General features: G+C 41.3%; 5 pseudogenes; 2 read left to right on the top strand and 3 right to left on the bottom strand.

Moving 5' to 3' along the window:
• Positions 1-57,293: 57,293 nt before the first annotated feature.
• On the bottom strand, positions 57,294-58,935 carry LOC143399390 (KH domain-containing RNA-binding protein QKI-like; annotated as a pseudogene).
• A 6,957-nt stretch (positions 58,936-65,892) lies between these two features.
• LOC143399381 (chondroitin sulfate synthase 1 pseudogene) lies at positions 65,893-68,581 on the top strand (annotated as a pseudogene).
• A 27,456-nt stretch (positions 68,582-96,037) lies between these two features.
• Positions 96,038-109,877, bottom strand: LOC143399370 (reticulon-4 receptor pseudogene; annotated as a pseudogene).
• A 5,938-nt stretch (positions 109,878-115,815) lies between these two features.
• On the bottom strand, positions 115,816-124,067 carry LOC143399361 (chondroitin sulfate synthase 1 pseudogene; annotated as a pseudogene).
• A 3,567-nt stretch (positions 124,068-127,634) lies between these two features.
• LOC143399351 (KH domain-containing RNA-binding protein QKI-like) lies at positions 127,635-132,518 on the top strand (annotated as a pseudogene).
• Positions 132,519-144,179: the final 11,661 nt, after the last annotated feature.

Raw genomic sequence — 144,179 nt, 5'->3', positions numbered from 1 at the left:
GGCTGCTTATCTCTCAAAATCCTTATCTCAACTCTTTGATCCTATCAACTTGGTTTTCCCCCTAGTGGGCATAATCCACCTTCCTCTGATGAACTTGATGGTATTATTAAAACTATAGCAAGGTATGTAGTTTTTGTCCTGCCTTCAGATGTCTGCCACATTTGTCATTAATGTATAATGGCAGTGCATTTTGAATTTACTTCAAATTATTCAGGTAATTACGCCTATAATTAAGGAGTCCTGCAGTGAATGATTATACACATAATAAGTAGAGATTCCAATTAATGAAATTTATTCTAAAAATAGTCTATTATAATCTGTATCTTGCCAAAGTTGGAAAGTAAACCTAGCTTTTTATATCATAGTGAATTCCTAATATCTCATAGCAAAATAAGAATAAAATAATTTTACAAATTGAGAAACTAAAACATAACTGTTAGTGGTTTTTTATCCTAAAGCCAGAAAGTGCTTCATGGCAAAACAGAGTTCTAATCCTCATTAGCCTACTTGTGTTTGCTATTTTAAGATTTCTTAGTGAATGTGACGGCATTTATAACTCCAAAAAAGGAAGGTATCCTAGCTGAGGTGCCACCTGAATGCTGGCAGGCAGTGTAATTATCCTTTAGCCTTAGATTAGTTTGCAGTTGAGACTTTCTCAGTTCCTGTCACCACTGGCAGGTTGTTTTGAGAGTAAGCCTGTACATTTGAAATGGACATTTTAAAAAGGAAAACTAGTGGCTGGGTATTATTGGACCCAACTGTAGAACTGTCTCAGTTATTTTAGACTATAAATTTGAAGATGATGATTCTGAAGAATGGAAGAGTAAAACTAAAAAGCCACAGGTATTATATACATATCATCAGCTGCAAACACACCTATAAAGAGTCTAGATTGCCCAGCATCGTGGTTCTAAACCTCTTTGCTGTTATATTAACTTGCTGAAGATTTGACTCTGTATTTTTTAGTCTAAGGTGTGTTACCTTTTTAGTGTGCAGGTGATAAAATTACGGTCCTAGATTCAACTTGAACTCTTAAACCTATTTATATAAACATTAACGCAGCACCTCTCCTATGCCAGTTACATCTTGACAGTGGTGGTATAATAAAAAAAATAATCAGGACCTTGAAGAAGCATACTGATGCCAATGTTTAATACAATTTAAAAGTGAACATTAATAAAATTATATCTCAACACTATACGAGAGCACTTATTGTCACACATAATATGCACTAATATTGTTCCAAACTCCTTCTGTTTCTTTGGGATAATCTGGAAATTATCAACATCCTGTCTACTTCAGAGATCATTACTTTTCTTGCTTGCCTGTATATGAGTTTTCATGCAGTTTTTAACTTTTAGTATTCTTTTCATGGTCTTTGTAAAAAGTCACTATTTTTGATTAGTCATGTTCAAGTCAGATTAATTAATTGTTAAAGATGAAAATATACACAACAAGGATATACTTAAAAGAATCCAAGTTTATAAAATTTCTTATTATAGCCATTATGCTTTTGATATATTTTAAAAGCTGGTCTATACAAAATAGCATGCATTGACATAATTTCTAGAAAAACTGAGTATCTTTATGTATCATGTGTAATTTATATTTTTAGACTATGTCCTTCCAAGGTCATCATTTCCATTCAGGAGCTGTCATTTTATTGCAGATGTCTGTGATATGCAGTGCCTCTAATTGCAATTATCAGTATTTGCAAGGGTGTGTGTTTAAAAATCTGTACACAATTCACTCTGTTAGTCACAGACTGAACCCACACATGATGTGCTTTTATTAATGGGAAACTGGTCATTAACAAAGCTATCTCTCAAATCATTTTTTCCTAATGCTGGATTTAGGTGAGGTGGGGGATAAAACAATGTACCGCTTCTTGGAAACAATCAGCAAAATGTATAAAAAGAAACACCGCATTGCTTATAGGGCTTAGGCTTATATGTTGTGCTTTATTTTGTTGATGAACATATTTTGCTAATATAAAAAAGTTTCTGGTTTCTGCAGTGAACTAAATGTTGCTGCTATTGATGAAAACCTTACATTAGCTGTGTCAGAAAATGTAGCAAAGACCATTCAGTTATATGGTGTAAAATCAGAGCAGCATGTAAGTAGTTCCCTTTTCTGTAAGCTTTAATGATTTTGTTTAAAATTACTAATTACATAATACTTGACTAAACATAACTAACATCGTAACAAATGAAGTAATCTATTTTTGCCAATATCTGAGTTGTTTAATTTGGTTCTGTATTAATTTTAGAATAGCTTGTTGACAAGTTGACTGAAATAATTTGTTTAAAATGATCCTTGGGTATGTAGAGCCTTCCTACTTGTAATTCCAATGGAAGGTCCAACTTTGTTTGCTATCACACAGTACTATTTTCCATTAAATTCTTCTTGTTGTCTTGACAAATAATTTAGAGGCATCTTTTTTTTAAAAAAAATTTGTTTATTAAAAACCAGCCATACAGAGAAATGGAAGCTTTCTGTAAGCAATTAGATGACTAATTTTTCTCTTAAACTTTGTTTATAGATACCTTATAATAATATTCATTGCTTTAAAAAACACAGGTTTTTTGCTATAAATGAAATTCAGTATTATATCTAGAAAAATTTAATCTGGTTACTGAAAATGTCAGAGAAAAATGTTCTTATGAGATGGTTTCACTAGAGGAAAGAATCAGCATATGTGTAAGAAATATCTTGCATTTTGGTGGTGGCCGGGGTGAGAGAGGTTAGATGGTAGTAATGGGAATATATCTGGGAGAATTATTACAAAGGGCTTTGAAAACAATAAAAATAATCTAAGAACTATGGTGTATGCCTGTAATTCCAACAACTCGGGAAGCTGAGGTAAAGGATTACACATTAAAAGCCAGCCTCAGCAATGTAGAACCTGCCTTACAATAAAATGAAAAAAGAATCAGTTGTAGCTTAGTGGTAGAATACTCCTGAGTTCAGTCCTCGGTATCAAGAAGAAAAGAAAGAAAAAAAAATCAACACACATCAACATACTTGAATTGATATTTTTGCTTAAATAGTCTGGGTTCTAGGTTGCTTAGGCATTTTTAACCTACAGTGATGAAGGTTGAGTTTTTCATTTCTTAATAGAATTCTTACCCCTCCCAATTTTACTTTTCAACTTTCATTTTAGTATATAAGGAAACTCTTTATTGAATAAAATTACAAAGAAAACCATGTGCTTTATTTATTATTTAGATACTGGGGATTGAACCCAGGGGTTCCTTGCCCCTGACCTACATCCCTAGCCCTTTTTTTAAAGTTATTTTTTATTTTGAGAGAGGGTCTTGCTAAGTTGCTATGCCTTCACTAAGTTGCTGAGGCTGGCCTCAAATTTGAGATCATCCTGCCTCAGTCTCAAGTGGCTGGGATTGAGCTGGGTGGATGGGATTGAGCTAGGAATATGCGCAGTGGTAGAACACTTGCCTATCATGCATGAGGCCCTGTGTTGGAGCCCAGCACTGCAAAAAAAGAAAGGATCAAGTGACTGGAATTATAGGTGTGTACCACCTAGCTGGTATAATTTTAACAACATTTTATGTTGTTTAATTCTTGGCTGTTAATGATACCATTCCTGCTACTCCTCTATGTTGATGTGTTTTGTTCTTTGATCTTTCCATGTTCTTACTCTTAAATGTTTGTTTGGTGGTACAAGGAATTGAACCCAGGGCACAGGGCCTCCCCCATTCTAGGCAAGCATTCTTCCACTGAGTTACATCCCAGTTCATTATTCTTATTCTTTTGAATAGTTTCACTAAAGACAGAGGAAATAGTCAAATACTAAGTACTTGGTTGAAGTAAGAAAGTAAACAGATTTTTAAGTGGAATAACAACTTTTATATAAATGGAAATGTTGACTCAAGATTTGGAATGAAAGATCAATCTTTAAATAGGGGATTCCTTTTACAGTTGAAAAATTAAATCTCAAATCTACCAGGTTTAAAAATGACATAAATCAGATTATTAATGGAACATTTAGATGCTAAGATAAATGAAATCTAGAAATTTAAAGATAGGTATGCTTTCAGAAAGGGTGACTTGAAAATACAAGCTGAAATTAATTAATTAGTTAATTAATTTTTAGAGTTTTAAGGATATCAGTGACATGGAGAAATACTATATAACATTAAGTGGGGAAAGTATGATACAAAACTGTGTGTGTGTTAATTAGCTTTGTATTTTAACAACCTAAAATTTAGAATGCCCAACTATCCAGGATCCAAAATTTATTTTCCTAAAACTTAAAAGTTTTCTGCTGCCAAGCACTTTAATATACTTAATTATAGCTTTAATACATATGAGGAGAAAGGCTCATGAGAGGATTTTCAAACTGCTTTTAACATTGTGGGTATAGTAGATTATAAAAAATAAATCACGTTTAAAGTACATTTATAATCTTATAATAACAGATCAGAAATTATTTTTATCATTACATATATATTTTTCCCAAAGCCTTTTCTGTTAATAATCATCAAAGACCAGTGTCATACAAACATAAATTTCTGTAAAAAGAAATCTTTAAATCCTTTCCTCCATCCCTTCTTTGTTCCCTCCCTCTCTCTTGAATGTGTCATAAATGTCCATTCCTTCCTTCCTTCCTTCCTTCCTTCCTTCCTTCCTTCCTTCCTTCCTTCCTTCCTTCCGTGGTAAATCTGAATCTGAATACCCTCTGGTATCAGAGGGTAGCTTAGACTCATTTTTCCCCTTGGGTACCAGGGATTGAACATAGGATCACTTAACCACTGAGCCACATCCCCAGCCCTATTTTGTATTTTATTTAGACATAGGGTCTCACTGAATTGCTTAGCACCTCACTTTTACTAAAACTGGCCTTGAACTCAATGATTCTCTTGCCTCAGCCTCCAAGCGACAGGGATAGAATCATTATTAAATGCTGTATTCACTATAAGCAATCATGGATTATGAAAAGCCATTAACATATATCATATATATATATATATATATATATATATATATATATATATATATATATATATATATTGTGATTTGCTTATTCACTTTACAAAATAACAGAGATATGTAACTACTATTTCAATACATGCATAATATATATTATGTATATCATGGTTTATTAATTTATATGATCTTTATATATAGTTAGATGATAATTTAGTAGTTTAATTTTGAGATAAGAAGGTTTGCCACTGAATTCTCTCATGCGAATTTTAAGCAATAGAATATACATCCTGTAGTAAGTATTTTTTATAATGTGTCATGAATGTCAGCTTTCTAGGTGAATTTTTGTGAAAAATAAGAGCACTGGTATTTAAAATCTCTCCATTTAAAAATTCTTATTCATTTGCCTTGACAGCAATTGTGAAGTTATAATCAATTTACTGAGTAGAATTTTATGTTCAGAACTCATAGGTATAGATATATAAACCATAGTATTTTATGATTGAACTGAACAAATTATTTAATAGCAATGTAATGCTTATTTGTTTCTATAGTCTGAAATTGCCTTACAGAAGAAAATGACACTAGGCTTTATAATGGAAAGTGTGAATTGATGTTTTTCCTGCCCCCAGTGTGTTACAAAGAAATTAAAATTTCACGATTAAGGGAACTGTTAGTGCACCTTTATAATTTATGGGAATATAAGCTTTTTTGAAAACAAAATTGTTGGTAAATAATAATAAATATTCCATTAAAAAGTGAATTATTACATATTTTTCAGCAGTAACTATTACCTTGTGGTTTTAAGGAATCTAGAATCTTAGTGTAAACATCAAATGTTATGAACCATGAGAAAGTAAAATTGATATATAATTTGGTTGCAAACTGAAATAATAATAGGAGTGACTTTTTACAGAAGTTTCCCATTTCAATACAAGTCAGTAGTTGTAGACACTAGGGTTTTGTTTTAAGGCCTTGTAAATATATACTTATTCTTTGTTTAATTTCATATGTAACTTGGAGACTTGGCATTCCCTTAATGGAAGAAAACTTGCATGTGTGTTATTTAAATACTCATGTAGAGACATATGAGTTCAATGTTTATAGTTTTAAAATAATTATTTAGTGGATACTTTAATGTCATCTTCATGAATACCTCTTCATATAGCATTATATGGTAATGACTTATGTTGTTCACATTCAAATAAATAAAAGATGAAAGGAAATATGAAAATCTTGAAATAGTTTTTTTTAAAGAGAGAGAGAGAATGAGAATTTTTAAATATTCATTTTTTAGTTTTCAGTGGACACAACATCATTATTTTATTTTTATGTTGTGCTGAGGATCTAACCCAGTGCCTCACGCATGCCAAGTGAATGTGCTACCGCTTGAGCCACATCCCCAGCCCTGGAATAGTTTTTACATTATACTTTTATGTAATAAGGCATTCTTTTTGTTGAAGTCATTCCCTTTAAAATTTGCAACAAGACAGGGATGCCCTCTCTCACCACTTCTATTCAACATAGATCTGGAAGCACTAACCAGAGCAATTAGACAGATGGAAGAACTTAAGCTAGCACATTTTGCTGATGATATGATTCTATACCTAGCAGACCAAAAAGGTTCTACCAAGAAACTTCTAGAACTAATAAATGAATTCAGCACAGTGGCAGGATATAAAATCAACACCCATAAGGCAATCCTGTATATCAGTGACAAATCCTATGAAATGGAAATGAGGACAACTACCAAATTCATAATATCCTCAAAAAAATACTTAGGAATCAACTTAACCAAAGAGGTGAAAGATCTATAAAATGATAACTACAGAACCCTAAAGAGAGAAATAGAAGAAGACCTTAGAAGATGGAAAGATATACCTTGCTCATGGATAGGCAGAATTAATATTATTAAAATGGCCATATTACCAAAAGAACTTTACAGATTCAATGTGATTCAATCAAAATCCCAATGGCATTCCTCACAGAAATAGAAAAAGCAATTATCAATTTCATCTAGAAAAATAAGAGACCCAGAATGGCTAAAGAAATTCTAAGCAGGAAGAGTGAAACAGGTGGTATCATATACCAGATCTTAAACTATACTACAGAGCAATAGTAAGAAAAACAGCATGGTACTGGAACCCAAACAGGCTGGTAGACCAATGGTACAGAATAGAGGACACAGGGACCAACCCACAAAATTACAACTACCTTATATTAGACAAAGCTGCTAAAAGCATGCAATGGAGAAAGGATAGCAACTTCAACAAATGGTGCTGGGAAAACTGGAAATCCATAAGCAACAAAATGAAATTGAATCCCTTTCTCTAACCATGAACAAAAGTTAACTCAAAATGGATCAATGATCTAGGAATCAAACCAGAGACTCTGTGTCTAATAGAAGAAAAAGTTGGCCCTAATCTCCATCACGTGGGATCAGGCCCCAAATTTCTTAATAAGACACCTATAGCACAAGAGTTAAAACCAAGAATCAACAAATGGGATGAATTTAAACTGAAAAGTTTTTTCTCAGCAAGAGAAATAATATGTGAGGTGAATAGGGAGCCTACATCCTGGGAACAAATTTTTACCCCTTACACATCAGATAAAGCTCTCATCTCTAGGGTATACAAAGAACTCAAAAAGATAAATAACAAAAAAATAAATAACCCAATCAACAAATTGGGCCAAGGACCTGAACAGACACTTCTCAGAAGATGCAATCAATCAACAAACACATGAAAAGATGTTCACCATCTCTAGGACAGAGAAATACAAATTAAAACTACTCTAAGAATCCACCTCACTCCAGTAAGAATGGCAGCCATTATGAAGTCAAACAACAACAAGTGCTGGCGAGGATGTGGGGAAAAAGGTACACTTATACATTGCTGGTGGGACTGCAATTTGGTGCAGCCAATTTGAAAAGCAGTATGGAGATTATTTGGAAAGGCAGAATGGAACCACCATTTGACCCATCTATTCCTCTTCTCAGACTATACCCAAAAGATCTAAAAACAGCATACTACAGGGACACAGCCACATCAATGTTTATAGCAGCACAATTCACAATAGGTGGAAACAACTTAGATGCCCTTCAATGGATGAATGGGTTAAAAAAAAACTGTGGCATATATACACAATCGAATATTACTCAGCACTAAAAAAGAAGAAGATCATGACATTTGCAGGAAAATGAATGGCATTAGAGCAGATTTTGCTAAGTGAAGTTAGCCAATCCCTAAAAATCAAATGCCAAATGTCTTCTCTGATATAATGGGGGTGACTCAAAATGGTGTAGGAAGGAAGAGCATGAGAAGAAGATTACCTCTAGATAGGGAAGAGAGGTGGGAGGGAAAGGGAGGGAGAAGGGGAATTGCACAGAAGATGGAAGGAGACCCTCATCGTTATACAGAATACATGTATGACGATATGAGGGGAAAAAAGAAGTGTGTCACATTAGATTGGGTAGAGAGAAGTGATGGGAGGGGAGAGGAGGGGAAGGGGGAAAGGAAGGTCAGCAGAATAAAAGAGACATTAGTATTGCTGTATGTATATACATGACTGCATGACCAATGTGATTCTGCAACACGTACACTCAGAAAAATGAGAAATTATACCCCATCTGATTCAAATGTATGATATGTCAAGATCATTGTACTGTCATGTATAACTAATTAAAACAAATTTTAAAAAATAAAGAAATTAATTATACAAATAATATTTTTTGTTATAATAGTTTTTACATTATTTATAAGTAAAAGATAAATATGTTCTCTTGGACTAAATATGTACTTAGTTATAACAAAAACATGCTGGACCCTTTGGGTTAACTACCCTCTTGATCCTTTAGCTAGCTCTCTTTCATATTCTGCTTTACATTAGACTACTTTAGAATCACTGCTTTTCCCCTCCCTTTAAGATAGTTTTATGACTTGCTTCCTAGACAAATAATAGCTTGATTTTCTGGAGGCTGTTCCAGGTCAGTGATAGGTGGATTGTCAGGCTTGTCTAAAAGTCGGTAGGCTTTATTGATGACAGAGAGCATTGCTACACAATGGTGATTCTCATCATAAAATACTTCCATGAGAAAGGAAAAAATTCAGAGTTTTCAGTTAAAATCTGTTAATGCCTGTATTAGTTATCTGCTGCCACAAGAATACTGTGTAACTAGCAGCCACAAACCAATTCGTATTTATTGATTGCTCTTTGCTGGTCAGAAGGAGTATAGCCATGTAGCTTTGCTGACCTTGGATAAGTTTTCTCCTGTGTTGGCTGGCTGCTGATCTAGCGTTAACCACAATTAAGATTATGTTTTGTATGTATAATCCTACAGCAAGCTCTGCTGGGCTTGACCTTACAGTGAAGGCAGAGGCACAGGAGAGAAAGAGACCCGATTAAGTATGGTTCACCAAAATGGCTCAACCACAGTACCAAATTAAACAGCAAATAGAGATGCAAGGAGAGGTGAAGGATTGGGGATAATTATGTCATCTATCACAAAGCCAATTTGGAAGTGTGGCAACTACTAAAAAAGAGAGCTTGTGAACTTTACTTTTTATTCCCAAAGGTAAATAATCTTGCTATTTGAATTTTAACCAACTTGTATTTGTTTAGGTTTTGTGTCATTTGGCTACTAGCTTCAGAGTCACAAAAAATAAAAATTCATTGCTATAGTAATTTCATGATTTTGTTTTGTTTGTTTGTTGCTTAATGATTTTAATTCATGTTAATATTATATTTTTAAGTTGAGGTTTTTTGTTGTTGTTGTTATTGAAGCTGTGGTCTTGCTCTGTTGCTTGGGCTGCCCCTGTGGCTCCTGGGCTCAAGTGGTCCTCCTGCTTTTGCCTTCCAAGTAGCAGTATAGCTGGGACTACAGGCACACATCACTGTGCCTGAATATTAGCCTTTGTCTGAACAGCTAGGACTTCATTTAATGATACTATATGTGTTTACCCTTTATCATATTCCTTAATTTTTGTTATTCCAGAACTTGTTTCATTACAACAACTAAATAATATCAAAAAATATTTTCCATCATCTATTTCCTCTACCTTTCTTATTTAAAATATTCCTATTAATTTTTTCCTTTTTTCCAAAATGTGAAGTTTCCTTAGTCTATGAGCGAAATAAATCTTCCATTTCCATCCTAGGAAACATAGTGTTAGTTAAAGGATTGAAAAGGAATTGAGCAATTGGATCTTACCCTGTAATTTTTCACTGCCATGTTAGCACTTGATGTAATCAAGATAATTTGATCAATAAGTTATTCAATTTTTCCAAGTGTTCTCATTGAGACAATTTATCTGAATTACCTAGTCATTTTTTTCACAGGAAGTGGAAATCTTAACATTGTAGAGCCCTTACATCTTCCCAACCCTTTCTTTCTTTATTTGTTTGTGTGCTTATTTTTTCATTTATTTGTTTGTTTTTTTGCACCAGAGATTGAACCCAGGGGTCTTAACCACTGAACCGCCTCCCCAGCCCTTTTTATTTTTCATTTTGAGACAGAGTCTAGTTAAGTTAGATACTCACTAAGTTGCTGAGGAAGGCCTTGAACTTGGATCTTCCTGCCCCAGTTTTCCAAGTCTTATTGAGATTACAGGCATGTACCATCATACCTGGCTGTTACATCTTTTCAAGGATATTAGTGATCAAATAGAGCTTTTAATACTACCTATTCCCAAGGTATGGAATATGATTTAATTTCTTCATGGATAATACAAAGTTATACCAAAGTATATTTCTGGAAGAAAACATTGTCAGCATTTAGTCAAGATTAGGCTGTGCTTCACTATGAGTAGCCTCTACTACCCTAGCATAGATGACATATAAATGCATATAACAACAAAGGTGTAGTCATACTCACAATTAAGGTCTAAAGAAAACCTACATTTACTATATAAGGCTGTTGTAGGTATGGACTTGCTACATGAGGCAAGATTGCCTTGCAAATGGAGCCAAGGCCTAACATGTTCTGGTTGGGCCTGCAGTGTCCCAGTGTGACCAGATATCTCTGTTGCTAGCATTACCTAAGGCTCTGAATTGAGAATTAGAATAGAAATGACTGGGAGGGATATATGAGTAAAGATGCCTCTATAAACCCCAGATATTAAGGACAAACTGAGAGAGAACACAAGACATACTAGCTCTGAAGAAAAGTTAGGATACCAAGTTAAATTTAGTATATTCAAATTTAAAAGAGGTTATTTACATCTTAAAAGCTATTAATTATCTTAGATTATAATTAACTTCACCAGACATAGCATACTTTTTGGCAACTGCCTTTTATTCAGCTCATTAGTATGAAGTTGTGCCTATTTAGAGTTTTCTTTGACATAGCTGAACAATAATAAAATGGTGACATACAGAAAAATTCTCTCTGTGATGGGAACCAAGAAAATAATTTCTCCCTCTCTGGGAACACATTTATCATTTTTCAATGTGTGAGGATATGGTTAGTCTAGCAGATCAGTGGATAGGTTTTATGGGATCTTTGAATCCCAGGAATTATAAATGTTATATGATATGTAAATTTTTTTCTGAGAAAATGCTGCAACAGATTTCAAAAAAGCCTGTGATGCCTATTCTCAAAATACCTGAAAAATATCTGTAAAATCCTCCTAAATATTTAGAAACTAAAGATCATAATTCTAAATGACTTATGGGTCAAAGAGAGAATTGGAAAAAAAAAACTTTGTTGAGATACAATTTTGCATACCATAAAATTCATGCATTTGAAAAAAATTTAATTGTGATAAAATGCACATAAGTTATAATTTACAACCTAGTAAAGTGTAGTAATACACATCAAATACACATCAGTCCCAGATTCTCTGGAGGCTGATGTAGGAGGATTGCTGGAGCCTTTAAATTTGAGGCCAGTCTGGGAAATACAGACCCTAATTTTTTTAAAAAAATCTCGATCTCACCTGGCTTAAAGTGTACAGTTAGTATATTCACATTGTTATGTAATTTATGTGTTCTGGTTACCAACTTGTCTGAGTCCAGCTTGTATAGTCATATACAACATATTGTGTAGAATGAACTAATTACTTAGAGATAAACAGCAAGGGACAACAGAAGCTTAGGATTCATGGTAAACCAGTCCTCCAAGGATGAAGTCTCAATTGCATGTGTCCTACTTGCACCAAGGGTGAGGGCCTCTAAAGCATTTTATACTTCAGGGTCACTTGAAAAGATGGAAAATTTTAAAAAATGCATTTCAAACTACGTAAAAATGAAAATACAACATACCAACATTGATAGAATCTAGTTAACTCAGTGAGGTTCAGAGCATTAAATTCTCATAGTGGGAAGAAAAAGGTCTTAACTTAATGATCTTATAATTTTTCACATAATGAATTAGAAAGGAGAGTCGTTGGGAATCTAGCACAGTATAATACTTGCCTAGCATGCATGGAGACCCTGAATTCAATCCCAAGGCCTTCCTGGGAGAGCAAATTAAACTCATAACAGGCAGAAGGAGGGAAGTAATAAAAATGAGAACAGGAATCAATCAAATTGAAAACACAAAACCAATAGAGAAGATCAATGAAACAAAAATCTTATTTTAGAATTATAAATAACTTCAGTGAAATCATTGTACTTAAAATGTACAACCCTCCACACTATTTCTATTTATCATCTACAAACAGAAAATACAATTTATTTTTGAAAATGCTTTAAAGGCAGCAAAACAACAAAGTCTTAGGAACAATTTGACAAAATATGGGCGGGCTTCTACATTGAAAACTATACAGCATTATTGAAAAACAATAAGAATGAGATAAGTGATGGTATATATCCTATTCATGCCTTAGATGACTCAGTATTACAAAGATGTTAATTCTTGTGAAATTAATATCTATATTTGATGTAACTTCCATAAAAATCCTAACAGATTTTCATTTACAGAAATTGATAAGGTGATTTTAAGATTATTATGGAAATGCAAAATGTCAAGAATAGGAAGGACACTTTAAAGAAGAACATTGTAGGAAGATTTGATATTCTAGCTAATAAACTTTATCATATTTAAGATGGTGAAATATTAGTGCCAGTATAGATGGATAGAACATTAAAAGAGAAAACAACCCCACACATAAGCAGTTACTTACTGTGTGACAAAAATGGTACAGAAGAATAGTGGAGAAAGAATATCTAGAAAGTCTCCTAGGATATAATAAACTAATCTTATGATAAAAAGCTGAAAAAGGACACAGATTAGAAATTGAAATGTGGGAATGCCTTTTGTATTTTTCCTTAGTTTCTTTAAACAACCACCTTTCCACAGTTTAAATAGCCTAAAACTTCTAAAATACATTTTGTTAAACTAAATGTATTATATGTCCTGGAAGTCTGGGGAAAATAAAGGAATAAAATGTGTACATAGAAGGGTATGTGTGCCAGAAGAAATTCTTTTCCGTTTTCTAGGTTCTAGATTTCTTATATTCACTTTTGTTAATTTCAAACATACGATAGATCTATTTTTGCTAAGGATTTGATTTAGTTGGGATATTGAATTTCTAACTGTAATCATTCTAGTTGAACTTCAAAGATTAACAATAATGACAAGTTTTGTGCTCTTGGAAATTCAGATCTCCTTACTTCATGTCTCATGCATCCAAATAGCTTTTAAAAATTAGCAGGAGAAATATTTTCTTTAGTCTATTAAATATTTGTATGTACTGATTTGGAAAAGTCCAAGATGTATTATTAGGTTAGAAAAAGAAGGTAAGAATAAACAGTAGACCTGCTTGTAAGTAAATTAAATATATAAATAAATGCTATTTTATGATTTTCCTTTTCTGCCCCCTCCAGAAGATCACATGAGAAACTATTAGTTTATGACATTGTGGAGAATGGGACTTAGGATATGAAGTATTTGTTGTTGTTGTTGTTGTTGTTTTGTTTTGTTTTGTTTTTGGTGCCCTTCAGTTTTGTTTCAATTTTAAACTAGATGTAGGTTAGAGGAAGAAATAGTCAGGTGTGGTGGGCTATTTGGGATGCTGAGGCCAGGAAGACCACAAATTCTAATCAAGTTTTGGCAACTTAGAAAGACTGTGTTTCAATATAAAAAATGAAAATGACTAGGGATGAAGCTCCTTGGTAAAGTGCCCTGGGTTCAATCCACTTCCCCCCAAATACCATAAAAAATATAATAGAAAAGAAAGAAAAGAAGAAGAAATACTTTGATTAGTTCCCACAGAGAGGTTGATCATACTGAATGGGACAGAGAAATTAAGTACCAGTGGTTTACAAGCCAACAAGGGTCTGGTAGCTGTTGAATCAATTTGCTTGGACTTTGGTTGAATCACCAGATCTTCCAGATTTTGGGACTACTTCTTCACCTTTCCCTACATTTCTGGATTCTTAGAAACTGACAGACTAAAGACTAACTGTGAGTGCTTTTCCAGAGTTCCTTGTGACCCAGTCTGTCTTCCTGAAACTATTTGTGACCTTAACCCTCAATCATGCTAGCCCTTGCCTTTATTCTGAACAATACGGAAAACTTTAATGATTGGAATTATAAGGAGAAATCTAACTCAAAAAGGAAGTGTTGAATGGAAGAATTAATATCACAAAAAATTGATCAATATGTAGGAAAATATAATCTTTATTTTTCCTTTTAAAAAAAATTTATTTTTTTAGTTTTAGGTGGACACAATATCTTTATTTTACATTTATGTGGTGCTGAGGATCAAACCCAGTGCCTTATGCATGCTAGGCAAGTACGCTGAGCCACAACCCCAGCCCCTTATCTTTAATTTCTTTAAAAAATAAATAATAATGGCTGATATAGAAAATAGAAATAGATTTGAAATAAAATATAAGTCCACATTAAGGTGTCATGAATTTTAAAACTTCCTAAAATACTTTTTTTAACCTTTCAAAATTTTTTAAAATTCTTTTTAGTTATATATGACAGTAGAATGTATTTTGACATATTATACATACATGGAGTATAACCTTCCATTCTTGTGGCTGGACAAGCAGTTACACTGGTTGTGTACTTATATATAAACATAGGAAAGTCATATCCGATTTATTCTACTGATTACCCTTTCCTTAATTCTCTTTGTCTAAATATTTGTATGATTTAGAAGGATTATGAAGTCATAAGTACTTGAACTTAGATTGAATGTTAATTTTTAACAATTTAGTTATGACCTGAGATAATAAAAATAGAATGTATAAATTCTAACTAGTTTGGTGGCAAAAGGAATAAAAAGAAAACTATCAGTACAATAAAAGGCTGAAAAGAAGGCAGAATAAAAGAACAAAAGTAAAATGATATATAGAAAGTTCATAATAAGGTGGTAAAATAAGTCTCCATGCATATTAAATACAAACAATTGGCCACTGACATTCAAATAGAAAATATGAATAAATTTAGCTTTCTGCAACATACCTAAAATATAAGGACAGATAGGGGATAAAAGTAAATGAATGGAGAAATATATTTGAGACAAATATTAATCAGAAAAAGACTGACATAACTATATTACCATCAGATAAAATTGACCTTAAGGAAAACACTTTAGGGATTGGGGAAGATCGCTTGCTGAGCAAAGGAATAGTGTACTGAGAAGGCATAAAAATTATCATTGACATCATAACCTCAAATTAATAGAGAAAAAGTAGATATAAATACAGAGAGAAATTTACAAATCCTTTACAAAAATGGGGGGTTGTGATAGTGAGTGGGGTCATTCAGGCCACAGTAGAATGATAAATCTTTAGACCTATCCTCTTGGGACTTTCTTAGGCTGTTTAATTTATGGCAACCACAAACATAGTGTGACAAATATAATAGTGACATAGTTTGAAAAATAGATTTCTGATATTTTTAGAGAAACAGTTGCTCTCAGGTAATTAACCTTTTTATTTTTTTCTAAACATTGCTATTAAGATTGATATCTGGATAAAACTTAATTAACTTGGAGTTCAGTAATACGCTTTGTTGTTATGGCTTAAAATGAAATTTATTTATATATAAGAATTTTTTCCTATGGAAAGTAATAATGGCTACATGTGATAGTACATACATAAAATCCCTGCTACTCAACAGGCTACGGCAGGAGTATTGCTTAATCCTAGAAGTTTGAGACTGACCGAGCAACATAAGGTGATCTCCATCGCACCCATGCAATTGTGCACATGCTTTCTCTCTCTCTCTCTCTCTCTCTCTCTCTCTCTCTCTCTCTCTCTCTCTCTCTCTCTCTCTCTCTCCCAGAGTTTAAACCCAGAAGTATCTAACCACTGAGCAATAGTACCAGACAATTTTTATTTTGAGACAAGGATTGTTAAGTTGCTCAGGGCCTTGTTAATTGCTGAGGCTGGCCTCAAACTTACAATCCTCCTGCCCCAGTCTCCCAAGCCACTGGGGTTATAGGTGTGCAATAACCACACCCAGCCTCATCTCTTTATGCAAAAGGAATAATGCATGTTATAAAATTGTGTTGATTAATGTAGGCCTTAATAATAAGATATAATGATTTTAAGTGTTCAGTAGCCATGAGAGTAACAAACTTTCTTATCCTTTGAAAGTTCTATAGTTTGAAATCCAACTTGTATTATACTCAAGTTACTATAAACCACAGGTCTTAATCTCTGTTTTTATATTGATTTATAAGTTAGTGGTCTTCATTATTCAAAAATGGGGAAAACTCTGTATATATCACATGGTAAACAGTTCTTATTCAAAGAAATAAAAATATGCAGACTTGTGACTGTAATTAACAAGACCAATGTTAAAAAGCCTGTGATTGGTCATGAGTAGGTGGTAAATCCATGGGCTGTATAAAAACTTAAGAGTACTGGAAGGAAAATAAAGTCAAAACTTTTGGGGAGTATCATGTTAAATGATCTGTTTTTAGAAAGTTGTTTGCTTCACCACCCAGCATTGGTGCCAGGTGGAGATTTTCCCTTGAAGGATAGGAACCTGGAGATGTAAAGGAAGTTAAAGAGAAAGGTAGGTTGTTAGAATGCCTCATAGCAGCAGGATGTCTGAGCCAAAAGTTGTATTTCTTTCCTGTGTGCTGTTCTTGCTCATCTCTTATGTAAACACAAGATTTAATTTTGCTTTCTGCTTCTTTTTTATGTATTAACTTTCCCAAAGGGGAAATGTTTCAAGTGTTTTCTTTTTGAGTATGCATTTCTGAAGGGTTTAGTCTAACATCAGGATATAACATTAGAGCTGAATCTGTTCTATGCTTAAGTATACCTGTCTTTACTTTTTAAATAGCTATGTAGTAACACTTTTCTTTTTATCTAGTAGTAAAATATTTAATAAATTTAGCAGTCTATAATATAGCAAAGAACTAGGAAGGAAAGGAAAATATCCTTTGAATGGATAGACTTGATATCATAATGTCTGTACATACAAAAGCACACATTTAACTCACAGGGATGTCTCCTAGCTTTAACGTATTTAGTTCTCTAGTTGTACACTTTAAGACATATTAGACCAAGATGAAGGGAGAGTATCAACAAGAGGTCAATAAAGAAAAGGCTTACAAGTTAGAAATAGGGGAAGGAGAAGCAAACTTTAAAAGATTGTTAGCTGTAGCCATTAATTGATTGAAAGGGCAAGAGGCTATACATTCTCTACTAAGTTCTAGTAAGTCATTTTTAAACAGAAGAGGTGTAATGCTCAAATGTACTGCTTACTTTAACAGTAGTCAACATCTACAATGGTTAAGTTAAATAGAATTTGCCTTATTAAGATATAGTGAAATATAAACTATCATGTGACATAAATTGTAGGAAGGTTTCCTTGAAAATAGTTTTCAATGGTTTTAGCACATTAGTTTTATTCATGGTGGGTTAAGTCGGTTTCCCAGGAAATGAGGAATTGCTGTGTAAATCTATGAAATTGTCCTTTGCTGTTCCTCTGCAGAAACACATCCTAAATCTGGACTCCAAATATAATACAATTTCTGATGTTTTACCAGTTATATTTAATATTAGATATATTTGATAATTTAATAGTATTTACATGTGTATCTAAATATTATTTCTATTTTTATAGGATAATTGACATTATAATAAATCAAAGTTACATTTAATAATAATTCTTATCTTATATTCTAAACTAAACCAGAAATCTATGAAGAAATCATTTGATAAATAAAAATCAGTTATTTTCATCAGTGTCATGGGTGATTGATTGAAATGTACCTTAAAGAGATTTACTTTTTCCTAATAGTTTTGGCAAGTAAAGAGTGATCAAAGCATTTTTTGTTTGTTTGTTTTATATCTTTATGAGATGGAAATTGTATACTTTTGAATTTTATAATCAACAAAATTATTTTGTATAATATTTCCTAAGTCTCTGAAACAACTGAGCTTTTAGATACTAGGTGGAATTCCAAAGTGCTTTTTACTGATGTTTAACTATTTTCTTCTTTATTTGATGCTTCATACTTTTTCTCAACATTTTTACTTTATTTCTTTTCACTCTTTTTGTGAGAGCAGATTACAACATAGATAAATATTTTCTTTACTATTAACACTATAGCAGAACATCTACCACTCTTCTTTGTTCTAACTGGTGAATTGCCTAATATACCCAATGATTTCCTTATTCTTAGGTTTTCTTTATGCATATAATTTTCTGTATTATTTTCTTAGGATACATTTCCAATAGATGCATATATAAAGAAACAGCAGTTTTAAAGTGCTTGGAATTTATTCCCCTTAAGATTTTCTGATCTCGAGTAACCATAGTCTATGCCTGCATTCTACCAAATTTGGGATGCACACACACACACACACACACACACACACAATGTACACACAAAAATGTGATGTATTATTATTGTTGTTCTTTTAAAGAAAATCAGAAAGAGTAATATCTGGCTCTCACAATATCATTCCCATGCACGTCAAAGAGTACAATGAGTTGTGGCCTGCTATGCCTTCTCAACATAGCAATCTGGGAAGTGACTAGAGATCTCTTGGATTTGACCCTGAGATAAAATCTATGAGTGATTCCAGATTTACATCATATCAGTACTTTAGACATATGCTATATGTCTAAAAGCTTAATGTAGGGCAAGTAAAGCTAGAATAAGAATAGAGAACATGAGAGCTAATAATCCACTTAGTACGAATGGATTATAAATTGCACAGGCAAATAGGAAACATTATTCTGGTTTAATGTGTTGCATTGGGCTTAGGGGGTTTATAGGCATATAGTTTTCTGGGTCGTCTAATAGGTCTGAGGAGAATAAAACTAAGGCTAACATAAAAATAAGGAGCATCAAGCCTAGGTATCTTCAATTGTAAAGTAGGGGTGAAAATGGAATATTTTTTAAAATTTTATTTTAGTTATAGATGCACACAACACCTTTTTTGTTTATTTTTATGTGGTTCTGGGAATGAACCCAGTGGTGAAAAGATATTTTAATGAGATGCTGTAGATCAGGGGTTATTAATAGTGTATGGACCAAGCTATATGGGCAAAGACCAAACAGACTTTATTTTACCCTGAGACTCCAGGTCATGTAAGAAACGCTTCTCCCATGGGAAAGCCCCACCTCTGTACCCCTCAATAGTTGCTTAGCATAGCATGTTTGGCAACACAAAAGGGCAATTTTTATACAATGTAAAAGTGTTCTCTCTTTGGTTCCCATTTTTCTTGGACAATGTACACTTTCAGAGATAGATTGTCTAGATGTATTAACTTTGATTCCTTTTCGATGGGGTTCCTAGAATGGTATAGAAAAGGAATGTTGTAGAGATGGTATATATAGATTTCATCAAAATAATTGAGTATTTCATATTAACTTGTGGACAGGAGGGAAATCTGCAAACAAGACTGTAATATAATTAAGTAACTTTGCCAAGTGATTTATTCACTTTGTAAAAGGCCTGATTAAAGGTTGATTTTCATCATGAAATAAAAAGAAGTGTGTCTTCAGCTTTGTCTTATGCAACAATTTTATCAGTGAACTCGATAGGAAGGTAAATGCTTTGATTAAAACATGTGCAGATTACAAAATCTGGATGGGGCATAGAATATAATCATTGATAGAATAAGGTCCCAAGTATCATTAAAAGTAATTCCAGGATGAATTAAAGCCAAACAAAAGGTAGCCTATGTAAAATAGTATAAATTTGTATACCTATTATCAGAAAACTGAACTATTTAAACTTAAATGGAATAAATATTACACTTGATGTATATTGATATGGGATTTTTTTCTGACTCTAACCCTCATTTGAAATAGTAACTCTTAAGTACAGAATTACTAAAATAGCTGTAGAGTTTAATAATAATAACCTAGGGTCTAAAATGTGGGATTTTCTGATAAATAACATATGGCATGTAAGGGAAAAAATGTCAAGGATGAACACACTATCATTGGCCCAAGATGCGGAGAGTGGTGGATACCATTTACTGAAATAGAGAAAACTGTGTTCAAAAAATCTGCAGAAGGAAGGAAGTTAGGAATCAAGAGCAAGAGTTGGGATTTGGGCAATGTGAAGTATTAGTAGAGGGTTTGAATAAGCACTGAGATATGTGCATCTGGGATTTAAAGGAGAAGTGAATACTAAATCTTCAGTATATTTCATTGGTTCTCCAGCAGGGGTGTTTTTCCGTCTATTTCCTCTTTTCCCCAAGGACATTATCTAATGTCTGAAAATATTTTTGATTGTCACCTGTGTGTGTGTGTGTGTGTGTGTGTGTGTAGTTGCTACTGGGATCTAGTGGCTGAATGCCAAGGATTTGCTACATATCCTACAATGCTTAAGAGCCCTTCACAACAAATAATTATCAGGTCTAGAATCTCAGCAGTGCTCAATTTTGTGTATATAAAGCAATCATTTTGGGAGAAGCTTTATATAGAAAAGAAAAAAGATAGGGTCAATGAGGAGGAACCAGTAAAGAGAAGTAAACATGTAAGGAATGGCCCGGTGGGTTATTTGGTAGCCAACTGAAAAATGTTTGAAGAAGAGAAACTGATCAATTGTGCCAGGGTGCTATAGGTATAAATGGAAGAACACCAATTTTTTCATTGTGGAAGTCTGTTGATTTTGACAGGAGCTGCTTTGGAAAATGGAGACAGTAGCTTAAATGAAATGATTTTAGGATATAATGGGAGGAAAGGGAATGGAAACAAGCTTTTAAACAACTTTTTGGGTTTTTCTAGAAAGATCATCTACTAAATGCTAATGGGAATTTTCCATTGGGAAGAGAGAAAGTGATGATCCAGCAGAGGGAGGACATAATTTTAGGAGTAATAATTGTTTTGAGGGATGCATCTGGTATAATGTCAAATTATTGACTCTAAATTGAAGCATGGAGAGTTCATTTATAAGACACGTTAGAGATAAAAATGAAAGTGACACTATGATAAAGAAAGTTTCTGATTGCTCCTACTTTTTAAAGAAAAATAGACAAGTTGTCAGCTGAGAGTAAGAAGGAATGAGGATTACAGAAAATGGAGATTACAGAAAAGGGGAGAGAAAAGGAGACAGTGACTGGCATATAAATGGATTGACAGGTATCACTAAGGACCCATCTTAGCTTCGTAGTCATGGATTTAAAATGGGACCAGTGTGGTATAAATTTGCTCCCAAGATGTAGGCTCTGTATTCACCCTACTGATTGTTTCTTTTGCTGAGAGGAAGCTTTTCAGTTTGAATCCTTCCCACTTGATGATTCTTTATTTTAATTCTTGTGCTATAGGAATCTTATTAAGAAAGTCGAGGCCTAATCCAACATGATGGAGATTTGGGCCTACTTTTTCTTCTTGTAGGCCCAGTGTCTCTGGTTTAATTCCCAGGCCCTTGGTCCACTTTGAGTTGAGTTTTGTGTATGGTGAGAGATAGGAGTATAATTTCATTGTGTTGCATATGGATTTCCTTTTTTCTCAGCACCATTTGTTGAAGAGGCTATCTTTTCTCCAATATATGTTTTTAGTGCTTTTGTCTTATATAAGATAACTGTAATTATGTGGATTTATTCAGCATTAAAAGAGAATAAAATCATGACAGACTTTTCAAAATTTGCACATATATTAAGAACTTCATTGATAAGAGTCTGTAAGTTCTCAACTTACATTTTTAAAAAGAATTTCTCATTACTAGCGATGCTTCAGAATCAGTTTTTATGAAATTGATGAATTTCTCATGTCAATATTAAAATAACATTATTAAGCAGTAATTTGTTGCCAGAGTCTACCTTACAAATATAATTTTGAAGGTTTGCGTAAAATGATTTATGATGGTGTGCCACACTACTCTGTCACACCCTTTCTCATGGATATTTCAATTATCTCCAATTTTCTCCCATTATTAACAATATTGAGCTAGATAGATAGCCTTGTTGTAAATCTTTGGTTATGGCTTTATTCTTGCCCCTTAGGATGAGTTTCAAGAAGTGGAATTACACACTTTAGATAACCCAGTTTCTTTTATGACTTCCTGCCTTTTGCTGAATTAGTTGTACATTGAAACCCTTATAAACGGTTCGTGTAAGTGCCCATTCCTTCCAAGTATCATTGCTCTAAATTCATTAGTGAATTTCACAGCAATTTTGACAAGTGGACCAGTGCATTCTCTCCATGCCCAGGAGATGTCTGTAGTCTCAGTTTGCCAACTCCCAGATCTTCAGCAGCTGCTCCATCTCTGTCTTCTGTCTCTGTCTCTGGACACAAATCTGGCCTCACAATAGACTCCGAACCTGAGCCAGTTTTTCAAAAACAGGTTTGACTCTGACTTAAATCCCCCAGAGCCTGCACCCAGACAGCAGAACCTAGTCTGGGGCACGAGACCTAAGGGTTCCACCTGCTTCAGCCCAGAAGCTCCCTGCTTCCCTTGGTGCCCACCCCCTTCCCTAGTGTCTCTGCTGGGCTACCCCATCACTACCCAGCACCCATTCGTCTGTGATACCAGCTTGGGCATCAACCCACAGAGGGAGCACACCTTCTCTAACTCTGTGGCTCCTAGAAAGGACCACGAGTCTGTCCCCCATGACTAGACAGGTCCCTTAGTGCAGGCAAGCCCTCTTTATTGTCTCCAGGCCTGTCCCTCAGGAAATGTTTATGACCAAGGCAGTGAGGGTACATCCTTGGGAGACCAAGTCAAATCCTCACTTCATTCTCAGGGGAGGGCTTTACAGAACACCCCTTCTCTTAGACCATCATAGGTCAAAGCTGAGGATGTAGCTCAGTGGTAGAGAGGGGCTTATCATGGGCCAACCACTGGACTCACTCCTCAGCACTTCCCTTTTTGTCACAAAATGCAAGACAAGGTCATGCATCTACAGCTCTGGGAAGGAGGCAACCTCACGATGAAGCCCTGGTTGAGGATTGTTGCCTGAGGGTCTGATGACTGGATCCCTGCTTCCCATCATAAGTGGTCCAGCCAGACCATAATGGTGCATAATGGAGCTCATCTTTTGCTCTGTAACTAGATTTGCTGCAGCTGCTCTGGTCATCCCCCATGAAAGTCCCTCGAGTTTAAACATGTTTCCTACAAAGTGGTGTCTATAAAGGACCCAATAAGGCAAGTCTGAATGTCAGTTGTAGCATGCAAACAAAGCCCTTCCTTAGCTACATGAACCTCTGGCCTAGGCATCTCCTCTGTTTCAGATGCCCACCATAAGTGTGCACAGTGTGTGGCTAGAACTGAGGGTCACTGTTAAGGATTGTCCCTGTCCAGAACTTGGTGCTTAGAATGGGGTTTTCAAAATAAATTCTGACACCTCTCAGAGAAAATGTATATGAATGTGAAAAACTGTTATGAGAAAAGTGTGATGAACATTCAAATGACCTGACTAAATACAGGGCCTACTGACAGGTGAGGTTTGTTATTAAATGAAGTTACTACTGGTGCAGTGACAGGAATGAAACCAAGCTTTTTCCTTATTGAGTGTCGTGAAAATTTTCCAGATTTGGATGGGATATATTTTGCATGTTAATTGAGGTATTCTTGGTGTGGAATGAACTGTACGCATGGAAAGTTTATCATTTGCTATATTTAGCTGATATTATTTCTTGTTAATGTTACCTTCAGTGAGGTCTCAGTTGGCAACAGACACCCACCATGAAAATCTGCACATTCAGAAAATTGTTTATGTCATCTCCAGGAAACCATATCATATTAAAATAGAAAGATAAACTAAAGAGCAAAACTTGTATTTCAGATGAAGATAAGCAAACTTATCATGGTTTTTGATGGGGCCTCCTGACCTATGCTTTCTCCAGGAATGGACTCCATCATGCCATTTGGGGGAACTAGGAGGATGCAGAATGACTATTAGCATATGGACTTATTGCTTATGAATTGTTCAGGGCATTTCTTGATATGGACAGCAGTGAAAATACACAGCAAAGAAAAGAACAAGAATGAATGAGAACGAGAGCCTTGGGTTTTCTAGGTAGACTAGAAATATGTGTGATATGTACATTTGAAATTTTGTAGCACTAGGTGTATATCTTTCTAGAGTTGATGACTGAGGCCACCTTAAAAGTATGCAAAATATTTCATATCTCTGTAGGAGATATGAATACACTAATATATTGTAATAACCTGGAGTGTAATATATCACAAAGTGATGAATACAGTTCCTTATCACATAGCATTACCATCAGGACAATTTCCTGAATTCTTATACCTTCTTTTACTTACAGAGTCAAGAACCTGGATCTTTTGGCTCAGTGTCATCTCTATCTACAGAGTGCGTCTAGTTACCAGAACTTAAGATCTGGGTGTCATGAAGTGTGAAGGAATTGTATCATAAAAATCATGCATTAGTGTGGGTTTTATTTTTAGAAAATGGACTTTTGTGCTGGGCATGTTAGAACAGAATTTCTGAGGAAGGTCACACAGTCTCAGAAATGCATACACAATTATTACACATGGACATGCTCAGAGATACCTCCCCACCCTCATTCACATCAATGCACACCACCAAAAAGATAGATGTTTCAGGATCATGGTAGATAGCCATAATCATCACTAGATTATCACTTTTTCACCACATCCCAATCCTCATTTCCAAAAAAAAAAAAAAAAATCTAAATCCAGGATAACTTTTTACATAGAAACAGGAAGGAATGTGTGAGCTATCTAAGTACAGAAGTTTTCCTTAGTATGTTAGGGAGTTGATAATACTTAAATTTCTCATTTGCTGCAGAGGCTACCTGTAGTTATAGATAGGAAGACATTGTGAGCATGAGATCATTCACACATGTCTACTATTGGCTGTGGTTGCATTAGATAACTAGATGGGAAACAGAAGATTGGGACAAAAATCACAAAGTAAGGCAGAGAGGGCACTTGTGAAAAGACATGAGCTTTGCATGAGGGATTTCTCAAGTACAATTTGATGACATGCACAAGATTCTTTTTATACCAAGGAAAAGTGCCAGTGAGGAAAATGCTCACTACAATCATTTGCCAATGGTTATTGTCATATGTGAATGTCATTTTGAATCATTCTCAGATAATAGTTGTGTAGTTTTAATTCCACCACAAAAGAAATTGTATGAGTCACCTATAATGAACACTGTCATATTTTCATGCATGAATTTGAATTAAAAGGAAGAAAACAACACTTATATCTTAGACAAAAAAGGGTCACAATAGTTCAGCAATATAATTTGGTTGGTCTCCTCCAAAATCTGTTAATACCACATGCATGATGACCCAATTGCAATCTAGGGAAATATAGTGTAACTGTCAGTACATTGGTTTGCTGATGAATTACTCTAGGGACTTCCTTACTGTGGATTGGGTCTAGAGTGTTTGGAGATGGTTGTTTAACACACACAGGCTTCGTTGCTGCTGGAATATGATTGTTTCTGAATGGCAAGAGAAGGACCATACCAGGAAACAAAAATTAAAAATAGAGAATAAATGGAAGGAACTACAATGAGAAATGAAATATTCTACTGTTACATTAGAAGGTTTCAGCATTCTTTTATAAGACTTGACAGATCCATCAGGAAGAAAAGAAAAAGTATACTCTTGAATCAATGATCTCTGTTATGGGTCATATTACTTCCACCAAAATACATGTTTAAGTCTTAACACGAATACCTCCAAATTTTACTGGGTTTGAAATGAGAGTCATTGTGATCTTAGCAACTAAAGTTAACTTCTTGGAGAAGGGTGGACCCAGTCTCCAGATAAGGAATCTTTTCTCATAAGAAGTTGGGGCACATTCATGAGGGACTAGTGCCATGTGATGATGGAAGCAGAGAGTAAAGTGCTACAGTTGAAAAACAAGTGGAACAAGAATGGCCACCAAACCAGTACAAGTTAAGAATGGGCAGGAAAAATTCTTTCCTAAAGTTTTCAGACGGGAGCATGGTCCTGCTAACAGGTCAATGTGGGATTTCTAGGGAATAGAACTCTAAGATAGTACACTTGCATTACTTCAACTCAAGATAGCTGTTTCTTAGATATGGAAACCCTAGGAATTTACCAATTATCAATCACATAGATCTAATTGGCATTTATACAAATATTTCATACAATGAGAGAATAAAATTTTTTCATGTTTTCATGTTTACATGATTATTCATCAAGATAGAGTATAATTTGGCCCTAAAAATTCCTTGGTTTATTGTGCAAATTGGCTGGCAGGAGAAGGGAAATTGGCAGACTGGAGGAAGGATGGACCCATGACACTTTTTCAGTGCCAGACTTAGATGGCAAAAAAGACTGCTTTTCAGTGAGGGAGGGAACTAAAGGAACTCACCAAATCCTAATAGTGAATGAAAAAAATTGTAGAGGCATATAAATTTAGAAATTCAAGCAAAATAAAAAATGAATTACAAAATGGAAGCAAATTTAAGGTACAGAGAACATTTATTTCTTGTAGCTCCACAACTGTAATGCAAACAGTGGGAATAATGCCTTTCCTCAGGTGGGCTAAAGTGGGATTTTACTAAGACTCAATAGTGGACACTCAGGGAGTCTTACAGAATCAGAAACTTGAGTACATTAAACAAAGACAAAGTAGAATACATTCGATCCAAGCTGGTCGTGGCAGAAGCAGCAGCAGCAGCAGCAGCAGTAATAGTGGTACTGCCAGATCACAGAAGAAGGGAAAATGCACAGAAACAAAATTGACAGATTTAGTGTGAAAATTCTGAGGTCAAAGAGGCAGAATTACCTTAGCTGAAGAAGAGGTTTCTTTGCACTGTACACTGGTGCAAGAAGGGAACTCTGTGATTCCCACTGTTCCTAGAGAACAAGGCAGGAGCCACCTTGACACAGCCAAGATGCTGCTGCCATTTCAGGAGACTGGAGCTAGAAGATCTGAACAGGAATATATGCAAGATCCTGACAGGCATCTGCCACAGGATCTAGGTGTTGCCTGGCTGAGCTAGAGCAAAAGGCATGGAGAGCATTCTACCCAGGGAAACTCAAGTCACAGATGTGAAGGAAATTCATGGTCCCTTCCCCCTTGAGTCTGGTGCCTCCCAGGACCAGCTGAAGGGGATTGAGAATTTGAAGGAGCTGGTGTAAAAATAGGCTGGTGTGAAGGGCTGCCCTAACAATAAGCCCAGGAAGCATAGAAAGGTCATTCCACAGGCAGCAGGGAGGGTGTGGGAAGAAAAAAAAAGATGATTAGCACAGCCTGGGAAATGAGATAAAACAGAGTTAGCTGTTGACAATGTGTTAGTAAGAAAACATAGGGTCATAATAGTAATTCAAATAACAGTTAAAACAGTTTTAATTGATAAGTGATAATTGTAAATATCTGGGGGTATATACTGAGCTTTGAATTCAAGTATATATTGTACTCTAATAGCATGCCCAGCAACTTAATTATTTATTGTCTTTTTTTCCAGTGAGAAGAACTCTGTCATTTTCTACAACAAGAATGATAAACATGTTAACTGAAATAGGTCAGTCACAGAAGGACAAGTGCTGCATAATATTACTCTTTCATGGAGACTGAAAAATTGATCTCATGGAAGATGAGAGTAGAATATTAGTTAGCTGAGCAGGGGAGACAATGTTACAATTGAATATTAGGAAAAAAGTTCTGATAAACTATTGCAGTCTGTGTGCAGACTTAAAAAAATAAAATCTGGGTCTGGAGTTGCGGCTAATTTGGAGAGTGCTTGCCTAGCATGTGTGAAGCATTGGATTTGATTCTTAGCACAGCATAGAAATAAATAAATAATAAATGAATGAATAAATGAATAAATAAATAAATAAGCATGAATGACTAACAAAAATTTTTAAAAATATCAAAATTTATTTCTAATACATTTTGAAGGAAGGATTAAAATGTTCTTAGATTTTACACGACTGAAATCATTTTTCCCCATTGGGGCAGCAAAGCACCTGAATCAGATTGGGATTTAGGATGACATTGCAATATGTGAGGTCTAAAACTTAACAAAATATTTTGTGTGCAAACACAATTTCTGAGGCAGAATCATAGAAAGGCAGAGAAAACAGTGACCATAAGCAGAGGCTATGGTCATGTGGCTTTTGTTCAAATCCTACCTCAAAACATTACATACCTGTACACTTAAATAAACTCCTCTGTCTCTCAATTGTTTGCAAAAGTGTGCATCTGATTGATTGCAATGGTATAAGGCTGACAATGAGCTCATACAGGCAGCCTTAAGAAGACTGGTGCTTCATATGGGTGCTGAATTGTCCTGTCATTAAATAGGACACTTCATTAAATGTGTGGAAAATAAGCTCAATCATTGACAGTGTTTGAAGAGAGAGGTGTGAAACAGATTTCATCCTCCAGGGCAATGGTTGAAGAAAGTCTATTCTTCATTCTTTACAGATGGATATCTGCAAAGCTCTTGGAGAATATCTGTGACCTCCTGTGACCCCATAGCAGTCTTAAGGGATTAGTGGAGCAGAGTCTGTACACAAGAATATTGAGTTTAGGTGTTTGAAATTTGGAGATTTTATGTGACTTGCCCAGATTCACAACAGTGATGAGTGCTGGATGAGGGACAGGAATGTAGCTACTTACCTGAGACCAGAAATCCCTGAGCACTTGAGTCCTCTAGTGGATACCCTAGAACCAGGAACCCAGAACTCATCTCAGTCTTTCCCAAATACTCCTCCCCTGGGTCCAGTTTAGTATGAGGTTTCAGTAGCAGATAGTCGAATGACACCCAGAAAAATATTGAAGTCATAACCCAGGCTCTTGCCTCTTTGTCACAATTACTAACTTAAAAAATGATGACTTCATGCAAATGAAGCCTATCTGAAGGTCAAGAGTAGAGTCTATACTTGTGGCCATCCTCCTAAAGTGTCTTCTCACTGTTAGCAGCTTCTCAGTGAGCTGTCCTGATGAGTAGTTGACCACCCAAATCATCAGGGCTCTGTGGGGCAAAACAACTGATTCAGAACTTGGGACATTCTAAACCAACTGTCACTTGATGGCTGTGCCAAGAATGAAGTTTCCTTGTGCTTTTCCCTCCTGGATGGACTGTTAATGTGAATTAATGGGGGGAAACAGATACCCTGGTATGATCTCAATAAAGCCAATAAAATTTCAAAGACAAAAAATATATATGTCTATACACATATATATCTTGAAAAAAAAGACATTATTTTAAACAAATGATGCTGGGAAAATGGATAGCTATATTAGCAAATGAAATTAGACCCCTGTCTCTCACATTGCACAAAATTCAAATTGAAATGGATCAAAGACTTAGAAATTGGACCAGAAACTTTACAACTGCTAGATGAAAAGACAGGGGCAAGATGCCATTGTAGAGATGCTGACACCAACTTCCTTAACAGGTCCTAAAAAACACAAGAAATAAAACTGAAAGTCAATAAGTGAGATGCCATCAAACTAAAAACATTCTGCAGCAAAAGAAACAATAAACAATGTGAAGAGGGAGCTGAAGGAATGGAGAAAATCTTGGCCAGCTATTCATCTGATAGAGAATTAATATTCCAAATATAAAAAGACTTCCAAAAACCTAACTCTGAGAAATAAATAGCTCAATTAATTAATGGGTAAAAGAACTAAACAGAAATTTCTCAAAAGAAGAAACACAAATATTCAATAAATATACGACAAAATATTCAAGGTCTCTATCCATCAGGAAAATGCAAATGAAAACTGCACTAAGATTTCATCTCACTCCAGTCAGAATGCAATTATCAAGAACAAAACAACAATAAATGCTGATGAGGTTGTGGGGAAAGGTACACTTGTACATTATTGTGGGACTGCAGACTAGAACAACCACTCTGGAAAGCAGCATGGATATTCCTCAGAAGTTTAGGAATGGACCCAATACATGACCCCACTATCCCACTTCTTGGTATTTCCCCAAAAGATCAAAACTAATTGTGGTGAGAGGCAGGGGTCTGATTTCATTTTTCTATATGAGGATATGTAGTTTCCCTACAAAACTTGTTTAAAAGATTGGCTTTTCCAAGAAACATTTTTGGCACTTATGGGGATACAGTCAACTGAATGTTACTAGCTGCACATTTTACAATAACTAAATTATGAACTCAAATGAGATGCTCAACCAATAGACAGATAGATCAAGAATGGATCACAAAAGTGTCGTGTGGAATACAAATGATTTCTAGTCAGACATAAAAAAATTAAAATTGTGGCATTTGCTGGTAGAGTGGATGGAAATGGAGTATTTAACAGCATGCAAGAAATCTATGGAGCACTGTAAACAAAGCAATGGATGCATTATGTGTATCTCACAAGAAGCAAAGAAATGGGAAGAAATGTGCTATGAATTAATAAATAACTAAGAGCACAAAGATTAGGATAGATCTTAATCTTTCCTTTTAAGGGGCTCAATGAGATCCAAATAGGTGACATCAAAGATCTCCAAGGTTATGTATTTGATGTCAAAACTATTAGAATCAAATACAAAACCAAACTATAGAGAGGATCAAGAGATAAAAAGCTCCTTAAACTCAGGTGATTCTTAGTAAAATTAATATCAGATCTCTCAACAGAACCTATACAGGCCAGAAACAGAGATGAAATATCAAGTGATAAAAGAAAAGCCTTTCACCCTTTTAAAATTCTACAACTGACATGAGATTTTTTTCTAAAATAAATAATAAACCATGTTTTTATGGTTTGTATCTGACATGTTCCCCCAAAGGTGCAAGTGTTGAAAGCAAGTTCCCCCATGCAGCAAGTTACAGAGATGGGGTTTTTGTGCAATAATTAGATGATGAGGGCTCTAACATCATCAATTGATTAATCCATGATGACTGAATGGACTACTGGCAAGTGGGACTTAGTTGGGGCAAGTAAATCAATGAGGGAATGCTCTGGAAGGAGTTATCATTTCTCTAGTCTCTCTCTCTCTTTCTCTCTCTCTCTCTCTCTCTCTCTCTCTCTCTCTCTCTCTCTCTCTCTCTCTCTCTCTCTCTCCCCCTGAACCCCCTTCCCCACTCATCTTCCCAGATTCCTTGAATAAGTTTTCTCCACCACATAAGTTCTTTTTATATTTTTGCCACATTTCTAGTTTATTAATGGTGCGTTATTGTTTTTCACATTTATTTACTTATGTTTAATTTGTTCTTTTTGGATACATATGAAAGTAGAGTGTATTTTGATATATATGTAGAATATAACATTCTACAGGATCTAATTCTTGTGAATTATTGTTTTATATACAGATGGAGTTTGTAGTTAGTATTACAGTATAATTTGGTCAATAGCACTCCCCTGACCCTCCCTTCTCCCTTCTCACCTGCTAACTTGATCCTAGTCTTCTGATCTCCCTTTGATTTTCATGAGATTCACCCCTACTGCTTTGCTTTCTCTTCTCTAGCTTCTGCATATGAGAGAAAACACAATTAACCTTCTGATTCTTACTTATTTCACTAATCCTAATGGTCTCTAGTTCAATTCATTTTTCTGCAAATGACAAAATTTTATTTTTTTCTTTATAACTAAATGAGAATTCATTGTGTACATTTATCACATTTTTTTCTCCATTCATCCACTGATGGATATGTAGTCTGGTTCTATAGTTTGCCAATGTGAATTTTGGTGTTATAAATATAGGTACACATGCTTCACTGTAATAGTATGACTTTAATTTTTCAGGATGTATTCTGAAGAATGGTATAGCTAGGTCACATGGTAGTTCCATGCCTGTTCTTTGAGGAGCCTCCATAATGATTTGCATAAACGTGTACTGATACACCATCTCATGAACAGTTTTAAAGTGCATCTTTCTCTCCACATCCACTCTAGTATTTATAATGATTTATATTCTTAATGACTGCCATTCTGACTAGTGTGAGATAAAAATTTCAATGTAGTTTTGAATTGCATTTTCTTAATTGCTAATGATGTTGAACATTTTTCCTATATTTGTTGGCCACTTCATCTTTTGAGAAGAGTCTGTTTAATTCATTTGTTCATTTACTATCTTAGTTTTTAAATTTTTTGCTGTAAAGTTTTTTGGGCTTTTGTATATGCTACATCATAATCTCATCAGAAGAGTAGCTAATAAAAACTTACTCACATTCTGTCAGTTCTCTTTAAGACTTCTAATTATTTCCCATGGTATGCAGAAGCTTTTGAATTGGTACCATCCTCTTTATCACTTTCACCATACTCTTCCACCATGATGTTCTCTATTGCCTCAAGACCAAAGGAATGGAGTCAGCTGTTTATAGACTGAAACCATGAGCACCCAGATATATTTTTCCTCCTCTAATTGTTCTTTTTTTCCTTTACTGTCTTTTTTTAAATTTTGTTTTTTAAAAGTAGAATGCATTTTGACACATTGTACACAAAATAAGCACTACTTCTTAGTCCTCTAGTGTACATGTAGCAGAGTCACTCCAGGAGTATAATCAAATACATATATAAGCTAATGATGTCTATCTCATTCTGCTGTCCTTCCCATCACCACAAACCCACCCCTCCCCACCCTCCCTGCTACACAAATGAAAGTTCCTCCATTCTTCCCTATTCTCCCTACATCACTAGGATCGGCATCTCCTTATCAGAGAAAACATTCAGCTTTTAGATTTGGGGGATTGGATTATTTCACTTAGCATGATATTCTCTAGTTTCATCCATTTACCTACAAATGCCACGATTTCATTCTTTTTTATGGCTGAGTAATATTCTATTCTGTGTATATACCATGTTTTCTTTATCCTTTCATCTGTTGAAGGGCATCTATGTTGTTTTCATACTTTAGCATTTGTGAATTGAGCTGCTATAAACATTCATGTATCTGTGTCATTATAGCAATCTGAGTTTAAGTCTTTGGGGTATAAACTCAGAAGTGTGATAGCTGGGTCAAATGGTGGTTCCAGTCCAAGTTTTCTGAGGAATCTCCATACTGCTTTCCATAGTGGTTGCACCAATTTGCAGTCCCACTAGCAATGTATGAGTATAAATTTTTCACAACATCCACACCAACACTTGCTATTGATTGTATTCTTCATAATTGCCATTCTTACTGGAGTATGATGAAATCTTAGAGTATATTTGATTTGCATTTCTTTAACTGGTAGAGATGATGAACATTTTTTCATATATTTACTGGTCAATTGTATCTCTTCTTGTGAGAAAAGTTTGTGCACTTCCTTAGCCCATTTATTGATTGGGTTATTTGGTTTTTTGGTGTCAAGTTTCTTTAGTTCTTTATATATAAAACCTGGAGATCAGTGCTCTATCTGAGGTGCATGTGCTAAAAATTTCTTCCCATTCTGTAGCCTCTCCATTCACATTATTGATGGTTTCCTTTACTGAGAAGTTTACTTAGTGTCAATCTATCCCATTTATTGATTCTTAATTTTACTTCTTGCACTTTAGGAGTCTTGTTTAGGAAATTAGGTTCTGAGCCATTGTGAGAAAGATTTGGGCCTACCTTTTCTTTTGTTGGGTATCTGTCCTACTCTTTTTGATCTACTTTGAGTTTATTTTTGTGCAGGGTTAATTTTGTGGATTTTTGTGCAGAGAGATAGAGGTTGAATTTCATTTTGCTACATATAGATTTCCAGTTTGCTAAACACCATTTGTTGAAGAGGCTATCTTTTCTCCAATGTATGTTTTTCACATCTTTGATTAATATGAAACAACCATATTTATGTGGCTTTGTCTCTGTATCTTCTATTTTATATCATTGTTCTATATGTCTCTTTTGGTACCACACCATGCTGTTTTTGTACTGTTGCTCTGTAGTATAGTTTAAGGTCTCATCTTGTGATGCCTCCTGCTTCACTTTTGTTGCTGAGGATTGATTTGTCTTTTCTGAGCCTATGATTTTTAAAATGAATTCTGTGTTTGCTTTTTTCTATTTATTTTGAGAATTTAATTGGTATTTTTTATAGGAATAGCATTAAAACTGTGTAACAATTTTGGTTGTATGGCCATTTTTACTATATTATACCTATCCAATAGTATGAGAGACATTTCCATACCCCAAGTGCTCCTTCAATGTCTTTCTTTAGTGTTCTGTAATTCTCATTGTAGATGTCTTTCATCTCTTAGATGAAAGAGGTGATGGATTAGATGGATTCCCAACTACTTTTTGAGGCTATTGTGAATGGGTGGTTTTCCTACTTTTTCGTCCAGTGGATTCATCGCTTCTGTATAGAAATAAACTTGATTTATGGGTATAGATTTTATGTCCTGCTACTCTGCTGTATTCACTTATTAGTTCTAGAAGTTTTCTGGGGGAATTTTTTGGATCTTCTACATATAGAAGCATGTCATCAGCAAATAGTGATAGTTTGAGTTTTTTCCTTTGTGAATCCCTTTAATTTCTTTCATATCTCTGATTGCTCTTCCTAGAGTTTCATTGACTATGTTGAATTGAATTGGTGAAAGAGGGCATCCCTGTCTTGTTCCAGTTTTTAGAAGTAATGCTTTCTCTTTTAACTCTCCTGTTCTTGATTTGAGCACACAAGTGAAAAAGCAAAGCAATTAGGTGGTTTTGTCCCCAGACAACTTGGACAGAGTTTAGTGATGTGACAAGCCTTGCATATCTCTATACCTGCCATCCAGGAGCTGCAGCCAAGTCAGGGGTATGACTAGTGGCAGAGCCATTGCTGTCAATGCCTCCTGTAGCCTGCCTTCTGGGGCAGAAGGACGCTGGTAATAGCCCATGGCTTCTGGTCCCCTGAATCACGGCCAAGTGTGACTGTCCTGGTTTCCTCACATTCTTTTCTTTGGTACCAAGGTACCCATGACCACTGTGGGGCCAGGCTGTGCTGGCACTGATGTCCTCCAGTCAGCTCAAGTTCTGCAACTCTGGCTCAGTTGTGAGGCAGAGTCTACCTTGCAGCCGGAGGATGTTCTTTGTATTCTAACATGGGTGTGAGTCTTGTACACCTTCTGCACCTCTGGGTATAAACAGGAACCTAATTGTGTGCTCATGTGCAGATCCCTGCCCAAAGTCAGTCTCTGCAGGGTGAAGCTTTTGTCCTGAGTATCCCAATATGCACGTGATAGCTTCCTTGTGGTGCATTCACTCACTTAAATGCTTATGAGAAAAAAACAGTTCAACTTAATCCTTTTATTTAATTTCACAGAGTCTTTTTAACTCTTAGAAGCATAAATCTTCTTGTTTTGTACATAAGAACTTTTTTTAAAAAAATGAATAAATCAAGCATCACACACACACACACACACACACACACACACAATGTTCACAAACAGGCCACTTTAGTTGATTAAATCTGAAGTATTTATGATGGTAAATTCTGAGCAGCCAAAGGCACAGATCTAGCCGCCCTCACAGGCCCCGTGCCACCTAGAATTTGATTGGGGCAGTGCCCCCACAGGCAGTGGGATGAACTGGTGGCCAGCAGAAAACTGGCTGAGTATTCACCATATATATATATATATATATATATATATATATATATATATATATATATATATATATACACCCTTGCTGAGGCCACATGTGTTTCTTTGCTTAGTCAAAGTGATTGTTGTCAGTCTATAGAGTGACATGGACTCTCATCTGCCTCTGGTTAATACTCTGATTATGGGGCTTCTTTGGTTTCATGACATTATCCTTCTAATTGGAGGGATGCCTGACTACTCACCCTCAAGAGCTCAGCTCTGTGCAACCTCAATTCTGACAAAATTCACAAAAACCATGGGGACTCAATGCATTCCTCAGGCAAGTCCAGTTTCTGGCACTTGGACTATATTATGTACAACACTGAAGCAATGAGAGAAAAAAAAGGAATTTCCAGTGCCCTTTGGCAGTCTACTGTGGGAAGGAGGCTCTCAAAGAGGGGAACAAATGCCACCTATGAAGTTACACTAGATAATGTGAACAATCAACAAAATCAGGAGATTGCTTAATAAACAGAATGCTATTTATTAACTCATTTCACAAATGAATGAACTATAACAGTGTCACATTGCAAAGAAATTGCAATCAGTGGGCACAAGTTAATTGGGTGACCCAGTGTAGGAGGACAAGGTGGGTCTTCTGCTGAGTCAGATTTTATCAGTGGTCTCAACTGTCCAGCTTCAACCAGGGAAGGCTCCAGGAAGGTCAACAGCCTTACTGAGCTGGGCATATGGCATAGGATAACACAGTAGGGTCAGGGGAGTGGTCATGGGTCAATTCCTGGAAAGTGCCTCTGACATGGTCCCTGGAGACTAAGGCTGATTGAATGCCCCAAAGAGCAGGTGGAGGAAGTTGAGGCTCCTACCCTCCCCCTTTGTGTTCTCTTGAACCCCAATGCTTGAAAAAAGGCTCCCCAGTACTCCCAAGTCAGCTGCTGCATGAGAGGAGCAAGTTTGCAAAATCACCAAATGCTAGTCACTTCCAGAATCCTGAGAGAGCATAAGATGATTAAAGGAGACAAGGTATGTTCTGGATATCAGGTGTTTGAGTTCTGGGAAATTACTCCCCATCTTGCTCCCATCATGCTCTGCACAGGTGACATGCTTACTCCTGTTCCTAGTCTCATCCCTCAACTGGACCCACCCTACACCCTGACCTAGCCCAGGCAGAGCCTCAGGATGGAATGTTGGAATGGGACCTTTATCCTCAGGCACCCTCTTGTCTCCTCTCTTACAGACTCTGTGACTGTCATTGAGCTGAAACAGTTGGCCTTGGTGTCAGTTGCACTGGGACAGATGGCCACAATCATCAGCTCTGGAGACAGCCTTGCCAGTGAATATGCTGGGCACTGGTACCCGTAGAAGCAGAGGACAGGTCTTATTCCTATGCAGATCATTCAGCTCTTTGTGTTCACAGCTTCTTTGGTGTTATCAGAGGCAGCACAGCCTATGTGGCCCAGGTCCCCTGTTGTGGAGCTAAATCTCCTGGTGGTGGAGCCAGTGTTTGTCAGTCCCACCCTCACAACTCAGCTTCTCTACCCAAGCAACAACCAGCAGGTTTCTTCTCAGATACTTCAACACCTCCTGCTCCATGCTAGGCCTGCAGGACAAGGAGGGCACTAGCAGATATAACCCTGCGGAGGTGGGGTGCACAGACATGAGTGGCCCTGTCATTGCCACCTGCACCAGTGGCCCTCAAGAGAATGCCTCCTAGAGGCTCAAACAATAGATTCCAGAACAGCTTAACTCACCAGTTCCCCCTGATTATGTCTTGAACTGATTTTTTTCCACCATACTCTTCTGCCATGATATTCGCCATTGCCTCAGAGAACAATGGAATGGAGTCAATTGTGTATGGATTGTGACGTGGGAAACCTTGTGAATCCAAATAAATTATTTATCTTATAAATATTGTGTTTCCCCCCCTTTTCTTTCTTTCTTTTATTTTTTAACAGTAGAATGCATTTTTACAGATTGTACACAAATTGAGCACAACTTCTTCCTCTGGCACTACATGTGGCAGAGTCACTCTAGTAGCGTAATCATACATGTATACAGGGTAATAATGTTTGTCTCATTCTACTGTCCTTCCCATCCCCACAGCCCCACTTCTCCCCTCTGTCCCCTCAACACAAACCAAAGTGCCTTTCTGATTCTGCCTGATCCTCCCAGCCCCATTATGGATCAGCAACTGCTTATCAGAGAAAAATTTTAGCTTTTTCAATTTTGGGGATTGGTTTATTTCACTTAGCATGATATTCTCTAGTTCCATATATTTTCCTGCAAATGACATAATTTTATCATTCGTTTAGGCTGAGTAATATTCCATTGTGTATATGTACCATATTTTCTTTCTCCATTCATCTGTTGAAGGGCATCTAGGTTGGTTCCACAGTTTAGCTATTGTGAACTGAGCCATTCTAAGCATTGATGTGGCTGTAACATTCTGGTATACTGATTTTAAGTTCATTGGTTATAAACTGAGAAATGGGTTAGCTAAGTGCTTCTAGTCCAAGTTTTCTGAGGTATCTTCATACTGTTTCACATAGTGGCAGGACCAATTTGCAGTCTCACCAGCAATATATGAAGGTAACTTTTTTCCAACATTTTTCGTGATACTTGTTATTGCCTGTATTTTTGATACATTGCCATTCTGCAGTGAAATAACATCTTATAGTAGTTTTGATTTGCATTTCTTTCGTTGTTAGAGATGATGAACATTTTTTTCCAATGCGTGTTTATTGGTTGTATTTCTTCTTCTGTGAAGTGTCTACTCAGTTCCTTAGCCCATTTATTGATTGTGTTATTTGGCTTTTTGGTGTTCAGATTTTTAAGTTCTTCATATATCCTGGGAGATTAGTGTCTATCTGAGGTCTGTCCCATTCTGTAGAATCTCTCATCATGTTATTGTTTGTTTCTCTTACTGAGAAGAAGTTTTTAGTGTCTGTCCATCCCATTATCTATTTTCGATTATACCTCTTGCACTTGAAAAGTCTTGTCCAAGAATTAAGGTCCTGAGCCAATGAGATGAAGATTTGGACCAACTTTTTCTTCTACTGGGTGCATGATCTCTGTTCTACTGCCAGTATTTGATCCACTTTCAGTTGATTTTTGTGCAGGTGAGGGATAATGGTTGAATGTTATTTTGCTACATATGGATTTTCAGTTTTCCCAGCATCATGTATTGAAAAGCCTATGTTTTCTCTAAAGTATATTTTTGGCACCATTGTCTACTATGAGATAAGCATATCTGTGTGCGTTTGTCTCTGTGTCTTGTATTTTGTATTATTGTTCCACATGTATCCTTTGGTACCATTACCATCCTGTTTTTGTTACTATTGCTCCATAGTATAGTGGTCCAGTATTGTGATGCCTCCTGCTTCATTCTTCTTGCCGGGGATTGCTTCTTCTATTCTAGGCCTTTTATTTTTCCAAATAAATTTTGTGGTTCCTTTTTCTAGTTCTTTGAAGAATGTCATTCATTGGTACAGATGTAATGCAAATCAAAGTATTCTAAGATTCCATCTCACTCCAGTCAGAATGGCAGTCATCAAGATTACAGACAACAATAAGAGTTGGCCAGAATGTGGGGAAAAAGGTACACTCATACATTGCTTGTGAGATGTAATTCAGTGTAGCTAATCTGGAAGTCAGTATGAAGATTTCTTGGAAACTTGTAACATAACCACCATTTGACCCTGCTATCCCATTCCTTGGCTTAGACAGAAAGGACTGAATAAAGCATACTACAGGGACAAAGGCATATCAATATTTATAGCAGCATAATATACAATAGCTAAATTGTGGAACCAAACCAGATGCCCTTCAGTAGATTAATACATAGAGAAACTTTGGTATATATACACAATGGAATATTACTCAGAACTAAAAGAGAATAAAATAATAGCATTTACAAATAAATGGATGGAGTAGGAGAATGTAATGCTAAGTGAAGTAAGCCAGTTCCAAAAACACCAAAGGCCAAATGCTTTTTTTGATATGAGGATGCTCTCATAATGATGATAGCAGGGGCATGGGAGGAATGGAGGAACTTTAGATGGAACACAGGGAAGGGAGAAGAATGGAGAGGGCATGGGGGTACAAATGATGGTGAAATGAGTTAGACATCATTACCCTAAGTATATATATGAAGACATGAATGGTGTGAAACTACTTTGTGTACAATCAGAGACTTGAAAATGATTATCTCTATGTACAATATGAAATAAATTGCATTCTGCAATCATATAACAAATTAAAATGAATAAATATTTTAATAGAAAAGTGAATAAATAAACAGGGGGAGGACATCCACCTTGCTTTCATGAGATCAAGAAATAAAGACCACAGCAGCCATGGCAGTGGAGTTTGGCGAGCATGCCAGTGGCTTTCTCCACAAGGAGGTGGTCCAATTCATTAACAATGAAGCTCTCCTGAACAGTGGTGGCCCAGAATTCTACATGGCCTTTTGCTCTAGTCCCTGGAACAAGGTGGAGGACTGGCTTTGCACTGTGGTCATGGACTCTCTGGTGCCTCAGGACCTCAAAAGGGCACCTGGAGCGCCTTTCCCTGGGTGTGTGAGTAGTGGCCAGGTAGCGGGAGCAGCAGGGGCATTGGTTCTGTCAGCTGCGAGACCATGTGGAGAAGTGTGAGGTGGCTTGCTGGGCTTTGGTCTCTCAGCTGTAGCAGCTGTGTGAGGAGCGTGGTGATGCTACCACTCAGCTGTGCTTCACTCAGGTTGCCTTGCAGCAGGTGATGTATGAGCATGAAGTGCTATGTGGAAGGCTACTTGAGGCTTAGAGCTCAGTATTGGCAGATCCATTGCCCCCAAATGTTGTACTTGTTATGGGAACCCAATAGCATGGTATTGTGGTGTAGTCCCTGGAAGAAGAGGAGCAGGCAGAAGTGTTGGTGCTTGGAGCATAGTGCATGCCACATTTGGAGGCCCAGATGCCAGCCCCAGCACCTTTGCTTTGTGTGCCAGGACACCCATGCATGTCCTTGGCTCCAGGCAATGCAACCCCATGTGCAAATGTCTGTGCTCCATTCAGTGCCAATCCCAGTGGGATTCCTATACTCCTCTACAAGCCTCTGTAATAATGAAATCAGGATCAGCAGGAGCAACAGCCACAGCAGCGGCAGCATTTGCACCCCAGGTGCTTCCTGTAGTGATCTATCCACCAGGCTTGTGGGCTCCAGTGGGGTGCCAGGAGGGAATGGCTCCTCAATGTGTCCAGAGTTGCTGGTGTGACTAGAGTTGCCTGAGTTTCTGGGGCCAATATAATATCCTGAGAACCTCCCAGGTAGATGCAACCTGGGAGATAGAAAAATCCCCAAGTAAAAAGAAGGTCCTGAAGGTCTCCAGGGAATGACTTCCCTGAGGGGAAGCATAAGCCAAAGCCAGAAAGAGGGTCAGGAGAGGCCCCAGGGGAGAGACCCCATGTGGGAGATCATTAGTCTTAGTCTGGTGCATTTAATAAAAAAAGAATGTCATTGGGATTTTTACATTAAATCTTTGTAAATGTTTTGGTATTAAGACCATTTTCGATATATTAATTCTGCCTATTCAAGACCATGAGAAATCTTTCCATTTTCTAAGATCTTTTTCAATTACTTTCTTTGGTATTGTTTAATTTTTATTGTAGAGGTCTTTCACCACTTTTGTTAGATTGATTCCCAAGTTTTTTTTTTGTTGTTGTTGTTATTGTTTGTTTGTTTATTGTGTTTTGCTTTGTGTTGAGGCTAGAGTGAATGGGGAGGTTTTCCTAATTTCTCTTGCTATTGATTCATTGCTAATGTATAGAAATGCATCTGTTTCATGGGTATTGATTTTATATCCTAATTTGCTGAATGTATGTATTGGTTCTAGATGTTTTCTGGGAGAATTTTTTGGATCTTCTAAATATAGAAATATGTCATAAGCAAATAGTAACAATTTGAGTTCTTTTTCTAATCATATCACTTTAATTTCTTTCATTGGTCGGATTCCTCTGACTGGAGTTTAAGGACTATACTGAATAGAAGGGACGAGAGAGTACATCCCTGTCTTGCTTGAGTTTCATTAGAGAAAATGCTTTCTGTTTTTCTCATTTAGAATTATGTTGGCCTTGGGCTTAGCATAGATAGCTTTTAAAATGTGGAGGTATTGCAGACCTTGTTTGTTTAAGCTCATCATGGGCATCTTCAAGCATGGCTTCTTGTGGTATGAGATGACAGGGTCAGGTGATAAGCAAAAGAATGGATTCATCAGCAGGAGTCATGGAAGAAGAAGATTAATTAAAATGACTGGATTAAATCCTACTAAATAGAAAATAGTTTTATTTTCAAATTTCAAATAAGGGGGATGTAATCTTAAAATCCCACCAGAAATCTCTCCAAATATTAAAATACAATGCTTTGTGTGTATTTTCATTCTGATTCAAAAAGAAGTTTTAATTTTTTCTATCTAAAAATGTCTAGAGGTTCAGAAAGATTGAGATATCTGTAGGTTTGGCATTTCAAACAGAAATGGAATATATTTTGATTCTCAAAATTATAGCTATGCCTCCCTTTCAACCCATTATTATATGATCAATGAAATTATTTGAAGAGCAAAATCTTTTTTCCTGATTTAATATATTTTCATAAATAGAGAATATTAATGTATGGATCTAGGTTTCAGTATTTAAAGAAATAATCACACACTCTCCAATAACACACTTGGACATGAAAATACACTTACAAAGAGAATAGTTGCAGCTCAGAATGTGGCATGTGCTCACAATGAAAGTTCCATGTTGACCAGTCACCATGGTAATGTGGGATGCATATCTTACCTTCCATTTCCACTCAGTTGATCTAGTGAGTGAGTTGGTATCGGTTAGAATTGGAGAAGAGTAGGGAGGTTTTGAGTTCCTGGTCGGCCATGGGAAATCTAAATTGCTGCGGGGAAGGTATGTTGTCAGTGATTATTATAAGGCTGTTTCTTCAAAGGACAGTTAACATTTACTGAACGTATTTTTCTCTTGGTTTTTTTTATCTCTGACCCTGAATCTTCTCTCCTGAGATTTAAGTATTTGGTGATATTGCTTTATAACTCAATTCATATATTTGCTTGTACTATTGACCTGGTTATTGAAAATGTTTTTCTAAATTTAGAAAAAATGAACCATTTCTAAGGCCAATATCATGTGTGCTCTTAAAGTGAATAAATAAAAAGGGGGAGGACATTCACCTTGGTTTCATGAGATGAAGAAATAAATTGAGAGAGAGTAAATGGATGCTAAGTAAGGCAATATATATCCCATGAAAGGGCAATTAGAGGCCAAACTCAACTGAATGTATATGAACATCTAAAAATAATGCTAGAGAAGTCTTAATTAAGACATTTGTAGAAAGGAAAGAGTACTGAGATTTCAGGGAAAGTTTCCAAGGGGTTGATGACTACAGGATCCCTGGTGTTTGGGGGTTACTGGGTAGAAGGCAGAAAGGACAGTGCCATGAGGTCAAAGGAGTGATCATCTGATAATGGAGGAAATGAGAGCCTTGGGGATCTTCAAGGAGGATTGGTGGAGGATCACAGATTGTACTTACTGGTGGATCCGTGTAGGCAGATAAGTATGGCCTCTGGCCCTGCAGGATCTAGGAAGAGGCGTGGAAGATCAGGAGAAGGAATATATGAGATCAGAGCTGGTGCATCTACAGCAACCACGTTTTCAACCAGGCCTTGTCTGCCTGCGCAGGTGATGGCCAGAATGTTAGTCTGCAGACATGGCGGGAAGGCCAGATTCTGAAATGGAAACACCAAAGCATCATTCCAGGGTATCTTCCCCCCCCGCCCGCCATTAATTCACATTAACAGGCCATCCAGGTTAGAAAAGCACAAGGAAACTTCATTCTTGGCACATCCATCAAGTGGCAGTTGGTTTAGAATGTCCTAAGTTCTCAAACAGTTTATGAGCCCCACAGAGCCCTGATGATTTGGGTCATCAACTGCTCATCAGGATGGCTCACTGAGAGGCAGCTAGCAGTGAGAAGACCCTGGGGGAGGGTGGCTACAAGTGTGTACTCTACTCTTGACCTTCAGATAGGCTTTAATTGCATGAAATCATTATTTTTAAGTCAGTAATTGTGATGAAGAGGCAGAAGCCTGAGTTATGACTGGAACATTTTTCTTGGTATAATTCAACTGTCTGCTACTGAAGCCTCAAGGAGGCTTCAGGGGAGAAATATTTGAGAAAGACTGAGAAAACTTCTGGGTTCCTGTTCTAGGGAATCCACTAGAGGATTCAAGTGCTCAGGAATCTCTGGTCCCAGGTAAATCTCTGGACACTCCTGTCCCACATCCACCACTCATCATTGTTGTGAATCTGGGAAAGTCACATAAAATCTCCAAATTACAAACACCTAAACTCAAAATTGTGGTGGACAGACTCTGCTCCACCCATCCCTTTAGGCTGATATGGAGTCACAGGAGGTCACAGACATTCTCCATGAGCTTTACAGATATCCATCTGTAAAGAATGAGGAATAGACTTTCTTCACCCATTGCTCTGGAGGATGACCTCTGTTTGACACCTCTCTGTTCAAACACTGTCAACGATTAAGCTTATTTTTCCACACATTTAATGAAGTGTCCTATTTAATGACACGACACATTAGCACCCATATGAAACACCAGTCTTCTTAAGGATGCCTAGATGTTATCACTGTCAGCGTTACACCATTACATGGATCAGATGCACATTTTTCCAAACAATGGAGACAGAGGGGTTTATTTAACTGCAGAGGTATGTAATGTTTTGAGGTAGTATTTGAACAAAAGCCACATAACCACAGCCTCTGCTCATGGTCACTGTTTTCTCTGTCTTTCTATGATTCTTCCTTAGTAATTGTGTTTGTGCATACAATATTTTGTTGGGTTTTAGACCTCACACATTGCAATGTCATCCTAAATCCCAATCTGACACCACTGCCCCAGTGGTGAAAAATGATTTCAGTAGTGTGAAATCTAAGAACATTCACATCCCTCCTTTAAATTTTATTAAACAGATTTTGTTATATTTTGAAATTTGTTTCAGTTATTTATGCACATTTATCTATCTATCTATCTATCTATCTATCTATCTATCATCTATCTATCTATCTATTTATTTATTTAATTGTGGTGCTGAGAATCACACCTTTGCCTCACACATGCTAGGCAAGCACTCTTTAAATGAGCTACAAACCCAGACCCAGATTTTGTGATATTTAACTCTGCTCACAGACTGCAAAAATACATCAGAACTTTTTTTTTCTAATATTCAATTGTAACATTGTCTCCCCTACTCTACTAATTAATATTCTACTCTCAATTTCTATGCAATCAATTTTTTAGTCTCCACAAAAGAGTGATATTTTGCAGCATTTGTCCTTTTGTGTCTGACCTATTTCAGTTAATGTAATTACCAACCTTGTTGATGAAAATGACAGAGTTCTTCTCACTGAAAAAAAATACAAGAAATATTTAAGATACTGGGCATGCTCTTTGTGTATAATACATACTTGAATTCAAAGCTCAAATTATACCCCCAGATATTTACAATTATCACTTATCAATTAAAACTGTTTGAATCATTACTTGAATTACTATTGATGACACATTGTTTTTCTTGCTAGCACGTTATCAATAGATAACTCTGTTTTATTCCATTTCCCAGGCTCTTGTCTCCCACGTGAGCACCGGAAAACATCAAAACATGCAGAAGACATCCACAGGCCTTGGTCCAGAGAAGTCCACCTGTTGCCACCAAACATCCTTGTGCCCAAGGAAAAGTCCAAAAAAGGTACTGTGAAAATCCTGTCATTGTTGTTCACTCTGCAATAATGATTCTAGTTCATTCAGAGTTCCAATTCTTTTTTTTTTTTTTTTTGATGTGTACAAATTGATGTGCTTTGAGTCATTCAGCAGTGATGCAGGTCCAAAAGTAAAGATCTAGTTACCTTTTAATTTTGTGCACTTGATTCATTCAACTGTTGATGGACATTGGATTGATCTTACCATGTATTTATGGTGAATGCTACAAACATTGAAGTGATTGTATCATTATATTATGCTGACTTGCAGTTCTAGAGAATAAGCAAAGAGGAATGTAATAGCTGAGGCTTGTGTGTTTCACTCTTGGGTTTTTCATGGATCTCCACATTGCTTTCCAGAGTTGTCCTAATAATTTACAGTCTCATCAACATTATTTCTCCTACCCTTGCCAGTATTTCTATGGGTATCCAGTTTTCCCAACACCATTTGTTTAAAACATGATGTCCTCTCTAACATATATTTTGGTGCCCTTGTCAGGGATCAGGCGGCTGTAAGTATCAGGTGGGTTGTCTCTGTGTGGTATATTCTATTTCATGGATCTTCATATCTATTTTCAGTTCAATACCATACTGTTTTTGCTACTCATCTCTATAGTAAAATTTAAAATTGGGTATTGTGATGGCTTTCACATTACTTTTTCTTGCTCAGATATGCTTTGGCAAATTGTTGTTGTTGTTATTATTATTATGCCAAGTGAATTTCAGGGTTGGTTTTTCAATACTGTAAGGAATATCATTGGTAGTTTGAAGGGGATTGTGTTGAATTCATTGAATCTGTATATTGCCATTTATAGTATGGCCACTTTGACAATATCAGTTCCGCCTATACATGAACACAGAAGTTCTTTGCACCTTCTGAGATCAATTTCTATTTTTTTCCTGCATTCCATAGTTTTCATTGTAGAAATCTTACACCCTTTTGGGTATATTCATTCTCAGGGGCAGTTTCAGATTATTGTAAAAGGGATGGTTTTTGGAATTCTATATCAGTGCCATCAATGTTGGAATATAGTAACGCTATTGATTTATGAGTGCTGATCTTTCCTCCTGATACATTGCTAAGTTCACCAGGTCTGGAATTCTTATGTTGAAAATTCTTGGCACCATCAACTTGGCTGTGTCAAGAAGGCTCCTGCCTTACTCTCTGGGGCCAGCGGGAATCACAGAGTTCCCTTCTTGCACCAGTGTACAGTGCAAAGAAGTCTCTTCTTTAGCCACGCCAAGGAAACACTGCCTCTCTGACCTCAGGATTTTCAACTTAATCTATCTATTTTGTTTCTGTGCATGTTCCCTCCCTATGTGATCTAGCAGTGCCACTATTCCTGCTGATGTAGCTGCTGCTGATGGTGACACCACCAGCTTGGATCCCATGTACTTTCTTTTTTTTTGTCTTTGTTTAATGTACCCAAGTTTTTGATTCTCTAAGACTCCCTGAGTATCCACTATTGAGTTTTAGTGAAACCCCTCTTTTGCTCATCTGTGAGGAAGGACTATTCGCACTGTTTGCATTACAAGTTGTAGAGCTGCAAGAAATAAAGTTTCTCTCTATCTTAAATTTGCTTCCATTTTGTAATGTATTATTTCTTTTACTTAATTTTCTTACTTTATATGCCTCTATGATTTTTTTTCCATTCACTATTAAGTTTTGGTGAGTTCCTTTAGTTCCCCCTCACTGAGAAGCAGTTTTTTTTTTTTTTTTTTTTGCCTTCTAAGTCTGGGTTCATCCTTCCTCCAATCTGCCAACTTCCCTTTTCCTGACAGCAAATTTGCACAATATCTCAAGACACCAAGGAATTTTTAAGGCCAAAATATACTCTATTTTGATGAATAACTCACATGAACTTGAAAACAAATTTTATTCTCTTGTGGTTGTATGAAGTATTTGTACAAATGCCAATTAGATCAATGTGAATGATAATGGTGCTGGTAAATTCCTAGGGTTTCCATATCTAAGAACCAGCATTCTTGGGTTGAAGTAATGCAACTATACTATCTTAGAGCTCTATTCCCTAAAAATCCCACATTGACCTGTTAGCAGAAACATGCTACTTCTGAAAACTTTAGGGAAGAATTTTTCCTGCCCATTCTTAACTTCTATGGTTTGGTGGCCATCCTTGGTCTGCTTGGTTTTCAACTGAAGCACTTTACTCTGTACTTCCATCACCACATGGCATTAGTCCCTCATGAATGTGCCCTATCTTCTTATGAGAACAGATGCCCTATTTGGAGAATGGGTCCTGCTCCAAGAAGATACCTTTAATTGCTAAGATCACATTGACTCTCATTTCAGACCTAGTAAAATTTGGAGGTACTGGTGTTAGGACTTAAACATGTATTGGGGTGGAAATAATATGACCCATAACAGAGATGACTGATTCAAGAGTATACTTTTTCTTTTTTTCCTGATGGATCTGTCAAGTGTTATGAAGAAATGTGGAAACTACTAGTGTAACCGTAGAATATTTCATTTCTCATTGTAGTTTCTTCCATTTATTTTCTATTTTTAATTTTTGTTTCCTGGTATGCTCCTTCTCTTGGCGTTCAGAAACAATCATATTCCAGCAGCAACGAAGCCTGTGTGTGTTAAACAACCATCTCCATACACTCTAGATCCATGTCCACAGTAAGTAAGCCCCTGGAGTAATTCATCAGCAAACCAATGTACTGACAATGACTCTGTATTTCCCTAGATTGCAAGCAGGTCATCATGCAAGTGGCATCAACGAGTTTGGAAGGAGACCAAATAAATTGTATTGCTGAGGTAATGTGACCCTTATTTGTCTAAGATATAAATGTTGTTCTGTTCCTTTTAGTTTAAAATTCATGCATGAAAATATGACAGTGATCATTATGGGTGACTCATAAAATTTCTTTTGTGGATGAAATTACAACTGCACCTCTATTCTCTGTGACAATGATTCAAAATCACATTCACATATGAGAACAACCATTGTCAAATGATTGTAATGAGCATTTTCCTCAGTGGCACTTTCCCTTGGTAGAAAATGAATTTTGTGCATGTCATCAAATTGTACCTGAAAAATCTTTCCTGCAAAGCTCTAGTCTTTTCACAAGTACACTCTCTGCCTTAATTTGTGATCTTTGCCCCAACTGCTGTTTCGCATCTAGTTATTTAATGTCACCACAGCCAACAGTAGACTTGGGCGAATGATCTCCTGCTCACACAGTCTTCCTTTCTGTAACTACAGGTAGCCTCTGCAGCAAATGGGAAATGTAAGTATTCTCAACTTCCTAACATACTGAGGAAAACCTCTGTACTTAGATAGGTCACACATTCCTTCCTGTCTCTATGAAAAAAGTTATCCTGGATTTAGATTTCTTTTGGAAAGGAGGATTGGGATTTGGTGACAAAGCAAAAATCCAGCGAAGGATTGTGGCCATCTACCATGATCCTGAAACAGCTGTCTTTTTGTTGGTGTGCATTTATGTGAATGAAGGTGGGGAGGTATCTCTGAGCATGTCAATGTGTAATAATTGTGTATGCATTTGTGAGGCTGTGGGAGCTTTCTGAGAAATTCTGTTCTAACATGCCTAGCACAAGTGTCCATTTTCTAAAAATAAAAACCCACACTAATGCATGATTTTTATGATACAATTCCTTCACACTTCATGACACCCAGATCTTAAGTTCTGGTTATTAGGCCCACTCTGTAGATAGAGATGATGCTGAGTCAAAAGATCCAGGTTCTCATCTTTGTGAGTGATAGAAGATATAAGATTTCAGAAAATTGTTCTCATGGTAATGCTTTGGATAGGGAAATGTATTCATCACTTAGTGATATATCACACTCCAGGTTATTCCAATATATTAGTGTACTCATATCTCCTACAGAGTTGTGAGATATTTTCCATACTTTTAAAGTGGCCTCAGTGGTCATCTCTATAAAGATATATACCTAGGGGTACAAAATATCAAATGTACATATCACACGTGGTTCTAGTGTAGCTGGAAAACCAAAGGTTCTGCTTCTCATTAATTCTTGTTCTTTTCTTTGCTGTGTATTTTCACTGCTGTTCATATCAAGAAATGCCCTGAACAATTCATAAGCAATAAGTCATATAATAATAGTCATTCTGCATCCTCCTAGTTCCCCCAAATGGCATGGTTGAGTTCATTCCTGGAGAAAGCATGGGTCAGGAGGCCCCATCAAAAGCCATGGTAAGTTTGCTTCTCTTCCTCTGAAATCCAAGTGTTCCTTTTATTTTCTCTTTCTCTTATAATATGATATGATTTCTTGGAAATGACAAAAACAATTTTCTGAGTGTGCAGATTTTCATGGGGGTGTCTGTTGTCAACTGAGACCTCACTGAATGCAACATTAACAAGAAAGAATATCAACTACACATTGTATGGTAGCAAACTTTGTGCCTGGCTGTGGTTTTCCCTCCTGGCCATTGATTTCCTTATTTATCACCTCATATAGACCTGTGACACAAATTCCCCTAGAGAAGCTTGTGTCATTTGGTGAGTGTACATTTGCTTTGTTGTTGCCTTTGAGTTCCCTTGAATTGACCACTTTCTCATTGGATTTTCTAATGTCAAAAAGTAAAAAAAAAAAAAAAAGACTTGTGCACACAGGACAGAGCATGGCTTGATATTCATAGTGACTCCTTTTCTGTATTTACAGGAGGATTCAAGAGGAGCCATAAGTGGTATGTATCCTGGCTTCACTCTCTTCCTGATGCAAAATGTAGATGATGCCAAGGGTCGGACAGTCTTCTTTTCTTTTGAGTGCAGAGTCTCAGTAATTCCACTAACTCTTTGAGAATGAAAAGTGAGGAGCTTGTGGTCCAAATTGATTTAAAAAAAAAACACAAACATATGGACACCCCCCCCCCCCACACACACACAAAAAAAAAAACACAAAAAACTATGGCCATTCTCTATAGTTACTGATAGCACCTGTGAGAGTTGAATGATGTGGTTAGTTCCAGGAATAATTTGTATGTGTTTCTCTGGGTACATCCATATCATGTGATTCTGAGTGTACCTGTGTATTCGTTTTTGCACATTTGTGTGTTTCTCTAGATATATACACACCAAGATGCCAATGTCATGTTTATACAAACATGCATGTTTATACAAAACATGCCATGTCCATTAGATCATGATTTTCCATATGTGTGAATAGAACAAATGATGAATTTTCCATGTGTGCAGTTCATTCCACGCCAAGAATACCTCAATTAACATGCAAAATATATCCCATCCAGACATGGAAAATTTTCACAACACTCAGTAAGGAAAAAGCTCTGTTTCATTCCTGTCACTGCACCAGTAGCTTCATTTAATAACAAACATCACCTGTCAGTAGGCCCTGTATTTAGTCAGGGCATTTGATTGTTCATCACACTTCACTCATGACAGCTTTTCACGTTCATATACATTTTCTCTGAAAGGTGTCAGAATTTATTTTCCAAACCCTATTCTAAGCACAAAATTCTGGACAGAGCCAATCCTTAACAGTGACCCTCAGGTCCACCAGCACACTGTGCTCAGTTATGGCAGGAATCTGAGACAGAGAAGATGCCCAGGCCAGAGTTTCCAGTAGCAAAGGAAGGGATTTATTTGCATGTTCCAACTGACATTGAAACCTTCCTTTTTGGGTCCTTTGGTAGACAATACCTTGTGAGAAACATGTTTAAACTCAAGGGACATTCATGGGGGATGACCAGTGCAGCTGCAGCTCATTTAGTTACAGAGCAAAAGATGGGCTCCAGTGAAGGTCAAGCTCAGCTCAGCAGTGGTGTCTGATCCCAGAGTCCAGGTCTGTTCTGCTCCTTGTGTGGCCTGCAGGATATCACATTGACAGTGTCTCTGATAGGTCTTCACATTGTTGGTCTCAAATGCTATCCAGGTCCTTCTAATCAGACATACATGGATACTGACATTGACTGGTCACTGTGAGGGTGGAATCACTGTACTCATCATTCCTCCTCATTTCTGAGCTCATCCCTGCAGAGTGTCTTCATCTTAGTCCCTATCAGCATTTGATGAATGCCCTTCTGTGCTAAAACCTCACTTGGCCAGCATGTGGGGCTCTACAGTGAGCCAGTTATCCACCTGGCATCTCACCAGGACCAGCCAGAATTGTTAGGGAAGTTTAGAAAATAGCACTGTGTCCCACATTTCTAATCAGCTCTAGGTGGATGTGCCTAACCTTGTGGGGAGCCATCTGGATTTTAATGTTGATTTTGTTGATTCAGATTCCTCAGTCCCTCAGAGAGTTCCTGACCCTTTTGCATGAGTCCACAGTCTACTTTTAAATGAGGAGTGAGTTTATGCTACCAAACTGCTTTCCAAGGAAACCTAGGGGAAGGAAATTTATGCTTGCTTCATCTTTGAACTCCAGGTCTTGGTCATCCAAAACAGCAATCACTTTTTGGATGTGGTATACATTTTTAATTTTATTTAAATTTTAATACAAAACTTTCAAAGCCTTAACCCAGTTCCACATTTCAAGTGGCCATTAGACCCATATGCATAAGGCAGAGAACATTCACATTCTCTTTTGGGCAGCTGCTCTGATAACGGCACAGTATATGCTCTGTGAGTTTGTATTCCTGAAACTTTTGGCATCATGGTTTGCATGCAAACTTGGTCTATTTCAAGGAGAGAGTAATAATGTGTCAATGGAAGAAAGTAGTTAAAATTTGAAAACTTCAATCTTGAAGGTTTGCAATTTTTCTGACTCCCCAGAGCTCAGAGATGGTCTGGAAGCCAGAACAGAGATCAGGGTGATCCTGACCATTAATATGTGACTCTGTTTTTCTTGCTAATAATAAATCCCTTGAGACTGAATAATTTATACAGGTGTGTTTAGCTTACAGTCCTGAAGATACAAGAGTATGGCACTGGCAAACACTTGGCTTTAGTGAATGCCCTCTTAGCTGCATTGCATGATTGGGGCATCAGCATGGTTGCAGGTGCAGGATGGAGACATCAGATGGGAAGACAGGAAGCCAGCAGGGATCAGATGATTCATTTTCTCTTCTTATATAACCAGGATCTAGCAAGGGTTTGAGAAATATATATTCCTACTTCTGAGTCTCATACTCTTAAATGACCTCATCACGTCCAAGGAGACCCTTCCTCATACAGGTTTCACAACTCTCATTATTACCATACTAATAACCAAGCCTCAATCACACAATTCTGTGCAGGACAAATATCATGCAATCCTAGTAACCATCATGAGCTTAATTGTGACAAAGAATGCATGAGACAATCCTAAGTAATGCTGTTGCTGATGTTTGTGTCTCTAAAGGTTGGACATGGAGCAAAGATTATGATTCAAGCAGTGACGAGGAAGAGACTGCAGGTAGGAACAGCCCTAAGGGTATGACTAAATGAGAAAGGTTTCCTTCTAGGAGTTGAGTTCACCTAACTCATGTGGGAAATGAGGAACTGGCATGAAATAAAAATAAACAGAAATATGTATTGTTTTTATAAAAATAAGAGCTAGTAGACCTCGTGACTTTGAGCATCATGTTTATAAGAAGACATTTTTCTGCTTTGACAGTTAAACACAATCGTCCATGAAAGTCCCACTTTGTCCTGAATTTGCCTCTTCTAAGCATCAAGTAGCTTGGCTTTTATTGTTGGCTATTTTTTTTTTGGCATTGTGCATGAAAGAATTAAAATCTGCACTTTAGTTTTGATGCACAATGGAAGGAATCTAGTGGAACACACTTTCTTAAAGTGACTTTCTTAAACTGTAATTGAAGCTCTCACTAGTGCTAAGCAGTGAATAAGAAGTCACAATTCCCCTCTGCATGTTCTCTTCTTAGAGAAGCACTTTCTCTTCTGTGTTTTTCTACTCCTGGTTTAAAATAAACTCCCAAATGTGGCCAACTTTGTTTCAGTGCTCCCTTGACAGGTCAGTGTGTTCTCCTATAAAAGAGTTGGGAGAAGTTCCTCCTTGAACATGTTTCTAACCTCCAGTCTTCATCTAATTGCCAAGCCCTGGTACTAGGAGGAACATCTGAATGTCAGATGGAAAGTCAGAGAGACTGTGGCTGCCTCATGGAGGAACAGGATGACACAGACATCCCTACTGAGTACAGTGGCAGAATGTGAACTGGAAAAGAGCTCTTGTGATCCTAGATCTGTTTCTCATTGCAGAGGTGAGGTGATGGAGGCCAGGAGATAAGAGTGCAGACAAGAGGAAGAATGGAGAGCTTTGTCTTCGTCTCTAGGACACCAGGAGCAGTATCAATCAAGTTCTCACCTTGACTTTAAATCTGCCTTTCCTTTTTCTAAGGCCACATCATCACAATCAAGGCCATGGTACATAGGGAAGACGTAGAAACTGATGCAGAGGAGGAGGAGGAGAAGGAGGAGGAGGAGAAGGAGAAGGAGGAGGAGGAGGAGGAGAAGGAGAAGGAGGAGGAGGAGAAGGAGAAGGAGGAGGAGGAGAAGGAGAAGGACGAGAAGGAGGAGGAGGAGGTGGAGGAGGAGGATGAGAAGATGGAGGAGGAGGAAGAGAAAAGGACCAGTAATCTGTACGTAATTGATTTCCTGTTGGTTCTCTTATTTATCCTTTCTTATGTAGAGCCTCTGTAGCTTTTCTATGTTTCATATTTCCCATATTTATGACATTTGAAACATTATCATATTTCCCACATTTTCTAAATGTGCTTTCCTCATCCAGATGGTTGAGATCCTTGGACCTTCAATTTCTGTTAAATCTCTCTGCACTAACATTCTTAGTCTTTCCCTGGTTTTGACCACAGGCCACACCACTGAATCATGCTGAGCAATACAGCATGGCCATGTACAGAGCTTGAGTGTAGGGGTCTTCAGAAATATTGAGTTGTTGCCTGATGTATGAGACATAAACAATCTGGCTCTGTTCTAGAAAACACTGAGTAGCTGGGTTCTTCTGCCTTTGCTGGCTCTGAGCATGCATGAATTTACCCTTTCTTTCCTAGGTCAAGATTACACAATTGGAAAGTAGTTCCCATAACATGAATTGTTTCCAGGGGCCCTCTCCTGGTTTAAAATGTGGGCTCAATGCAGCAAAAGTGATAAAGCAGTTTAGGAAGAGGAAATTTGTGTGTGGAAAAAACTTGAGGGAGAGGAGAGGTCAAAATCACATGTTCTCTATTATTTAAGTTTCTTTGTTGCACTTTATGCAATCCATCAGAAGAAATAGAGCACTGAAGTGGCCCCAGTTACATGTGACCATGGCCATGCAAGAGGAGGTGCAATTTGATTAAAATCAGTGCACAGAGCTGTCTGAGGATAGGGCTACAGAGGGTAGGGCTGGAGGAGCAGGGTCCTTGCTCCACCCTGTGTCATCACAGGGGCTGCTCCTCAGGTCCCAGATGTGTGCTACTCAGCCTTTACACCCAAATGTCCTAGAGAACCCTTCCCATTGCCTCATGTTTACTCTCCAGGGGAGCAGCCTCAGAAGGTTCTGAAGGTGAATCTTCATGAGAATTTGCTGCTGAGGACATTCATAGAGATTCTCTGCCCACAGACAACACCCTCAGCTGAAGGCAACATACCTGCCTCAGTGCTCCCTGCCCAGAGCCCAGGAAAGATCAGGGCCCAATTCATCTTGCATTTCCTGAGAACAATTGTGGTTCTGGACACTCTCTGTGGCCAGCAACTCATCCAAAGTGACATTTTTTCCCTGTTTCTGTGTTATAGACTCCGTAAAACACCTGGGAGAGAAGTAATTTTGGCCTCGGGACACGGGAGAGGTGACACCTGTAGTGTGCAGGACCTGGAATTAGCCAGCAAGACTTAGGGAAGGAGTTGTTTTTATGGTTCCAAAGACATAACAGTCTATTATGTGTAGAATTTACAGATTTATGTATTCTTTGTTTATTAATTTTAATATTAGTACTTCTTGTTAAATTTTTAAATAAAATTATATTTCCTTGGTAAGAGTTGCTTTTTCAACTCATTCTGTAAAATAAAACACATTAAAAAGAAGTAGATGTTCCTGAGGTAGATCTCAATGAATTACAAAGTAGTTACCCTGGTGACCCCCATCACCATCAGTACTCTCCTCTCATACCCCTAAGTTTGCTTTTTAGGTTGTTTTTTAGGTTGGTATTATAATATTCACTAAATTAACAATGTGGGTGAATAGGTACAATAAAGAAATGAATAATTAAATTTCAAGGTAAGTAAAATCCCAACAAAATTTCATAAGTGTTCAATTAATTGATCCATTTATTAGCTAACTAAATATCAAGTCAAGACACCCAATATAAGAAAGGACTGGGAAACAATTGGCAATTTTCATTTATAAAAATTGTGGTTTTACATTTTTGAATCCTTTTCTCAAGAATAATTTTTGTTATAATATATCACATACATATAAAACAAGTTGGAAACATACATTATAAACTTGTACCAATGGTGATAAATTCATTAAATGACATGTATCTCATTGGAAATAGTTTGGTTTCCATATAGAGAGAGCATGAAAACTACTAAGATAATAATAAAGTCTAGACAAAATATATATATCTGCTATACAAACATATGGGCATCACTCCAATCTAACCATGCTAAAATTACATAGTATTGTAAAAATATGTCTTAAAACTGTATACTTTAATAAGAAATAGTTCAATAAAGAATGATAATACAGGGACTGTGGTTGTAGCTAAGTGGTAGAGTGCTTACCTCACATGTGTGAGGCCATGGGTTTGATCCTAAGCACCACATATAATAAATAATATAAAGGCATTGTGTCCATCTACAACTAAAAGGTTTTTTAAAAAAGAATGATGGGCTGGGGATATAGCTCAATGGTAGAGCACTCACCTAGCCTAAGTGAGGCACTGGGTTCGATTCTCAGCACCACATATAAATAATAAAATAAATGTCCATTGACAACTAAACAAATATGTAAGAGAAAAAGAATGGTAATACTGAGAACCAAGGCATTCAGATTTCAAAATTCATGCTTCTTTTTCATTGATCCAATATTTTGTCAACTAAGATTTCAAAATTTGTTCAGAGCCAACATTAGTCATACATGTTACTCATCTAGTATTTCATAAATTTTCTTTCCCCATTGAAGACCTTTGATAAATGTCAAAATATTCGGTTAAATATATATGAAATGAAGCTGAAAGAATTTATAGTTTCATTTTTCACTGTCACCTCAAGTGTTTGAGTATTACATGTTATTCAACTAAAACAACAAAATTAATATCATAATGGCACAGCCTGTATTGTAAATAAATTAAAACAACAGCATGTGTAACATGAAGTCAGAACAGTGGCACATTAAATGAATATGTAATTTAATCTTGGGATAAGAAATTGAAAGATGATCAGTACTGTGGGATGATTTGGGACATAATGCTTTACTCTACTGTTCAATACAGGTTCTAGAACCCCTTTCACCTACACATGGATGGAGTTGGGGGACAGAAAGCTGAGCTGGAAGACAACATTTTATTTGTCTTTTTTTTCACCTAGATTGTAAGATAAATGAACAGACAAGTCCCTCAGCCTGCTGCACTGACCACAGACAAGCAAAAGCAATAACCATTTAAGTGATCAGCAGGCAGGCACGGTCAGGTCATTACTGGGCAAAGAGTTCAGAGAACAGAAGTTCATAGGTTAGTTGCCAGTGTCAGCTCCACCTTCAGTCATAATCCTTTGGAAAGGATGGACACACACACTGTGCCTTCGAATTTTAGTAGCCACTGCACCTCACACACCATTGGGTTCAATAGAGTACTCGAGAACTGAAGTGGCTGGTGCCAACATGTAAGATATTTGTACGGTGTGCAGATCAACCCAGCCTCTGGCCCTGGAGGGACAATCACAGCATTAGTGTGAGGAGTTCCTTTTGGCAGGACAGAGGTTGGTATTTGTCTGATCAAAGGCATCCTTTTGCAATCCTTTTATTTTTTGTACCAACATTTAGGGTCAGCTGGAGAAGAGTACTCAGGGTCACTTCACAGAGAAAAGGAACAGCCCCAGTTATGATCCTTGGAGCAGCCTGGGCTGCTGCCAAAAGAGAAAAGGCAAGGTCTGGTGATTTAATGTGGGCACCTCTGCAGGTGTCATTCAGAATCAGAAGTTTCATCAACTACATCTTCTTCAGTTTTCCCAATACAGTGACACATCATGGATGTACCTTGTTCTCAAATTTTTATTAAGGATGGATAAAATAAACATTCTATAATTTTAACTCAGTTTGAACATTTTTCCCTTTCTGCTGCAGGTACCAGTATTTGCCTCAATTCTTCAATGGCCCTCTATAGTTTACTTTGCTCTATCCTGAGCACTTTCCACAGTGATTAGTACATCTAAATCTTCATGTATATACTCCCAATTCAGTTTGCTCTATTTTGTTCCTCCTTCTCTTTATCTTTGAGACTTTGCCTCAGGCCATTGTTTTACCTCCCGTTTCTGCCTCAAGCTCTTTAGCTGTAAATCCTCTGGTGCCAAAGATCCTACTAAGAAAATTAAAATCTAAATATTTAAATTTTTTAAATTTGTTTACACAAATAGAGCACAGCTTTTCATTTCTTTGGTTGTAGATGATGCAGAGTCACTCCATTCATTAAATCATACCATACAAAGGGTAGTAATGTCTTTCTCATTCCACCATCTCATCCCCACACACCCTCCCCTCCACCTCCTCTCCTCTGCTCAATCCAAAATGTTCCATTCTTCTCTTGACTCTCCTTCAGAATGTTATAGACCTGATCCACTTATCAGAAAAAAATATTTGGCCTTTGGCTTTCTGGGATTGACTTATTCTGTTCCATGATATTCCCAACTCTCTCCACTTATCTGACAATGCTATAATTTCATTCTTCTTTAAGGCTGAGTAATATTCCATTCTGGAAATGTACTACAGTTTGTTTATACATTCAAATGTTGAAGGGCATCAGGATTGTTTCCATGGTTTAGCTACTGTGAATTCAGCTGCTATGAACAGTGATATCACTGCATCACTAGGGTGTGATTTTAAGTCTTTGGTGTATACATCTAAGAGTGGGAATGCTGTGTAAAATGGTGATTCCATTAAAAGTTTTCTAAGGAATCTCCAATCTGCTTTCCAAAGTGGTCACACCATTTTGGAGTCGCTAAAATCAGAATATTCTCCTACAGACACATTTAGTTTCTCTCATAACTGAACAATAGGCCCCAAATAATCAGAAAATTTTGCAATCCTCTTATTTTTGTACCGACATTTAATGTGTGTGCATGACTTTATGTACTCTGCTAATTCCTTTATCTGGCAGCTGCTGAGGTGGTTGAAGATCCCTCAGAATTTAGACAGGATGCTTAAGAGCTGCTTGTCCTTCACCAACTGCATCAGGTTATCTGGGATTACCATTTCCCCTGACCATATTCCAGTCTCCACAGACCACATTACCCTATGCCTTGGCATTAGTGCCAGAAAGAAGGTATGGGTGGGGGTAACTCTGAGAACTGTCTGCTGAGGACCCAGTGTACCTCTCTGCACTGGCTCCTGCTCTAGGCACAGAGCTGAGGACCACGGAGGCTTCTATATGAGCTACAGTGAATGTTGATGAATGTGTATGTATTCCAGTGTGAGGAGACACTGTGACATGCCACAGTGGTTCTGGTCCCCAGCTGTATGGACAAACATATCCTCTCTATATATGCTAATAGAGGACTTGGTGATAGGAGACAAAATCTGCTATTTAGGGAAAGACCCCTAGGAGATTCCTAATGCAGACCATGGCATTTGGGAACTGTCATGTCACCTGTTGTAGAGAATTATACACCTTTTGAAGAACAGCTCATGGTGCAAAGCCTGTTGCTGGTAGGTACAAAATAACACCAGTCATCACTTGAATATGAAGCCAGAACTGTGTAATTTGCCAGTGAGAAGGTCAAGGAGGCTTAGCATCATGGATAATTTGCATCTGGGAAGGAGCAAGAGCAGGGCTCCCTCCCAGTACTCTGCATGGGCATATGGTAAAGGCCCCATGTTTCCGACTTTCCAGCACCAGACACTATCCCAGGAGTTCCATGTGTATGTCCTATGGGAGGAGGTGAGGCTTTGGGTAAAAGGTGAGCGTGACACTGCTGCTACCTGATGACTCTGGTCCAAAAATGTCTAATAAAACCATGAAAGCTGATTATGCAAAGTCTCCTAACCACATTAAATTACAGAAGCATGCATAATTATTTTAATAATGTTATATAACCCACTATAGTAAAGAAGTATCATTTCCACAAAGATAAGATGAACACTTATTTGTGATATAATGTATATACTTTTTATCATGTCATTTCTTTAAAAAAGGTTTTATATATTTATATTACATGTCAATTTGGACAGTAAAATTTTCTCAGAAATGTTTGATCTTTTTCTATTTTCTCATTTACATTTTTAAGGTAGATTTACTTAACCAAATAACTGAAGCCGGATTGGTAATTTTCTAACCACTGAGTTGTTAACAGAAATAATATTCACCCTTTGATATTTGAAGCCAGATATGTAAATGTGATTTGTGTTTATTAGAATAAATTCAACTTTGAAGAAATTGGATGTTTGTTTCAAAACTACTCTTTGACCAACTATCTTATGAAAGTCCATAATTTAAGTAGTATACTAATATAACACTTCTAAATCTATATAGTATAATTGTTTAAAATTTGTATTTCTTATTTTTAGATGTACATGACAGTAGAGTGATTTTGGATATATATATATATATATATATATATATATATATATATATATATATGGAATATAATTTATCATTCTTGTGGTTTTACATGATTCAGAGTTACACTGGTAGTGTATTCATATAGAGAGAAGTTATATAAATAATCTAATTTGGGAGTATAAAAAAGCAGTCCTTTCACTGTTCAATGTTACAAGCTTCTTCTATTTTCACATTTATTTTCACAGAAATGCAGTTGATTTTAAGTGACTGTTTTCATCATCACGGTTTTACTATAAAGAAAATAAACTCTCTGTTTGCAAAGTCATGAAGGTATTTTGATGCCAGGTCATAATCTCCAAAGAGTGACCTGAGAAGAAAATGATCCTGATGATGAGGTGGATCTTAATTCAATTTGTGTATCTCAGGTGGTTTCCTTCCCTATAAACACGTTTTCCCAAACAGCTCATGAACAAAAAGTCCAGCTTTCATGAAGAGAGAGTATTCATGTGGTCATGACAACATATTTCCACTCACAGAGGTGACCTGCCTATAGCCAGGTGGCAACAGCAGAACCCAACCCTGAGTTCTAATATGAGGTTATTTCCTATGGGAAGAGGCCAGGTACCTCAGAGCAGATTGATGACACTAGAACTTTCATCATGGCAGACTGACATTAGTTCTCAGTGAAACATGCATTTACCCTTGAGGGAGCTTGTTTTCCTTGCCTGCAGTGCTTCTGCCAAAACTGTTATCCATGTACTTAGTGAACACCTTAACCACCCTGGTGATATTCAACATGGGTCTTCTGAACACAATGCTTATGTCACAGCCAATAAAGGACAGTAATCAAGCCATATTCCTGCCATTACTACTCTTACATTTCCCCAACATTCTAAAACACCAGGTCTGACAAAAAGGTTGACTGGCTTTTGAGGAGCCAAAGATGAATCTTGGTGAGTGGTTACACCCATATCCAATACATAATGATGTTTGTGGCATATGCAGAATTCCTGAAGCTGGAATTAGGGCCTGGGACTGGGAATGACTCCACACACTAGTGACTCACTAGCACAATGTTTGATTCCCATTTCAGTAATTCAACCCTATTATTGATCTAGTGCAGAGGACTTAGTTCTAAACACAGGACACAAGAATGACTGCTCTAACCTGGGTTTAAGCCTCCCTTTTGCTACTCATGACAAGGAATCATTAGACCAATTTGGGGCTATTGGGTCATGATTGGTCCTGATAATCAGGGGAATTAGTTTGCCATTGCTGACTCAAAATAAGGAGGCAATGCATAGAAAGAAGCATGTTCTCTAGTACTTCCTTGGACTGCACTTAAGGTCAGAATACCAACACAATCCAACTCAGCAGGGCTATTGGTGCACCTATGTTGTATGAAGTGATGATTTGTGCCTTCCACCTGGCACTACTAGCTAGAGATCTACATTAGCCAAAGCATTTTTTTTTTTGGTGGTCAAGGGAATTAGAATACAGAAGTAAGAAATCACCAATTAGAATTCTATGGAAAAATATTTTAATGTGAATATATTTGAATATGTTTTCCTTCCTCTGTCTGATTCTAGTGTCAACTAACATAGGTGTGTTAAAAATATGTAACTATCCAAGCCTGGTGTCACATGCCTGTAATCCCAGCTGCTTGGTAGACTGAAGCAGGAGGATCATGTTATCAAAGAAGACTCAAGAATAGCTTAGTGCCTTGCTATTCAGTGAGACCCTGTCTCTAAATAAAACACAAGATAAGGTTGGGGATGTGACTCAGTGGCCCATTGCTCCTGAGTTCAATCCCTGGTTCAAAAGGGAAAAAAAAGTTAACATTTTATTTCAATATTTAATTTACAGGAGATCATAGGTGGAGGACAATGAACATATTTGAGCTCAAAAAATGTATTTTCTTGTTTAAAAAAGATGCACATTTTTTGGGGTGGTAGTTTGGTGGATCATCTTATTACATGAAGCCTGGATATCATAATTATGTTTAGGTGGAGACTGAGTGATCATGGAAGTGGCAATGAGTTTCTGGTTGACACACGTGGAATATGGTGCCATGTTTAGTTTAAAATGTGATAGTTTTAGTGTATTTCTCAAAATTGATCACATGTATATTTCTGGTAGTAGAAGGAACGCTTCTGTTGTACAAGCCATGGAGGCTAGAAGTGAATCCCTGCAATCTTGTGACTCATGCCTGCATATGTGTATCTGTTAGGCCACTACATAGAGAGGAGGGGTCAGGTTGTTTACATGTCCTTGGATTCACCTCTAGCATGGTTCTGATGCTTCAATTGTTTCATAACCCAGAATAACTAGGACATATGGCTCAATTTTCATTATAAAAATGCAAGGAATGAGTGGTACTAGATGGAGCATCAGGATATTTACCATGGAATTTATTAGCCTAGATCAGCTTTCTGAGTATAGAATGGCCTTCCTAGTTTATGACTAGTTAGGTATGTTGTTGCTGTGATCAAAATCTGACAAGAAAAAATGAGAGGAGGAATTTTCTTTTTTGTCTCAGGATTTGAGATTTGTCAGTTCATACATGGCCATCTCAATTGCTGTTTTTAAACTGAGGCAGAATATCATGGCTGAATGACATAGAGAAGAAAAGCATCTTGAATCATGACAATCAGGAAGCAGGGAGACCTCTGTCTCCCAGAGAAACCAGGAACAAAATAGAAACCCCAAAGTCTCATCTCCAGACAACCTCATTCAGCCACAGTCTGCCTGCATATAGTTACCATCTATATCATTGGAGTTAACCACTGATTAGTTTACAACTCACAACCTTTTCATTTTTTCCTCTCAAGATTCTTGCATTGCCTTCCCCATGATATTTATGGCACACCCTATATCCAAACCCTAAGAGTCCCTGAGTGCCTTTGTGGGACATCTTTCTTCATTGATTTCTCTCCTCAAATGCACAGCACAGCCGGGCTTTCTGAGACCACTCTCGCTTCATCTCTAGATTTTGGAGGTAAGTGTGTGTTTGGTCAACATGGAAGTTATGAATCCTCTGGGCATCTTATTAATAGGAAGCCACTCAAAATAGCTATGGGGACAAAAGAAGAGACTGAGGAGTTGGAGGTTCAGCATTCAACTTTCTTCAAGCTGCTTTGGGCAAAATATCACCATTGACTTCCCTGACCACTGGTTACAGTCACTTTCCAGGTTTTGAATCCTTTGCCACTTTTCCAATTCTTCTGAGCTGTTTTTTTTTTTTTTTTAATTGCGTCTAGTTCTGATGGGCTGCTGCCCTTTCATATTCCTGTCCAAAGGCAGGGCAGCTCCCTGCTGAGAGACCACTGATGACAAGTGACTCAGCATAAGGTCACCATAGACCCTCACATTCCTCATGGTCCTATTAGTATCTCCCACATGGACTTTGGTTTCATCTTTGGCATTTAATTTAATATTTCTGTTCTTGTTTACATGCTTTTATGTATTTCATGTGTTATACATTGTTTTTTAATCAACTGACTACATTTATGGATTTACCACCAATTTTAGTCTCAAACATTGTGTTTGACACATCTCATTCTGCAATGTACAATAAGTGGCCACATTTATTCTTATTTTTTTAATCTTCCATGCTTTATGTGACATGTAAAAAAGCACTACAATCCAGTCCTGACAGACAAAACAAATTAAGGTACCTTATTTTCTGTGAAGTTCATCAGTATCACAGTTTCCATGGCTGAGCTTTAAAAAATGAATTCTCAAGTATTCCTCAAGCAGAGAGGATCCTGCCTCTGAACTAAGGTGAATTCCAGGTTTAGGGCTATGAACTGAGGCAGATGAGAGTTAGTGTCAATCTGAGATTCTCCTCAGGGAGCCTGTCCATTTTTCATGCAGGGAGAAGTGACCAAGTGCCCCCTTCCCTCATGCAAGACCACATAGGAAATTCTTCCTGAGAAAGGTATGTATGGCTGGAGGTGGGAGGAAATGCCAGAGAAGACTGTGCAGGCAACTTTGGAAGACCCTAGGATAGAGAAGCCTTCCCATGGATGACTTCTGGACAGTGATAAAAAGTCCCCTGAGATTAGCAGGAGGCACATGCAGTCATGCTGGGAGAAGGAAATAGACCCGAGGAGCCGCATATTCTCACACTGTGCTCCCTCCTACAGCATCTGAAGCTTAGTATGTTCTCCCTTACAAAATTCAACCAGTGTGGTCTGCCATACTTACACATACAATCAGCCTCCTTCAGTGCATTTCCCTGGTGAGGTCTTCTTTGTCCCTTGGCTATTTCCAGTGTCCTGGGGGGTGATCCTGTGTTAGTCTGACCCTCAGAATATCACTGCAATGTCACTGCAACCCCAGACACAGATTAAAAACTCCTGATGTCCATTCAGGGACTACAGTTGGACTCCTCCTTTTCACCCAAGGCTGGCCTCACTCCTGGACTCTGTGCAACCATAGCTTCTCTCCTGGATTCCTCTGAATGCCCTTCCACTGACACTTACTGGTTGAGGATTCACAGAGTGGAAGCCCCTCTCCTGAGGACCCCAAATCTTCTGTCCCTGGAGAGCCTATTGTCAGTATGTCTAGCCTCACTCTGTGCCAGTTGTGCCAAAATGTACCCTGTCCTGTGTCTCTGATTGGTGGCATTGACAGTGCATGGGAAGTCATGGCAGGTCACGTTCATGTCAACAGGTGCCTTGTTTCTGTTAGAAGAGAATCTGCCAAACCCAAGCCTATCTCCCCACATGCAATAGTGTACAGAAATTGTGTGAAAGTTTGTGTGGATGCAGGCTTCTTAGGTATTGAGAAACCAAGACTCATGTGTTCCATTTAATGTCATCACAGATAATGACAGACTTCTGCCAATGTGCTGATTTCTACATATATTTTACCCCCTTTTTTTTAGGTTCCTCACTGCTCCACTAGCAGCTTCCATTGTGATTTGTTTATTTTCCCCCATCATACCACTTTTGTTACCTTTCATGTCCTTTTATTAATTTTTGAAATTTATTTTTATAGTGGTTTCTATGTGCTTTACATCAATACCAACATAGTTTGCAATGATGCTGCCTGAGTTGTATTGTCATGTTCCCTCTCCTCCCACCCTCATGTATTCCTTCTTGTTTATGATGCTGTTGTCATAAGTATGATGTGCATACTGGCATTCTTGTGTTCATTTCCATTATTGATTCAAACTATGAACTTTATTTCTCCTGTCTTTAATTCACATGATAATATGTTAGAAACTAAATTACAAAACTATATCATTGTTAGGATTTATGATCAGCTATGTAAGTACCTTTAGCAGAGATATTAATTCTTCAGGTTCTCAAGTTCCCATTTCTTACCCTTCTTAAGTTTTAGGACTCCCCTCAGTATTGCATGCTGGGCAGGACTACCAGAACCCCAAATGAGCTCTGTAACTCTCCCATTTGTGGTTGTCAGCTCTTTTTCACTGTGACCATTATACCTGACAGGAAAAAGTTAGAGAAGGGCACATTAATTTTTGGCTGGTGGCTGCACAGGTCTCCATGAGCTTCTGAGTCTATCACAAAAACAGCATGGTAGAAGGGCATGGTGGAATATGTAGAAGAATAAAACTAGACCATTATTTCTCACATTGCATAAAAATCAACTGAAAATATATCAAAGAGAAATGGTGAGCCATGTCTGAGCATGTGAAACAGCAGCAGCAGTCTAGGCCACAAGGAGAACAGGTGTGGAGCCTGCCTGGGTGCCATCAGGGCAGGACAAGATCTCTGAGCAGGTGCCATTGCCATTGCCTTTGCACTGCCCCCACACTTCCATGGAAAAGGAAGAATAGTCATGGCGGTGTTGCTCAGGAGATGCAGCTTGCATGAACAGGGCAAGTTCTACTCTTAAAGGAGCAGGTCACTGTGGTGTGTGGGCAGGTGTGCATAATGAATCTTCAGCACCAGGCCTGCTGTCAGCTCTGCAGCCGCCATGGGCATGGCTGGCCCTAGTCACCCGCTGAGCATCTGGGACCAGGCCTTCTGTCATGAGGGCAAGCTGGTCTCTGCCACTGGAAGCTGTGGTGGTGGGCTCCTGAACATAGGTGGTGGGAGCGGCCCTGCAGGCAGATTGGCATGGGCATGGCTCCAGGCAAGTTGGCGAGCCTAGCTCTGCTTGTTGCCTCAGATCTGGCTCCTGCTGGGCTTTGTGCTGGCCTCACAGGCTTGTTCTTCTCTGTGCTTCAGAGCTACAACCAGTGAGACCCGTGGGTCAGTTGTGACATAGCAGACTGGAGGACTGTGGGCACAGCAAAAGGACCCAGGCCTGCAGGGCACAGGAAGATGTCTGTGAGGCACAAGGCTTTTCCCAGTTGGTGGCCTCATATGACAGGAACCTCCTCTTTGTGGGAGTAATGACCACCCAGAAATACTTCAGACTCCTGCTGTGACCACCTTCAGAACATGACCTAAGACAATTCTTGGGATAGTGGAGTTTTTCTCTACTGAGGGTTCAGACACATCTGTACCAATTCCAGAAGTGTCACTGTGGGGTGTGGATGGCACTTGCCCACCCCAGAAGACTTTTATGATGCTTAAGTATATGCATGAGCACCACTTAGACAGTGATCTGGAAGCAGATGATGATCTTTATATCAAAGGAGATTATCTGAAGAGATTTCTGAGGAGCTTGAATATCAGTGAGCCCCTGTTTCTCAGGCAGACAGGACTGAGCTCTACAGAAGTGTTTTGGGTCTTGTGAGATGCATCAGCTTTTTCTTAAAATGAGAATTCTGAAAAGAACAAGAAGGGGTGCATCTGAGAACTCCATTAGAGTAAGATTCTCCAAGCTATCACATTTAACCTGAACAAAAACCAAAGCTACCAGCATAAACTGCATAGCTACATTCTCAGTCAGCAAATTGCAGAGCAGCATCATCACACAATACAGTTCCAATGAGAAATCATCCTAATGAGCAAATACAGCAACACCGAGATGCATAAAGAGGACCAACATCTGGGAATCCTTGCTTCCTTCCTGAGGTTTCAGTCCTGCCATCAAGAGGAAATTCTGCAATGGGAATTTCTGACTGGGTAGAATTTATATTTGGCTGTGGAGAGTTAGCAAACCTGCACCCCCCCCCCCAAAAAAAAAAAAAAAAAACAAATGAACTCAGCCTAGATGGAAGCCTTGGGTGACATCTTCATGTAGGTTGTGGAAATGATCAAGGCCACCACCAAGACCTAGGAATGCATCATGGATAAATAGATCCTGTGTGGCTATCATCTTGTGGTGAATCCCATGTATGGGGCAGAGTACATTCTGAACCTGCTCCTTCTACACAGGAAGTATAAAGGCAAGAAGATGTCAGTTCCAGTGAGGAGGGATGCAGACCTATAGCAGATTTTCAGCAAGATCCAGTTTGTGGAGCATTAGGAACTAGACACTCAGGAGCTGGCCAACAGAATCTGAAAACCTATTCTTCCTCTCTAGTTCCTTGAATAAGCTTCTTCCTTTCCAGTTCCCTGGATCCAAGAACAAATGCAAAGATCCCAAAGATTAAAATGTCATATACTGGATATTTTGACATGTTTATGAGGTTTCTGGGAAACTTGGGGAAGACATGTCCCACCCCAAATCAGAACACCAAAGTGGTTGTACTACATTTTAATTCTGACTCCAACCCTGATAAGGCTAAACTAGTAGAACAGATGAGAGATTATAGCAGTAAGTACCCTAAAAGTGATATGAAGATTTTGCCTGTGTCTGTAGAATTTTCCGTTGTTCTGGCCCTCAGGGTGGGATGTTCTCAATTATTAACAAATCTTTGCACTTCTTCTGTGAAATTGACTGCTGTTTACCATGGAACTCCTGCAACAGTGTTGAGCAAATACAGTTTGGGGCCAACAAACACATTCCCCAATCATCTTTAGACAGTGTGATTGAAACATTATTTATGGTGATAAAGTTACCATGGAAAACCATTTTTCCTTTTACTCAAAAGAAAAACTGGCTTCTAAAGAAGCTGTGTTTTTGACATTACTGGTACTTAAAGGGATATCTTGCCCAAGTGGGTGGCAATTTCCATTCTCATCTGGGGATGAAGGATCTGGAAATCTTCAGCAATGTTCTCCAAGCAGGTTTGAAGATGTTCAGAAGCCAGGATGTAGGAATAGTGCATGTCCAGCACCCTGTCTTTCATGAACCCTAATCTGGATTCCCAAAGAATACAAAATGTGTTTGTGGTCCAAAGCATCATCACATGATTCCATGCAGCAATTAGCTGAAATGTGACTGGAGAAAAATAATCCAAGTTACAGTCAAAGCAGCCAGTCAACTCCGCTGGCCAAAACATTTTTAATTATCTATTTAAAAAAATTTTAGTTAGATCAGCTATTAAAGTCCATGCAAGGATACAATTTCTAAGTGATTTTCTTACATAAGACTCCTTTAATATTCAGTTTTGTGAACAAAATTGTGATTAGTGTTTGCCTTTGAATACGTATTCCTTTGAATTTTATGTAGCAGAAATGTTTTGGATGATTTGAAATGTCTTGGATGAAAAAAAAAATCTCTTGAATGCCTTCCAGGTCCCTTCTCTACAGTCCTGTGACAAAAAAAATGAACATTCTCATGAAGTATTACTGTAACAAAAAGATACAAAACACTGTAACATTCTGTTTTTTTTTAAAAATATTGCTCAGTTTTGTCTCTTTTTACAAGTTGTTTTAAAGTCATCTCAAGTTCTAGTGCAGGAAGTTGAGCAGCAAGTGCATGCAACTGATGTTGCGGTCTGGTCTTATGGCAGTGTTGAGATGGTGAAACCTTTAAGATCTGAGGATTGTGGAAGGTCTTCAGTCATAGATGGTGTACCCTTCAAGGGGAAAATGGAGTCCTCATTTCTCTCTCTCTCTCTTCCTCTTTTCCTTACCTGCCTTGAGGTGGGATGATCCTCTCTACCGCGTGCTACCCAACATGATCTACTTCCTTACTTCAGGGCCAAAGTGATGGAGTCAACTAATCATGGACCAAAACATCCATACCTGAGAGGCATAAAAGACCTTTTATCCATTTATGTTGATTATTTCTGGTGTTTGTTAGAATGATGGAAAGCTAACACTGCAGGAATGCAGAACCAGAGTTTTATCCCTGCATCTCTCTTCCTATAACCACCTGTGCAGCCTTCCACTGAATGTCCAGCCTCCTTTGCTGGTCAATATTGGACTGTTCATGTCAGGTTCCATTCTCCACATTAGATGGAGAGATTAAAGTTAAAGAATTAAAATTTTCTCCAAAAAACACCATCCAGTTTCAGGCTAGCTTCATCCCAGGTGTTTTAAAAGGTCTGGTCCTTCCAGATCTTGGCTGTTATTGGTCAAGTCCAAGGACACAGATTTTATACAAAGCTGCTTTGTGTCTTAGGCAAGAAAAACTCCCTCTCTGTACTTCCACTAAGTCATCAATAGAAGGAACTCGAATATCCTTGCCAGATTGGTGAGACTGTGATACCATATTCTACTAGGAGATAAGAGTCTCTCCTAATTCCTGGGGAGAGCTGAGGTAGGGGATACTCTCCTACCTAAATATTACCAGAGGAGGCAGGGTTCTTAAGGGGACTTGGATCTACAGAGCTAGCCCCTACCTGAGAATTCTGAGGCTCAGAACCATTGTTATGTCCCCAGAATAATACCATCATCCTCTGTCTCAGAATCCCCAATTCCCCACTCTGCAGTGGGACAATCACAAGAAATGAGAAGAATCATTGGGGCTGAAAGGGAGCAGGAAGTTGAGGACACCTGGGCCTGGGAAAGATGAGCATCCTATAGCCACAGGGAGAGTCTCTGAGGCGTGTGAGTAGAAATGAGGCGGCAGGAGGCTAGGACAAGTACTTCTGACAAGGGAACAACTGGAAAAGCATATCTACCCCTTTTAACCAGGAGAGACAATCCAGGCTCCAGAGACACTGATAAAAGGGCTAGACAGACCCATACTCCTATGTCAGTGCCAGAATTCAGCTCTCATTTTATGTCAGTTTGGAGCAGGGGAGGGTGTGAGCATCTAGAGCTGCAGCTGCAACAGCTGGGGAGATCCCCTGTCCAGCCCCCTGAGGATTTCCCAGGATCAGGCCAGACCTATGCTTTTGAATTTTTGAGTGTGGCCATGTTAGGATGTGGTCTCCGGTGAGACATCTGCTGCAGGTGCATGAGCTGATTGGGGGAGGGCAGGTGAGGCTGGGGGAAGTATAGCTGGGGATGCTATGTTTAGGTACAATTTAATTTATTCTCCCTCAGACTTGGGACAGTCCCTGGGGGAAACCACAGCTTCTGGGTCCTGAGTAGTGAGATAGCCATGCCCATATAGGGGTGCTGTGGATGGAACAGCTGTAGCCCAGACTCCTAGGATGGAACCTGTCACCAGTTCCCAGCATGTGAGGAGTCCAAGGCCTGAGGTAGTAGTGAGGCATGCACCCCCACAGGAGAGAAGCTGAACTGGCTCAGGGACCTCCCAGGGCTTGTCCCTTGAGCCATGCAGGACATCTTTTACACCACCTTGTTCATCTACAAGTTCAGTGACATGTGGGGTTTATTAGCACCAGTCTTGGCCCTCAGAAAAGGAGAAAACAACATTGTGCCATGGGAAGATTCAGCCTGGAGATCCTTGAAATCTGATCTGATGAGTTAAGAAAAATCATTCAGCTATGATTACCAACCTTCATTTTATCTCTTTCTTTCTTCTCTTTATGATCATTATTGATAATTGTGAAGGTTCTGAGACTTTACCTAATTTGCAAGCTAAAATGCAAGCTTGCCACAGTTTCACAGATGCTGCAGAACACAAAAGACTCCTAGATCAGAGACAAAGAACATATTGCCACTCACAGAATAGCAGGTTCCCCAAAGCAGCACTTTCTTTCACTGTTTCCACAAAGCCATGCAAAGAAGGTCAGGTGACATTTGTGAACAAGATTTGAGCACCCCAAATATTTTATTTTGAAGAACAAGCCTACCTGTTCTCTGTTCCAAAGGGAAACTCTCTACCTTCTAAAGTTGCTCACTGTACAAATATCCTTGAAAACACAGTCCAGAATAAAGTTGTTCAACACTTGGGCTTAAGAGACATGAAGAAATGCAGGGCTCCATGAATATTTTTTCCTGACACTCATGATCTATACTCACAATGGGAAATTACATTTCCATTACTACATCCCTTGATATTGCTAGACTGATTTTCACCAAACTTAGTGGGAATTTTGAGGAGTTTATACTTCAAAACAAGCAACTCTTGAAAGAGGTCTTTTGGAAAATTTACCTTGGTTGCTTGTAGGAGGACCCTTTAATAATTGCTAAAACAAAACAAGACAAATTCCCACAGCACTGCATTTCTGAACTTGAAGGGATGCATTTAAGTTCTTATGGTATAACAAGGTAATTATGGTTGACAACAATTCATTGTATATTTAAAAGTAGCTAATAGAGAGGATTTTGACAGTTTCCCACACAAGAAATGATAAATGTTTGAGTCAATGCATTTGCCAATGCCCCTGACCTACATTTTAAATATATATATAAATATAAATTCACATATTTAAACCCATAAACATGTATACATATTATGTATTAATTAACACTAAATTTAACCCATAAATGTGTATAGATATCATGTATTAATTAACACTTTATTTTTTTCTTCTGGCAGAAAAAGCAATAGGAAAACAAAAGTACTGATCCCCACTTCAGTCCTATGAGTGGCAGAGCAGGGAGTTTTCATCAGGAGGTAAAATCCAAACTCCTAAGGATCTCAAACATTTGTACACTAGTCTTCAGGGCATCAGAGTACAGAGATGTGAAGGAGCCCAAATGGCACCAGTGCACAAGTAAGGCAGAAGAAAACTCTATTCAATCAGGATCAGATTGGGCCCATGTTTAACTGAGCAGATATCATAGAATGGACTCAGAACTTTGAGTTTTCCCATGCACTGAGCAGCCTGACACCATCTGGAGAACAGTGTCATCATCAACAAAGAATGTCCTGGTGCCATTCAAAGTCCAGGCTTCAAAATCCAACTCTAGCAACTCTAGCCTACTTCTTGGCCCTGTGGCATCACAAAAGTAGGGCAACTTCCTGAGCATCGACTTCCTCATCTTCAAATAGGGGAGGGTTAAAGTGTGTAAAGCACTCAGCCAGTCACTATTACCATTAAATTATGAAAAATATACCTTTCCCTCAATGCACCCCAACTCTAAGCCTGTGCCCATCCCCCTCCTCCTCCTCCATCACTGCCTAACAGAACTCAAAGTTTGACTCGGCAGGGAGCCAGGCACAAGTCTTCCAGGTGGACCAAAGACTGGAAATGCAAGGGACAAGCTCATTTCTAGTTTCTAGCTTATCTTTCACCCCACTTATAGAACAAATTTGGACCCTACATTCATCTTCTCTGGGTCTTAGTTTTCTCTTCTGTAAAACAGGGACACTTGCCACAAGGGTACAACAAGAGAGTTGTTCTAAACCCCAAAGTGAGACAGCAAACAAGGAAACCAGCATTCATCCGACACCTGCTGGTCTCACTAACCCTCATAACCTCCCTGATACACAAGAACACTTTCCACATTTTACAGACAAGAAAATTGAAGCCCAGAAGTGACCAATGCCTGAAGGGACTCAACATCTTAATCTCACCACCACTCCTTGCCTGAAGGGTACAGAATCACTCCCTGCAGAGAGGATCCTTTCCTGATTCAAGAAAGAGCTAGACAGGAGCAGGCCAGACTTGGCCAACCCAGCCAAGATAGGGTTAGTCTAAACTGGCCAGAGTGCAATGTGTAGGATCCAAGCCTGGTGCCTGATCAGAAAAGCCACAGCCCTGTCCCCTCCTCCTGACATCAAGTCTTCTGGGACTTTTGTTCCAATGAGCACTCAGTCAATTTCCACAGACACTCTATGCCTCTGCGTGATAGTCCACAAACCCATGATGGTCTTGGGGAACTAAGGAAAGATGCAAAAGGTGTTCCAGGAGGGCCCCACCCAGGGTTCCAGGTGTGGGACCAGACAGGTGGCTGCCCTGAGGAGCAGTTAGGCCCTGAATCCTTATTATAGCAGGGCAGTTGGCAGATATCTCTCTTCAAGAGACCCCCAGGGGTAACAGCCATGGGCCCTGGATCAGGCCAACTGAGGACAGAGACCAGAACTAATCCAGGAAGAGGATGGGGCCAAGGGCCACATGGACCTGTATATACTGAAGCAGCCAATGCCAGCAGGAGGACCAGAACTATATCCTCTATAGACCTCATGCCACAAAGATGCCTCTGACCCTGAAAGCAGATTAGGCCCAGGGTAGACCACTGGGTACTGGATCCTCCTGCTGCTGCTGGATATGGCAGTAGATGCCCATGATAAAGGACCCAACTGTAGCAACTAGGAGTTGGCTTTGGGCCAAGGTGCCTGACCATGAAGCAGTCTGTCCAATGTGCAGAGCCTTGGAGCAAGTAAGGAGTCTTGCGGGAATATGGGAGTCTCAGCTGAAGCTGGGAATGGGTGAAAATGGAGGAGGGCAAGAGACGTGGCAAAAGGGGTGACAAAGGATAAGCTTGAAACGCTGGCCTAAAGTGCTGATTTATTGTCCATTGTGGGTTTGTTTGAATTAATTTTCAACATTCTATTGAACTATTATTAATCTTGGCTCCTCAGGCTTTCACTCACTCCTATAGTGTATTGGTAGAATCTCCCATTTGCACAGGATTCAGCTTTTTACTCCTCCTTCTCCCCGATTCCTCTTGGCTGTACTCTGCACCCTTATGGTTTGGCTGAGCCTCTGATCGTGGGAAGCAGGGATCCAGTCATCAGACCCTCAGCCAACAATCCTCAACCAGGGCTTCATCATGAGGTTGTCTCTCCTTCCCAGAGCTGTAGATGCATGACTTTGTCTTGCATTTTGTGACAAAAAGGGAGGTGCTGAGGATTGAGTCCTGTGGTTGGCCAATGAGAAGCCCCTCTCTACCACTGAGCTACATCCCCAGCTTTTTCCTATGATGGTCTAAGAGAAGGGGTGTTCTGCAAAGCCCTCCCCTGAGAATGAAGTGAGGATTTGGCTTGGTCTCCCAAGGATGTACTCTCACTGCCTTGGTCATAAACATTTCCTGGCAGACAGGCTTGGAGACAAAAGAGAGGGCTTGCCTACACTAAGGAACCTGTTTAGTCATTGGGGACAGACTTGTGGTCCTTTCTAGGAGCCATAGAGTTAGAGAAGGTGTGCTCCCTCTGTGGGTTGATGCCCAAGTTGGTGTCACAGATGATTGGGCGCTGGCTAGTGATGAGGTAGCCCAGCAGAGACACTAGGGAAGGGGGTGGGCACCAAGGGAAGCAGGGAGCTTCTGGGTTGAAGCAGGTGGAACCCTTAGGTCTCGTGCCCCAGACTAGGTTCTGCTGTCTGGGTGCAGGCTCTGGGGGATTTGAGTCAGAGTCAAACGTGTTTTTGAAAAACTGGCTCAGGTTTGGAGTCTATTGTGAGACTACATTTGTGTCCAGAGACAGAGACAGAAGACAGAGATAGGGAAGCTGCAGAAGATCTGGGAGCTGGTGAATTGAGACCACAGACATCTCCTGGGCAAGGGGAGAATGCACTGGTCCACATGCCAAAATTGCTATGAAATTCACTAATGAATTTAGAGCAATGATACCTGTAAGGAATGGGCACTTACATGATCAGTTTATAAGGGTTTCAATGTATAACAAATTCAGCAAATAGGCAGCAAGTCATGAAAGAAACTGGGTTATATAAAGTGTATAATTTCACTTCTTGAAATTTATCCGCAGAGGGAAGAATAAAGCCATAACCAAGGATTTACAACAAGGCTGTCTATCTAGCTCAATATTGTTAATAATGGGAGAAAATTGGAGATAACTGAAATATCCATGAGAAAGTGTGTGATAGTGTAGTGTGGCACATCATCATAAAGCATCTTACACAAACCTTCAAAATTATATTTGTAAGGTAGACTCTGGCAACAAATTACTGCTTAATAATGTTATTTTAATATTGTCATGAGAAAGTCATCAATTTCATAAAAACTGCTTTTGAAGCATCTCTAGTAATAAGAAATTCTTTTTTAAAAATATAAGTTGACAACTTACAGACTCTTATCAATGATGTTCTTAATATGTGTGTGCATTTGGAAAAGCCTGTCTTTAAAATGTGAAGAAGTTTTTTTAATTTATTTTTTAAATTTTCAATAGTATGTCTCTAACTTGTTTAGTTTCACTTCATTTCAATATTAGTTTTATAGTTTTCTGACTTTATGAAAATGTTCACAAGATCATTTTCTCTTCTAAAATAATTATAATATAATAGAAACACTTTTGTAAATATGAAGTATTTTCCTTAAAAATAAATAAATAAGTATATTATGAATAAATAAATATAATAAATATATTGTAATAAATATATTATATATAAATATATAAAATATAAACAGCAAACATTTTCTGTCACCCTCTCTTTCCTACCATCTTTCCCCCAAAAACCTATTCCACTTTTCATGGCCACTGTCTTGTTGTTCTATATAATTCAACTTTTCATTGTATGTACATTCTTGAAAACACACACACACACACACACACACACACACACATACACACACACTCAAGGAGAGAGAGTTGGTGTTGAGATATTATTTTTTGAAAATAAAGTCATACTATGCATATTACCCTGCAATTAGATTTTTAAGCTAACTATTTTCTAGATTAGTCCATATGGATCTATGGTATTCTCATAAATAGTTATCTAGGGACAGTTTGGATGTACCAGAATTTTATCCCTTTTAAGGATCATTTAGATTGTCTCCACTAGAAAATATGCAAAGGATGATGCTTTGAAAATCTGGGGGTTGGAGGTGAGCATATTGTACTTCTGTATCTCTAAAGATTAAATGCCTAAAAGTGGAAATTCTGGATCTCAGAGAAACTCTTTTGAGATTTCATATGTAGTTCCAAACTACTTTCAAAGACTGTTCCAATTTATACTCACTACAGTGAGTGGCAGTGCCCTATCTCCCACCTCCTTGACAATAATGTGATATTGTTCATCTTTCTTTACTTTAACTATGAGTTGAGAAAAAAATGAAATTTGTTTGTTTATTATTTATTTGATTATTGGTCAAATGTTTATCCTTTATTATTTTTGACTTAGTGTTTCCTCCTGTGAATTAACAAGTCATAATGTTGCCTGCTTTTTTAACTCTGTTGCTTGTATCTGCTTATATTGTCTATAGAAACTTAACCCCTTGTTTAGAAAATGTGTTATAAATATTTAACCTTGGCCTATTTTAAAACTTTGTTTTATGAAGTCTTCTACCATAAAGTGATTGTTAATTTCATTGTGTCACTTCGGTTTAGCCTTCTCTTAATGGTTTCAGTGATTCATGCCAAGTTTAGAAAGGTAATTTTTATTTTGATATGATAAAATCACTCTTCTATTTTGTTCTAGTACTTTTGTTGTTTTGGTGCATGTGTGTTTAACTTTATCTGGAGTTTGAGCATAGAGGCATATAACTTTGTTTATTTGCCAAATGGGAAGATATCTGTTGAATATAAATGAGACATTCATGAGATGCTAAACAATGACTTATCACATTCTCTCTGTGGTTCTCTTGAAGCATTCATTTGTTCCTGCTTCATTTTACTTTGTTTTGATTATTTTAGTTTTATAATATGTTTTTGTATCTGCTAGGAAATCAACCCATCATTATTACTGTTTTCCTAAATCTTAACACATATTCTCCATTTTACTTCTTGTTAAACGTTGGTATCAATTTCCTAATTCTCAAAAATCATTCTTTTGGTATTATGTTTGTACTTTCGGGAATATATGGTTGATTTGAGATGAACTGATACATTTATAAGCTTAGCACTTTCACCCAGGAACATGACATCCTATCCATTCATCACATTTATGTCTTTGGTCAAAGAGTTTTGTAATTTATTCATTGAAAATCTGATTTATTTTTCTGGTTTATTTATTTATAAATCTTATTTATTTGTAAGTGTTTCAAATATAATTTTATTGAAATGGAAATTTCCCCACAATTCCATATCCTAAAGTATTACTGCTTATGCAGCAGAGAAACCTAATCATTTTTACATGTCACTCTTATGTTCAGCCACTTTTATTCTTGTATGAATTCTAACAGTTCTACTAATTCTCTTAAGTTGGATGGTTGGTTTTTTAGTGGACTAGCACATCATTTGCAGGAAATATTTTCTCTCTCTTTTTAGAATTCTTATAACATTCTTTCCCTTCATCTCCTTTCATTGGGTAGAATCTGTTGAATATTGAAAAGTGTGAATGAGCAACTTTCCTGATTTCTGATGCAAATGTTTTTTTTCTTTACGTATGAAGGTTGTAAGTTTTGAAAGACACTTTTTAGTAATTTGAGGAAATTTCCTTGAATACCTTCATGCAAGGATAAATGTTTCCTTTCTTATTCAGAAATAAGAGTTTGATTCATATTAATATGACACTAAATCTGTTTCAAAAATCCTCCTGCATATCTTCAATACAACCAGTGATAATTAGTTCTGCTGATAAGGTAAATAAATAAATAAATAAAAACGGTGATCCCAATGTAATACATAATCTTGCAGTGTAAATATACTATCTTTATTTTTAAAGATAAACTCAGATTTGAAAAAGCCACCCATCAATTCTTAGAGTGAAACTTATGTAATTTCCTTTTTCTTTTGAATATCTTAATAAGTATATTGTGTTGTGGTATAGGGTCTAGGATATAAGGTGACTCAATTGAGGGGAAAGCATTCTAAGATTACTTCAGACCTCTGACTTAGAGACAAATTGCTGAAATGAGGACACTGCAGGGGATCCAATTTTCAAGGAAATAAATTTAGTTGGAAGCTGTTAAGTTCAAGGTGCCTCCAAGACATTCAAGCAAAAATAGGATCAGGAATCAAAATAAATGTAGATCTGGAGCCAAGAAGAATCATCAGAGCAATAAATAAGGATCTCGGACCTGGGACAGTTGTGCAAGTGCATAGTTAGGGTCAAATCAGAAACAGTGGGAAGGATACGAGGAAAAAACGCACCTGATGATAGTCTAGGGTCATCAGCTATGCATGGGTCAAGGAGAAAAGGAAGAAATGGGAGCAAGAGAGTAGGGCTTCTCCACAACCAAGGAGAAGAGAATGACCAGAAAAAGGGAACTCCTGCAGAGACATTAGGCTTCTGGGAAAGACCTACAGATTGAGACAATGGCCTTTTAGACCTTGACTTGAGAAGTTTCAGGAAAATATGAGGGTAAGAACTAAGAGAGTCTTACTGTGTTCCAGAATGCAAAACAGTGCCTGGCATAGGTGGGTGTTTCATAGAGATTTTGAATGTATGGATAAATGAATGGATAGATGGATGGATGGATGGATGGATAAATGGAAGTCTGAATGGATACAAGGAGTGGTCTGAGACATCAGGGAAGGTTTCATGAATGTGGTGGATTGCACTATGTCTCCATGGGTAGAAAAATAAGTAGAAGAGTCTCCATGTGGAGGTTCCTTAAGTCAGGCATGACCCAGTGTCTGTGGGTCCAGGGTAGAAACTGTCAGGGCTGGACAATTGGGAATTTGTGTAAAAGAGATTCAGAAGTTCTAAAGTGAGGGCAGGAGAGGTTGAGCAGGTCCAGTCCAGCTCAGAACTCTCTCCCACATCACATAACCACTTAATATTATCCATCAATAAGGGATTTTCTGGGAAGTAACTGTGCTTAGCCTTTCTGTCAGCAGTGAGAACCCCAGAGATAGGGGACACACATGGCATATCCCAACGCCATGGGTAATGCATGCCTGGAACAGGGGGATGAGTGTCTGGAGAACCAGTCAACAACCTGCAGTGTGCCAAGGTCAAAACCCTACCAGTCATGCCCAAGAGTTTCTGCTCTTGCCCAGTCTTTAGGGAGCAGATTCCATGTATAAACCTCAGTCATTGTGGTATGTCTTTGTGGTGGGACCCAGCTCATTGTTCTAGGTAAGTGGCTTTTCTGAAATTTTTCAATCTGTTCCATATCCTCAGGTCTTGGGAAAATCTATTTCTGCTCTCTAAGGGTTTCTTACCCTTTGCCCTACCCTGTCTTATTGAGAGATCACTTACCATTTTCCATAGGGTATGGGAGTTGGTGGTGGTGTGGTAGCCAACAGGAAGGGTCCCAACAGCATAAGAGACTGCACAGAATGAACTACTAAGATTTTGTTGTCTGTCTGCCTGCCTGTCTGTCTTGGCATGCTTGTTTATAAGAAGTACTCTGATCTGTTCTCCCTTGTGGAGCACTTTTCTAATTAGTTTGTGAAGAGTTAACTTGAGGCCCTATCTAAGGGGAAGAGGAAATAAAAGACATTGTGGAAGTGACCAATGATGAACTTTAAAAGACTTAGGACACTAAGGAGTAAGAGTGGGAAACAACATTTCATAACTCAGCTCAGGCATCCTGGACTGTAACCTCAGGATCAAAAGTCATGAAAGAGATAAGAAGTACAAGGAAACTCCAGTCTTCAAGTTTGGCCAGGGACAAACCCCAGACACACATTGGGTTTCAGGAAACTTAGGAAGAAGAAAAGAAGAGGAGGCTCTGGGTAACAGATAGGCAGGAGAAGAGTGACTGAAGATGAGAGTGGTGGAGGTGGGTCTCCACAGGGCACATGCTTCAGAAGCACAGGCTCCTATTTTTACATATGAACAGGTCCCAATGCAGGAAACCTATAGATATGACCTGTAAACAAGGCATTCTGGTTTGACTCTGCAAAAGGAGAGGGGCCAAGACAGACTGACAGACTTTGAGTGATAAACCATTATCCACGGCAGAGACTCAAGAAGAGATACATTGGGGTGAAAATGGGTTCTTTAGTAAACACTGGCCCTCGAAGCCAAGGAGTCAGGTCAGAAATGACCCATAATGGAACACACTGGAGTCCTGGAGAGCGCAGAGGACAGACAGAGTCTAAGGATGGACTAGAGAGATGTCAGAAGGAGGCAGGGCAGGAAGGCAAGGGTGACACATTTGTGTGAAAGACCATGGTCTAAGAAGTGCCAGGCAAGGTAATACACAGGTATCCTGGATTATTTAAAGCCTACACATGGGGAATAGTTTAAGTAATTCCCCAACATGCTCTCTACATCAAACATGCTCCAACACAGAGTTCCTGAACATGAAGACATTCCTCACACACTGAGCATAGGGGCTCCTGATTGGACAGCAGAACACTGATCCCTTTTGCCTGGTCCATTTTGCAGGTCGGTCAAAGGCCGGGCCCTAGCTCACACTGTTGACACCCTCCTCTGAGGATCTCCAGAGCCACAAGGCCACACTGGTGTGTCAGATCAACAACTTCTATCTGGGTGCCGTGACTGTGGACTGGAAGTGAGATGGCACTACGGTCACCCAGGGTGTGGAGAACACTCAGCCCTCCAAACAGACCAAGAATGAGTACATGGCCAGCAGCTACGTGGCTCTGACAGTAGATGAGTGGATCTAATGTGACATACACCTGCCAGGTCACTCATGAAGGGAGCACCAGGGAGAAGAGTGTGTCCCGTGCACAGTGTTCCTAGGTCCCAGACCCTCATTCTACAATGGAGCTGAAAACCCCAGGAAGCTTCTCTCCTCCCAACCCTACCAACCCAGCTCTTCTCCCTCAACCCAGAAACCCCTCAATAAACATCCTCCTTATCAACCAGAAATCATGGTCTTTTTTATTTTTAGTTTATATACTTCCCATCTTAAGTTAAGGCACCTAATCAAAGTTAAGATGGGAAATGTGGTCAAAGACTTTGAGACAAAAAGACCAGGAAAGGCTCCTGATATTACCCTGGCATTTCCACAGGATTTTGCACAGCAAGGGAATGGCCTTCAGCAGTAACCCAGCCTCCATATTTTCACCTATCCACCCTGTGCTTGCTCCTCTTGTGCAGACTTGTTTACTCCCCCACTGTCAGGATCAGTCTCTCCTTAGATCTCTAAGGCCTCCAGGAGAATGTGTGAATTTCCTTTCCTGGAGCAGTATGAACATCACTCCATCTTTGAATGTCCTTCCATCTCTAGCTTAAGTCCCCATCACTGAGGTCATCCCTCTTTTCCACTTTGTCTCCCTTTCCCCACCTGTAATTTCTCTCCTTGCTGCCTAGAGCCATTTGTGTTGTCTTTTCTGTCAACCATGCTCCTACCTCCCTGAGGACACTGCCTGGGCCCCATAGTACTGCCCACTCCCAGCCCTATGGCACTTATTAATAGGATACTCAGTTTCCTGAAACCTGGTGATTCATTCTAAACTCCCCTCTTGGGACTTTTGGTCTATGTGTGTCCCTCGATTTTCCATCTATTTTCCAGTCCCTGAGAGGCACAAATCAGTATTTCTTCTAATGGACCCACCATAGGTGCCCTAAGATTGTCAGTGGGTCTAATGTGTTCAAGGTCAGTAGCCACATTGTTGAATAACTTCCACCTGCTTGTGTGCAAGCTGATGCACCTTCTTAACAACTTAGTGTAGGCTCCCTGCTGTTGTAGAAACACACATACATAAACATATTTGCCCGTTAACAAACACACACCTTTCAACACAAAATGCATATAACAAGCATATACCCTTTAATACACATTTTCATGTTGAGCATCTCTATGAATGGATCAGGAAGACTCCAGGTAGCAGGAGAGGCAGTAAAGCCCTCTGGTGTCATGACATCAATCATCAAATGTCATTACCTAAAGTCCCAGAATAATGGTCTCTGTGGTAGGCCACTTACATTGGGGAAAGGGAGGAAGTTTCTGTCCATTCCAAAAGTGACGATGAGTTGAAAATAAAGCTTGGGAAGGGCTGCCGCAGTCTGGCTGGACACAATTCAGGAGCCACTTGTCAAAAGAAATGAACTTTATTTTTAGAACACACACACCACACCACACAGCTCCTCAGGAAAAACCCTCAGAGCCCAACTGTCACCACCGGCTTCCCACACGCCTCTCAACCTCCCCCACTCCTCCTGCTCTTAAGGCTGATTGGCTGGGTCACATGGGTGGAGCCAAAAAAAGTCCCCCAATGAACAGCTCCGTGGTCTGAAAGGGTGGGGAAACAGCCCAATGAGCATCACCACAGAGGAGCCAATCAGTTGGCAGCTAGAAGTTTGCTGGGGCCGCTGTGAGCCAATCATCAGCTGGCAGCTGGAAGTTTGCTGGCAGCTGGAAGTTTGCTGGGGCTCCTTTTGGCTGTGGCTCTCAATATCTCCCCCTCTCTGTTTAAACAACAAGCATGTGGCTTAGGGACCATGCCTGCATTAGGTTGTCCAATACTACATATGGTCCTTACCCATCGTCAGATGAGCTGACCTCAAGGCGTCAGTCTCCTGTCTTAGGTTGGTACCACTGCAATTGGATCTTACCCGTCATTGACTACCGGTCCAGCATACAGCCACACCTGTGGATAGGTCTTTGTACAAGCGGGGGGGGGGGTGAGGTTCTTTGCCTCACCTCTGTTAGTCCCCAAATTTTAGCTGAACAACCATCACAAGCAGAAGGGAGGAGGATACACCAAGCTACTTGATGGCTCCTTTTGGAAAAATTGTACCACCGATGACACCATCAGCAAAAATACCCCAACACTACCACAAGTTGCTGCACCAACAGATAGTTCACAATGCATACAAGTGAGTTTACAATGCATACAAGTGATACATAGTCCAGGCAAGTTCTGCAAGCATTTCAGTGATGGCTATTGCAGAAGCTGTAGATTGGTTTTATCATTGTCTTCACTGGCACTGGGATGAAGATAGGAATTCTGGCAATAATGGCTAAAGAAAAAATTATGTAACATTCCAGAAGATACTAAAAGAAAACAATTTTCTTAACAATTTACATTATCTTGAACAGAATTATTAAATATAATGAAAAGGAAAGGTGAAAGTAAACAAACAGATCTATTAATTTCCTTTTTTGTTCACATATTAAAACAATCCTCAACAGCTGTTTACCCAATTTAAATTATACCATTTAAATCACGTGTATAAAAAAAACTTTGGATCCATTTTTTCACAAGCGCTCATCATATATGATATATGGACATATGTACATACAAACATACAACATAAAACACAAGTGTGCACACATAATATAATACATTCAACACATAACATAATAGTAAATGCCTTACAACTTTTTACAGGTGAAATCTCCATTGCAATGTTTAAAAACTCGATAGTCAAAAAATAGAACTGATCAGCAAAACATTAACCTAGGTCTGTATGAGCTCAAAAAACAAAATAGAACTTCATGATGTGGGAAAAGGTAATGATAAAATAGATATTGAAAAAAGCATCCTGGTTCTGTTGCAGATGTAAGGATAGCCAAACTGGAGTTTTGGATATCAGCTTTTATGGATTTGAGCCAAATTTTCTTTTTTTTGGTCTGTAGAAATCACTTTAGTTAATCTCTCTGGAATCCAAATCGGCTGCTGTTCTCCCTGTGGAAGCATACAAACAGACCCCCAACTCCAGACAATCACTGGGTCAGGACCTTAGTTAATCTCTCTGGAATCCAAATCAGCTGCTGTTCTCCCTCTGGAAACACACAAACAGACCCCCGACTCTAGACAATTACTGGGTCAGGAACTTTCCATTGTCCTGTTAGAATATCCTTCAAAAGTACCTGGGGCTTATGTACATTTTTTGGACACATATGCCTTTCTGCAGCACTAAGTCCTGATGAATCCAAATTTAAAAAGTTAAGAGTAAAAAGGGTTATTTTAAGTTTATCTTTGGGGAATATATACCCCTTCCCAATTCCCTCTTTTTGCTTTAGTAAGTACATTTTAATAGTTTGATGAGCTCTTTCAACTATGCCTTGTCCCTGTGGATTGTATGGGATTCCTGTTATATGAGTAATGCCAAATGATGAGCAGAATTGTTTAAAAGAGTTAGAAGTATAACCAGGGGCATTATCTGCTTTTAACTGTTTTGGAACGCCCACAGTGGCAACATTTTGTAAGCAATGAGCTATAATATCTTTAGTTTTTTTCTCCGGCATAAAGGGAGCCCATAAAAAAATCTAGAAGAAGTATCAAATGTAACATGCAAATATTTTAATTTTCCAAATTCTGGCAAGTGTGTAACGTCCATCTGCCAAATATGGTTAGGTATGAGTCCTCTAGGATTGACTCCAAGGTTAATTTGTGGTAAAAATGTCACACAATTTTGACATTATTTTATTATTTGTGTAGATTGTTCCTTAGTTATTTTAAAATGCTTTTGTAAAGTATTAGCATTGACATGGAACTTTTTATGAAAATTTGTAGCTTCTTCTAGTGTAGAGAAAATATGTATGTCATGTGTGGTTTTATCTGCTAAATCATTGCCCAAACTAAGGGCTCCAGGCAATCCTCTATGTGCCCTGATACGTTCTATAAAGAACGGATCTTTTCTGTCCCAGATTAGACTTTGTATAGTGGAAAACAAAGAGAAAACAGTAGAGGAAGGGGAAATCCTACCAGCATCTTCAAGGGATACTATAGCATTAACTATATACTGACTATCAGAAAATAAATTAAATACAGAATCTTTAAGCATCCCAAAAGCTTGTAATACTGCATTAAGCTCTACCTTTTGAACTGATTGTTTGGGTACTAAAAATATAAAACTTTGATCAGGAGTAACTACTGCTGCTGTACCATTATTTGACCCATCAGTGAATATATTTGGAGCATTCATGATAGGTGTTTTTCTTGTCATTTTTGGAAAAACTACAGGATGTGAAGACCAAAAAACAACAAAGGATTAGATGGTAAGTGGTTATCAAATGAAACATTAGATTTACACATGATTATTGCCCAAGTATTTAACTCATTAGCAAACTCAACAATTTGATCTATTGTATATGGAGTAATAATTTTATTGGGAGAAATTCCAAACACTCCCTTTGCTGCTTTTATTCTTTTGAGTATTAATTGTCCTACACCCTCAGGATACCTAGTAAGAATAGTGTTAGGAGAATAAGATAAATGTGTCCACAATAATGGACCTTCTTGACAAAATACTCCTGTGGGAATATTTTTTGTTGGTAGTACAATAAATAATAAAGGCAAACATATCAATTCTATCCAAATGCATATTTTCCATATATGTTTTAATGATTTTTAATGTCTTTCTTGCTTCAGGTGTTAATATGCGGGGTGAATTTGGATCTCATGGACCTTTTAGGATATAAAATAAAGGTCCCAACTCTCCTGTTGGTATTCCTAGATAAGACCTTATCCAATATATGTCTCCTAATAACTTTTGAAAGTCATTAAGTGATTTGAGTTGATCTACTCGTATTTGAATTTTTGGTGGACGGAACATGGTCGAGGATAATAGAACTCCTAAATAATTAATTGGAAAATTTAATTGTATTTTATCTATTGCTATCTCTAGATTATAATTTTTAATAAATTTGTAAGTGTGGCATAACATTCTAGCAATGTGTTTTTATCTTTGTGTGCCAATAATACATCGTCCATATAGTGAAATATTTGTAGTTCAGGATTTTGATTTCTAAATGGCTGGATTGCTTTGTTAACATAAATTTGACACATAGTTGAGCTGTTAGCCATCCCTTCAAGGAGTACTTTCCATTCATATCTCTGATCGGGACCTTCATGATTCAGTGCAGGGATAGTAAAAGCAAAATATGGACTATCCTCAGGATGAATTGGAATTGAAAAAAAAACAATCTTTAATATCTATAACTAAAACATACCAAGTTTTTGGCAAAGCAGACAATTGAGGAATCCCTGCTTGAGCAGGTCCCATAATAATCATCTCATTATTAATGGCTCTTAAATCTTGCAATAATCTCCATTTACCAGATTTCTTATTGATGTCAAAAATGGGAGTATTATGGGGAGATACAGACGGTTGTATATGTCCTTCTGCTAATTGTTGTTTGAACAGGTCATGGGCTGCTTGTATCTTCTCTTTAGTCAGGGGCCACTGAGGAACCCATACTGGTCTTTCTGATTTCCAAGTAATTTTTATTGTCTCAGTGGCCCTTTCTGTAAATCCAACCCATGTCTGTCCATTCCTTGATCTGTTTGTATTGGTGCTGCTATACCTTTTTCTTGTTTTTCTAATCTTTATCCTTTCCTAAAACCTTGTCTAGTCATAATAGTGGGTGCATTTTGGTTGATGTTATTTGTTAATGTCAAACCTAATTGATCTAGGACATCTCGTCCTCATAAATTTACAGGAAGATGATCCAATACATATGGCTGTATTGTTCCTTCACATCCTTCAGGATCCTTCCAATCTAATACCATTGCACTTCTATGGGGATTAGTTGCCACTCCTAGGCCTCGAAGTGTTTGAGTGGCTTGTTTTAATGGCCAATGTTTTGGCCATTCTTGACGAGAGATGATGCTAAGGTCTGCACCTGTATCCAGTAGCCCATTAAATTCATGTCCTTGAATATTTAGTTTTAGCATGGGGTGAGAATCTAAATTTAAAGAAAGCATAGCCCAATCTACACCTGTGTAGCCTAATCCCTTGGAACCTCTTTCTACAGTACGACTGGAAAATTTATTATGTAGGCTGGATATTATTAGTAACTGTGCTATTCTATCTCCTGGTGAAATTACTGATATACCCTTTGGAGAACTGGCTATAATTTTTATTTCACCTTCATAATCAGGATCAATTACCCCAGGATTTATCATAAGTCCTTTTAGAGTAGAAGAATTGCGTCCCAATAATAAGCCTACTGTTCCTTTGGGAAGAGGTCCTTTTACCCCTGTGGGAATGATTTGAACTCCCATCTCTGGAGTTAGTACTGCTCTGGTGGAGGCACAGATGTCCAACCCTGCACTCCCTCTGGTTTGTCTTATGAGAGATCTAATAGACAATGTGTCCTGGGCACTACCCTGATGGGGTTGCTGGGTTCCTCCAGTGCTCTGTATATTTGTGGTTTGGGGCCCCGGAGCATTGGGCCCCCCTGTCCATTTTTTTGGCAACGGAGCCCGATGCCTTTCTCCATGATATCGTGGATAAACACCTGGTCATTGTTCATTTTTTGATAATGGAGTACCCTTTATGGTGGTTTGAGAATTGCATTCATTAGCCCAATGTCTCCCTCTATGGCATCATGGGCAAATACCCAGGATTCTACTCCTTTGATACTTATTTTTGTTAAACCCTCCTCCTATGGGGCAATTCCTTTTAAAATGTCCTGTTTGTTCACAATTGTAGCATGTTCTTGGCCTGGCATCTAAAGCCTGTTTTACTGCAGCTGCCACCACTTGCCCTTGTTCATTAATATCTCTGGTATCTAAAACCTGTTGTATTGCAGCTGCCACGACTTGCCCTTGTTCATTAATGTCTCTACATAATTTAATATATGTGTTTAAATCTTCATGTTTCCATGGTCTTATGACTTCTCTGCACCAATGATTCGCTTGCTCATAATCCAGTTGTTTTATTAATGGCATTGCTTGTTCTGTATTCCCAAAAACTCTAGTAGCTGTTTGAATAAGCCTATGTACAAATTCAGCATAAGATTCATTAGCTCCTTGTATTACCTTAGATAATTGATCTTGTAAACCTCCATGTCCTTGTAAAGTCTTCCATGCCCTGACCTCATCTCTAGCAATTTGTGCGTATATGCCAGGATCATATGCAATTTGTTTCTTCTGATCTTCATAAGGTCCCTTTCCTAACAACATATCTAGATTTCTCTGAGGATAATCAGCTGCTGCATTTCGCCTAGCCATCTCCTTGCAAAATTCCTCATTGGCAACCTTCCATAGCAGGTATTGTCCTCCATTTAGCACAGCTTTACACATATTAGCCCAATCTGCTGGTGTCATGTTCAAGTTGTTAATGAATTCGACCATGCTTACAGTGAAGGGTGCTTGAGGACCATAGGTTGTTACAGCCTCTTTTAGCTGTTTCACTGTTTTGAAATTTAAAGCATTGTGAATTCGCTGCCCTCCTGCCTCAAATACAGGAAATGTTAATATTTGAGATCCTGTCTCAGGATCCCATCTATCGACTGTGGGGGTTGGGGGCCTCCCAGCATATGGAAGTGGCCTTGTTTGTTGGACACTTACGCCCTCTGGTGATAGAAAAGTGTTGGTTGCAGTCTCCTGTTGTAACTTTCCCCCTGATGGCTTTTTCTGCTCTAAACGTTCTTCCTCTGTCTGACTAGCTTGAGAGACCTTCTCTTTTACTTGAATTTTTTTCCTGTGTCTGACTAGCTCGTGAGACCTTCTCTTTTAATTGAATTTTTCTACTATAACTATAATACGACCCAACAAGATAACGCCTAACAAAACTGAAACAGAGTGAAACAAAATTGGAACAACAACAAAAAATCATTATAATAGCCTCCTGAAATGTCCATCCGTCCTTTCTCCCTATCTGTTTCTCAGATGTGAGCAGTTTTTCTTCCATCTTACACATCTCCAGGGTGTGAAGCAAAACAAAAGAAGAATCTTAAAATGGCTACCCATCCTCTCGCCCTGCCCTCAGGGGCAAGCAGTTTACCTTATCACTTACCCTCAGTCGTTCCGTGGGAGCCACCAAATGCTGCAGTCTGGATGGGCACAATTCAGGAGCCACTTGTCAAAATAAATGAACTTTATTTTTAGAACACACACACCACACCACACAGCTCCTCAGGAAAAACCCTAAGAACCCAACTGCCAGTGTAACATTTTAGGAGTTATAGCCCCAAGCTATGTCCCAGTTCCATGGAAACCCTCAATTATCTGGACTCCTTGGAATCCAGACTCAGGGACTGTCACTTTCATTAGTGGTAGGCAGCCCAGAAGGGTCCTGTGGGCAGAGGCTGCAATGACGGTGCCAGGACAATGTGTGAGTTTGAAATGAGCACTTCCTATGCTACTTCTTTTCCTAACAAGTGGATTCTTCCATAGTGAAGAGAAATATATGCTGGTAATATCTTGGTGAAGTGTTTTCTCAGGACAGATAGCACCTTCCATGAATGACCCAATGTACTGGTCATTTCTCAGGGATTTCACCTTTTTCTCATGAAATGCCAGGTCTATCGGGGGCTGCCTCCAGCACAACTGCAGCTGGATCTAAGGGGATAGGGGTAAATCAGGAAAGGATTTTTGCACAAGCTGTGTCACAGTGTTTTTGTGTTTGGTAAAGGAACCGGCTGACAATCCTGGGTGAGTGATGCCTTACCCCACTTTCTTTGTTATCCCTAAGGATTTTAAGAGTTTCCTTCTGGTTGTATTGTGCCTTGTCTCAGGCTGGGGTTAATTATTCGTCATGGATTTGAGCCCTGGGGCACTGAATTCTTGCTTCTTGGTTAAGACCCCATAAAAACTCAAGTAGTACCCAGGACCCTTCAACTCTGACATCAGAGGAAAGAAACTTGACAGGATAACTTTTGGATACTCAGCTGTCTTTCTCTTAGTTAGTGCCATATATTTTCCCTCAGATGTTCTGGGTTGTTCTGTCTTTCATTGGCCTAAGCCCTGTCTGATGAGCTGTGTGAGCATGTGCACTGAGGCACTATCTTATGGGGAAGAAGGACCAGGCACTATGAGGTGCTGAAATTGGTTGAATTAGAAAAGAAATGGAACACCTAAAGCTGGGAAATCAGAGGTCAGAATATCATGTGCCCAAGGCTGTGAGACTCAGAATACAGAACCAGACAAGTAGGAGTTACAAGGGACCCTTAAGTCACCATGAGTTTCTAGGTAAAGGACCCAGAGCCACAATGAGACTCATGAAACTTAGTCAAGATAAAGAAAGGAGGAGAAGACCGTATATATAATGCTGGGTACAGATTCACTGAACGACATGATATGGCAAAGTGAGCTCCTCAGAAGTATAGGATCCTGAACTCATAGAAAATATTTGCCAGTGCAGAAAACCAACATATCTGCCCTGTGGAAAAGAACCCTTACCTTGAGGCCCTGCCAGAAAGACAGACTATTACACAGTGCAGAGACTCAAGAGGAGACTCATTGGGGTGAAATGGGCTCCTTAGTAAAAACCCTGTCTCTCAGCGCCAAGGAATCAGGTAAGAACTGATCCTTATTGGAATACACTGAAATACCAGGGAGCTCAGAGGACAGATAGAGACCACACATGGAACAACAAGATGTAGGGGTAATCAGAACAGGAAGGCAAGGGTAACATATTTGTGTGCAAGGCAATAGTTTAAGAGGTGCTAGGTAAGGTGATTACACAATTTTCCTGGGTGGTTTAAAGTGTAGTAACAGACTGTAGTTTAAGGAATTGCCCCAGACAATCTCTATATCCCACAGTCTCCAACAGACTCCTTAACCAAGGTGACTCTCCTCACACACTTAGCATAGGGACCCCCCTTGGTGTACACTAGAACACTGATCCCTTTTGCCTGCTCCATCTTGCAGGTCAACCCAAGGATGGGTTCTCACTTACCCTGTTATCACCCTCCTCTTAGGAGCTCCAGAGCAACAAGGCCTCACTGGTGTGTCTGATCAACAATTTCTACCCAGGTCCATGACCATGTCCTGGAACAGAGGTGGCACTAAGGTCACCCTGGGAGTGGAGAACACTCAGCCCTCCAAACAGAGCAACAACAAATACATGGCCAGAAGCTACCTGACCCTGACAGCAGATGAAATGATCTCATAAGACATACCCCTGCCAGGTCACTCCTGAGGGGAGCACAGTAGAGAATAGTGTGTCCCCCGCACAGTGTTCCAAGGATCTAAACCCTCACTCCAACCTGATCTGAAAACCCCAGGGAAGCTTCTCTCCTCCCACCCCGACCATCCCAGCCATTCTCCCTCAAACCAGAAAACCCTCAATGAACATCCTCCTTTTCAACCAAAACACATGCTCCTGCTTATTTTAGATTACACACTTCCCATCTTAACTTTGGCCATCCCATCAGGTGTACACAATTAGACCTTGAGTCCAAATGTCCAGGAAGTACTTTTGATATTTCCCTGGTATATGCTTTAACTCTCACCCAAACTCCACAGAATTTTCTATAGCAACGTAATGGCTGTCAGCAGGAACCCAGCCTGCATATTTTCACCTATACACCCTGTGCTTGCTCCTCTTGTGCAGACTTGTTCACCTCCCCACTCCCAGAATCAGTCTCTCCTTGGATCCCCAAGGCCTCCAGGAGAATGTGTGAGTTCCCTTCCCTGGGACATTCTGAATGTAAATTCATCCTTGAATGTCCTTCCATCTCCCGTCTAAGCCCACATCACAGAGGCCATCCCTTTTATGTCTCCCTTCCCCCACCTGCAATCCCTGACATTACAGCCTAGAGTCACTTGTCCTTCATTCCATGTCCATCTCCTACCTCCCCAAGACACAGTCTTGGTCCCCATAATCCCTCTGTATAGCACTCACTGAAAGGAATTCTTGACCCCTAGATTCTTTTTACTTACTCCACATTCTTCTCTGTGTTCCCTATTTGGTTATTTTACCTTTTTCAAAGCCATTCAGAGACATGGGTCAGCTCTATTCTTTACTGTACCCTATGGCTATCTCAATAGTTCTCTGTCTTTAGTTCTTCATATTCAGCAGTTCATGGCTAGTCAATGAGTGCTCCAGATTACAGTCAAGTATTGGATTCCAGCCTTACATCTTGCATCAGTCTTTGAACTGACTCCTCTCATTAGGAGCTCTGTGTTAGTTCTATTAAACAGGTTATTGTCCTGGCATCCCCACACAGTAGGGACCTGAGCTATGAGACAAATAAATGTGCACATGAAATCCCATTCATGCACCCACATATGTTACAGACCTAAGCACTTATAAACACATTCTGTATTTTACATCCTTCTGGAGTTTAAAATGGGCACCCAGGACCCTCCTACATGCCTCAGTTTCACACAGATCTCCAGCTCCACTTTCACTCTGATATAAAAAACCCTCTCTCTTTTTGCCCAATACATTCCCCAAGATGAGCTGAGCTGGAGACACAACCCCTTTCTAGACCAGACATTAGCAATGAAACCAGATGTGAGGTACATTTATGTCTTCTCCCTTTCCTTTAGGTGGATGGATTCTATGTAACCAACACTGTGTGATTCCATGGAAGGAGGGGCCACCTCTTGCCACTCTCTCCTGTATTGTACCTGTCCTCTAAATAGGTGGCTAGCCCCTGGATTCAAAGTATAGCTATAGGTGTGTCTGGTCCTGGTGATAGGAATGACTGGATTTCAGGTCTGCATTCCTGTGTTATGTGTGCAAAAGAAGCACCTAGCTAACCATCCTTGCTGAATCTTTTTCTTTCCATCCTCTTTGGGGTTCAGGGTGAAATGTAGCTAGATTTTTCTCTCTTTTCTGTCTTGTGAGCACTGAAGTCTAAATTTATCTGGAGGTCTGTAAAGTTTCTCTTCCTTATTTGGCCCCTCACCTCCTCCAATACATCCAATTTTTCAGGTACCTTTTGGCACAGGATAGGATGATTCAAGTGACCCCTTCTTTCTGTTTAGTCAGGCTTCACTGTGATTCCATCTTTCTCTCCAGTGAACAAATTTCCCTGAATGGGTGAATGGATGTCTACTTATTCCCTTTGGGTCTCTTATGCTTAGGGCCCAAGGGAATAGGGCAGTTAGGTTGGGCTCCCAAGACTATCAGGTGTAGGAGGGATGAAGGGAAGTGCTCAAAGGATCAGTCTCCCAAAGTCTTGGCTATGGGACTGCCTTCAACATAGAGAGGGAATCTCTCAGACTGGGACTCAAAGAGATAGTGGAGGAAATAGAAGGAAGTAAGAATGCAGAAAAAATCCTTTGAGAAGATGGACATATAGTCAGGTATAATGGCACATGCCTGTAATCCCAAAATTCAGGAGGCTAAGGCAGGAGGATCACAAATTCAAAGCCAGCATGAACAAATTAGCTAGGCCCTAACAACTTAGCAAAACCCTATCTCCAAATTTAAAAACAAAAATAATAGAGGTGGCTCTGTGGTTAAGCCCATTTGGGTTTAATTGCTGGTAGGGGAGAGGGAGGGAGACAAAGGTGGGCATAACTGCTGAGTACCACCACCTTCCTCAGCACAAGCAGGAAAACATAGACATGATGGAGCTCAGGACACATAGGCCCAAATGTGGGCATCTTCCCATCCTATAACTGAAGGAGAGACACCAAAAAGAATTTCCTGACCAGAGACTACTGAAAAACGACAGGTGACAGAGACAGTCATGTGTCAGGCAGGACCTCCTAGGATGTTAGGGTCTGTAAACAAGTCAGGATGGCGCCTGGCATTTTGCCAGAGGGAGTGGTTTGTGAAGTAGTGCCAGGGAGCCATTAAGTGTGGAGATTCCTTATTGGTTGACTGCTGTATCTAGTTTATGTTAATTAAGATAAGCTGTGTGTAATGTATATATACCTCTCCTGTCCTACAATAAAGTGCTCCTACTCCTGCTGTATCAATGTACACAAGTTGTTCGTCACCCCCCGCCCTGGTTATTTTGCTGCAGCCAGACTGCAGCAGATGGTGGCCCATATGGGGAGCCCCGGGACACTCAGGGGTAAGTGACAAAAAAAAGCTGCCAGTCCCTAGATAGGACGGGAGCAAATCTGCTCATCCCTAGGCAGATAGTGTGAGAGGAAACATGGCTACTTTGAGAAAATGGAGAAGATTGATACAGTATGTTTGTGTCTTGTTTTGTCTTGAAATGTTGTATTGTCTTTGTGACGAAAATATGGAAGGGGTGTTAAGTAAATTACTAAGAGAAGAAGGCACCCGAATGGAACCAAGAGCAGTTAGAGCATGTATTGATAAAAGCCCAGGAACTCTAGCCAGAAAGAAAAAGAAAGTTCAGAAGAAAAAGGATTATCAGGAAAATGGTTGCAGCAAAAGGCTATTACTAAATACTTTTTGTTACCGGAGGGTGCGTGAATCCGCTTGGCGGCTGGCATGTGTGTGAGCCGTATCAATGTATCAATGTACACAAGTTGTTCGTCAACCCCCGCCCTGGTTATTTTGCTGCAGCCGGACTGCGGCACTAGGACAGAGAAATCTTCACCTCCTAGGACAGAGGTATGAAGGGAGGCCTCTTAGAACTAACATAAACCCAATCTCTACACAAGAAAGACTCCAGAAACTGAAGGCCTCAATCCACTGGACTCTCTGGAATTCAGAATCTGAGTCTCACACTCCCTCTCCCTCAAAGGCCACCCTACAAACTTCTCTACAGGGAGATTGAGCAGGGTCTTCAATGATGGTGCTTTGTTGATCAGAAATTGTTCTCTATCTCTTTTCCTCTTAACTCACATTAATATGCAACTTTCCTGAGATGTAGTTTCCTTTCTGTGTAGTGGGGAAAATTCTGGCACCAGGAGGAAAGCAACCAAGAGAAGAAGTTCACAGTCTCTTGGAGCATCAGATGGATAACAGTAGTCAGAAGGACTTGGGACTCACTTCTCCCTTTTTCCTCTTTTTCTCCCCCCAGTACATGGACCCCAACTGTCTGGGTCCTTACTGTATGAAGCTGACCATGGCTGGGACCTCTTGAGACAGTTTCTTTCTCCACCCTGGTCGGGTCACTGTACCTATCCTATGTCCTCACTTCCCTTAGTATAGAGAATGAATGGATAGATGAATGGTAAAGAAAATGGCCTAGAGAATCTGTCCTGAGTCCCCCACCTTGGTGGCAGCAGTGAGCAGCTAGAGAGAGAGCTGGAGGCTTTGGTTGCTGAGCACATTTTCTGACACTCTCTACCTCCACTGGGCTTCTAGAGCCCCAGCTGCCCCCAGGGCTATCTGGCTCCACCCCCCTGTGTTGTTTCTTCCCCCAAATCACTGAATTTTTCTCCACCTCCTCCCCAGCCCCTGCCCTGTGGGGGAGAGGAACTTCCCTGTAAGCACCCTACCTAGTTTCCTGGCCATGTGGCCCCTATCCCTTTGGTTTCTGAGTCCTCCCTGGCCTAGGCCTTGGAAAAGTGTGCACATGTGTATTTTGTTGGTGCTGTGGGTACTGTTTTCAAACATAGGCATGCATGCATGTAGCTCCTGACTGGTCATATGTGTGTGTTGTGCACATATGTGTACAGGGCATGCAGATCCTCAAGGGACTGTTTCTGGGATGTGGGTGTGCTGTAAGAGGAATAGGAATCTGGCTGTAACCCTGGGCAGTGGTAGGAAGGTGTACCCAGTTCCTGTCTGGCCCCAAGCCGGGCTTTACCAACTCAACTGTCGTTCAGTGCCACCTTACTCCTGTCCATCTTCCAGAAGAGGAAGAAAGTTCTTCATCTCTTATCCTCAGTCTCCTCTTGGGGGCAATGCAAAGCTGAGTGGAAGGAAGTAGAGTAGATATCCCCACAAAAGCAGTGTCATCTAGACCCATGGTCCTGTCATATGCTCTGTCAGTTCAGTTCTCAGGGTGGGTGTTTGGGCTCAAGAGCAAGCTCATAAAGTGGCAGGGATACCATGTCATACCTGTTATATGCAGCTGGGTGACTCCATTTATTCTCAGGGGCTTTGTGTGATGGTGTCCAATGAGGTACAGTATCTGGTCCCACCCCTGCCTCTCACCACTCACAGCACCTCAGCCTGAGAGGCCATAGTATAAGAAAAGAGCTCTTTATTCCACATTGTCCAATATTTTTACACAAATAAATTAAAATGCATATCTCTATATATAGCGATCTGGGTGGGAGACTAGAAGAAACACTACCCCAACCCTGTAAACATGATGGGGTGAAGATGGGTTGGGCTGGTGGGGAGGCATCCATCAGGGAGGACTGGTCTACTCAACGTGACCTGTCCCTGGCGTTGACTGACTGCAGGGTGGGAGACCCTCTATGTACACACACTGGGCTGGTGAGAGGTTCTTGGGTCATAGCTGGTCAGCAGGGTGCAAACATTGTCCACATTACCAGCACAAGGTCAAGGGGCACAAGGCTGCAAGCCAGGGCAGGAAGGGCACCTGAACCCTCTTCATCACTTGCCCTCCTGCCTCAATTCCTGCCTATGGTAGACAACACTGACTGCGGGCACGGTACATGTGGGATCAGCCTGTCCTCTGATGAGGTCCAGTGGTGAGAACTCCTGGTGACTCAGACCCCTCTGGCTGTAGTGTAGTCAGTGGGGGCTCTGCAGAGCTGGTCAGGGTCCCAAAGGGAGAGTCACTGATGTGATGTGGGCCTGAGCCTTTGCCTGCTGGGCTGTCACCAGATGGCACATGCCTCTTGAGTGTATTGCCAGCAGATGCTGGCCTATCAGATTCTAGCACAGAGGGCTTGTCTGCAGCATCTGGCTGGCAGCATTTGGGCAGCCCCAGCAGCTCCTCATCAGTGGCCACACTAGTTCAGATGAGATGGAAGGGTCTGGCTGCCACAACACAGCCCTCTAGGTCATTGGCAACCAGTCACTGGAAGTCACAGCCAGCCAGGCACATGGGCAGTTTGAAGGGCACCTAAGATGAGGAATTGGGAACTTCTGCAGCCAGGCCAAGAATAGATGTACCAGGCAGTCGCATACCCAGGGGTTGTCATTGAGCTGCAAACACTGTAGAGCACATAGAGTTGCCAAGGGCTCAGCAGGCAGCATTGAGAGTTTGTTTGTAAACAGTTAGAGTGCCTGAGGTGGCCAAGGTCATGGGAGGCATGTGGGTGCACATGGGCCACACAATTGTGTTGCAGGAGGAGACGGTTGAGACTGTGCGGGCCATGGAAGACGTGCTCAGGCACGCTGGGGATGTGGTTACTATGAAGGAAAAGGTGTGTGAGGTTTCCCAGGTCATGGAAGCCATTGTCTGTCAGTGCCTGCAGCCAATTGTCTTGAAGGTAGAGGTACTGCAAGGTGGCCAGGCCACGGAACAGGCTAGGGCCCAGTTCTTGCAAGCTATAGCGGTCCAGATGCAGTGTATGCATTCGGCCCAGGCCTTGGAATGTGGCAGGTATGAAGGTATGAAGCTGGGCATTGTCACTGAGATCCAGTTGCTCCAGGAGGGTCAGGCCCGAGTACGTGGTGGCATCAATCTGGGCCAGTGCATTGGAGTGTAGCCACAGGATGGTGAGATTGCGGCAGGCATGGAAACCAACAGCCGGCACATGGAAGATGTGGTTGCCATGCAGAAAGATATGCAGGTTGGAGACTGGGATGCCAGTCGGCATGGCCTGCAGGCCTTGTGGAGGCAGATTTTTGTCACTTTGGGCTCATAATAACACACACAGGCACCTGGGCACAGTGCTTCCACCCGCCAGGCCTGTAGCCATAGCACCCATACCTGCAGATGTCTTCTTGTGGGTAGAAGAAAGGGTGGTTAGGGGAAAGAGATCCCTAAGGGACTGGGAGGCCATGTTGGGGCCAGTTTGTCCCTTGGGATAGGGCCTTATGAGGGGCTGGGGCCAGGTCTGAGATGTAGCCTGGGATTTGGAGGTTTGGGGATCCTTGCTTTCATACAACATAGATGATGCTTGGCTGTAACTTTCACCTGTAGCCATACACTCTGGGAAACCATGTCTACAGACTCCCCACTGCACCCATCCAGATGCTTATACCCATTATCAAAGTTAGCCTACTAGGTCACTCAACAAATACCTATGTGACGGACTGTTGCTCACATCTGCATATACCCTCTTGAGACTCTAGTGAACAGAGTCCCCCTGGGCCTGATCTCCATCCCCATATTCCAAGCAATATTCCTTGCTTGCCTGCCCCCAGCCCCCTAACAGCTTGCAGGTCATGCTGGAGGAGGAGGAGACATGCTCTTGGCACACATTGTAATGCCATCCAGACTGAGCTCAGGGAGTACTAGGAAGTGGGGTTCAGAAAGAGGAGCTGCAATCTAAGTCTCATCCCTAGTCTGTCAGCTGCTGAAGTTTGGGTAGAAAGAGGCACACTGAGGTTCAGAACCATAGGCCCAGTCTAGGCCCTTGTAGCCCTTGATAAAACCTAGCAGCTGGGAGTCTGGGGAGTCCCCCTCATTTCACAATGTGGGGTTGTGATTTAAATAAAAAACTGCAAAGAGAAGCCACTATGGGTTCCAGGGAGTATAGGTGGGTCTACCTACTAGCACCTCTGTTATCACAAGAACAGTGGTCTGGGTGCAGTGAGGGCATGGGGTTAAGGAGTACAGTTCCCACTCCAGAGTACCCTTCCCCTAGCCAGCTGCTCCCTCCTCCACACATCCTTCCTTTTAAGCACTTTCTGACTTGGCTTGGAACATCTCCTGAAGCCTCCTACCCTGGTCTCATTCTCTGCATGATCCCCTTCCATGGGAGGAGTTCATTCTTCCCAGCCAGTCACTGCATGGTCCCAGCTGCTCTCAACTCTCCAACCCAGGTGCACACTCAACTGGGACAGCCTCCCAGCAGCAATCTCCCCCTGCTCATGGTGTTGCACCCTCTATTCCCTTGAAGTGTCAGACACTCCTGGGCCTTCAATGAGACTGTATACTAGCAAAAGACTTCTTGGGCTAGGGCGACCTGGCCTCAACAGCAGGGCCTATTATTCCACCATTAAATTCCCTACCCCTTTGAATGCTGAAGGTTCTTTCAGCCTGCCTTGCCTTCAGGAGTGAGTCTATTAAAATGTTAATCCCCTTGGGAGGGTTATGGCTTATCAGCTAACACTTGAGTTATCAGCTAACACCTTTGTTGACAGCTATCACCTTCCTTGGCAGCTAGCTAAGAGTAGGATTCTGCAGACAGGAGGCCAGCTAAGTGCTGGGGTTGGAGTCGAGAGGGAGGAGGGAGAGAGCCATGGTCCAGCTTCAACCAGCCAGGATTGTGACCCTTGGGCCTTCCATGCTATGCTGGGCCCCCTGCCACAGGGGTCCTCTTCTGCCTAGAGCACAACAATTGCTCTAAATCCAGAATCCAAGCAAACCAGATAAGTATAATAGTCATTAAATATGTCCCTAGGTCCTGGGAGCTGAACTCTGCCTTGCTGGGTTTGGGGTCATTTGTTGGTTGCCAGAGAGATGGCAGCCCCAGGATGGGGTACAGAATGTCAGAAGCCCAGGAGCTCCCCAAGCCCTGGGTAACCTTCCAAAGCTGCCCATGCATAAGAGGCATTTGGCTTGATGTTCTATTTAAACTACTGACACTCCTGCTTCCTTCTTATGCATCTTCCCTGGGAAAGTGGGGCTTGGCCATGCAAGTTCCCCACAGTGTTTCACCTGCTGTCACAGGCAGGCACTGTGCTATGTAAACTGTATTTCCTAGCCCAGGACTTCAGGAAGACCTTGGGTTGGTTGCATTGGGGGCCCTCAGTGCTCACTGGTCAGCCTCACTATCATGATTGGGCCACATCACCAGTCAAGCCATGCCACAGACTGTGCACATCACTAAATGTGCCATGCTCTTGACTAGGCCTCCCTGAGACTGGGCCATGTCACCAACCTCTCTGTGCCATAATGACAAGTTCTCGAGGCTCCCTACCATATATTTTGACTATGTCCCTCACATCCTGACTGAGCTAGGCTACCTATGCACCATGTCCTGTGGCCCCCAAGACCTGATGTGTGGTCCATGAATTCACTGGTATAGATGCCCAGGTTGACTCCAGACTGAGCCACACAGGGGAGTCAGGAAACTGGGAGAATAGCCACATGTCACTCAGCCCTCCTAGCAGCAGGTATCAGGCACAAAGACAAGGCTTTATTCCTGCCAAGACAACTGCTTTTTGACAACAAACTTCTGAGAGTCAGCCCTCCACACTGGCCCTGCTGTCCGCACAGTGGCTAAGGTGGGCTTTCTTCTGCTACAGTCACAGTAATTGGCTCCAGCCTGGGCCCCCTTGGGGCCTGCCCATTGGTCTCCATAGCAACCCCTCCACTGAGTAAGCATGAAGGGGCATCTTTATATGAGATAATCAAATCCAGCTTTGTGGAATTAGTTTGTATATACAGTGGGGGCCCAGAGAATATAGAAAACTCAACCAGGAAGTCAGGAGGGTATCCCCTGACCTTATACCACAGCTGCCCCATCTGACCTCTTCCTGCCCTCCACCATGGAAAGCATCCTCTTCCTATCCACCAGAAAGCCTCAGTGGCCCAACCCCTTGGCCTCTGCGCCTTCTAAACTACAGGGCTCCTGACCTCCAGGGATGGTCCCCTCCTTGCCCACTTCTCTTATTTTTCTCCCCAACCTGACCATTGATTCTCCCAGGAGTTTCTGCCCTCTTCCTGGAGATCAGCCTGGCCACCCCTGCCACTCTCATCATCTCATTCAGGTCCCAACTCTCAGGGATCATCCAGTGTGAGTGTGACTCCAGACACATCTGGGGGGAAAAACAGCCCTGCAAGGGCTCCAGTTCTCACACATATGAACCACGTGGATTGCCCCCTCAGACCCCTGCAGCCACCCCAAGGACAGGCCAGCCCTGGGGCCACCTGAGCCTATTCACATACTGGTGCCACACTTGCCATTCCCCAGGATCCTGGCTGTGGCTGTATAGGAGCTCCCTCCCCATATTCAGATGAGAGGGGTCTCCTGCCTGAAGGGGCAATTTCTCTCTACTCTAGCTGAGGTGGTATACTAGCATTCCCTAACACTGGTGGAGAGGTCTCTCGCCTGGCAGGGCGAGCCCCTCTATCCTGGCTGCTGCGGTGTAGGAGCTCTCCACCTACACACCCAGGTGGGAGGGTTATCCTGCCTGGCAGGGCAAGTTCCCTCTACCCTGGCTAGGGTGGTATAGGAACCCCCTCACCAGACACCTAGGTAGGAGGGGCCAGTCATCTCTACTCTAGTGCTGGTGGATTTTGAGCTCCCCCAAATGCCCAAGTTTGAGGGGTCTCCTACCTGGTGGGATGAGTCCCCTCTCCCCTGGCTGCAGTGGTATAGGAGCTACCCTGGACACAGGTGTTTGGGGTCTCCCACCTGGAGGGACTAGTCCCCTCTACCCAGGCTGCGGTGGTATACAAGCTTCCCCAGACACCCAGTTGGGAGGGGTCTTCCTCCTGGAGGGGCAAGTCTTCTCTATCCTGGATGTGGCAGTATAAGAGCTCCCCTGACACCCAGGTGGAAAGGATCTTTCACCTGGAGGGGCAAGTCCCCTCTACACTGGTTGCTGCGGCATAGGAGCTCCCCCTGACTACAGGTGGGATGAGTCTCCCTCCTGGAGGAGCGAGTCCCCTATATCCTGGCTGCATCAGTATGGTAGCTCCCCCCACCCACCCACAAGGGGGAGGGGTCTCCCGCCTGGAAGGGCGAGTCCCCTCTACTCAGACTATGGCAGTATACAAGCTCCCCGAGACACCCAATTGGGGGAAGATTCTCCCACAGAGGGGAGGGGTCTCCCGCCTGGAGGGGCAAGTCCCCTCTACCCTGGCTAAGGAGGTATACAAGCTCCCTCCAGACACTCAGGCAGGAGAGGCCTCCCACATGGAAGGGCAAGTCCCCTCTACTTTGTCTGGTGCCCTATAAGAGATCAAAGGACCCCCAGGTGGGAGGGGTTTCCTGCCTGCAGGGGGATCTTCTCTACCCTAGCTGTGGTATTATACAAACTCCCCCCAACATCCACTGGGTGTGGTCTCCTGCGTGTAGTGGAGAGTCCCCTCTACCCTGGCTGTGGAGGTATAGGAGCTCTCCCCCCCCACACACACCCATGTGTGGGGGGGTCTCCCGACAGGAGGGGCATGTCCCCTCTACCCTGGCTGTGGTGGTATATTAGCTTTCCCTGATACCCAGGTGGGAAGAGTCTCCTGCCTGGAGAGGCAAGTTCACTCTACCCTGGCTGTGGGAGTATACAAGCTCCCACCTACATTCAAGGGGAAGGGATCTCCCACATGGAGGGGCGAGTCCCCTCTAACCTGGGTGCTGCAGTATAGGAGCTCCCCTGGACACCCTGGTTGGAGGGTTCTCTCGCCTGGAGGGCAAGTACTCTCTACCCTTGCTGCTGTGGTATATGAGCTCCTCCCCACACCCAGGTGGGAGAGGTTTCCCTCATGGAGGGGCAAGTCCTCTCTACCATGGCTGCTGCGGTATAAAAGCTCCTCTGAACACCAAGTAGTGGTGGCGTCCTGCCTGGAGGGGCAAGTGCGCACTATCCTGGCTGCAGGGGTATATGAGTTCCCCTGCAACACACAGGTAGAAGGAATCTCCCGCCTAGAGAGGCAAGTTCCCTCCACCCTAGCTAAGGCAGTATACAAGCTCCCCTGGACACCCAGGAGAGAGGAGTCTCATGACTGGAGGGGCACATCCCCTCTACCCTGGCTGCAGGGGTATAGGAGCTCCACTCCACCCGACATTTCGGAGGGAGAGATCTCCTGACTGGAGAGGCGCGTCCTCTCTACCCTGGCTAATGTGGTATACAATCTCAATGGGACACCCAGGTGGGAAGATTGTCCTGCCTGGAGGGCCGAGTCCCCTCTACCCTGGCTGCAGTGGTATAAGAGCTGCCCCTGACACCCAGGTGGGATGTGTCTCCCGCCTGGAGGGGCGGATCCCCTCTACCCTGGCTCTGGTGGTATAGTAGCTTTCCCTGACATCCAGGTGGGAGGGGTCTCCCACCTGGACTGGAGAGTTCCCCTTTCCCTGCTTATGGCGGTGTATGAGCTCCCCTGACAACCAAGGTTTAGGGGTCTCCCGCCTAGTGGGGCGAGTCCCCTTTCTCCTGGCTTCAGTGGTATAGGAGCTTCCCCCCCCATACCAAGATGGGAGGGGTCTCCTGCCTGGAGGTGCGACTCACCTTTACCCTGGCGAAAGTGGTATACACGCTCTCTATGACACTCAGGTGGGATGAGTCTACCGCCTGAAGGGATGAGTCCCATCTTCCCTGGCTGCAGTGGTATACTAGCTTTTCCTGACACCAGGTAGCAGGTCCCTGCTACTCTGAAGGTACAAGTCCCCTGTACACTGGCTGTGGTGGTAACGAGCTCTCCCTGACACCCAGGTGGGAGGTCTCAGGCCTGGAGAGGTGAGTCCCCTCTACCCTGGCTGCAGAGGTATACGAGTTCCCCCAGACACATAGGTGGGAGGGTTCTGAGGCCTGGAGGGGTGAGTTCCCTCTACCCTGGCTGCAGAAGTATAGGAGTTCCCCTAGACACCGGTGGGAGGGGTCTCCCGCCTATAGGGGTGATTCCCCTCTACCCTGGCTGCAGCAGTAATGCAGTTCCCCCTACACCAATTTGGGTGGGGTCTGCCACCTGGAGGGGTGAGTCCCCTCTACCCTGGCTGTGGAGGTATAGGAGCCCCCCCCCAGGACACCCAGGTGGGAGGGGTCTCCAGCATGGAGGGTTGAGGTCCCTCTACCCTGGCTGCAGTGGAATATGAGCTCCCTCCAACACCCAGGTGGGAGAGGTATCTTGACTGGAGGGGAGAATTCCCTCTACCCTGGCTGCTGAAGAATTCAAGCTTCCCCCAACACCCAGGAGGGAGGAGTCCCCTCTACCCTGGCTGCAGGTGGTATAGGAGCTCCACCCAAAACCCATGTGGGAGGAGTCTCCCACATGGAGGGGCAAGTCCCCTCTACCCTGGCTAAGGTGGTATACAAGCTCCCCCTGACACTGAAGTGGGAGGGGTCCTCCGCCTGGAGGGGTAGGAGTCCCCTCTACACTGGAGGTGGTGGTATTCGAACTCTCCCTGAAAATCAGGTGGGAGGGGTTTTCTGCCTGGAGGGGCGAGTCCCCTCTACCCTAGTTGAAGAAATATAGGAGCTCCCCCAACACCCAGTTGGGAGGGGTCTCCCGCCTAGAGGGGTGAGTTCCCTCCACCCTGGCTGCAGAGTATGTATAAGAGCTCCCCCCTAACACCTAGGTGGCAGGAGTCTCCCGCCTGGAGGGGCGAGTCCCCTCTACCCTGGTTATGTGGATATAAGAACTTCCCCTGACACCCAGGTGGGAGGATTTTACCCCCTGGAGGGGTGACTCCCCACTACCCTGGCTTCAGCGTTTTATGAGTTCCCCCCAGACACCCAGGTGGAATGGGTCTCCCGCCTGGAGAGGAGAGTCCCCTCTACCCTGGCTGCAGGGGTACACAAGCTCCCCCAGATACCCAGGAAGGAGGGGTCTCCCACCTGAAGGGGCAAGTCTTCTCTATCCTGGCTAAGGCGGTGTACAAGTGACCCCTTACACACAGGTGGGAGTAGTCTCCTGCCTGGATGGGCAAGTCCTCTCTACCCTGGCTTTGGTGGTATAAAAGCTCCTCAGACACCAAGGTGGGAGGGGTATCCCTCATGGAAGGGAAAGTCCCCTCTACTTTGGGGGGTGCCCTAGAAGAGCTCCCAGGACATCCAGGTGGGAGGGTTCTCCTGCCTGCAGGGGCAAGTCTCCTCTATCCTGGCTGTGGCAGTATAGGAGCTCTCACACACACACCCAGGAGAGGGCTCTGGCGACTGGAGGGGTGAGTCCCATGTACCCTGACTGCTGAGGTATAGGAGCTCACCCAGACACCCAGGTGGGAGGGATCTCCCACATGGAGGGGTGAGTCCCCTCTACCCTGGCTGCTGCGGTATATCACTCCCTCTGACACCCTGGTGGGGGGGGTCTCCCGCCTGGAGGAGCAAGTACCCTCTACCCTGTCTAAAGTGGTATACAAGCTCCACGTGACACCAAAGTAGGAAGGGTCTCCTGCCTGGAGGAGGGAGTCCCCTCTACCCTGGCTGTGGTGGTATAGGAGCTCCCCATGACACCTAGGTTATAGGGGTCTCCAGGCTGGAAGGGTGAGTCCCCTCTACACTGGCTCCTATGGTATAGGAGTAACACCCCCCCACACACACACAACCAGGTGGGAGGGATCTCCCACCTGGAGCAGTGAGTCCCCTCTACTCTGGCTGCTGCCTTATATGAGATCACCCCCATACCCAGAAGGGAGGGGTCTCCCGCCTGAAGGGGCAAGTTCCCTGTACCCTGGCTGAGATGGTACACTAGATTTAACTGACATCCAGGTGGGAGGAATTTCCTGCCTGGAGAGGTGAGTCCCCTGTAGTGTAGCTGCAGGTGTATTCAAGCTCCCCAGACATCAAGTGTGAGGGGTCTCCCACATGAAGGGGCGAGTCTTCTCTACCCTGGTTGCTGTGGTTTAAGAACTCCCCTGACACTCTAGTTTGAGGGGTCTCACACCTGAAGGAGCAAGTAACCTCTACCCTGGCTAAGGTGATATACAAGCTTTCCTGTGACACCCAGGTGGGAGGGGTCACCCGCCTGGAGGGGTGAGTCCACTCTACACTGGCTGAAGCTGTATAAGGGCTCCCCCAACACCCAGATGGGAGGGGTCTCCCGCATGAAAGGGCGAGTCTTCTATACCCTGGCTGCAGCGGTATTCGAGCTCCCCCCACCCATTGCCAGATGAGAGGGGTCTCCCCACTGAAGGGGCAAGTCCCCTGTACCCTGGCTGCAGTGGTATACTAGCTTTCTCTGAAACCCAGGTTGGATGGGTCTCTCGTCTAGAGGGTCGAGTCCCCTCTACCCTGGCTGCGGCACTAAAGGATCACCCCTGACACCCAGGTGAGAGGGTCTCTGGCCAAGAGAGACGAGTCCCCTCTAACCTGGCTGCTGCAGTATAAGAGCTCCCCCTGACCCCCTGGTGGGAGGGGTCTCCCACCTGTTGGGAGTATGTTCCCCCTACCCTGGCTGTGGTGGTATAGGAGCTCCCCCTACTCCCAGTGGGAGGGTTCTTCCACCTGGAGGGGCGAGTCCACTCTACCCTGGCTGCAGCTGTGTAAGAACTCCTCCAGACACCCAGGTGGGAGGGGTCTCCCACATGGAGGGGCGATTCCCCTCTACTCTTGCTGTGGCTGTTTTGAGCTTTCCTAGGTGGGAGGGGTCTCCCGCTTTGATTGGACAGTCCCCTCACCCTGGCTCTAGGGGTATAGGAGCTCTATCCAACACCCAGGTGAAAGTGGTCTCCCGGCTGGAAAGGCGAGTCCCCTCTCTCCCAGCTGCTGCAGGTGAAAGGGTCTCCCGCTTAGTGGAGCGAGTCCGCTCTACCCTGGCTGAGGTGGTATATGAGCCTCCCCACCCTAAAACCAGGTGAAAAGGTTCTCCTGCCTGGAGGGACCAGTCCCCTCTAGCCTGGTTTCAGCTGTATAGGAGCTCCCCGTGGCACCCAGGTGGGAGGGGACTTTTGCCTGGAAGGGTGAGTCCCCTATACCCTGGCTAGGGTGGTATATGAGCCCCCGCCACACCCACTAGGGAAGGTTCTCCTGCCTGGAAGGCAAGTATCCTCTTCCCTGGCTGCGGCTGTAAAGGAGCTATCCCCAACCCCCAGATGTGTGTGGAGGGTCTCTGGCCTGGAGGGGCGAGTCCTCTCTACACTGGCTGGGAAGTTATAAGAGTTCCCCCTGGGAAAAAAAAAAAAAAGAGTTTCCCCAGACACACAGGTGGGAGGGGTCTTTCACCTGAAGGGGTGAATTCCCTCTACCCAGGCTGCAGAGGTATATGAACTCCCTGACACCCAGGTGGGAGGGGTCTTCTTCCTGGTGTAGCTGCCACAGTCTGGCTGGGCACAAATCATGAGCCACTGAAGCATGAACAAACTTTATTTCTGAACTCCACCAGCACACTCCACACACTTTCTGGGAACTCTCCCTAAGGCCACTGGGCTCCTCCAGGAACCACAAATCTGAAATCCCTTCTCCGGCACTTCCCCAACCAATGGGAACTCTCCGGAATCCCTGCAAGAACTCCAAAGTAGCAGGGAGAACTCCAAAGTAGCAGGCCCAGGCAGATAGCAGGGGTCTAATATACACATCTTAACATAACCATTAATCATCTCAATGGCTTGCTGGCATCACCTCTCAACCACTCTGTTCTGGCAAAAATGCCATGTGTCATTGGGACTCAGCTATGGCTCTCAGCATGTAGCAAGTCCCCTCTACCCTTCTGCAGCAGTATACAAGCTCCCCACCCTCCCCCAACATCCAGATGGGAGTGGTCTTCCACTGGGGGGCGAGTCTGCTCTACCTTGGCTGCAATGGCAAAGGAGCACCCCTCAACAGTCAGTGAGAGGTGTCTCCTGCCTAGATGGGTGAGTCCCCTCTACCCTGGCTGCAGTGGTGTAGGAGATACCCCCAGACAACCAGGTTAGATGGGTCTTCCGCCTGGAGTGGGGACTCTCCTCTACCCTGGCTGCTGCAGTATATGAGCTCCTCCAACACCCAGGTGGGAGAGGAATTCCACCTGGAGAGGCGAGTCCCTTCTACTCTGGCTACGGCAGTATAGGAGTTCCCCTGACACTCAGGTGAAAGAGGTCTCCCGCCTGGAAGGGCAAGTCCCCTCTAATCTGGCGAGGGGGTTATATGAACCCCCACCTGACACCTAGGTGGGAAGGGTCTCTCGCCTATAGAGGTGATTCCCCTCTACTCTGGCTGCAGTGGTATAGGAGCTCCCCCTGACACCAAGGTGGAGGGGTCGTCCACCTGGAGGGGCAATTCCCCTCTACTCTGTCTAAGGCGGTATACAAGTTTCCCTGGTATAGGAGCTCCCCCTGACACCCAAGTGGAGGGTTCTCTTGACTGTAAGAGTGAAACACCTCTACCTGAGTGCAGTGGTTTATGAAATTCCCCCTGATACCCAGGTGGGAGGGGTCTCCCACCTGGAGGCGCAAGTCCCCTCTCCCTTGGCTCTGGCAGTATATGATCTCCCCCTCTACTCCCAGTAGAGAGGGTCTCCTGACTCGAGGGGCGAATCCCCTGTACCCTGGTTGTGGATGTATATGAGTTCCCACAGAAACCCAGGTGAAAGGGATCTCTTGCCTACAGGGGCGAGTCCCTGCTTCCCTGGCTGCAGCTGTATACCAGCCCCCACCCCTGTCACACCGCTTCCACACCCAGGTGGGAGGGGTCTCCCACCTTGAGGGGTGAGTATCCTGTACCCTTGCTAAGGCTGAATACAAGCTCGCCCAGACATCAATGTGGGAGGGGTCTCTCGCCTGGAGGAGCAGGTCCTCTCTACCTTGGCTGGGGCGGTATACTAGCTCACTCCAACACCCAGATGGGAGGGGTCTTCTGCCTTGAGGGGTGAGTCCTCTCTACTCTGCCTGCAGTGGTATAGGAGCTCCCTTGGACACCCAGGTGGAAGGGGTCTCCCGTGAGTCTGCTCCACCCTGGCTGCAGCAGTATTGGAGCTCCCCCTGACACCCTGTTGGGAGGGGTCACCCTCCTGGAGGGGAACGACCCTCTACTCTGGCTATAGTGGTATATGAGCTCCCCCACGACAGCCAGGTTGGAGGGTTCTCCCGCCTGGAGAGAAGAGTCCTCTGCAACATTACAGGAGCCCCCGAAATGGGTACCCAGGTGGGTGAGATCTTATGCCTGGAAGGTCGAGTCCCCTCTACACTGGCTAGGGTGGAATACAAGCTCGCCAAGACACCAAGGTGATAAGAGTCTCTCACCTGGAGGAGCCAGTCACCTCTACCCTGGCTGTGGCAGTATAGAATCTCCCCCATGACACCAAGGTGGGAGGGGTCTTCCGCCTGGGGACAAGAGTCTGCTCTACCCTGTCTGCAGCTGTATAAGAGCTCCCCTAGACAACCAGGTCCCTTTTCACTCACCCAGGCCCAGGAGCTAGCACTTGGCCCTCCATTACTTGGCCAGGCTCCTTGCTTGAGCCCCTGGCTGGCCTTCTCAAGGAACCTGTTCTTGTCTCTGTCCCTTGGTTTCAGGCCCCTTTTACAGGCCCCCTCCTGTGCTCCCCTCTGTTCCCCTTGTTTGTGGTATCCTGGCATTGAAAAGACCCTCTCCTCCCTCTGTTTCTCCATAGCTTGGGTTCCTTGAAGGGGTCCTGGCTCACCACAGCCCCTGCCCCCAATTCTGGATGCAAAGTGTCCCCTCCCAGTGCCCTCCTTTGGCCCTCCTTTGGTCCTGGTCTCTCTGTGAGGTTCTACTCACCTGGGGCAGAAGAGTGGGATTGGCTGGCCTCTGGGCCCTGAAGGCTCCCTGCCGCAGTCCGGCTGGCTGGGCAAAATAGCCGGGGGGTGACGAATAACTTGTGTACATTGATGCAGCAGGAATAGGAGCCGTTTATTGTAGGATCTGAGCTATATTTATACATTTTACACAGCTTATCTAATTAGCATAAAATAGATACAGCAGTCAACCAATAAGGAATCTCCACACTTAATGACTTGCTTTTGTTACTTTACAAACCACTCCCTCTGGCATTTGGCCAGGCGCCATCCAGACTTGTTTACAGACGCTAACATTTCTCTGGCAAAATACCAGGTGCCAATCTGACTTGTTTACAGACCTTAACAGGACTTGGGCCTGCCACTGACCTTTCCCTGTGCAATCATCTCCCTTCCCTCCCCTACCACCTAGCCTTGCATGCTGCCCCTACCCCAATCCAACCCTCCCTAACCCTGAGATTTTGTGCTCCAGTTTTGGGGCCTGGCTGCTTGGCTGAGACCCAGACCACTTTCCTTGTGTTTTCTGGCAGCAAGGGTAGAGGGGATTTTCCCTCCAGGCAGGAGGATATATAGAGAGAGAGGAGAGAGAGAGGGGGGAGGAGGAGAGAAAAGAGGGAGAAGTGGAAGGAGACTGGGGAAGAAGGATGGGATGAGGGTAGGAGAAGGAGGAAGGGAAGAGAGAGGGGAAAGAGATGGGAGGAGCCAGGAAGAGGAGGGCAGGGGCAGATGGGAGGGGGCAAGGAGGATAGAAGGATGTGCTGAGGGAAGGAGGGAAAGCAGAGGGAGGTTTCTGGACTCACCCAGCAACTGCAGGAGCATAGGAGCCAGCAGTCAGGCTGCTGCTGAGGTCAGCATCTCACCTCAGCGGCCCACAGAGCTGAGGTGGGATTTCCATCTTTGGTGTCTTCCCCAGGGCCCCTCTGTTCCTAGCACCCCCTACTCTGGCCTCTCCCTAGCCTGGGCTGAGGTCCCATGAAGACACCTCTGTCCCCACCTGAGAAGGCCAAGAGACAGTTTGGGGCTGACAGTATTACAAGTCCAGAGCATCAACCACCAGCTCAGTGCCCTAGTGTCTTCACACCTGCCCCAAGAGAAACACCATAGAAAATCATTGGGAGATCGGACTAGCTGGTATAAAAAGGGTTGACATGGCACTACGTGAGAATCAGTTTTCTGATCAATATTACCAGTCTGTTTCAGATTAGGAAACCGAGGCAGTAAATGGTTAAGGCCTGTCCTGCTCTTATTGCAAGACCATCTAGTAGGAAGGGAAGGCAAGGAGCCACATGCTGCCTGAAGGTGACCTCTAAGCAAGTCCAGGCCACACACTAATCTTGGCTTTTGTGTGGCCTTGGCAGGAACAGTGGCCCTGAGGATGCTGGGGTCCGGGATGCAAGCCTGTTGGGTAGGTACTGGGAGCACATGATTTTCTCTGGTGCCATTAGTGGCTGGAAGGGGACATTTTCAGGGATGTCCTGAGCTTGGGCCCCCTATCCTAGAGGCTCGGGTCAGAAGGCTGTAGAGGGGTTGGGACATTGGTCATCTCAGAATTCATAGATCCAACAGATACCAACAATGTCCCTGTGAAGTGGTCACGTCACTGACCACAGTTACAAGGCAGAACAACTCAGCACATTGAGACCAGAAATAGACCCAGGCAGGAGTGGAGGGGCCAGTATCATCCCCTCACTGGAGAAGGATAGGGTACCCCTTACTGTGCCTGACCCCGACTCCTGCCACCCCCTACCAGCCATCTGCCCCCCTCATCCTCACTTCTCACATACACTACCCATCTTCCATCCATTCTTAGGTCTGAAGACACGTGAAGGGGAAATTCAAATTCCCATGATGCTGCCTGTGCCCTTTCCGCACCCTAAGTGCTAGAGAAAGAGGGTATCAGCAGCTCTAGAGGGGGTCAGATCACACTGTGTCTCCTAGAGGTGTGGCTCTGAGCCCCTGCTACACTGTACAGGCATCCCAGAGGCCCCTTCATTATTGATCTTGTCTGCAGGGAGGGCATACATGTCAGGTAAGTAATGGGCAAAGCCACCAACCATGGCAGGAGAGCACTTGACACACATTGAGGGGCTTCAGGTCCAGCCATGTGCAGTGGGGAAACAGGACTAGTTTGGGCAGAAACCTACCCACAATCGTAATATGACTGGGACAGTGCTGCTGAGACCAACTTGACTCTGCTAGGTGTTCCATCTGCCCCTCTGGCCATAGGCCTTGCTCCTGCCCAGCCTGTCTTCTTTGTGACATTGGGATTACCTGAGATAATAGGGGGCCTTTAGACCTAGGCCTGGGGCTGAGCCCCTAAGTCTGCTGATGACTCCTAAGGGTCAAATTTTGTTGACCCATTTTATAGATGAAGAAAATAAAGTTTGCTGGTTAGGGGGAAGCTGGAATTCCTACCTAAACCCCATGACAACAGGGGCACTGAGAAACTATTACCCTCCACACCCCTAACCCAAGTTCCACCATTCCCCCACCAAAGAAAAGTTTTGAGCCAACACAGTACCCTTAGTGTCTACTTTGAGCCCTTTTAAAGCTAAGACATAGAGGCTGGCAGGGTAGGGCCCTGGCTTGAGGGCTGCTTCACAAAGGGGCAACACTGCAACAGGGGCCATCCACTCACTCACTCCTCCCTGTTTCCTTCAAACATAATTCAGAAGGTCCCTGCCCCAGAATCTGTACTGCATGCTGCAAATGGAAGAACACGTATAATGGCAGGTGTCATACACTGGGGGAGTGTGTGTTGGGGCCAAAGTGGCCTGAGTCAGCCCCAGGGAGCATGAGGATGTTGGGAAGAACCCCAGGAGTCCACTGTCAGCAGACCCTCTGGTGTGTAGAGTTCACTACTGAGGATGTAGACCTTAGGAATTCATTCTTGTATAAGGCTGGGCTTCCAATCCAAGGGCTCCAGAACCTCACCTGGTCATCACATGCTCCCATCTGATGCCCACCTTGCTGGTCCCAACCTGTGAGCCTTACACTGGGGATCCACAAGTACCTGGAGGCTCTCTCTGAAGCCCCATGCTGCCCTAGGACACAGATAGTTCAGGCTGGCCCAATTCCACGGACTCAGTCAATGTCTCCTTGAGTGGTGGCTGGTAGCCACTCCTGTGCCTCCTTCTTCAGGTGGCAGCAAACACTCACTGTCTAATTACCTGAAGGAGTCTGTCTCCAAGATAGCTCACTAAGGTCCTGTGGCAAATTTGGTCCAGCAACCAGCCTGGGATCCAGTCCTGAGTCCTCAGAGGAACTAATAAAAAAACTAGCCAGTAGCCCACGTGCCCCTGCCCTTGGGAGTGGGGTTTTAAGAATGGGAACTCCTGTGCCATGGCCTGGGCTCCAGCACTGCTGCACACTTGCCCCCACATCCATCTGCCCATCCTGTCCCTTCCCAGGATACCTAGCTTGTCAGGGTCCACAGTACTGGGTCTTGCCCTCTATTTTACCCCACACCCACTGCCAGGTCTAGCACCCTGACCTGAGCTGCTAACCCTAGATCTTCTTCTGACATCAAACTGATGATTGCCCGTGAGGCTCAGAGTGTCAGCCTCTGACAGGGATGCTTGAAGTACCCAAGTGTGTACAAGGGGTATGTGAAACAGGAACACATATTCAAATGCACAAAATCTGACAATAAGAGTGCACTGTGGGGGGGCAAATAATGTGAGTGAAAGCAGAAGGTACACACAATAGGAATGCACTTTTAGTATGATTGGTATGCAAAATAGGAGAACATCCTGGAAACTGAGAACAGGAGTAAGTATAATTAGGTCTTGGGCTTCTGGGGTTGCTATGTTGGGGCCACAAAGATCTGGGGAGCTGGTGGAGGGTATACTCTCACTATAGTGGGAGGGAGTGGTTAGAAACCTCTCCTTGTCTACTTTAGCCCTCAGCACTTGAAAACATGACAAGACAGGTAGGTGGAAGGCCTCTGCCCAGGCATAATTCATTCTGCTATCAAAAGACACATGCAGTTCTTGAGGCCACCCTCTGGAATTATCCCATCCTGCCTCTCTGCCTCTTGTTAGGAGAACAGCCAGCCAGGCTGCCAGTGGAGCTATCTAAGCCATCTAAGCCACTGGCCTAGCACATCCTCCTGACCAGAGGCTACTGCTGCTTCCCGAGACATTTGAAAGACCTGAGGGAGGTAGCAGCACATGGCACATTGGCAGCCCACAAAGAAGCCCTGTGAGGTCTGGTGAGTTTTCCTAGCCCGAGTAGGTGGGACTCCCACTGGAGTAATTCCCAGTGAGGCCAGAATGGTGAGACCAGAGAACGCAATCTAGGGTGCCAGAGGGAAGCCCTCATCAAAGACAAAGGGCTTTGTACCTCCTTTTCTACAAGCACTCAATAAACTGGCTCAAGAATTGCCTGCTGCTTTTGTAAATAATGTGTTTTTGGCATAGGCCACACTTATGTGTTCAAGTATTGTCTGAGACAACTCATTGGCAGGGTTGAATTGTAAAGACACACCACCATGTGGCCCACAACACTGGGGTGATCTAGTGTTATACCCTTTACAGAAACAGTTTGCTGACCTGGTTTGTGACTGACCCCCTGCTACATGTGGGTGTTGCCACCTTCACTCTCACCATGGCCCAGTAGAAGCACTCAACTTCTCACCTAATGAAAAGGAAAGCAAGGGTTTTAGAGGGCCACTGTCTTGCTGAGGCCATGTGACTGTGAAAAGCCAAGAGGCGTCTCACTTGGTGTGGAGTCAACCCCCCTGGAGACCTGGGTAAGGTTAGCATCTCACTGGGTTGCGGGTGAAGGATATGAGGAGAGATGTACCAAATTCTGAAATACAGGGAAGGCCCATGGAAAAACAATTATTTTGCTGAAGAGGGTGTCAGGAGGCTTGTAACCAAACATGCATAAAAGGACAACTTAAAAATACAAAGAGCTGTGTGGCACACATCTCTCATCCCAGAAACTTGGGAAGCTGAGGCAGGAGGATTGCCAGTTTAAGTCCAGCCTCAGCTGTTATGCCAGATTTGTGGGACCCCAATAGACCTCCAGGAGCTAAATCTGATGCAATCACATAAGAGTCTTTATTGCAAGCTCGAGCCTGGACTCACAACCATTTCCAATGCAGCAGTCCTAGGGAGTGAGTTCTGGTCCTTTGTTCAGTGAGATTTTATAGATTTGGGGGGATACTCTATGTGTCACAACATCACACAGCAAATCATTCCATACCTCAGGAAAATCAAACAACAACTGTTAACATTGATTAGCACATTCAATGTTGGGAACAAGATGGTTAGGTGTGATTGGTTAGTACAAGAAAGTGATTCCTTTGAACTGACTGGTTTAGGCCACGAGGGGTCAAGAATTTCCTGCTGCTGATCTACATGGTTTCCCAACTTGTTATCAACCACCATTAACTACTTGGGGGTCATCTGGCATTCTAGGTATTTTCCCTGTCTCATGCTGATTGGAGAGACTAGGGAGGTTGCCATGGGTCCTCACCTAGCCTAACTGAGTCAGGGACACCTTGCGACACAGACCTCTCCTGTTATTTACAGACAAACAATTCAGCAGGGTGAGTATGTGCTTAGGGGTGCTCTGTAGGTTTTTCTAAGGACAAGGGTCACGCCCCCTTCCTTAGGACAGGCATTGAGGTAGAAGCTGCTGTTATTTATTTATTTTTCAAAAAATGGAGTCACATCAGTTTCTCACAGCAATTTAGCAAGGCCATCAATAACTTAGTGAGACTGTATCTGAAATTTTTAAGAATAAATAAATAAATAAATAAATAAATAGGGTTAGGCATAGGATCAGTGGCTAAACACCTCTGGGTTCAATCCCTGCTACGAAAACAAACAAACAAACAAAAAACAAGAAAGAGAATAAAACTAGTTGTAAGGACCAGACAGCCATCCCCAGCACTGGGAGGAGGTGCAAAAACACAGTCCTCACGTGGGAGGAAAGGATGATGGCACTTCATGGGAGACAAATCTAAGTGAGATGATTTCTGAGCAGGCACTGGTTTAGTTGAGCTGGGAGACCTCTGGGGCCATGGCTTCTCCATGCCAATCTAGCCACTCCTAGCATCCTGCTGAGGTTGGGTGGCCTCTTGTTATACCATGTTCCAGGGGCTCTGGCTATTCACATCAAAGATGCTTGCTGACCTAATGACACCAAGCTAAGTCCTTGGGGTGGGCATGGCCTGGAAGGAGTGTACATGTGCAGATCAGTGCCTCTTTACAAATAAGCAGTTCTGCACCACATTTGGTGGCCATGGGCCCAGCAATATATGAAGTCCCATGCCCAGCATCATGAAGGGAATGTGGGCTGTAGGGGTGTCTTCCATTCTTAGCATTGTTATGATCACCCCCACTACCACCACCATTATCTTCATCATTGTCATCATCACTGTCACTGTATTATTCATCTTTCTGTCACTATGACAAGATATGTGAGATAATAAACTTCCAAGGAGGAAAGGTTTATTTTGGTTTATGGTTTCAGTCCATGGTCTTTTAGCCCTGTTGCCTTTGGGCCTGTGGTGATGCAGCACATCATGGTGGGAAGATATAGCAGAGGAAGCTGCTTATTTCATCAGCTAGAAAGCAAGAGAAAGAGAGAGAGAGAGAGAGAGAGAGAGAGAGAGAGAGAGAGAGAGAGAGAGAGAGAGAAGAAAGAAAGAAAGAAGAGGGCAGAGTATTCCAGTATGTGCTTCAAGCCCATGCCTGCAGTAACCTAAGTTCCTTCTACTAGAAAGATTCCATCTTCTAAAATGAATATATTCTTTCCAATACTGCGACAGGCAAGAGACCAAGTTTTCAATGCATGGGCTTTTGGGGTACATTTAAGATTCAAGCTACAGCTATCACCATCACCATCACCACCACTATTACGACCATCATTAACACCACCACGTTATGGAAAGCTTTTGGATGAAGGGCAGCCTGGGGCAGACCTGGAACCCACATGGAACACAGCCAGTCTCACACAAGGACAGAGAGACCCAAAGGCTAGTAGTATAAAGACATCAGACATCCTTGAGTAGACACCTTGGCCCAAGGACATCCCATTCCAGCATCAGAACCTTGAGGTCATAAAAGGGCTTTTTAGATGAACCTCTGTCTCCTAAGGAGACACTGTTAGTACACTGTCATATACCTAGACTCACACAGGGCCCAATAGCAGGGCAGGGCAGGGCAGGGGAAAGGCACAGGAAGGGAATAGGGAGATGGGGTCTCTGGTTTCTTTGGTACAGTCCAATGTGAGAATATTTTTTTTTTTATTTCTGGAAGTTTCATGACATCCCCACAGTGCAGTCTCCCATAGCACAGTGAAGAGGTGACTATCATCACCATTGCTATTTTGGCTCTCCTGGTGGCAGCCCTGCCCCAGGATGGGCTTACCATTCATTCTGAGTTCCCACTGGAGGCAGGCCTGTGACAAGGGCTGTGTCTCTAGCAGCCTGTCCCTCAGAGGTTCAGTTGGGTTCTGGACTGGACCTTACTGAGCCCTCCATGTTTGCTGTTTTGCTGTAAAGTTGCTCCCAGTTCTGCTGCAGGTATGATCTTACCTGCCACCACCTGTCAACATAGTGAACTTGGCTGAGGGTTGCTTTCAGGGAAACTCTGAGCTGGTGTCTGACGTGTTTTATATCATGTGATCCAGACCACCTTGGAGGCAGATGTCCATACTCCCACACCTAGTGAATGAGGAGTCAGAGGTTCTAAGAGCTAAGGCAGCTCGCCTGAATCCCTAGATACACAGATGGTAAGCACCTAGGTCCACTGGACCAAGGTCAACACAAGGTGACTACATCTTCCCCCATGCCTGACTGTAAGGACCAAGCCCACTTAAGTGCCATAGGTGTTAAAGACCACATGTGTGTTCGACAATTCTCCCTTCTAGGCAGGCTGTGCCTATAAAAGGCCAAGAGAAGATGCTGAGCATGTGAACTCTTTTGTGGTTCCCTAGAGTTGGAGGACCTGGATTCCTCTGTTGACTCTGGCTCAGTCATTCCACAAAGCAAAGCACACAAGGTATTTGTGTGCCCGTTTCCCTGATGTTAGGACTGAGGCTCCAACAATATGCAGATAATCCAGAGTGAGCTGTGGGGTGACCTATCCCCAGGCTTTTTCCACATATCCTCATCCTTGTGGCCCATTGTCACGGAAACATTAATTCACTCACACATCCATTCAACAAGCCCTGAGTGAGCATAGCTGTGGTATGGACCATGTGCTTGGTGGAGGGACATGAGGACTACCTACCCTGGAGAAATTCACAAGCTGCTAGGGGACAATGTGAAATTTACCACTTGTCCCCTCCTCAAGTTCCTGGAGGTCAGTACCACACATGCAGATCAGGAAATGTCAGACACAGCACTGGAATCTCCCCGTAAGCTTGGGATGAATTTAAACAACAGAAGTATCTATGAGATGCCTCAGCTGCCAGCTCTGGGCAATTTAGGGCAAGTCACAGTACCTCATTGACCCTCCAGTGAGTCTGAGACCTGAGGACTATGATTGCCCATTTTACATATGACCTTAAAGACATATACAGTTGGGCCAGGCTCCACATAGCCCAAAGGCAGCAGATCCAGACATAATTCCACCCATCTTCTCCCATCTCTGTGCCCAACTCAGACCTATATTGACCCCATGGAGTAACAGCCCCACCACACAGGGCAGGTCTATGCTGGGCAAGCCCCTCAATATACAAGAAAGAATGTGAGGGTCCAGTAGCTGATGGGCCCTGGGCTGAGACAAAGTTCTCAGAGTCAAAAGGGGGAGGGAGACTGGCTTCCTCTATAACAAAAGTCATAGCCCAGAATAGCATGGTGGTGTCCAGGGAGGAGACTCTGGGGCTGCAAAGGAGGGGCAGTGAAGTGGCTGCTCCAGCCTGGGAGAAGGGAAGCAAGTGGCTGTTTGGAGCCGTTGGGGAAGGGAGAAGCAGAGCAGCAGCTCTTGCTAAGTTGAACTAGGTGACTGCCCCAACCCCCTCGTGAGACCTGCGAAGGCTCCAGGAAAATATCTTCCACCAGGTCTGGACAGGAGACACCCAAATCATTCATCCAACAGTACTCATGACCACCAGGCTGTGCTTCCCAACACACAGGTCAAAAATAAAGTTTTCAAGCCAACTAGATATTTGAACTTCTAGGAGTGTGGATGACATAGTCACTGTCCACTTGTAATGTCCACTGACATTTAATGACACAGCATAATGTTAGTGGACTTTGCCCTTTCTTTCTGACACACGAGCTTCTTCACCAGGGGCTCTGTCATTCCTGGTCCAGTTTTGCTGTCTCCCACCTCATCTCCAGAACATTTCCCTGCTGCTGTCTGAATTCTTGAGATCTCACAGAAACCTCAGTCTTCATCCCCTCTTCAGGATGGGTTTCTATGGCTCTGAAGAAGTACATGTCATGACCTTGAATCAAAGCTCCTCTTTGAGGCTCCCCAATGAAATATGCATGTAGAACAGTTCTAAAACAACCTGGATCCTTCACCTACATGAGATTGGATTATTCCCAAAGTAGCACTCTGACATGGTCCAGGAAGGATGTTTCTTTCTCAAAAACATTTTTTTTTGTTGTTCAAAGTCCCCAAGAGTCAAGAGATTGTTTAAAATGACCTTGCATGAGAACTCCCTCCAACTGGATTGATCTGAGGGAAATGCTCACCTATTTTGCCTTCTTGAAGAACTGTATAGAGGCCATGGGAACATAAACACAGAGACATGGCAGAGAGTGCTAGAGTCAGGTTCAGTCTTCCTGAATACCTGCAGAGTCATTTAATCTCAAACCTAATCTGTTAGGGCAATTGTTCCTGAGAACCACTCTAGACCAGTGGGGCTCTATGCAAAAGAGCTCTAAGCCTAAATCCTGAGGTTTCCAGACTTTCCTAATTTGTGCCTGTTGTCCTCACATAATTATTACTAGTGTCTTCTCCACTCCCAGAAACAACCCAGTATAGATGATGAATTTTGATCATTCAATCTGAAGTAACTTTCAAATAACTCAATGATGATCATGATGAGAGAAGGAAGAATGAGATAAAGACAAGGATGGTGATCATGACTGAATGATTTGCCTCAATTATTCAGGTCAGCTGCCATTATCTCCAGGCTGGATCTCTCCATTCCACAATGTTGTTCTCTCCTTTTCTGAGGGCCAGGCCTGATGATTAAGGCTAATAAATCCCACATGTCACTGCCTTGTAGATAAACAAAGTGTCCTAAAAGATGTCATGCAGGGTTCAGGGTGGAGCCCCTTGGAGTTCCCTGAGCAAATTCAGCTTCTATCCTGTTGGGGTACATGTCTCACTTCTGGCTCTGGCCTTAGACTCCTCACAACCTGGAAACTGGGGGCAGGTTCCATCCTAGAAGTCTGAGCTGCAGCTGTTCCTTCCACAGCACCAACATATTGGCATGACTCTCTCACTACTCAGGACCCAGAAGCTGTGGTTTCCCCCAGGGATTGTCCCAGGTCTCAGGGAGAAAAAAGAGACTGTTCCTAAACATAGCATCCCCAGTTATACCAATGTCATCCTCAACTCCCCTCCCCCCACCAGATCCTGCACCTGCAGCAGATGTCTCACCACAGACAACATCCTCACATGGTGGCCACACTCAGAAATTTGGAAATCCAGTCTTGCTGGATCCTGGGAATTCCTCAGGGACCTGGGCAGGTGATTTCTCCCCACTGTTGCAGCTGCACCTCTCGATGCCCACACCCTCCCATGCTCTATACTTACATACACTGAAAGGTGAATTCTGGCAGTGACAGAAGAATCTTGGTCTAGCTGGCCCTTTTTTCAGTGTCCCTGGAGCCTGCCTTGTCTCTCTTGGGGAAAAGGTGTAGGTATGCCCTTCCAGTTGCAGCCAAGTCAGAAGGACTTGCTCTAGCCTCTGGCTGCCTGATTTCTGCTCACAGGCCTCAGAGACTCTGCCTGAGGCTATAGGGTATTCATCCTTCCCAGGCCCAGGTGTCCTCAGCTTCCTGCTCCTTTTCATCCCCAATGGTTACTCTCATCTCATGTGATTGTCCCAATGCAGAGTGGGGAATTGGGGATTCTGAGACAGAGGATGACTAAGTATTGTTCTGGAGACATAACAATAGTTCTGAGTGTCAGAATTCTCAGGGGATAGCTCTGTAGATCCAAGTGCCCTTGGAGAGGCCTCCAAGATCTTAAGTACCCTGCCTCCTCTGGTAATATTAGGGGACAGAGGTATGCCCTGCCTTGCTCTCACAAGGGATTTAGAGAGACTCTTCTCCCCTGGTAAAATATGGTATCACAGACTCAATAACCTGGCATGGATATTCTAGTTCCTTATTTCATGACTTAATGGAGGTACAGAGAGGGAGTTTTCTTCCCTAAGACACACAGCAGCTTTGTATAAAGTCTGTGTCCTGGTACTTGACCAATGCCAGCTGGACACCTGGGAGGACCAGACATTTTAATACACCTTGGAAGAAGACAGCCTGAAACTGGAAGGATGGTTTTGGGGAAATTTAAATTCTTTAAACTCCCCATCCAACTGCTTAGAATGCAACATTGACAGGGAAAGTCTAATGGGGGGCAGCCTTGGGAGCTGAAAGTCAGAAAGTATTGAAGCTCTTCTGCATGGGGGAGACTGGAGATCCAGTGGAAGGCTGCAGGGGTGGTTACAGAAGGAGGGATGCAGGGATAAAACTCTGGTTCTGCATTCCTGCAGTGTTAGCTTTCCATCATTCTAACAAACACCAGAAATAATCAACTTATATGGATAAAAGGTGTCTTCTGCCTCTCAGGTATGGATGTTTTGGTCCATGATCAGTTGACTCCATCACTTTGGCCCTGCAATAAGGAAATCAATCATATTGGGCAGCACATGGTAGAGAGGATTTGTTCACTTCATGGCAGGTAATGGAAAGAGAAAAAGAGAGAGGAACAGGGATTCCATAATCCCCTTGAAGGGCACACCATCTGTGACTGGAGACCTTCCACAAGCACCTGATCTTAAAGGTTTCACCATCTCAACACTGCCATAGGACCAGACTGCAACATCAGTGACCCTGCTGCCTGCCCTCCTGCTCAATTTCCAGCTCTGGAATTTGAGATGGCTTTAGAAAAAACTTGTAAAAAGAGATAAAAGTTAGAATCTGTGCAATGTTAACAAAACAGAATGTTACAGTGTTTTGTTTCCTTTTTTTTTCTAATAATACTTCATGAGAATGTTCATGTTTTCTGCCATAGGACTGAAGATAAGGGCCTGGAAGGAAATTACAAAAAATATTTCCACCCAAGACATTTCAAATCAAAATTAAGCTGATCTGTTACATAATGTTCAAAGGCAAACACTAACCACAATTTTGTTCAAAAAACTCAATATTAACGGAGTTCTATGTAAGAAAACTACTTAGAAGTTATATCCTTGCATGGACTTCAAAAGCTGTTTGTACAATTTTTTAAATAGATAATAAAAAAAAAATATTTTGTCCAGGAGAGATGAACATCAGGCTGGCTGCTTTATAACTTGGATCATTTTTCTCCAGTCCCACTTATGCTAACTTCAGCATGGAACCATGTGATGATGCTTTGGACCCCAAGCATACTTTGTATTGTTTGGGATCCAGATTGATGTCATGGAAGACAGCGTGTTGGACATGTGATTCTCCTACCTGCTGGCTTCTGGACATCTTCAAACCTGCCTAGAGAACAGTGTTGAAGATGTTACATCTTTCAGCCCCACCCTTGGATGGAAATTGCCACCCACTTGGACAAGATGTCCCTTACAGGTACAAGTAATGCCAAACCCACAGTTTCTACAGAAGCCATAACAGTTTCTACAGAAGGAATAACAGTTGTCCCTGGGAACTTTTCCACCATAAATAATCTTTCAATCAAAACTGTCTAAAGATGATTGGGGAATGTGTGTGTTGGCCCCAAATTCTATTTGCTCTATACTGTTACAGGAGTTCCATGATAAACATCAGATCAACTGCACAGAAGAAGTGCAAATATTTGTTATTAAATGGGAAGATCCCACCCTGAGGGAAAAAGCAATTGAAAATTCTACAGACACAGGCAAAATATTTAGCGTACTTACTGCTATAATCTCTCATCAGTTCCACTAGTTTTGCCTTATCAGGGTTGGAATCACAATTAAAAAGTAGTACAACCACTTTGGCATGCTGATTTAGGGTGGGACATGTCTTCCCTAAGTTTCCCAGAAACCTCAAAAACGTATCAAAACGTCCAGATAATAGTATCAGTATATGACATTTTGATCTTTGGGCTCTTTGCATTTGTTCTCAGATCCAGAGAACTGGAAAGGATCAAGCTACTTCAGGGAATTAGAGAGGAAGGATAGGTATCCAGACTTCTGGTTAGTTCTGTTGGCCAGCTCCTGAGTGTCCAGTTCCTCATGCTCCCACTAACTGAATCTTGCTGTAAATCTGCTGTAGCTCTGCACACCTCCTCATAGGAACTGACAACTTCTTTCCTTTATACTTCTTGTGTAGGAGCAGCAGGTTCAGAATGTACTCTGCCCCATACATGGGATTCACCACAGGACAATAGCGACACCAGACCTCCTTGAAATCCATGATGCATTCCCGGCTCTTGGTGGTGGCCTTGATCATTTCCACTACCTATATGAAGATGCCATCCAAGGCTTCCATCTAGGTGGAGTCCATTCTTCTTGGGAGGGAGGGGTGCAGGTTGGCTAATGCTCCATAGTAAAAACCAAATTATTCCCAGTCATAAATTCCTATTGCAGAACTTCCTCTTGAGTGCATGACTGAGATCTCGTGAAGGAAGCAGGGGTTCCCAGATGTTGGTCCTTCTTATGCATCTTTGTGTTGCTGTATTTGCTCATTAGAATGATTTCTCAGTGGAAATGTATTGTGTGATGCTGCTGCTCTGCAATTTGGTGACTGAGAATATAGCTGTGCAGTTTGTACTGGTAGCTTGGGTTTTTGTTCAGGTTGAACATGATAGCTTGGTGAATCTTACTGTTCTGGAGACCTCAGATGTACCCCTTCTTGTTCTTTTCAGAATTCTCATTTAAAAAAAGAAAGCTGATGCATCTCATAAGACCCAACATTTCTGTAGTGCTCAGTCCTGTCTGCCTGATAAACAGGGGCTCACTGATATTCAAATTCCTCAGGAATCTCTTCAGATGATCTCCGTTGATGTCAAGATCATCATCTGCTTCTAGATCACTGTCCAAACAGTGCTCATGCATATACTTGAGTATCAAAAAATTCTTCTGGGGTGGGTATGTGCCATCCACACCACATAGTGGCACAACTGGAAATGGTACAGATGGTACAGACACATAGTAGAGAAAAACTCTACTTTCTCAGAAATTATCTAAGTTCATGTGCTGAAGGCGACCACAGCAGGAGTCTGTAGTACTTCTGAGTGGTCATGACTTCCACAAAAAGAAGTTTCCTATCATGTGAGGCCGGCAACTGGGCCAAGCCTTGTGGCCATAGCTGTTCCCCACAGACATCTTCTTGTGCCCTGTAGACCTGAGATCCTTTTGCCACCACCAGCAGTCCCCCAGGCTGCTGCAGCGCCACTGACCCACTGGTTTCAGCTCTGAAGCACGGGGCAGGACAAGCCTATGAGGCCAGTACATAGACCAGCAGAAGCCAGATCTGAGGCAACAAGCAGAGTCAGGCTTGCCAACTTGCCGGAGCCACGCCCATGCCACTCTTCCTGCAGGGCTGCTTTCACTGCCTATGTTCAGTAGCCTACTCACCACAGCTCCCAGCTGCAGAGACTGGTTATCCTCATGTCAGGAAGTCTGGTCCTAGCTGCTCAGTGGGTGCCTATGGCCATCCATGCCCATGGTGTCCCCAGAGCTGACAGCAGGTCTGGTGCTGAAGCTTCATTATGCACACCCACCCCGCACAACTGTTACCTGCTCTTTTAAAAGGGGAACATTCCTTTCACATGCAGGCTGCATCTCCTGAGCAAGGCCACCATGACTGTTCTCATATTGGCACAGAAGTGTGAGGGCAGTGCAAAGGCAATTGCAATGGCACCTGTTCAGAGATCTTGTCCTGCCTGATGGCACCCTTGTGGCCTAGACTGCTGCTGCTGGTGCACATCCTTGGAAATGGCTCTTCATTGCCCTTTGATATATTTTGAGTTAATTTTTGTTGAAATAAAGGTCTAGTTTTATTCTTCTACATATTCCACCATGACCTTCTATCATGCTGTTTCTGTGATAGATTCAGAAGCTCATGGAGACCTGTGAAGATACAAGCCAAAAATTAATCTGCCTTCCACTAACTTGTTCCTGTCAGGTATAATGGCTACAGTGAAATCGAGCTGACCACCACAAATGGGACAGTTACAGAGCACATTTGGTTCTGGTAGTCCTGCCCAGCATGCAATACTGAGGGGAGTCCTAAGGCTTAAGAAAGGTAAGAGATGGAAACTTGAGAATCTGAAGAATTAATATCTATGCTAAAGGTACTTAAATGGTTGAACATAAATCCTAACAATGATATAGTTTTGTATATTAGTTTCTAACATATTACCATGTGAATTAAAGACTGGAGAAAAAAGTTCATAGTTTGAATCAATAATGGAAATGAACACAAAAATTTCAGTATGCACATCAGACTTGTGACAACAGCATCATAAACAAGAAGAACAGATGAGGATAGGAGGAGAGGGACCATGGTAATAGAACTCAGGCAGCATCATTGCAAAACTACATTGGTATTGATTTAAAGCACATAGAAACCACTATGAAAATAAATTTCAAATATAGATGAAATAATATGAAAGGTAACCAAAGTGGTATGATGGAAAAAAATAAACCAATCACAATGGAATATTCTAGAGGAGCAGTGAGGAACATAAAAAAGGATAAAACACATGTAGAGATCAGCACATTGGCAGAAGTCTGTCATTATCTGTGATGACATTAGATGGAACACATGAGTCTTGGTTTCTCAATATCTAAGAAGCCTGAATCCACACAAAGTTTCACAAAATTTCTCTACACTATTGTATGTGGGGAGATAGGCTTAGGTTTGATAGATTCTCTTCTAACAGAAACAAAGCACTTGGTAATAGGAACTTGACCTGCCATGACTCCTCATGCACTGTCAATGCCACCAATCTGCGACACAGGACAGGGTATGTTTTGGGACAAGTGGAATGGAGTGAGGCTGGACATACTGACAATAGGTTCTCCAGTGACAGAAGATTTGGGGTCCTCAGGAGAGGGGCTGCTACTCTGTGAATCCTCAACCAGCAAGTGTCAGTGGAAGGGCATTCAGAGGAATCCAGGAGAGAAGCTGGGCTTGCATAGGCAGAGTTCAGGAGTGAGGCCAGCCCTGGGGGTGAACAGGAGGAGTCCAACTTCAGTCCATGAATGCAGATCAGAAGAGTTTAAACTGTGTCTGGGGTTGCAGTGACCACATTCTTAGGGTCAGACTAACACAGGGTCACCCCCATGACACTGGCAAGAGCCAAGGCACAAAGAGGACCTCACCTGGAAAATGCACCGAAGGAGGCTCATTTTATGCTTAAGTATGGCAGACCACACTGGTTGAATTTCCTTAGGGAGAACACTCTCAGGTTCAGATGCTGTAGGAGGGAGCACAGTGTGAGAAGATGGGGCTCCTCAGGTCTATTTCCTTCTCCCAGCATGAATGCATGTGCCTCCTGCTAATCTCAGGGAACTATTTATCACTCTCCTGGAGTCAACCCTGGGAAGACTTCTCTATTCTAGGGTATTTAAAAAATGGCTGCAAAGTCCTCTCTGGCATTTCCTCCCACCTTCAGCATACATACCTTTTTTTTCAGGAAGAATTTCCTATGTGGTCTTGCATAGGGAAGGGAGCACTTGTTCACTTCTCCCTGCATGAAGAATGGACAGGATTCCTGAGGAGAATCTCAGAGTGACACTGACTCTCAGCTACCTCAGTTCAGACCCCTGAAGCCTTGGTTTAGAGGCAGGATTCTCCCTGCTTGAGGAATCCTTTACAACTCTTTTTTTTCAGAGTTCAGCCCTGGAAACTGTGACACTGATGAACTTCACAGACAATAAGGGACCTAAATTTGTTTTGTCCATCAGGTCTGGATGGTGGTGATTTTAAACATGCCAAATAAAGCATGGATTATTAAAAAAATAAGAATGAATGTGGCTATTTATGGTACAATTCAGAATGAAGTATGTCAAACACAATGTTTGAGACTAAAATTGGTGGGAAATACATAAAATGATTAAGTAAACAATGTATAACATGTGAAATGCATAAAAGCATGTCAACAATAAGAGGAACATTAAATGAAATGCCAAAGATGAAACCAAAGTCCACCTGGGAGCTACTGAGAGGACTATGAAGAATGTGAGGGCCCATGGTGACCTTATTCTGAGTCACTTGTCATCAGTCGTCTCTCAGCAAGGAGCCATCCTGCCTATGGACAGGAAAAGGAAAGGGCAACAGCCCATCTGAACTAGACCTAAATTAAAACAAAACAAAACAAAACAAAAAAATCGCTTGTAGAGTTGGAAGACTGGCAAAGGGGTCAACAACTGGAAAGTAACTATAACCAGAGGTCACAGGAGCAAGGATGATATTTTGCCCAAAGCAGCTTGAAGAAATTTGAATGCTGAACCTCCACCTCCTGTCTCTCCTTTTGCCCCACAGCTGATTTGTGTGGCTTCCTATTAATAATATTCCCAGAGGATTCATAATTTGAATGTTGGCCAAACACACACTTACCCCAAAAATCTCGAGATGAATGACAGTGGTCTCAGAGATCCCAGCTGTGCCATGCATTTGAGGACAGAAATCAATTAAGAGAGATGTCCCACAAAAGCATTCAAGGACTCATTATGGTTTGGATATAGGGTGTCTCACAAACCTCATGGGTGAGGCAATGTAAGAATTTTGAGAGGAAAAATGAAGAGGTTATGAGGTGTAAACTAATCAGTGGTTAATCCAAGGATATAGGTGGTAACTATATACAGGTAGACTGTGGCTGAATGAGGTTGTCACTGGGGATGAGACTTTGAGGTTTCTATTTTGTTTCTGATCTCTCTGAGAGACTGAAGTCTCTCTACTTCCTCATTGCCATGATTCAAGATGCTTTTTTTCTCTATGTCATTAGGCCATGATATTCTGCCTCAGTTTAGAAACAGAGCAATCAAGATGGCCATATATAAACAGACAAATCTCAAAGCCTGAGTCCAAAAAAAATTCTTCCACTAATTTTTTCTTGTCAGATTTTCATCACAGCAACAACAACATATCTGACTAATCATGGACCAGGAAGACCATTCTATACTCAGAAAGCTGCTCTAGGCTGCTAAATTCCTTGGTAAATATCCTGATGCCCCATCTATTGCCACTCTTTCCTTGCATTTGGTAAAATGAAAATCGAGCCAGATGTCCTAGTTATTCTAGGTTATGAAAGAGTTGAAGCATCAGAACCATGCTGAAGGTGAATCCAAGGACACATGAATGACCTGACTCCTCCTCTCTACGTAGTGGCCCAACAGATACACATAGGTGGGCACGAGTCACAAGATTGAAGGGATTCAATTCTAGCCTCCATAGCTTATACAACAGAAAGCATTTCTCCTAATGCCAGAAATATACATGTGATCAATTTTGAGAAATACACTAAAGCTATCACATTTTTAACTAAAAATGGCACCATATTCCACCTGTGTCAACCAGAAACTCATTGCCACTTCCATGATCGCTCAGTCTCCACCTGAAGATAATTATGATATCCAGGCTACATGTAATAAGATGATCCATAAAACAGCCACCACCCCAAAAATGTGCATCTTTTCCAAGCAAGAGAATACAATACACTTTTTGACCTCAAGTATGTTCATTTTCCCCCACCTATGATATTCTGTAAATTAGATATTGAAATAAAATCTTAACTATTTTTTTTCCTTTTGAATTAGGGATTGAACTCAGGTGCACTAGACCACTGAGTCACATCCGCAGGCTATCTTGTGTTTTATTTAGAGACAGGGTCTCTAAATAGCTTAGTACCTTGCTTTTCGCGAGTCTTCTATGATCTCATGATCCTGCTGCATCAGTCTCCTGAGCAGCGGGGATTACAGGCATGTAACACTGGGCTTGGATATTTACGTATTTTTAACACACAATGTTAGATGACACTAGAATCAGACAGAGGATGAAAACATATTCAAATATATTCACAATAAAATAAATATTTTTCCATAGAATTCTAATTCCTGTGATCATCATTGGTAATTTCTCACTTCACAATTCTAATTCCCTTGACCACCAAAAAATGCTTTGGCTAGTGTTGATCTCTAGCTAGTAGTGCCAGGTGGAATGCACAAATCATCACTCCAGACAACATAGGTGCACCAATAGCCCTGCTGAGTTGGATTGTGTTGGTATTCTGACCATAACTGAAGTACAAGGAAGGAATAGAGAACATGCTTCTTTCCATGCATTGCCTCCTTATTTTGAGTCAGCAGTGGCAACCTAATTCCCCTGAGTATCAGGGGAATTATTATGACCCAATAGCCCCAACTTGGTCAAATGTTCCTTGTCATGAGTACCAAAAGGGAGGCTTGGACACAGGTTACAGCAGTCATTCTTGTGTCCTGTTTTTGGAACTAAGTCCTCTGACTAGACCAAAATAGGGTTGAATTACTAAAATGAGAAGCAAACATTTTACTAGTTGGTCACTAGTGTGTGGAGTCACTCCCAGTCCCAGGCCCTCATTCCAGCTCCAGGAATCCTGCCTATGCCACAAACATCATCATGTATTGGATATGGGTGTAACCACTCACCAAGATTCATCTTTGATTTCTCAAAAGCCAGTCAACCTTTTTGTCAGACCTGGTGTTTTAGGATGTTGGGGAAATGTAAGAGTAGTTATGGCAGGAATATGGCTGATTGCTCCCCTTTATTGGCTGTGACATAAGCATTGTGCTCAGAAGCCCCATGTTGAATACCACGATGGTGGTTAAGGTGTTTACTAAGTTCATGGATAACAGTTTTGGCAAAAGCACTGCAGGCAATGAAAACAAGCTCCCTCAAGGATAAATGCATATTTCACTGAGAACTAATGTCAGTCTGCCATGATGAAAGGTCTAGTGTCATCAATCTGCTCTGAGATACCCGGCTGCTTCCCATAGTAAATAACCTCATATTAGAACACAGGTTTGGAATCCGCTGTTGTCATCTGGCAGTCACCTCTGTGAGTGAAAATATGTTGTCATGACCACAAGAATAATCTCTCTTTAAGAAAGCATGGGCATTTTGTTCATGACCTGCTTGGGGAAACATATTTGTGTCTAGGGAAGGAAGTCACCTGAGAAACACCAATTGAATTAAGATCCACTTTATCATCAGGATAATTTCCTTCTGATGACAGTCTTTGGTGATTATTACCTGGCACCAAAATATCTTCATGATTTTGCAAACACATATTTATTTTCTTTATAGTAAAACTGTGATGATGAAAACAGGCACTTAAAATCAACATTGCATTTCTTTGAACATAAATGTGAAAATAGCAGAAGCTTGTAACATTGAACAGTTAAAAGATTGCTTTTTTATATCCCCTATTAGATTATTTACATACCTTCTCTCTCTCTCTCTCTCTCTCTCTCTCTATATATATATATATATATATATATATATATATATATATATATCCAAAAGCACTCTACTGTCATGTATATCTAAAAAAAGAAATAAAAACTATAAACAATTATACTATATAGATTTAGAAGTGTTGTGTTAGTATACTATTTAAATTATGGACTTTCATAAGGCAGTTTTTCAAAGAGTAGTTTTGAAACAAACATCCATTTCCTTCAAAGTGGAATTTATTCTAATAAACACAAATTAAATTTACATATCTGTCTGTAAATATAAAAGGGTAAATATTATTTCTGTTAACAGCTTAGTTTTTAAAAAATTACCAATCATGTTTCGGTTAGTTTGTTAAGCCAATCGACCTTAACAAATGTAAATGAGAAAATAGAAAACAGATCAAATATTTTTGAGAAAATTTTACTGTTCAAATTCACATGTAACATAAATATATAAAACCTATTTCAAAGAAATGATATGAGAAAAAGAATATATCATAAATAAGTGTTCATCTAATCTTTTAGAAATGATACTTCTTGATATAGTAGGTTATTTTAATTTGGTTCAGTTTGCATAATAAGCTTTCACTGTATTACTATTAGACATTGTTGGACTGGAGCGTTCAGGTTGCAGTAGTGTCACACTCACCTTGTACCGAAAGCCTCATCTCCTCCCATGGGACACACATTGGACTCCTGGGATAGTGTCTGGTACTGGAAAGTTGGAAACATGGGACCTTTACCATGTGCCCATGCAGAGTACTGGGGGTGAACCCTGCTCTTGCTCCTTCCCAGATGCAAATTTTCCAAGATGTTAGCCTCCTTGTCCTTCTGAATGGAAAATCACACAGGTCTGGCCTCATGTCGAAGTGATGACTGATGTTGTTTTCTACCTACAAGCAAAAGGATTTGCACCATGAGCTGTTCTTCAAAAGATGCGTAATTCTTTGCAGTGTGTGACAGGACTGTTCCCAAATCCCCATGGTCTACATTGATATTCTCCTGGAGAGATTGCCCTAAGCAGCAGAATTTGTCTTCTATCACCAAGTCCTCTATTAGCATACATCTAGGGGATAAGACTGTTCTTCCAGCTAGGGCACCATAAGCACTGTGGCATATGTCACTGTGTCTCCACACAGTGGAGTACATACACTTTCCTCAACTTTCACTGAAGCTTATATACAAGTCAGCCTCCACGGGCCTCAGCTCTGGGAGCCAGAGCAGGAGCCAGTGCAGAGAGGCACACTGGGTCCCCAGTAGACAGTGCCCAGTTATTACCCCTGCCATTCCTCCTCTCTGGTGTTGGTGCCAAGGAATTGGGGACGTGATCTGTGGAGCCTGGCAGGGGAAATGAAAATCCCAGAAAACCTGAAGCAGGTAGTGAAGGACAAAAGCTCTTGAGCATCCTCTCTAAATTCTGCAGGATCTTCAACCACCTCTAGTTACTGCCAGAGGAATAAATTAGCAGAGTACCATCTGCTAATGTACACACATTAAATGGCAGTACAAAAAAGAAGAGGTGTGCAAAATTACTTGATTATGTGGGGACTATTGTTCAGTTATGATAGAAACTAAATGTGCTGTAAGAGAATGTTCTGATTTTTATGACTGCAAATTGGTTTGACCACTTGAGAAAGCAGATTGGAGATTCCTTAGAAAACTTTTAATGGAACCACCATTTGACCCAGCATTCCCACTCTTAGGTGAATAGGCCAAAGATTTAAAATCACACCATAGTAATGCAGTGACATCAGTGTTCATAGCAGCTGAATTCCCAGTAGATAAACTGTGGAAACAATCTAGATGCCCTTCAATATTTGAATATATAAACAAACTGTGGTACATATGCAGAATGCAATATTATTCAACCTTAAAGAAGAATGAAATTACAGCATTGACAGGTAAGTGGACAGAGTTGGAGAATATCATGGAACAAAATAAATCAACCCCCAAAATCCAAAGGCCAAATATATTCTCTGATAAGTGGAGCAGGTCCATAATATCCTGGGGGAGAGTCAAGGGAAGAATGAGAAATTTTGGATTGAGCAGAGAAGAAGAGGTGGAGCGGAGAATGTGTGGGAGTGAGATGGTGGAATGAGAAAGACATTACTACCCTTTTTATGGTATGATTTAATGAATGGAGTGACTCTTCATCATCTAAAACCAGATAAATAAAAAGCTGTGCTCTATTTGTGTAAAAAATTCAAAAACTTCAAATATCTAGATTTTAATTTTCTTGATAGTATCTTTGGCCCCAGAGGATTTACCAATAAAGAGCTTGAGGAAGAAACTGTAGGTAAAACAATGGCCTGAGGCAAAGACTCATGAAATATAAAGAGGAGGAGCAAAATAGAGCAACTGAATTGGGAGCATACACATGAAGATTCAGATGTACTAATCACTGTGGAAGGTTCTCAGAATAGATCAAAATAAAACTATAGAGGGCCACTGAAGAATTGAGGCAAATACTGGTACCTGCAGCAGAAAGATAAAAATGTTCAAACTGAGTTAAAATTATAGAACCTTTATTTTAATCCATCCAATAAAATTGTGAGAACAAGGTACATCCAATGATGTGTCACTGTATTGGGCAAACTGAAGAAGATGCAGCTGATGAAGCTTCTGATTCTGAATGACACCTGCAGAGATGCCAACATTAAATCACCAGCCCTTGCCTTTTCTCTTGTGGCAACAGCCCAGGCTGCTCCTACAATCATAACTGGGGCTGCACGTTTTCTCTCACCAGTGACCCTACTGCAATGCCTTTGATCCGACAATTACAGACATCTGTCATGCCAAAAGGAATTTCTCACATTTCTGCTGCAATTGTCCCTCCAGGGCTAGAGGCTGGATTGATCTACACACCCTATAAATATCTTATATGTTGGCACCAACCACTTCAGTGCTTGAGTACCCTATTAAACCCAATGGTGTGTGAGGTGCAGTGACTACTAAAGTTTGAAGGCCCAATATGTGTGTCCATCCTTTCCAAAAAATTGTGAATGAAGGTAGAGCTGATACTGGTAACTAATCTATGAACTTCTGGTCTCTGAACTCTTTGCCCAGTAATGACATGACCATGTCTACCTACTGATCACTTAAGTGGTTATTGATTTTGCTTTCCTGTGGTCATTGCAGCAGACTGAGGGACTTGTCTGTTCATTAATCTTACAATCTAGATAAACAAAAGATAAATAAAATGTTGTCTTCAGCTCAGCTTTTTCTCTCCCAACTCCATCCCTGTGTGGATGAAAAGGGTTCTAGAACCTGCACTGAATAGTCGTAAAATATTTGGTCCCAAATCATCCCATAGCACTGATCATCTTTCAATGTGTTACTCCAAGATTAATTTACATTTTCATTTAATATGCCACTGCTCTGTTTGTTTTTTGTTACACATGCAATTGTTTTGATTTATTTATAATACACACTGTGCCATTATGATTTTCATTTTGTTTTGTTGGTTGAATAACTTGTAATACTCAAACATTTGAGGTGACAGTGAAAAATTACACTATAATTTCTTTCAGCTTTATTTCAAATATATTTAACCTGAATATTTTGGATGTTTATCAAAGGTCTTTTATGGGCAAAATAAATTTATGAAATAATAGATGTTGGCTCTGAACAAATTTTGAAAACTTAGTTGACAAAATATTGGATCAATGAAAAAGAAACATGAAATTTGAAATCTGAGTGCCTTGGTACTCAGTATTACCATTTTTTTCTTACATTTTTTTTAGTTATCACTGGACCTTTATTTTATTTATTTATATGTGGTGCTGAGAATTTAACCCAGTGCCTCACATAGGCTACTTGAGTGCTCTACCATTGAGCTACATCCCCAACCCATCATTTTTTTAAAAAAATATTTTTAGTTGCAGATGGACACAATGCCTTTATATTATTTATTATATGTGCTTAGGATCAAACCCATGGCCTCACATGTGTGAATTAAGTACTCTAATATTTAGCTACAACCCAAGTCCCTGTATTATCATTCTTTATTGAATTTATTTCTTTTTAAAGTATATATTTTAAGACGTAGTTTTTACAATATTATGTAATTTTAGCATGTTCAGATTGAAGTGATGCTTGTATGTTACCATAGAGCAGACATTTATATTTTGACTAGAGTTTATTATTATCTTAATAGTTTTCATGCTCTATATATACAGCAACCAACCTATTTCCAATGAGAAACATGTCAGTTAATGTACTTAATGCCATTGGTACAAGTTTATAATGTATGTTTCCAACTTGTTTTATATGTATGTGGTTTAAAAAGAAAAAAAAAACTTCTTGATTGAGAAAAGGATACAAACTGTAAAACCACAATTTTCATAAATGAAAATTGCCAAGTGTTTCCCAGCCCTTTCTTATATTGGGTGTCCTGACTGGAGATTTATTTAGCTAATAAATGGATCAATTAATTAAACATATTTGAAATTTAGTTGGGATTTTACTTAGATTGCAATTTAATTTTTTGTTTCTTAACTGTATCTATTCACCCACATCATTAATTTAGTGAATGTTATAATAATAACCTGAAAATAAACCTAAAAAGCAAACTGAGGGGTTTGGGAGGTCTGAGGGTGATGATGGGGATCACCAGTGTTACTGCTTTGAAATTCATTGAGATCTACCTCAGGAACATTTACCGTTGTTTAGTGTGTTTTATTTTACAGAATGAATTTCAAAAGCAACTGTTACAAAGGAAATATAATTTTATATAAAAATTTAACAAGAAGTACTAATATTAAAATTATTAAAGAAAGAAAACATAAATCTGTAAATTCTATACGTAATAGACTGTTATGATTTTGGAACCATAAAAACAGCTCCTTTTTCAAATGTTGCAGGCTAATTCCAGGTGCTGTGCACTAGAGGTATCATCTTAGCTGTGTCCCGGGGCCAAAATTACTTCTTTTCCTGGTGTTTATGGAGTCTATAACACAGAATCTGATAAAAAAAAGTTCACGTGGGATAAGTTGCTGGCCACAGAGAGTGTCCAGGACCACAATTGTTTTAGGATATGCAAGATGAAATTGGGCCCTGATCTCTCCTGGGCTCTGGGCAGGGAGCACTGAGGCTGGTATGCTGCCTTCAGCTGAGGGTGTTGTCTGTGGGCATAGAGTGTCTATGAATGTCCTCAGCAGCAAATTCCCATAGACATTCACCTTCACAACCTTCTGAGGCAGTTCCTTAGACAGTGAACATGAGGCAATGGGAAGGGTTCTCTAGGACATTTGGGTGTAAAGGCTGAGTAGCACACATCTGGGACACGGAGGAGAAGCACCTGTGATGACACAGGGTGGAGCAAGGACCCTGGCTCCTCCAGCCCTACCCTCTGTAGCTCCATCCTCAGACAGCTCTGTGCACTGATTTTAACCAAATGGTACCTCCCCTTGCATGGCCATGGTCACATGCAACTGGGGCCACTTTAGTGCTCTCATTTCTTCTGATGGATTGCATAAAGTGCAACAAAGAAACTTAAGGAAGCAATGGAGCATATGTGTATTTTGACCTCTGCTCTCCCTCCCATTCTTTCCACACTCAAATTTCCTCTTCCTAAACTGCTTTATCACCTTTGCTGCATTTAACCCACATTTTAAATCAGGAGAGGGCCCCTGTTACAGGAACTACTTTCCAATTGTGTAATCTTGACCTAGAAAAGGAAGGGTACATTCATGCATGCTCAGAGCCAGCAAAGGCAGAAGAACCCAGCTATTCAGTGTTCACTAGAACAGATCCAGATTGTTTATGTATCATGCATCAGGCAACAACTCAATATTTCTGAAGCCCCCAACAACTCAAGCTCAGTGCATGGCCATGCAGTATTGCTCAGTATGATTCAGGGGTGTCACCTGTGGTCAAAACCAGGACAAGACTAAGAATGTTGGTGCAGTGAGATTTAACAGACTTTCAAGGTCCAAGGACCTCAAAGATCTGGACGAGGAAAGCACATTTAGAAAAGTCATAAAAAGAGGGAAAGATGAAACATGTAAAAGCTACAGAGTCTCTACATAAGAAAGGATAAATATTAGAAACCAATAGGAAATCAATTATGTACAGATTTCTGCTCCTTTTCTTCTTCTTCTCCTCCTCCTCCTCCTCCTCCTCCTCCTCCTCCTCCTCCTCCTCCTCCTCCTCCTCCTCCTCCTCCTCCTGTGCATCAGTTTCTACGTCTTCTCTGTGGACCATGGCCTTGATGGTGATAATGTGACCTTAGAAAAAAGAAAGACAGAGTTAAAGTTGAGAACTTGCGTTGCTCCTGCTCCTTGTGTTCTACAGCCAAAGTCAAAGCTCTCCATTCTTCCTCTTGTCTGCATTCCTGTCTCCTGGTCTCCAACACCTCACCTCTGCAATGAGAAATAGATCTAGGATACCAAGAGCTCTTTTACAGTTTACGTTCTGCCACAGTACTCAGTAGGGGTATCTGTGTCATCCTGTTCCTCCAAGATGCAGCCACAGTCTCCCTGACTTTCTGGAGTTAGGTCTCTTGATACAAACACATTCAGATTTTCCTCCTAGTCCCAGGGCTAGGGAATTAGATGAAGACTGGAGGTTAGAGACATGTTGAAAGAGGAACTTCTCCCCACTCTTTTACAGAACACAGTGGCCTGTCCAGAGAGTACTGAAACAATTTTCTTTAAGTTGCCCACATTTGAGAGTTTATCTTAAACCAGGAGTAGACAAAACAGAGAAGAGAAATGCTGCTCTATGAAGCAAATATGCAGAGAGGAATGTTTTGAATTCTTACTCACTGCTTAGAACTAGAGAGATCTTTAATCACAGGTTCACAAACTGACTCTAAGAAAGTGTGTTCCACTAGATTTTTCCCATGGTGGGTTAAACCTAAAGTGCAGATCTTAATTCTTTCATGCCAAATGCCAAAAATAAAATAGCCTACAATAAAATCCAAGCTACTTAATGTGTAGTAGAGGCAAATTCAGGACCAAGTGGGACTTGAATGGAAGATTGTGTTTAACTGTCAAAGCAGAAAAATGTCTTCTTACAAACTGGATACTCAAAGTCACTAGGTCTACTAACTCTTATTTTTATAAAAGCAATACATATTTCTGTTTATTTTTATTTCATGCCAATTCCTCATTTCTCACATGAGTAGGTGAACTCAACTCCCTGAAGGACACCTTTCCCATTTTGTCATACACCTAGGGCTGATCCTACCTGCAAGCTCTTCCTCGTCACTGTTTTAATCATAATCTTTGCTCCACATCCAACCTTTAGAGACACAAACATCAGCAACAGTGTTACTTAAGATTGTCTCATGCATCATTTGTCACAATTAAGCTCATGATGGTTGCTAGGGTTGGATGATGTTTGTCCCGTGCTGGATTGTGTGATTGAGGCTTTGTCCTTAGTATGGCCATAATGAGAGTTGTGACACCTGTATGAGGAAGGGTCTGCTTGGAGATGATGAGGTCATTTGAGGGCATGAGACTCAGAAGTGAGAATATAGATTTCTCAAACCCTTGTTAGATCATGCTTATATAAGAAGAGCAAATAAATCTTCTGATCCCTGTTGGCTTCCTGTCACCTGATGTGATGTCTCCCTCCTGCACCTGAATCCATGCTGACACCACCAACCATGGAATGCAGCTAAGAGGGCATTCACTAAAGCCAAGTGTTTTCCAGTGCCATGCTCTTGTATCTCCAGAACTGTAAGCTAAACACACCTGTATAAATTATTCGGTCTCAAGGGTTTTGTTATCAGCAAGAAAAACAGAGTCATACTAACATTAATAGTCAGGATCACCCTGATCTATGTTATGGCTTCTCAGACCCTCTCTGAGCTTTGGGGAGTCAGAGGCCTCAACAGGATGCTGCAAACAACTGCAAATCTTCTAGTGAGAGAGTGGAACTGAAGGAGTCAAATTTTAACTACTTCCTTCCATTGGAACATTATTACTCTCTCCTTGAAACAGACCAAGCTGACATGCAAACTGTGATGCCAACAGTATCAGGAATATAAAATCACAGAACATACACTGTGCCATCTTCAGAGCAGATGTCCACAAGAGAAAGGGATTGTTCTCTGCCTTATGTACATGGATCTATTGGCCACTTGAAATGTGGAACTGGGTTAAGGCTTTGAAAGTTTTGTATTAACATTTAAATAAAATTAAAATACAAAGCATATCCAAATAGTGATTGTTCTTTTGAATGGCCAAGGCCTGGAGTTCAATGATGAAGCAAGCATGAATTTTCTTCCTCTGGGTTTCCTTGGATAGCAGTTTGCTAGCTTAATCTCACTCATCATTTATAAGTAGACTGTGGGCTCACGCAAAAGTGTCAGGAAGTCTCTGAGGGACTGAGGACTCTACATCAACAAAGTCAACATTAAGATCCAGATGGCTCCCCAGTAGGTCAGGTACATCCCACCCAGATCTGATGAGAAATGTGGTTGCAGAGCTTGGACACAATGCACTCTTCTTAACTTCCCTACCGATTGTCACTCGTCCTGGTCAGATCCCAGGTGGATAACTGGCTCACTGTAGAGCCCCACATGCCAGACAAGTGAGATTTTAGCAGAGTGGCATTCATCAAATGCTGATAGAGACTAAGATTATGACACTCTGTCCAGGGATGAGCTCAGAAATTAGGAGGAATGATGAGCATAGTGGTTCCACTCTCACAGTGACAAGTCAGTGTCAGTATCCATGTATGTATGATTAGAAGAACCTAAATAGCATTTGAGACCAACAATGTGAAGACCTATCAGAGACACTGTCAATATGATATCCTGCAGGCCAAATAGGGATCAGCACAGACCTAAACTGTGGAATCAGACACCACCGCTTAGCTGAGCTTGACCTTCACTGGAGCCCATCTTTTGTTCTGTAAGTAGATAGCTGCAGCTGTGCTGGTCATCACCTAATTTTAAGTCCCTCGAGTTTAAACATGTTTCTCACAATGTAGTGCCTAAAAAAGACACAAAAAGGCAGGTTTCAATGTCAGTTGGAATATGCATATAACGCCCTTCCTTAGTTACAGGAATCTCTGGCCTGGGCATCTTCTCTGTCTCAGATTCCTACCATAAGTCAGCACAGTGTGCTGATGGACCTGAGGGTCACTGTTAAGGATTGGCCCTTTCCAGAACTTTGTGCTTAGAATGGGGTTTGGAAAATAAATTCTGACACCTCTCAGAGAAAATGTATATGAACATGAGAAACTGTCATGAGTGAAGTGTGATGAACAATCAAATGCCCTGACTAAATTCAGGGACTACTTACAGGTGAGGTTTGTTATTAAATTAAGAGGCTAATGGTGCAGTACAGGAATGAAACAGAGCTTTTTCCTTATGGAATGTCGTGAAAATTTTCCAGGTTTGTATGGGATATATTTTGCATGTTAATTGAGGTATTCTTGGAATGGAATGAACTGCACACAAGGAAGTTTATCATTTGCTCTACTTACACATATACAAAATCATGATTTAATGAACATGGCATTTTTTAATATGTGGACAATGACATCTTGGTGTGTGTGTGTATATATATATATATATATATATATATATATACACACATGTGCACAAATGAACACACAGGCACACTAAGAATCAAGTGACATGGATGTACACAGAGCAACACCAACACGTATAAATCTCTCACTGAACTATTCACATCATTCAACTCACACAAGTGCTTTCAGGAACTACATAAAATGGTTGTGTGTGTGTGTGTGTGTGTGTGTGTGTGTGTGTGTGTGTATGTGTGCATGTGTGTGTGTGTGTGTGTGTTTGTGTGTGTGTTTGTTTTAATCAATTTGGACCAAAAGCTCCTCACTTCTCTTTCTCAAGGAGGTAGTGGAATTACTGAGACTCTGCACTCAAAAGGAAGGAAGACTCTCCGACCCTTGGCATCATGTACATTTGGCATCAGGAAGAGAGTGAGACCAGGTTACATACCACTTATGGCTCCTCTTGAATCCTCCTGTAAATACAGAAAAGAAGTCAATATAAAGATCAAGCCATGCTCTGTGTCTTGTGGGCACAAGTCTTTTTTTTTTTTTTTAACTTGGTGACATTAGAAAATCCAATGAGAAAGAGGTCAAGACAAGGGAACTCAAAGGCAAGGACAAAGCAAACATACACTCACCAAATGACACAAGCTTCTCTAGGGAAATTTGTGTCACAGGTCTATATTAGGTGATAAATAAAGAATTCAATGGACAGACAGGCACAAAGATTGCTATCATACAGTGTGTAGCTGATATTCTTTCTTGTTAATTTGCCTTCAGTGAGGTCTGAGTAGGCAACAGACACCCCTGTGAGAACCTGCACACTCAGAAAATTATGTATGCCATCTCCAGGAAACCATACCATATTATAATAGAAGGCGAAACTAAAGAGCAACATTTGTATTTCAGAGGAAGATAAGCAACCTTACCATGGTTTTTGATGGGGCCTCCCGACCAATGCTTTCTCCAGAAATTAATTCCACCATTCCATTTGGGGGAAATAGAAGGATACAGAATGACTATTAGTATACAGATTTATTGCTTATGAATTGTTCACAGCATTTCTTGATATGGACAGCAGCGAAAATATACAGCAAAGAACAAGAATGAATGAGAAGAAGAACCTTTCCATTTCCTGCTAAACCATAACCAGGTGTGATATGTACATTTGATATGTTGTACCCCTAGGGGCATATCTTTCTAGAGATGACCAGTGAGGCCACTTTAAAAGTAGGCAAAATATTTCACATCTGTGTAGGAGATATGAGTACAGTAATATATTGGAATAACTTGGAGTGTGATATATTGCAAAATGATGATTACAGTTTTCTATCCCAAAGCAACACCATCAGGCTAATTTCCTGAATTCTTGTATCTTCTTTCACTTACAGAGTCAAGAACCTGGAACTTTTGACTCAGCATTATCTCTAACCTCAGAGTGGGCCTAGTAACCAGAACTTAAGATCTGGGTGCCTTGAAGTGTGAAGGAATTGTATCATACAAATCATGAATTAATGTGGTTTTTTAATTTTAGAAAATGGACTTTTGTGCTGGGCATGTTAGAACAGAATTTCTGAGGAAGCTCCCACAGCCTCACAAACACATACACAATTATTACACATGGACATGCTCAGAGATACCTCCCCACCCTCATTCACATAAATGCACACCACCCAAAAGACAGCTGTTTCAGAATCATGGTAGATGGCCATGATCCTTTACTGGATTATCACTTTGTCACCACATCCCAATTCTCATTTCAAACAAAATCTAAATCCCAGATAACTTTTTACATAGAAACAGGAAGGAATGTCTGACCTATCTAAGTACAGAGGTTTTCCCCAGCATGTTAGGGAGTTGAGAATACTTACAGTTCTCATTTGCTGCAGAGGCTACCTGTAGTTACAGAAAGGAAGACAGTGTGAGCATGAGATCATTCACACAAATGTACTGTTGGCTGTGGTGACATTAGATGACTAGATGGGAAACAGCAGTTGGGACAAAGATCACAAAATAAGGCAGAGAGGGCACTTGTGAAAAGACATGAGCTTTGGATGAAGTATTTCTCAGATACAATTTGATGACATGCACAAAATTAATTTTCTACCAAGGAAAAGTGCCACTGAGGAAAATGTTCACTGCAAACATTTGACAATGTTTTTTTTTTGTCATATGTTAATGTCATCTTGAATCATTCTCACAGGTAATAGATGTGTAGTTGTAATTTCACTACAAAAGAAATTGTATGAGTCACCTGTAATGAACACTCTCATATTTTCATGAATGAATTTGAATTAAAAGGAACAAAACAAGACCTATATCTTAGACAAAGAAGCATCACATTATCTCAGCAATATAATTTGTTTGGTCTCCTCCCAAATCAATTGATGCCACTTGCATGACGACCCAATTGTAATCTAGGGAAATACAGTGTCACTGTCAGTATTTTGGTTTGCTGATGAATTTACTCCAGGGGATTCCTTACTGCAGACATGGATCTAGAGTGTATGGAGATGGTTGTTTAACACACACTGGCTCCATTGCTGCTGGAATATGATTGTTTCTGAATGGCAAGGGAAGGAGTATACCAGGAAACAAAACTTAAAAATAAAAAATAAATGGAAGAAACTACAATGAGAAATGAAATATGCTACTGTTACACTAGAATGTTTTAACATTCCTTTATAACACTTAACAAATCCATCAGGAAGAAAAGAAAAAGTATACTCTTGAATCAATCATCTCTATTATGGGTCAAATTACTTCCACCCAAATACATGTTTAAGTCCTAACACAAGTACCTCCAAATTTCACTGGGTTGAAATGAGAGTCATTGTGATCTCAGCAATTAAAAGTATCCCCTTGGAGCAGGGTGGATCCATTCTCCAAATAGGGCATCTCTTCTCATAAGTAGATGGGGCACATTCATAAGGGACTAATGCCACATGATGATGGAAGCAGAAACAAAGTGTTGCAGATGAAAACCAAGCAGACCAAGGATGGCCACCAAACCAGTAAAATGGGAAAAAAAATTCTTCCCTAAAGTTTTCAGAAGGAGCATGGTCCTGTTAACAGGTCAGTGTGGGATTCCTGGGGAATATAGCTCTAAGATAGTACAGTTGCATTACTTCAACCCAAGAAAGCTGGTACTTAGATATGGCAATCCTAGGAATTTACCAAAACCATTATCATTCACATAGATCTATTTGGCATTTGTACAAATACTTCATACAACTATGAGAAAATAAAATTTGTTTTCAAGTTCGCATAAGGTATTCATCAAGATAGAGTATATTTTGGCCCTAAACATTCCTTGGTATCTTGTACAAATTGGCTGTCAGGAGAAGGGAAGTTGGCAGATTCGAGGAAGGATGCACCATAGCAGTTCTTCAGTTCCAGTCTTAGAAGGGCAAGAAGAATGTTTCTCAGTGAGGGAGGAACTAAAGGAACTCACCAAAACTTAATAGTGAATGGAAAAAAAAATAATATAGGCATATAAAGTCAGAAACTTAAGTAAAAGAAATAATGCATTGCAAAATGGAAGCAATATTATGATAGAGAGAACCTTTATTTCTTGTTGCTCCACAACCTGTAATGTAAACTTCCCAAATACTCTTTCCTCTCAGTGAGCAAAAGAGGGGTTTCACTAAAACTCAACAGTGGACACTCAGGGAGTTTTAGCGAATCAGAAATTTGGGTGCCTTAAACAAAGACAAAAAAAAAAAAATGTTCATGGGATCCAAGCTGGTGGTGGCAGAAGCAGCTGCAGCTGCAGCTTCAGCAGCTGCAGCAGCAGGAGTAGTGGACTGGTAGATCATATAGGGAGGGAAAATGCACAAAAAGAAAATAAACATATTTATTAAAAATCCTGAGGTCAGACAGGCAGCATTTCTTTTGTTGAAGTAGAGGCTTCTTTGCACTATACACTGGTGCAAGAAGGGAGGTCTGTGATTCCCGCTGTCCCAAGTGAGCAAGGCAGGAGCCACCTTGACACAGTCAAGCTGATGCTGCCAAAAATTTTCACCAGAAGAATTCTAGACCTGATGAATTTAATAATGTATCAGGAGGAAAGATCAGCACTCATAAATCAATAGCATTATTATACTCCAACATTGATGGCACTGAAATAGAATTCAAGAAAACCATCCCTTTTACAATAATCTGAAAAAGCCCCTGGGAATGAATCTACCCTAGAGGGTGTAAGATCTCTAAAGTGAAAACTATAGAATGCTGAAAAAGAAATGGAAGGAGACCACAGAAGGTGCAAAGAACTTCTGTGTTCTTGGATAGCCCAGAATTAATATTGTCAAAGTGGCCATATTATCAATGGCAATATCCAGATTCAGTTAAATTCAATACAATCCCCAAAACTACCAATGATGTTCCTTGCAGTATTGAAAAAACAGCCCTGAAATTCATTTGGAATACTACTACTACTACTACTACTACTACTACTACTACTACTACTAATAATAATAATAATAATAATTTGCCAAAGCAATTCTGAGCAAGAAAAAATAATGTGAAAGCCATCACAATACCCAATCTTAAATTTTACTACAGAGATGAGTAGAAAAAAACAGTATGGTATTGAACTGAAAATAGATATGAAGATACATGAAATAGAATATATCACAGAGACAACCCACCTGATACTTACAGCCACCTGATACCTGACAAGGGCACCAAAATATATGTTAGAAAGGACATCATGTTTTAAACAAATGGTTCTGGGAAAACTGGATACCCATAGAAATACCAGCAAGGATAGGAGAAATAGTGTACACTGACACAATGTTGGTGACACTGTAAATTATTTAGGACAACTCTGGAAAGTAATGTGCAGATTCCTGAAAAGCCCAAGAGTCGAACCCACACTCCTCTCTGCTTATTCTATAGAACTACAAGTCAGCATACTATAGTGATAAAGATACAATCACTTCAATGTTTGTAGTATTCACCATAAATACATTGTAAGATCAACCCAAGTGGCCATCAAGAGTTGAATGAATCAAGTGCACAAAATTAAAAGTTAACTAGATTTTTACTTCTGGATCTACAACACTGCTGAATGACTTAAAGCACATAAATTTGTACATATCAAACAAAAGGA

Source organism: Callospermophilus lateralis, chromosome 1, assembly GCF_048772815.1.
Source record: "Callospermophilus lateralis isolate mCalLat2 chromosome 1, mCalLat2.hap1, whole genome shotgun sequence".
In the NCBI taxonomy this organism is placed as follows: domain Eukaryota; kingdom Metazoa; phylum Chordata; class Mammalia; order Rodentia; family Sciuridae; genus Callospermophilus; species Callospermophilus lateralis.
The sequence above is the reverse complement of the archived record's forward strand: the minus strand, read 5'-3'. Positions and strand labels throughout refer to the sequence as shown.